Source organism: Prunus dulcis, chromosome 4 (genome assembly GCF_902201215.1).
Source record: "Prunus dulcis chromosome 4, ALMONDv2, whole genome shotgun sequence".
In the NCBI taxonomy this organism is placed as follows: Eukaryota; Viridiplantae; Streptophyta; class Magnoliopsida; order Rosales; family Rosaceae; genus Prunus; species Prunus dulcis.
This window is the reverse complement of record NC_047653.1, coordinates 13,632,991-13,736,287: the sequence shown is the minus strand read 5'-3', so window position 1 is coordinate 13,736,287 and position 103,297 is coordinate 13,632,991. Positions and strand designations below refer to the sequence as shown.

General features: G+C 36.9%; 11 protein-coding genes and 1 non-coding gene across 25 annotated transcripts; 6 read left to right on the top strand and 6 right to left on the bottom strand.

The window, feature by feature from the left end:
• Nucleotides 1-11,731: 11,731 nt before the first annotated feature.
• LOC117625433 (probable leucine-rich repeat receptor-like protein kinase At1g35710) lies at nt 11,732-14,143 on the bottom strand. Its single transcript, XM_034356986.1, has 4 exons — nt 13,954-14,143; nt 13,377-13,520; nt 12,339-12,622; nt 11,732-11,794 (listed from the first exon to the last, which is right to left on the bottom strand). Exons 1-4 carry the CDS (start codon nt 14,141-14,143, stop codon nt 11,732-11,734), a joined length of 681 nt encoding a protein of 226 aa, XP_034212877.1.
• A 7,879-nt stretch (nt 14,144-22,022) lies between these two features.
• Nucleotides 22,023-25,438, bottom strand: LOC117624994 (psbP domain-containing protein 6, chloroplastic). The gene is made up of 3 exons (XM_034356546.1): nt 25,020-25,438; nt 22,538-22,854; nt 22,023-22,330 (listed from the first exon to the last, which is right to left on the bottom strand). The coding sequence occupies exons 1-3, from the start codon at nt 25,378-25,380 to the stop codon at nt 22,160-22,162; spliced, it is 849 nt and encodes a 282-aa protein (XP_034212437.1). The 5' UTR covers nt 25,381-25,438; the 3' UTR covers nt 22,023-22,159.
• Nucleotides 25,439-26,708: 1,270 nt separating this feature from the next.
• On the top strand, nt 26,709-35,217 carry LOC117625010. 6 transcript variants are annotated; one of them, XM_034356568.1, is made up of 8 exons: nt 26,709-27,160; nt 27,359-27,613; nt 33,851-33,930; nt 34,024-34,083; nt 34,156-34,218; nt 34,299-34,385; nt 34,508-34,594; nt 34,709-35,217. In XM_034356568.1, exons 2-8 carry the CDS (start codon nt 27,499-27,501, stop codon nt 35,081-35,083), a joined length of 867 nt encoding a protein of 288 aa, XP_034212459.1. In that variant the 5' UTR covers nt 26,709-27,160; nt 27,359-27,498; the 3' UTR covers nt 35,084-35,217. The 6 variants fall into 6 exon arrangements, with proteins under 6 accessions (XP_034212459.1, XP_034212457.1, XP_034212455.1 ...); XM_034356566.1 differs by lacking the exons at nt 26,709-27,160; nt 27,359-27,613 and adding an exon at nt 32,087-32,950 and having other exon boundaries at nt 34,162-34,218; nt 34,317-34,385; XM_034356564.1 differs by lacking the exons at nt 26,709-27,160; nt 27,359-27,613 and adding an exon at nt 32,087-32,950 and having other exon boundaries at nt 34,162-34,218.
• Nucleotides 35,218-46,361: 11,144 nt separating this feature from the next.
• On the top strand, nt 46,362-50,166 carry LOC117624985. Of its 5 annotated transcripts, XM_034356537.1 has the most exons (9): nt 46,366-46,639; nt 46,872-47,212; nt 48,510-48,569; nt 48,684-48,790; nt 48,878-48,976; nt 49,046-49,138; nt 49,243-49,332; nt 49,452-49,547; nt 49,657-50,166. In XM_034356537.1, the coding sequence occupies exons 2-9, from the start codon at nt 47,077-47,079 to the stop codon at nt 50,029-50,031; spliced, it is 1,056 nt and encodes a 351-aa protein (XP_034212428.1). In that variant the 5' UTR covers nt 46,366-46,639; nt 46,872-47,076; the 3' UTR covers nt 50,032-50,166. The 5 variants fall into 5 exon arrangements, 4 of the variants coding, with proteins under 4 accessions (XP_034212430.1, XP_034212429.1, XP_034212428.1 ...); XR_004585397.1 differs by having other exon boundaries at nt 46,362-47,212; nt 49,439-49,547; nt 49,657-49,772; XM_034356539.1 differs by having other exon boundaries at nt 46,365-47,212; nt 48,878-48,970.
• A 908-nt stretch (nt 50,167-51,074) lies between these two features.
• On the top strand, nt 51,075-56,115 carry LOC117626662 (OVARIAN TUMOR DOMAIN-containing deubiquitinating enzyme 2-like). 2 transcript variants are annotated; one of them, XM_034358453.1, is made up of 9 exons: nt 51,075-51,231; nt 52,131-52,214; nt 52,321-52,366; nt 52,505-52,613; nt 52,957-53,048; nt 53,144-53,206; nt 53,785-53,900; nt 55,649-55,724; nt 55,829-56,115. In XM_034358453.1, exons 2-9 carry the CDS (start codon nt 52,150-52,152, stop codon nt 55,883-55,885), a joined length of 624 nt encoding a protein of 207 aa, XP_034214344.1. In that variant the 5' UTR covers nt 51,075-51,231; nt 52,131-52,149; the 3' UTR covers nt 55,886-56,115. The 2 variants fall into 2 exon arrangements, with proteins under 2 accessions (XP_034214344.1, XP_034214345.1); XM_034358454.1 differs by lacking the exon at nt 51,075-51,231 and adding an exon at nt 51,272-51,447.
• Nucleotides 56,116-56,645: 530 nt separating this feature from the next.
• Nucleotides 56,646-58,420, bottom strand: LOC117625057 (transcription factor GTE12-like). Its single transcript, XM_034356626.1, has one exon. The coding sequence runs from the start codon at nt 57,980-57,982 to the stop codon at nt 56,771-56,773; it is 1,212 nt and encodes a 403-aa protein (XP_034212517.1). The 5' UTR covers nt 57,983-58,420; the 3' UTR covers nt 56,646-56,770.
• Nucleotides 58,421-59,113: 693 nt separating this feature from the next.
• Nucleotides 59,114-63,577, bottom strand: LOC117624757 (coiled-coil domain-containing protein 39-like). Its single transcript, XM_034356192.1, has 3 exons — nt 62,994-63,577; nt 62,011-62,133; nt 59,114-61,098 (listed from the first exon to the last, which is right to left on the bottom strand). The coding sequence occupies exons 1-3, from the start codon at nt 63,387-63,389 to the stop codon at nt 59,557-59,559; spliced, it is 2,061 nt and encodes a 686-aa protein (XP_034212083.1). The 5' UTR covers nt 63,390-63,577; the 3' UTR covers nt 59,114-59,556.
• Nucleotides 63,578-67,053: 3,476 nt separating this feature from the next.
• LOC117626809 lies at nt 67,054-67,172 on the bottom strand. The gene has a single exon (XR_004585631.1). It is a non-coding gene; the product is annotated as a 5S ribosomal RNA (ribosomal RNA).
• Nucleotides 67,173-75,500: 8,328 nt separating this feature from the next.
• LOC117625983 lies at nt 75,501-76,251 on the top strand. Its single transcript, XM_034357594.1, has one exon. The coding sequence runs from the start codon at nt 75,664-75,666 to the stop codon at nt 76,036-76,038; it is 375 nt and encodes a 124-aa protein (XP_034213485.1). The 5' UTR covers nt 75,501-75,663; the 3' UTR covers nt 76,039-76,251.
• A 1,398-nt stretch (nt 76,252-77,649) lies between these two features.
• Nucleotides 77,650-80,997, top strand: LOC117625114. The gene is made up of 5 exons (XM_034356707.1): nt 77,650-78,038; nt 78,806-79,529; nt 79,621-79,999; nt 80,614-80,676; nt 80,754-80,997. Exons 1-5 carry the CDS (start codon nt 77,717-77,719, stop codon nt 80,823-80,825), a joined length of 1,560 nt encoding a protein of 519 aa, XP_034212598.1. The 5' UTR covers nt 77,650-77,716; the 3' UTR covers nt 80,826-80,997.
• A 545-nt stretch (nt 80,998-81,542) lies between these two features.
• On the bottom strand, nt 81,543-87,361 carry LOC117624562 (heat shock 70 kDa protein 16). Of its 3 annotated transcripts, none has more exons than XM_034355881.1 (11): nt 87,223-87,361; nt 85,538-86,783; nt 84,814-85,026; nt 84,370-84,465; nt 84,103-84,261; nt 83,636-83,836; nt 82,944-83,090; nt 82,735-82,863; nt 82,524-82,654; nt 81,985-82,087; nt 81,543-81,917 (listed from the first exon to the last, which is right to left on the bottom strand). In XM_034355881.1, the coding sequence occupies exons 2-10, from the start codon at nt 86,705-86,707 to the stop codon at nt 82,000-82,002; spliced, it is 2,334 nt and encodes a 777-aa protein (XP_034211772.1). In that variant the 5' UTR covers nt 86,708-86,783; nt 87,223-87,361; the 3' UTR covers nt 81,543-81,917; nt 81,985-81,999. The 3 variants fall into 3 exon arrangements, with proteins under 3 accessions (XP_034211772.1, XP_034211773.1, XP_034211771.1); XM_034355882.1 differs by having other exon boundaries at nt 81,543-81,882; XM_034355880.1 differs by having other exon boundaries at nt 81,543-82,087.
• Nucleotides 87,362-93,207: 5,846 nt separating this feature from the next.
• On the top strand, nt 93,208-98,383 carry LOC117625040. 2 transcript variants are annotated; one of them, XR_004585406.1, is made up of 4 exons: nt 93,208-93,454; nt 95,498-96,731; nt 96,841-97,064; nt 97,236-98,383. XR_004585406.1 is itself a non-coding variant. In XM_034356605.1 (3 exons), the coding sequence occupies exons 2-3, from the start codon at nt 95,559-95,561 to the stop codon at nt 96,928-96,930; spliced, it is 1,263 nt and encodes a 420-aa protein (XP_034212496.1). In that variant the 5' UTR covers nt 93,208-93,454; nt 95,498-95,558; the 3' UTR covers nt 96,931-97,714. The 2 variants fall into 2 exon arrangements, 1 of the variants encoding a protein (XP_034212496.1); XM_034356605.1 differs by having other exon boundaries at nt 96,841-97,714.
• The last annotated feature ends 4,914 nt before the right edge of the window (nt 98,384-103,297 follow it).

The following is a 103,297-nucleotide window of genomic DNA, read 5'->3' as shown; positions in this document are numbered from 1 at the left end:
CACCACTAACCATGTGATTATTAGTTGCCAAGGGATGCTGCCAACGTATTGAAAAAGAGAAGTGGAAGCTTTGGTGCACAAACCAAGCAAAAGATGCATAGGGAATTCCCTTGTTTGGGTCCTAAAATATTTTAATAAAAAAATAGGAGGGATATATTCTTTCCATTTTGGTTTTAGAGCATTGAAGATCATAATCCCTTTTGATTGAGACCATGCTTATTTGCCACGGAAGTAGCGAGACAAAATTGACCACAAATTTTTTTTCCCTTTAATTTCCGACGCATTAAAGGAAATTATGTGATGATACAAGGTCAAGCCATCAATTGTTAGTGCTCATTGAATATGGAATTTTCTTCACCACCACGCCCACGCAAGATTGTTGATTTAGTTGGACACCTCTTCAAGATACAAGGATTTCTTTATCATATGAAACTATGTGATCTGGAGGTCTGATGGTCCAGGGTCCAGTTGTGCCAAAGCCCATGTTTAATGAACTCATGCAAATGATTATTGGCCAAGAGTTGATACAGCCAGGTGAAAAAAAAAAAAAAACCTATATACAAAAGGTCATTGCAACAATAGAAAGGTGATCACCAATAAGAGTGGCTTCATCAAATCAAGATCGATTCTTGCAATTGACAGGATGAACAAAATGCATTCGCCATCAAGAGGGACTTCAAGTCATAGCTTCGATACATATGCATCTACGACGCACCTTAAAGTGGGGGTATTTGTAGACATGGAAATTTTGGTGAATTAAATCCCACTAAGTAAGAAAATAATTAGGGTTTGGTGGATTAAATTGTGGGCCCCATAATTCGCCCATGTGGCGTGTGACTCATCAAAATCGGATTAGTTGTCAAAAAGTGACACATGGCGACATCCGACGGAGTGCATCAAACGGTTCAAAGTGAAGACAAAATTAAAGGAAAGAATCTTCTGTGATTGACTTTGATTTAAATCAAATATTAATCAAGTTCATCAATAGCAGATAATTTGGTTAAATTGCCAAATTATTGGAATTGATTTTAAAATCAAATCAGAATTCCACAAAGGAAGGTTTTAAAGAGGGAAAGTTATTTAGGTCAAGCATCCTGCAGGAGCTTATAAATAGGAGGCCTCAAGACGATGAGGGGAGGCTCAGAGAAAAAACCTAGCACTCAGAAGAAACAGAAAACTCTCTGCATTCTTCACCCTACTTTGGAAGAGCCACCAAGCACAACAAATACGTGTCGGTTCCTTCACCATAGAAAAATCCCAAACACCAAACAAGCTTCGTGCTACCCGTTTGATCAAGATCAAGTCTCTACGACCCTTGTATCAAACACAAATTTTCTTTAAACACTTTGGAGATCGAATCAGAGGATTCAATACAGAGATTGTAACCCTAAATTTCATTAATACAATATTATTTTGTACACGTGTTCTTGTCTTATTTGTCGCAGGAAATTCGTGTTTACAATGCTATCCGTGATGATTATGTTGCCACAATTGAAAAGTACTTCAATCTGCCTAATATTTCGTAAAAGGTAAAAAAGAAGAACTAGAGTGAAAAGTTTAACAATATTTTCATAGAATTAAGTTGTTGGAATAAGATCATTATCCGAATAGGGGATGGCAGAATTTTTATTTCGTTCAATGCTTAGCGACGATTTTTCTTTCGCTGTAAAAAATCTATTCGCAACGGTTAGCAACAGTTTTTACAGTCGAAGAAGAAGTTTACAAATTAGACACCTAAAAGTCGTCACGAAAGCTCTAAATTACGTTACTAAAGAACAAAAACCGTCTGAAAAGCTACACATTCCTCATTTTAAACAAGACTCTGCTTCTGTTTCTCAAAAGAAAGAGATCTTCTTTCACTTAAAATACAACAGGCAATTTAGTAAACCATGAAGGAAGCTTTTATTTCTCATTTGTCTGTTGCTATATATGTAATCAACATGGGATCTGATGTTTTTAATGTAACTCTATAATAAACTCTAAGAACAATTGTGGAGTTTTTTTATTTATAAAAAATAAAATAAATAAAAAAAAAGAAAGAAATAAGGTCCACAAAGCGATAGAAATATAATCGGGGAAATCTTATTAAAATAGTGATTACAAACAATTGAGAAATATGTGGGTCATATTCTTTTTCCTTTTAGCAGATTTGTCTTTCCTTTGAAATAAAATTCCTTAATTAGCAGCTTATTTAGGTGTCAACTCAAAAGTAAAGTTGTGATACTTAATTTAGCAGTTGGTGTCTATCTCTATCGGACCATAGTCTTCAATCAATCAAAGGGCTTCGACTTGAAAGAAAATAAGAATAATACAAAAGTCAAGTGGGAATTTTCATTAGATTTTAATTACCAATTTACCATAAATGTGACGTTGCCTCTGCTTTTATACAGAATGAAATATTACGATGTTCACAAATGAATATCAGATCGTTTATACAGAATGATCTATGCATGGCTAATGCTCTAAGTTAAATAGAAATGTTATGAGAATAGAAGTAATATATATGACTTTTTGTTTCGATCAGGTTTTTGACGTGCGGCTATATAAATTCCAAAGTATAGCCGCGCGGCTATATAATTTATTAAAATTTTTTGAAAAAAGCTTAAGTATTGCCGTGCGGCTATACGGTTCATTTAAAAATTTAAATAAAAAGACCCCTCTGATTGTCGACGTTTGTTGGTGGAGGAAGTGGAAGATAAAGCCACAATTTATAAGAAGACCCCTTTGCCATCGATGGAATCCCAATAACTCCTACGCACGATTGTAGCTAACGTGAGCAACAATAATCGAGCATAAATTGAAGTGATATATGCTGATCAGTTGATTAAATAATAATAGAATTATGTTATATAATTTCATCAATTCCCTTTTTTTTTTCCTCTTGCAGATTTAGTGTTCCTTTGATTCAATCTTTTGTTTGGTGAAAAATGATATTTAGCAATTTGCGGTGTACGTGGTGAAAAATGATCTTTTGTTTTGTTATACAATTTACATTTGAATAACAATTAATAGTATATCATTTGCATTTTAGTTTAAATATTTCTAGTCTCACCCTTTATTTTATTTTTCTTACCAACCTTAATTTTTTTACCACTATTAAATTTTTGAACGTTACGTTGTAGGCCGAATATCATTGTATAGGGAAGTGCAAATTTTATCTCCACTTCCATTCTCATTTCCATTTTCCATCTTTTTTCCTCTACACTCTAACCCAAAAAATGAAAACTAAAAACTAAAATTGAAATGATTCGGGCCCGAAGAAACTACATGCATGGTGAACCAAAAAAAAGGGCCCATAAAGCAATATAAGTAGTAATTTCGTAAATCTTATTCTTGTTTTTAATAAGAAGTTTACATATGAAAGACATAATTCGTCATTTATTTTATGCAACAAGACATCCGCGTTGAACTAGGGAACAATAGCCAATCAATTAATTTATCTGGTTATTCTTGGAGCAACTCTCATAGCATGAATCCACGAAATCTTCCACGTAGCGGTTATCTACAATCAAGCAAATAAAACAAAAATACAAAGAATATTAATAATTAAAAATATAATTTCAAACAAACATGATCAAGTTATAGAGAAAGAGTAATTAAGTAGAGGAATGTAAGATCAATAATCCCACATGGTAATATATATGCATATCATTACCAGAATTGGAAGTGCTTGTGGTGGCAATGGAGTTGGCACAATTATGTGTACAATTATACACAACATCCGAAGGCCTATGTTTGCATCTGATCATGCACATGCCAAGGCATATTGGGTTCATCAGGCACTTTGTCGCACATTTTAAACCACAAGAAATAATATGGCCATTTGGAACCACTTGATTTGTATTAGAGCGAGGATGGACATCATCAACTTGATCAAGAGGATTGTCATTTGGAACCGCATTGGTATAGGAAGGATTAATATCAGCTTGAGCTATTGAAAGCACAAGCATGCTCATCAAAACCACAGCCCTCAACACACTAGCATCCATTTCTCCTTCCTCACTTTCTTTGCTTTTTTTCTTGAACTCTCTTTGATTCTCGAAGTTTGTTGGTGGTGGAAGTGGAAGCTAAAGCCACAATTTATAAGGGGACCCTTTTGCCATCTATGGAAATCCCAATAATTCCTAAGCAAGATTGTAGCTAACGTGAGCTACAATGGAGCATAAATTGAAGTGATATACGATAATTTAGAGCACAACTATAGGTAATAAGCCAGTTTTATATTCTTTAGATATATGCTGATCAGTTGATTAAAGAATGCACGAATTTTGTTCTATCATTTCATCAATTTCTTTATTCTTACTTTTCTTCCAGATTTACTGTTCCCTTGATTAAATCTTTTGTCTTGTTAAAACGATATTTCAGCAATTTTTAAGTTTACATGATGGAGAAATTTGCCAAAATTTTGCCGAATGTATTTTATTCGTAATTTTTCCTTTCCGTATTTTACTAACTATGAAAGAATTTGAGAGGCTAAGATTATTTCTTACTTGTTGGAAGAAAAATGAAAGATTGGTTGGTCTTGATATTGGTTTTCTTGAATGCTCTGAGGTGAAGTATTTGGCATCACTGTATCATTATGAATGCTATAAAAGAAGAATATCAAAAAATAATACAAGCACTGGTATTGCATCTAGGAAAACATAAATTTAACAATTTCCCGGTGACCCCGTATTTGGAATCTGTTTAAACTTTTGCAGAGGTTTTAAGTCTTTACATTTTCAGGCTTTTCTTCCTGTGTTTGGTTGATAATTATGAGGCAAATTAGCTGTCATACATGGACCATTGATTTAGGACTTTAATATCAATCTTCGTGTGAGTTTCCATTCAGTTTGGTTGTATTTGGCATGATATTCCGGTGAGATCCTCATGTCTCCTTCTTAGTGCTTTGTGTGAATGAAGATGATTGATTTCTTGATGACCCAGGTCTTCTATGTTTCCTGTTGTTCCTGAAATTCAGCCCTGTAATTGTTGAATAATTTCTCTCCTTCATATAGTAGATCCGAAGATTCCTATGGGGATGAATCCATTATCTTTTAGAAAGGATAGAATGGCGGTTCATATTTTTTAGGAAAATAGTATAGCCGCGCGGCTATACTCATCTGTCCTAACTTTATTTTAAAGCAGTACTTCCACGTGGCTATACTCGGTTTTTCCCTAATTTTATTTTTAAAAATAGTACAGCCGGGCGGCTTTACTCGGTATTTTCTTAATTTTTAAAAAAATAGTATAGCCGTTTGGCTATACTCGGTTTTTAAAAAATATTCTGGCAGATCGGACTCGAACTCATCACTACGAACGTCTAGGGCACAGAGCAAGCCCGTTCCAGATTTTGAGCAGTGTTCGAGATATCGGCCTAGGCGCTAGGCGGGAGGACACTGACACCAAGGAGTTAGGGGGGCCTAGGCAGCCTGGGAGGATCTAGGCGGCGCCAAGGAGGCCTGGGCGGATCTAGGAGGCCTGGCCGGGTTTGGGCACCAGGGTGGGTCGTGTCCTTTTTTTTCCAAATGAAGACAGACGAAGCTTGCTGGTGCGAAGGAGCAAAGGTGACATGTATATAGTGTGTGAGAAGGAGGAAAGGTGACATAAAATAAGGAAAGGCATAAGAAATGAGGGGTTTGTTTCGTGTGGACTGAAAGGGAGAGATAGAAAACTGTGTTTCTGTTGTTGAGAGAGTGAGAATTGGGAAGCAAATGAAGAGGGAATGAGAGATTTATAATTCCTGGTGGTCTTGGTTGGGGTAAAGAAAAGGAAAGGATAAATTAGTCGTCAACACGCATGCAGGGAGAGTCGGTTAGTGGAGGGAGGCGCATTGGCATTGCTCACCAATGCCTTTCTGCTTTATTGATTTCTTTCTAGTACTAGAAGCCTAATGTTACTGTCTAAGAAAGAAAGGTCTCTTGGAGCTTTATAACTGGCTTCAAGGGCATCTTCCAGCTAATATGACAGTGGACCATGAAATGTATTTTGTAGAATGTGTTGACTTTGCCAAATCCTTCATCCAACTGTATATCAAAGAGGTATGTCTTCTTTATCTTTGAAACTAGGAGTTTTTTTGTCTATGTTTATATGCAACGTGATATAAGCAAAATAGGCAATCTATTCACCCAGACCCAAAAAAAGAAAATTTGTATCCATATTTTGTTTTGTCTATCTGAATGCATCATCTTATTCAACAATTTCACGTACTAAAATTGCAGTTCTGTATTCTTCATTTGTCGTATTTTTCTTGCAGTTTTTTAGACTCATGTCCTCATTTCTTGGCTTGTTTTTGAACTGTAGGATGATGTATTATTCAAAGTGCTCTTGCATCTGCTTTGTGTACCTTGTTGTGCAGAACAGTAAGGAATTAATATTCTAGTTTTCCATTGTTTTAAAAGTTATCGTCATGGATTCCTTTTAACAAGATTTTTGGGTTTATATAGGGATGAAAAGGAAAAGGTTGCATTGGAGGAAGCTTTTATTTCTCATTTGTCTGTTGCTATATATGTAATCAACATGGGATCTGATGTTTTAAATGTAACTCTATAATCAACTCTAAGAACAATTGTGGAGTTTTTTTATTTATAAAAAAAACAAAAACAAAAACAAAAAAGAAAGAAATAAGGTCCACAAAGCGATAGAAATATAATCTGGGAAATCTTATTAAAATAGTGATTAGATTACAAACAATTGAGAAATATGTGGGTCATCAATCAGATTTTAATTACCAATTTACCATGAATGTGAAGTTGCCTCTGCTTTTATACAGAATGAAATATTACGAGATGTTCACATCACAAATGAATATCAGATCGTTTATACAGAATGATCTATGCATGGCTAATGCTCTAAGTTAAATAGGAATGTTATGAGAATAGAAGTAATATATATATGCACGGCTCATGCTCTTAATTTTGTAATCATCCTTCTGCTATATATAAAAGCAAATAGATGTTGTTGCGGGAACCGACATTTTATCTTTGTGGTTGTAATTGCAATAACAAAGTAAATTTCTTACTTGAGATGAAAGGAAAATTGGTGTTGTTTTGATTGTATGGAACATATATGATATGTATAAGTTTTGAATGTTTGGAACATATATGATATGTATAAGTTTTTCTTATCTTGCATAAGCTTGATTGACACCTAAGAATGACCTTCAATAATAATGTCTCTCGATCCTTCTGTCGTTAAATTGTATCGATTCTCAACCCCTCCAATCAAATTACTTGCTCTTACTTTCGGAGTTGCATAAGTTATTTACATTTAATAAATTGTGGACCTTATGAGTTTGAATTATCTGATAAAACATGGTTAATTTGAAAGCCTTAAAACTGTTTAGGTTAGGTCATCTCCAACCATAAAGGACTAAACTTAAATTTTCACCTTTAAAAATACAATTACTGATGTATTACCCGGACTCAAACAGTTTTTTCCTCCAACATGGGGTCCCTTTTTTTTCCTTTTTAAAAAAAATTAAAAAATAGTGCAGCCGCTCGACTATACTCGCTGGTTTTAATTTTTTTTTTTAAATAGTATAGCCGGACGGCTATACTTGTTTACACGTGGCACCTACTCACCAGACGGAAACTCTTTTTCTTAATTAATAAATAGTATAGTTGTGCGGCTATACTTGTTTTGACACGTGGTTTTTTATAAAATAGTATAGCCGCACGGCGATACATGTTTTACACGTGGCGCCTACTAGCTAGACGGATCTTTTTTTAAATAATAAATAGTATAGCCGGGCGGCTATTTAATGTTTCTAAAAATGGTATAGCCGTGCGGCTATACTCGGCGCTATTAATTTGTTTTACACGCGGCGCCTAGGCGCTGTGCGGCTACTCTGTTTTTAATAAAGAGTAGCCGCCGGACTATACCCAATTTTTTAATTTGTTTTTAAAACGTAGTATAGCCGAGCGGCTATATATATAAGCTTCCATTGAGGGATCCCTCAAATTAGCTTATTTGAGGGACACTCTTGTAGGGTCCACTCCGCATTGTATTTCATTAATCCAAACCGTCTATGTTTTAGATAATCATTCAAAGATCATCTCTACAAAAAATCACTTGAATCCGATATCGTTTGACCACTCAATTGTGTTATTGAAAATTTTGTACTTTACTGAAGCACAGTGTTCATTGATTTTATAGGACATAATTGGATGTCGAAACCGTTTCCGATTTGTCTAATTTTTTGCAAGGATGATCTATGAATGTATACTTAAAAAATAGATGGCTTGGATCGTTGAAAAAAATTTCATATAGGGATCCCTCAATAGAAGGGGACTGATATATATATATATATATATATATATATATATATATATATATATATATATATATCAATACATATAAATATATGCTGGGATACTTTTTTCTTTTAAATTTTTTCTCTCATTTTTATTTATCGCTAAGAGTAGTTTATAGCATTATCCATTACTATTAGGCCATTACCCGAGTCTCTATTATCCCCTTTTAATTTTTTACTTTTTCAGAGTTATTACCAATATAAAGAATTTAGCACTTTCATGTTTAATACTCTATTATACACGTACGCATGTATTTTTTAATAATACATCCGTGTTCTGTACACGTTTTAAAGACTTGGTAAAATGAATGTTTTTTAAAAAGCAAACATAAAATACTCGTATTGTACTTGTACATATGTATTTCTCATGTTTAATACACTTATTTTTTACAAAATTTTCATAAGACACACAAAATTCACGTATTATATAAATAATTCTCACATATTATTGAATAAAAATAACATATATTAAAAATATTATATTAAAATATTATATAGTGGCCGACTGCTTTGGACATGTTGAAACTAACAAATTAATATCTATATAGTAGGAACTAATGTAACTAGGAGGGTGCTTTTTACTTTATTTTTTTAGCATAGCCGCTTGTGTGAGATCCCACATCGACCAAACGGAGAGGGGGTGATGTGCCTTATATGGCACACCTCGCATCCATATAGTGGGAGGCCTTTTGGGAGCTCACTGGCTTTGGGTTCGTAGGAACTCCGAAGTTAAGCGAGTTGGAGGCTGGAGCAATCCCATGATGGGTGACCACCCTGGGAAGTTGCTTCGTGAGCTCCCAGAAACAAAACCGTGCGGGCTGGTGAGAATGTAGCCAGGCCCAAAGCGGACAATATCCTGCTACGGCGGAGCCGGTCCGGGGTGTGACAGTTTGGTATCAGAGCCACTCTGCCGTGTGGTGCGAGTGTGCCGACGAGGACGTCGGATCCCTTAAGGGGGGGTGGATTGTGAGATCCCACATCGACCAAACGGAGAGGGGGTGATGTGCCTTATATGGCACACCTCGCATCCATATAGTGGGAGTCCTTTTGGGAGCTCACTGGCTTCGGGTTCGTAGGAACTCCGAAGTTAAGCGAGTTGGAGGCTGGAGCAATCCCAGGATGGGTGACCACCCTGGGAAGTTGCTTTGTGAGCTCCCAGAAACAAAACCGTGCGGGCTGGTGAGAATGTAGCCAGGCCCAAAGCGGACAATATCCTGCTACGGCGGAGCCGGTCCGGGGTGTGACAGCTTGGCTATACCTTTAAAATATAATATATTTAAATAGTATAATTGCGCAGCTATACTTATTTTGAGACGTGGCTCCTAATCGTTAGGGACTCCCTTTTTTTAAAAAAAAAAAAAAATAGTATACCCACGTGGCTAGACATATTTTGACACGTAACGCCTACTCACTAGACGGATCCTTTAAAAAAATAATAATAATAATGATTATATAGCCGAGCGGCTATACTCTTTATAATGGGAACCCTTTTTTTTTTTTTTTTTTTTAATAGCATTATCTATAAGAGTAATTTATAGCATTATCCATTACTATTTGGCCATTACTCGAGTCTCTATTGTCCCATTTGATTTGTTTACTTTGCCAGAGTTATCACCCATAAAAAGAATTTAGCATTTTCACATTTAATACTCTTATTATACACATACGCAAGTATTTTTCAATAATACATCCGTTTTTCGTACACGTTTTGGGCTATGTAATTTAAATTAAACCCGATTAGGTAATTATTTATTTATTTATTTGAAATATTTTTTAAATTCAAATATCGTTTAATGTTTTTGTCTAATTGAGTTTGTCCTTATCTGATACCTGTTGGAACATGCATCAGCTACTGTTTAAACACAAGCACTGAGTAGGGGTGAAATTCTGTTTCAAAGACTTTGCAATTCTTCAAGTCTCTGTATGCAAGAACATTCAGTTTTTAATTTACTGCCATATTCAATTTCATTATTCTATATGTTGTTTAATTTAATTGTTTAATTAAATTATTATAATAATATTGATTGTTGTTCCTCCAACAAGTTTCACTCAAGAGAACGAGTTAGATCAAAGGCAAATATTCCCACAAAAAAAAAAATAAGAAGAAAAAAATTGAATTCTTAAATTGATTTACTGTGAAATTTCTATTACTTCAATATCTGCTTTGAGTATGTTGAAACTAGCTAATTAATATCAATAAAGTATAGACTAATGCAACTAGGAGTGTACTTATTTTTTAATTTTTTTAAAATAAAAGGTATAGCCGTGCGGCTATTCCGTTTAAATATAATATATTTACATAGTACAGCCGGGCGGCTATACTACGGTATATCTTTTTTAAAAACAGTATAGCCAAGCGGCGATACTTTTTTGACACGGGTGACATTTTTTGATAGGATTTTTTTTCAAAATAGTATAGCCGCGCGGCTATACTTGTGTTGCCACGTGCCCACCTAATTGCTAAAGGGTCATAGTATAGCCCTCGGGTATTTTTTTAATTTTTATTTTCCCTCCAAACACATGATTCATGCACTCTTTGCAGATGAAAAACAAGAAGAAGAAAATGGATTTTTAAAAAAAACAAGAGGATGAATAACTAAGACTGCACTCGTCCACAGTCCTTCACAAACTTAATCTTGATTTTATTGAGTGTGATTAGAGCTTCTTGCATGTTAATCCTCTCTTCCGGCAATTCTGCACAACAAGCTAGAGCTAATCTCATAATGCATGATAAGCAATCCCTCCTACTCACAAAATCACCATCTTCCTCTGTTCCAAGTAAATCGGCATCAACAACTTCAACAATTGCAGCATCTGGAAGTAATGAATTTGCAATCCATTGCTTTAAATTCATCTCCCTAACAAACATTTCATCAGTTCGCTTCCTTCTTGTAAATGTCTCCATTAGTGCAACACTGAAACTATACACATCTCCTCTGGTTGAAATGATTCCTTCCATTCCAAACTCTGCAATATTATATATGTGAATTTAGTTATATATGATTACAAGAAAATCATAAGGTCACCTTGTTCATAATGAAGGACAACATATATAAAATTGAAAAGTAAACTAGTAACAGTAGTACATCACCTGGAGCCATATACCCAATTGTGGCAAGGGTCATGGTTTAGGTCATGGAATCTCCTTCACCTAAGAGTCTTGCAATGCCAAAATCATCAACATGTGCAACCATATCATCATCAAGTAGTATGTTGCTTGGCTTCACATCACAATGGACAACATGATTTGGACCATGACCATGATGAAGGTATTCCAATGAGGATGCAACATCTGTCATTATATTGAACCTTTGAAGGACATTCAATGGAGAGTTTTGATTTTGAGAGTACAATCACTTCTCAAGGCTTCCATTAGGCATTTATTCTAGTACCAAGGCTTTGAAATCATCTGCAACAACTGATGATTTTGATAAGATATCAGTGGCGAATATTGCTCAGAACATCACATTCACTATCAAAACTCTTGAAAGCCCCTTCAATCTGTAAATTGAAATTTGAAAACCTTTACAGCAACATCTATCCCATCTGAAATTGTACCTTTGTATACTGATCCAAAACCCTAGTGCCAAGTAAGTTGCTTTCATGAAATCCACCCGTCGCCCTTAGAAGTTATAGGTGTGAAACTCTTCTCCAAAGAAGTTGAGGTAACAAGGCAGTCTCTGTTGCAACTTCCACTTTCCTTTTCCTGCGTAGTATGAACATTGATACAGAGGCCACCAGGAGTAATGCTGACATGATCCCTGGAATAAGATACTTCAGGTTGGGTGAACTAGCATTCCTTGAATTTGGTTTGTGTGTATTATTTTTTGCATGGTGGAACATGGAGCCGGGCTGCACCACAGAGCCCCCCGTTCGAGACAAATGATTGAGAGGAGAGGTTTTGAAAAGGTCCACCTGTTGGAATTTCTCCTTGGAGTCTGTTGAAAGACAAATTCAGATACTTGAGATGGACGAGCGCTTCTAGAGACTCTGGAATCAATCCAGACAGATTGTTTTTGGATAAATCCAAGTGTTCTAGGCTTACCAATTCCCCAAATGAACTAGGAATAACGCCTTTTAAATTATTATTTGACAAGGAGAGTTGAACCAAATCTTTAAGACCCCCAATTTTGCTTGGTACACTACCTGATAATTGGTTGTTTGATAAATCCAAAGCTGTCAGGACTTTCAATTTTCCAATATCTTCTAAGACAGATCCATTTAGAAGATTGGCTGACAAGTCTAGGTTCAGGATATATTCAAGTCCCCACAAAGTAGATGGTATTGTGGAAGTTAATAAATTAGGACCTAATGATAGAATTCTTAAAGCTGCAGAAAAATCACCCAAGCAGGAAGGTAAAGAACCAGAGAGTTGATTACCACCCAAAAGCAATTCAGCTAGGTTGTCTAGTTGACAAATTTCAAATGGGATATATCCTTGCAACTTGTTATCATTCAAATACTATCCTTGAAGTTTTCCTAGTCTTCCCACAGAAGTTGGAATTGACCCAGTCAATTGATTGTTTCCCATATCTTGAAGGAAGTTGAGGTTCCACCCCAAAACCAATTGGCAATGAGGGAGTAACCCAACTCCTTATAAGCCCCTTGCTAGGTTTCTTAACTTTCCAATGTGAAACTCTTTACCTTCACATTCTCACAAAGGTTATCAAGCTGCTCAAGTTGCCAACATCATTGGGAATGTTACCCCTCAGTTTGCAATTGTATAAAGAAAGATATTGAAATGATGGAGAGAGATTCTCGAAGGCAACCGGAAGAGTGGTGTGTAATGGATTACCTTCCAAGTATAATATCGTCAAGTTTCTAAGATTGGCCAAACAAAAGAGAATGTTTGCTTCTGGAGTTGAAGTATCAATGGTCAAATTATTTGTGTGCAAGCTAAGTAAGTCAAGGTTTGCTAAGGCACAGAGCGTGCTAGGAATAAACCCAGTAAATGAGTTACCGCCCATTTCTAGCTAGGTGAGCTTAGAACCATTATTAGAGATAAAGTTGGGAATGGCACCACTGAGTTTATTCATTCCTATATATAGCAATTCTAGGTTCGGAAGTCTAAGGCCTATGCTACCTAAGAGCTGATTACTAGCAAGAGAAATTGCTGTTAACATGGACATATTGAAGATTGTTGATGGGATGGGGCCATTGAGATTATTAACCCCGAATGAAAAAACCTGTAAATGCTGAAGATCACCAATCTCATCTGGTATAGTACCTGCAGCAATAAATTAATATCAGCACAAGCCTAAGTTTAATCTTCTTTTGCTTTGTATCTACTGCTTGCTTATACTTATATGGAGGTAAATTCCTTAAATAAGATACATTTTAGTCTAGTGGTACATAACTTCCCGATGTTGAAAGATGTTCTAAATTATTCGAATCACATTCGTCCTATTAATTAAATACGAATCTTAGTTATGAATTATTAATTAAGATGTAAGTAATGATAAATCATGAAAGGAACAATAGTATAAAATGAACAGAGTTGACATTGTTGTAGGCAATATAAATCCCCATTAATTGGGTCAAGTTCCCAATATTTTTGGGTATGCTTCCACTGAAATTGTTATTCTCCAATACTAATAATTCCAGAAGCTCTTTGCATTGCTATAATTTGGATGGAAGCGGACCACCAAACTGGCTGTTACCCAAATTCAGCACCTGAATATTAGGAAGATGCTGACATATATTGTCTGGAATGCCACCACCATTCAAGCTGTTTCCAAATAGTGTCAACATAGTCAAAGAAGACATGTTGAAGACAGTCACAGGAACATGCCCTTTTAGGGCATTGTCCTGCACATGCATGAACTCCACCTGATATAGAGAGTTGATCATTTTCTGAAAAATATTGATAAACTCATTACAAATGCATGTATATATAATTAATGACACTACAACATTGTTGTAGTCAAAGCTTAGCCAAGTTACTGGTCAATGTGTTGTTGGATATGTGAGATTCTGATTACGCATGTGATTTGGACAAGCGTAGGTCCACTATAGGTTTTGTATCCACTCTTGTTGGAGGTCCAGTGAGTTGGAGATCAACTTTGCAATCTATAGTTGCCTTGTCGACTACTGAGGCAGAATACATGGCGGTAACAGAAGCTATAAAGGAAGTCATCTGGCTTCAAGGGTTGTTTGACGACTTAGGGGTTCAACAGGACCATATGGATGTTCATTACGACAGTCAGAGTGCTATTTATTTATCAAAGAATCAAGTTCATCATGCACATACAAAACACATCGACGTGAGGTTCCATTTTGTTCGTGAAATTATTGATGAGGGAGATATTCTTCTTCAAAAGATTGAGACCTCTGAAATTATGGTTCAGCTCCAACATCAGTTGTTGAACCAAGCCCCACCTGCAACCATGGTGAGGAGCCCCCACTAGTATCAGTATCCTTGATTCATTAAGCTTTGCTAACTTCACTTTATTGTCTGCTTCATCAATCACATTCTGCATTGAAAAATCATTACTCTTATTATTATAATTTGTATTGTTGTCGTGGTTGTTAATGTTGTCATTGTCGATTTGGTGGGAGGAGTGAAGATGATGATCGTTCTCCTCTTTTGTCTCAATCCATGGTTGTAAAAAAAATCTACATATTATTTTCTTTTCATAACATAGCAAGCCGCAGTCTTGAATAACTTACAAATGGCATCTCTATAATCATCCTTATAAATGGATTAGAACGATTGCGGAGAATGTTGGCTATCATCCTTAAGGTCAGCAATCCCAACATATACTCCCAACGTTTTAGCATCCTCCAATATCTTAATTAATTCTAATAAACTAATACAATATCCTATAAGATATTAGCTAATATCATAAACATGAAAGCAGGAGAGCTAGTAGTATAGTACTTGTCATGTTTATACCAATGCTCAATGTACATCGTATGTCTTTGACATTGAAAAAAAAAAAAAACATTTTTTGTATTTAACGAAGAAAATGAGTTTTGCATTAAACGACAATCACATAAGTGTCGTGACACATAGGATTTAGAATTGGCCTGCCTTGTCGCAATGCCTTTGAAGTATAAAGCATGTTTTACTTTGACCCATAAGCACTGGCAGACCTAGTATGAGCCCCACTTAGGGATGGCAACGGGTCGGGTAGGAGCCGGGTATGACAATACCATCCCCATCCCCGCTCCCATCCCCGAACCCATCCCCGTTTATTAGGTTTCAGGGAATCCCCTTCCCCGTCCCCGTCGAGGGACTATCCCCCATACCTGCCCCGAATCCCCGAATTTTTTGCATAAAAAAATATTTATCATACATTTTAACATTAAGTTTCATATTAAATTATCATTCAACACATCCAAATTAACTATAAAGTTCAACTCAACTATTCAAAATCACATCAATATGAAATTTCATAGAAAATTACGAAAAATTAGGAGAGGGAAGTTAACTTAGGGTTAAACATAAATATTATAATTATATATTTATTTATTTAAATATAAACATATATATTTTCGGGTCGGGTTCGGGAATGGGGACGTCGATATCATCCCCTCCCCATACCCGTCGGGGATTTTTCAAGTTCGGAGATCTCCGTACCCGATACCCATTTAGCCCTGAAATCTCCCCCCGTTAGGGTCGGGGACCCGACGAAAACTCGCCCCTACGAGGATTTTTGCCATCCCTAGCCCCACTTGTATTTTATTTTATTTTTCCTTTTTCACTTCTACTAAATATAATCTTATTGATGCTATAGAAGACTTTTGCACTCAAAGAAAAAGGGAAATAGCCCCCACAAATTGAAGAACTTAGTAAAGGAATTAGCCCCACTTGTATATATATATATTTTCCATGTGTTGTATATGTAATCTTGGTAATGTCTATAATTTTTGCTCTTTTTATTTTATTTTATATATTTGTGTGCATATAAATTGTTTTGACTATTTTCTCTTGGAGGTTCCATTTGTAAGGTTTGCTTTACTTTGTATTTTTATTCTTGAGTTATAGTTATATCCTAAGGGCCCGTTTGATAACTGTTTCAATTTTAGATTTTAGTTTTATTTTTTATTTTTTGTCCTAGAGTATAGAGGAAAAATAGAGACAATGGAGGTGAGAATGAGAGTGAAGATGGGATTGAGATGGAAGATTAGAGGGAATGATGGGAGGGAGGAGTAACAAAAGTGAAAACAAAAACAAAAAACAAAAAAATTATTTGAAATTGTTTTCACTTTCAAGTTTTATTTTCACTTTTGTTACTCATCTCTCCCATCCTCCTTTATCATCCTCTCTCTCAATCTCATCTTCACTTTCATTCTCACTCTCATTTCCCTCTATACCCTAGCACAAAAATAAAAACTAAAAACTAAAATTGAAATGGTTACCACGTGCTCTTAAATTTTTGTTTTTGTCAATTGTTGTCACGTAATTTTTATTTTGTCCTCTCGGACTGGGATTTACAAATAAATACACTATTTATTTGGTTTCAGTCTTTGACCTTCTGCCCTCTCAGATTTTTGTGTCCTCTTTTAGAAATTAATTATTTCTATTATTCTAATTTCGGACACGCTCTTCCCCCACAAAACCTATTTGATATTTGAGTTGATTATTATCTTGATGGCTCAATGGTCGAATCTTCCTCACGATCTTCTTGTGTCCATTGCCAAACTTCTGCTTGTCTTGGAGGATTTTACTGTTTTTGGTACAGTTTGTAGATCATGGAAATCAGCCGCGATCAAGGAAAACTTTACTAGAACATCACATCAAGTTCCATTGCTTATGCTTCCAGAAAGGGAGGGCGCCACAATCTGAGAGTTCTACAACCTGAAAAAAGGCAAGATTCACAAACTTAATCTGCCACCATTAGCTAAGGAAAAGCTGTGTTATTCTTCCCTAGGATGGCTAAAGACTCAGTCCAATAACGATTCGAAATTTAATCTATTGCATCCTTTAAATCATGCCCATGTTGAGCTTCCGGATCTTGAGATATTTAAATAATCTCATCCTCCTCATCTAGATCTACTAAGAAATATAGCATTAGTGTTGGGCAAATTCGTTGTAAGGAAATTCACCTTATCATCAAGCCCTTCTTTCACATCAGATTACATTGTCATGATTCATAGTTGGGGTAAATTTGCGTTTTGGAGACCAGGAGACCACGAATGGACCATAGTGGATGATGCATTTGGAAAACCATATCATATTTATTCTGATTAAACTTATCATAACGGACAATTTTATGCAGTGAACTCTTCTGGCAATGTCTTTGTTTGTGAGATGGAAGAACCTAAGAAAGCAAAGATGAAACTTGTTGTTCCAAGCAGCTACCACTACTCATTAGTGTTGCTCTTCTTGAAAAGCAATACCTGGTGGAATCAGCATGAACCTTATTGGTAGGTTCACGTTTTTTTCAAAGAAACCACTCGGTTTAGGGATTTTGAGGTGCAATTTAGTAATGGGAATGGAAGGATTTCGGAGGTAAAGAATTTAGGGAACAAAAGTTTATTCCTATGTTATAATTCTTCCTTCTCTGTTGAGGCATCAGACTACTCTGGATGTAAAGCATCAGACTACACTCAATGATCTTCAAAAGCATAACATGATATATTATTGGTTTCGTATTGTGTGTTACCCTTTTAGGGCTAAGAAGGGCGTTTCTGACTACTAAACAATCAATCATGCGCCCAAGCAAACCTCATCTGGCCGAGGTTATTTTCAAACCTTGGAACGGTAACATGGATTTTACTAACCTTCGGCCAATTTTTATTCATTAGTTTGTTGCTCGTTTCTATTCGAATTAGGCCAAATGACATTCTTAACCCAATTAGTTGGCTTTAGACATTTGAATCTCTTCATAAGGTATGGTTTCTGTTCTTAAAGTCCCAAGTTTTTTTTTTTTTTTTTTTTTGGAATTCTAAAGCAGATTACATAGATGTCTCCTTAGGAACGCAAGATTCCTAATTTCACAAAGTTTGTATGTGTGGTGGTGACACTAATGAGTTCTTCCTACATATCATGACAGTAGTTTTGGAGCTTTTTTCTTTATCAAATAATTTTTCAACAAGAAAAACTATATAGAAAATTACAATGTTTTATTAGAGGTATAAACGCCATGCATATGCATGAAATGAGATTGGGGCTTAATTAAATTGACCCACTATAATGTACATTTAACAATTCAAAAGGAAAATTTAAAATTTAAAAAGAATCTTGAATTATATGAACTGTTTTGTTATATAATTACAGTTTTTCTTTGTATGTATAAAAAAAAATCTTTGAGATAAAAGAAATAGAGAAAGCTGAGAAAATCTCACTTTCCTTGACATGAAATTTGATTCAGCTCAAACATCAGTTGTTGAACCAAGTCCCACCTGCAACCATGGTAAGGAGCCCCCACTGGTATTCATATCCTTTGATTCATTTAGCTTTGCTAACTTCACTCTATGATCATCCTTATAAATGGATTAGAATGATTGCGGAGAATGTTGGCCATCATCCTAGAGGTCAGCAATCCCAACATATACTCCCGACGTTTTAGCATCCTCCAATATCTTAATTAATTCTAATAAAATAATACAATATCCAATAAGATATCAGCCAATATCATAAACATGAAAGCAGTAGATCGACTTGAATAGTACTTGTCATGTTTATACCAACGCTCAATGTACATCGTATGTCTTTGACCCAAAAAAATATATATATATATACATTTTATGTTTAACGAAAAAATGAGTTTGGCATTAAACGACAATCACATGAGTGTTGTGATACGTTGGATTTAGAATTGGTCTGCCTTCAGAGGACTAAGAGAAAATTTTCGCAGTGCCCTTGAGGTATAAAGCATGTTTTACTGAGCCCCCACTTGTATTTTCTTTTCTTTTCTTTTTCACTTTTATTAATATAATCTTATCAGCCCCACTTGTTTTTTTTTTTTTAATTATATTTATTTATAGTTTTTCAGTTTTGTATATGTAATCTTGGTCATGTCTATAATTTTCGTTCTTTTTATTTTTATTTTATATTTTATATATTTGTGTGCATATAAATATTTTTGAACTTTTTTTCTTGGAGGTTCCATTTGTAATTAAGATTTGCTTTACTTGGTAACAACAATCACATAGATGTTGTGATACATTGGATTTAGGATGGGCATGCCTCTACTTGGATAGATCACAATTGGGGACGATGATATAGGATATTTTACTTTGGATAGGTGATAAAAGTCATTTAGTCGGGTACGACGTCTTAATTTTTGTTGTTTTTAATGAAACTTATTTGATCATTGTGAAAATTTGACAAACTTCTTTGAGGGTATATACGTGAATGAGGGTTGGTACTTAAGATCAAGAAGTGAGATATGGCTAGGTTTTGGTGCCTAATGAAAGTGATAAGGTTTTTAGGATTCTATGGGTTTTGTCCACAGTATAGGTTAAGTCGTTGGGGATATTTATATACAGTCCGTTTTCGTAGAATTTGCGTTCCAAAGAGTTTGTGGTCACTCACTCTTGAATCTAATCTAAAAGTGTAGAAAAAATTGATTTAAAATTTCGTATAAATATTTATATTATTTTAACTTATCCAAAATATGTTTTCTGAAAAAAAAAAAAAAAAAAAAACAAGGGATATATATAGTTTTCGTTAAAAAAAAGTAATGGGTGGTGTCAATAGAATCCTTGTAGTTGGATCATTTCTACTTTTGGTAAGTTATAATAATATAAATATTTACATGGATTTTAAATCAGTTTTCTCCGCACCCTTAGTTTAGTTCACGGAACGGATTTAAGGGGAAATCACTTCCCAAGTCATTTTTCAAGAAATGCAAAAATAAAAAATTCATTTCCTACGTTTGGTAATATCGTGAAAATAATCGGTAGATATCACTTTATTTTCAAAAAACATATATTTCAAAAAGGTGTCAAAGTGTCGGGCAAGGATCTCATATACAAAAAGGTCAAAATGTTATTGTTTCCCTATCATTTGTTTTTAAGAAAAGAAAAGAGGATAAACTACATAAAATGGGCCGTGTAGCTTGAGCAGTTTTATAAGTATGATTGTCTGGAATAGTTGAATTTCTCTCACATCCTGTTTGGAACCTCCGCAGAATAAGGAATTCACTACTTCAGTTCAGTTGCAACTGAGAACGTTGCAATAGTAGCTCTGGACATTGGGTTCTGGAATTTTCACGTCTTTCGACTCAAGCCTATACCTGTAGCAAACCGAAATCTCGAGCACAAACACATCTGTGGTACCGTTACCGTCCGAGATTTTGTTGGCCACGTCATCAGCCACGTAAGCATCGAGCGTGGAGAGTTTGAAACTAACTAGTGTTTGGTTGGTGGTGGTTAGAAGCAAGGGACGCAACGAGGTTGCTGCGAGCAGCACACGTTGGTAATGTTGATCTAGACGGGACTGTAGTAGAAGAGCGAGACCTGGAGGCTGTCACAGTAGATGTCCCACTTCTTGTTGGGGTTCATGGGGTTCATGGCTAGGTGAACTCGGAGGGGGTATTGCAGGGCCGCTGAGTGGACTAGGAACTCAGGGTAGTTTTAGTACTAGTAGTGCCAACCATGATTTTAGAGATGTTGGTGGCTTCTCGGACTTTGGCTTTGGCTTCCGGTAGTACAAAACATATTTTAACTTTACATAAGTCATATACTTGGGCACAACTTCTTTTCAAATCAAACAACTCTTGGTGAAAATGAGTTTGTCATTCGACTATAGACTAGTCACATATCTATTGTGAAAAAAGAATTAGGATGTTTTTTAAGAAAAATAAAAATAAAAAACTTAGAACATTGTATAACTTATAAACGATGTCTCAAAGAACGTTGTAGTAGACGCTCTACCAAACTGTCTTATTGATATTATGAAATGTTTTTAGGCCCCTTAAATTTAGGATCTTATTTCGATTTCCTCATGAATTTTCAATTTATTTATGCCCTGCCTTAATCTTTTAAGGTGAGCCAATTTGTCGCTACCATCAAATTGAGGGTTATTTTCATTCTTTGGAGAATGATCCAGGCATAGCTGGGCCGGAGCCTCGAACACTACAAGCCATTGCTTCTTGATTCAAAATCATCAACCAACAATGCTCTCTTTGGAAGGCATGTCTGACTAGGCCAATGCAAGTCTTGCAAGTGGGTCTAATCTAAGTGATGTGTTTAGTACCCATTTTATTCACGCTTTAAATTTGTGATTATAATTTTATTCAAGTCCTAACTCTTCTTAAATAGACTTCAGAAAATAGTGAAAACAAATCAAGTGGTAACAAGACAACCATTCAGGAAATAATGGCAACAAGACAAGAGGGGACATGAACCATGTCAGATAATAATTCAAGGAAGAGATGAGGAGATAGAGGAGATGGGCACAGATGTAAGAAATAATTACTAGCAAATGAGAGGAGATGGCCACCAAGTCAGAAAATAATTCAAGCCATGTGGGATAATGGCCTACAAGTTTTCACTTTAATTGAAATAAAATTAAGTTTGTCAAATTTTTAATTTTTTTTAGATTAAATTGATCAGAAAAACAAATCATGAAGTTATAAACAAAAATTAGCTCAAGAAAAATTAACCACAAAAAAAAAATAGAGTTAAACAATTTAATAAGGCTATGGACTCAACGTTTTTGAGTCTAAAGGGTTGGGGGGAAAAACTATTTAAATTCAAACAATACATGAATAGTTGTATTTTGAACGGTGAAAATTTGGGTTTAGCCCTTTTAGTATTGGAGATGGCCTAGAGCTGAATAAAAGGCTAAAAGCCCAGAGAGGAACTCAATTTCGTGTAAATGCAGCCTCTTTATTGTAGCTCTATGAAAATAAAAGAACAGTGCTTCCAAAAGCCAAAATAATTTTCTTTTCCCTTTCATTCAGCAGTGAACTACACTTGAAAGGAATCAAGCATGGCTTTTAGAGTCTTCTGAGAAGCTTGCCATTGCTTGTCACTTGCACTTACCACAAATAATACAACAGTGTTTCCCTTGGCTGTTGCCTTTGCAAGATTGTGAGAACCTGTAAGAGCAAACGGGGTCTCCAGCGCATACTTGTAGTACTGCATACAAAAACAACAGAGGAAAGCTTGCATGAAATTGCTACCAACAGAGAGAATTCATGTTCAGGTAAGGGTAGAAAAAGAGATAGCTTCTTAAGCATACACAAAAACAGATAAAATCAACATACTACAATGTGACGAGAAAAACATAGAGGAAAAATGATAGTATAAGACAATGACAAGCTGGATGGCCAAGAAAGATTGTACCGTCAGGTCGCCGCGCTTTTCAACTGTCGTCTCAAGAAGCTCATCTGGATCAAATGTGTTTCCTGTAACAAAAGGGCCAAGAGAAGCAATCACCTTCGCAGGGTTGCCAATATCTTCAATTGTTGCATTGGGTTTATTTGTCAGGCGTATCAAAGGTGAAGCCACAACCTGAAGTTTTCCCTGTTTTTCGTCTTCAAATTTTACCTCCACCCAGGGCTCTGCACACTTTGGCTGGCAGTAATTACCAGATAAAATGTTTGCCACACGCATCTGTTTCCAGGTTGGAGGAATAATGAACTGGTAAGGCTGCACATTTCCTGCAAAGAGCAGAGTTTCTAGCATCATCAAAAGAGATAAAATTTCAACTAAGAAATGAGTTNGATGTTATTAATTTTCTCTTGTACTTGTAGGCAAATTAGAATTTGATCCAGATAAATGCAAACAAGAGCATAGAACAATAACAAACCCAAAATCCTAAAATCTGCGTTGGAAATTTTGGAGGGTAAAAATGAAACTACAAACTCAGGAAACTACCCACGGAAAAGCAACTTTGTATGGACAAAACAAACGTCATTTGTACTCCAGCTTCAAGAAACTGCAGCTCTCTAAAGTGATCTTTTTTTTTTGGAATTAATTGGAAAAAAGGTATGTATATTCTATTAGTATATATGTATCTTGAAGCTCACAACCATCCTGATTTCAAACTAATTGTTCTCTGTAAAATGGCTAGCTAGCACAAAGAAAAACGATAAAGAACAATCATTTCAGCATTTTGATATTCCTCTGAGAGTCCTACCTCTTATTTTCTGCTCAGATGCTAATGTACTTTTACCGTCTGTCATTTTCTAGAAAATTGAGGCACTCTTTTTAGTCTTCTAAATTCCAGTCCTGAAACTCAACAGTTCTTCCTTCTCCTTTATTGCCGGCTCCTGAACACTCTCCTTACTACTTTTTCTTCATGGAGGCTAGAAGATTGATTGACCTGGTCAGTAGAGAAAGCTTTTCTTCACAGCTTAAATCTTCATGCTCAGGCTACAAGATTGCAGGTCACTCAATCCTCACCTCTCCTTACCACTATGTAATTGTCGACATCAATTTTGTCTACAAATAGACAAGTACCCCATCCAAAAGAACTAGCTATTTCTGCACAATCTGAATTTTCTGTGTCCCTTTTATTGCAATTTCTAGTCAAGGCTCAGATTCCGCTTGTTCTTCAACTCAAATCAGCCCCCAAGTTATGAAGCAGACATTCTCTTGTACCTTTCGGGATACCTTCTAACATTCTTCTCTTTTACATCCAGAGTAATAGTGTCACTTATCTAGTTTTCTCCCAGGTTAGATTGGATCCATTTAACTTCCTATGACCACAGTAAGCTAAACTCCTCCTTCACTTTACATTTCAAACAGGATTATATATTTGAGAAATCAAACCGTGGAAAACTTTCATTCGGCGATTCAGAAGAGCTGGACATTTTTGCTACTAAAGCAAAACATACCTCAAATGCGGTAGTGCAGATTCTAAGTGAGTCTTTAGCCTCCACTGAAGAAGTCTTAACAAAGAACTAGCTTCTCACACACACATACTCGATTTACTTAATGAAATACCATCACGTCAGTACAGAGAGGCCAGGATTGATTGACCTGAAAAGCTTTCTGATACTTTCCTATCGTTACTCAAACAAGGAGCAAAAAAGCACCAAAGAATACAAGTAGATATACACCCACACAAACATACTACACCTTCAAACAAAACCAAAACAAAATGTTTCTAATTCCTAGAATAAAAAATAAAAAATCACAAACCCCACTTCTGATAGAGTCTCTTATTTGTATAAGATTCCTGGACACTCTTCAAAACCGAACATAGAAAATCTTCCTGTAATTGCATGATGCTCTCTCTGCTCCTCCGTAAAAACCAAGATTATGATTTTGGAATCTCTTTACTACCAGACTCCATGACGGTACAAAATGAAGCTCGAATGCTCTAGATTACGAACTAACCAACTGTAACGGCATATCCTATCCCAATCAAACAACTGACTCATCACATACTTACATTTCAGAAAGAAGATTTGTCCAGGTTCTTCTTCTTGAGAAACCACATTTAGTCTTTCGGTGTAGAGAAGTAACGTAGCGCAGGCTGCCGGTTTTTCCACAATTAGCAGACTTATCTTTCAGAATAATTCTGTCATTGATAGCTAAGCTAGTGATATAATAAATGGATCGTTTAGCAAGGAATTGCACGATTTGCTACATCATTTCCTAGTCCTAGACACCCTAACCTTGAGTACCATAAGTTTGACATCAGAAAAAACATTAAGGATGCAATCTGATAGTTTCGTAAACCTTAGGGACATTTTGTGATAATCACTTATATATAATTAAGCAGCAATCAAAATGTAGGTCCAGTGGAGCAAAATTAAAGAAGACATGAGTGAATGATTAAAGAAGGAAAGAAATAAAAATGAAGTAAAGTAAGTACCTGCGCGAAGAGCGGGAGTGTCTTTAGCAGAGGCTTTGAAGAGAACGAAGGAAGGGTCAGAAGGTGAGGGTGGGAGGTAGGAGCCCACCACCGCCTCCTTAGCTTCTGCTGAAGGCACAGTAAGTGGCTCTTTCAATATTGACTCAACCAGAGCAAGAGGAAGCAGACCAAGTCCTCCTTTCAACAACAACTCTCTTCGTTTTTTACTCTGTGCCTGCTGCTGATAATTATGACGAGGCAATGGAGAAGGCGAGAGAAGTGGGGGCAGTTTTGAACGTGAAGAAGAAGTAGAATGGCTGTTTGAGGAGGAGGAGGAGATGAGAGATGAGGGTATTGGAGGAGGCAGAGGACAGGTAGCCATATTTTTTAAGAAGAGAAGGATTTGATTTGAAAATTGAAAGGGTGGATACGGTATGGATAATAATATTGACTCAACCTGCCCCTGGCCCTCCCGCTCTTATCCAATATGGCAATATCCAGTCTTTGCTTTTTGCTTTTGGTTCACTCACTTCACAAACAATCTTAAGGCTGATAAAATGGCGCGTCCATCTATTCTACAAAAAGAATGAACAAATTTAATTTCCCTCCTTTTTGTGGTCTTCCTTGGGCTTTTGTTTTAATTGACGTGCATAACCAGCCTCAACTTTTTTCCTCGAAACCAAAAGGAAAGTTCAACAATTCTAACTCTTTGACCATTTACGCTACTAATGATAGTGAGGCCAAACTAATGCGAATTATTTAGACAACAAAAGGCCTTTAATTAAATTTCATTAATTTTGTTAGTTGGCCAAAGCAGTGTGTGCCCGTGACATGTCTATTTGTACTCGAGTTCAAACCCTCTCTCCGTATATTAGAATAATTTAGAATATCCTTCTTTGTTAGAAAAATAGAATTGTTACTAATTTAGTGTTAATAGTTTTATTAGTCCCTAAAATTTGACCCGATTTGCATTTGAGTACGTATCTCAATTTTCAAAATGGTTCCTGTGGTCCTTTAACTTTAGTTTCTTTTGGACAAATGTCCTGCCGTCAATTTTGTTAACTTTTTCTGTTAAATGCAGGGGCAAAATGGTATTTTTATATTAAAACCAAAAAAATGAATAAAAAATCATATCTTTAAAATAACAATAAAAGAAAATCAAATAAAAAACCAACAAAAAAAAGAAAAATCAAGTTTTGGGGGAGTGGAAATAGGGATAGAGGGGGAGGGAGAGAGTTTAATTTTAATTTTTTAGTTTTTTTAAACTTTTTTATTCATATTTTAATCAATTTTGATACAAAAATACTATTTTGCCCCTACACTTAATAGAAAAGTTAACAAAATTGACGGTAGGATCATTTGTCTTAACGAAACTAAAGTTAAAGGACCACGGGAACCATTTTGAAAATTGAAGTACTCAAATACAAAATAAGTCTAAATTCAGTGACTAATAAAACAATTAACCCTTAATATACGGATATTTAAATACAAATTTAAATTCAACAGCCACATGGTTTTCACATTTGTCAATTTTCTTTAACTTTTTCTTTTGAAATTTGACAAGTACCAAAAATTATATTTATTGTAAAAAGGAACTCCACATCAGTTTACAAGATTGTTACAGCATAGCAATGATAGCATGGACGATGACGATATCTCCATGTATATATTCTTTAATTAAAGCCAAGCATAAATACATCAACTACTCCCATGTCAATGTCATCCCAGCTTGTAATTTGTTACTCAGAGTAAAGCAAGCAACCCCACACAACCGAGGCCGACCACGTCGAAATGGAAAAGTCTTTCCGAACGGCAGCATCTTTACGTTTAGGAGGCGAGCAACCCCGAAGCTTCCTGGTTTTGGAGAATTGAAGCAAATAATAAGGCGGATATTTTTTCAGTGAAATTCAGCCTGAATTTCGCAGAAAGAAAACCCAGAAGAAATTTTTTAAAAGACAAGAGAGAGAGAGAGAGAGGAGGAGGAGACTCTCACTGGCTGGTTGAGGGCATTTCATTTTACTTGGAATTTTGGAAGAAAAACCAAAAACCCAAGACTAAAGCTTTAGCTAGAACACCAGAGATAGGAGGAGTTCAGACTTTTTTTTCAAAACAAATTCATTATGTCTTCTCTTCTGGCTTTGAGTTTATTCACTACAATTCAGGTACTGCTTCCTTAATTTTGGCTCTTCATTGCTTTGTTCCAATTTTAATTTAGAATTTGATGTTATGTTATTTTAATTTATCAGCTTGTAGTTTGTTTACAAATACCCTACTGTCATGGATCTAAAATCCCATTTCTTTTCATAGATTCAAGCATTTGTTCTGATGCATGCCATGTTCATCTTTTGATTACTTTGCAGATTGTGTGTGACCCTCATGGTTTCTCAACAAGGACAAATTAATTGTCATACTTGAATCTGATTGTTAAGTTTCGAACTTTGTGCTGGAAGCCCAAGTTTTTGTTTTCTTTTGTTTTTGCTTTTGCTTTTCGGGACAAACTATGCCCAATCTACGTCGACTGGTTAGATGTCCTGGATGTCGGCAGCTTCTTCCAGAGTTGCCACATTTTCAGGTCTACAGGTGTGGTGGATGTGGTGCCATTCTTCAAGCCAGAGGTAATCTCATCCTCTCTTTAATTTAGCTATCTACTGCTAAAATATGAAAATTATGAGAGAATATTTGTTTATAGGAATTTTCTATGTATTCTTCTCCTTGTAGGAGGTCATATTTATAATACAATGAAACCTGAATAGGCAAGTAAATAATAAATTCCTATATCTATTTAGTAGGAAATCAGGAATTAAAGTAGATCAATTACAATTATAATAGGAATTCTTGGTGTGTAACGAAAGTAAGTCAATATCCACAAGTCACGCCAACACTCCCCCTCACGTTGGTGCATAGATGTCGCCAATGCCCAACTGATCTAGTGAATTGTGGAATGCTTTACAGGAAATCGCCTTTGTCAAAATATCCACCAATTGATCCTCGGATTTCACAAAAGGAAACTAAAACACTTTAGCCTCAAGCTTTTGTTTGATGAAGTGTCGATCCACCTCAACATGTTTAGTACGATCATGCTGAACCGGATTATGTGCAATGGCTATAGCAGCCTTGTTGTCACAAAAGAGATTCATTGTGGATGTAGGTTTATACCCAAGTTCAGTAAGCAACTTTCTTAACCAAAGAAGTTCACAAATCCCTTTAGTCATGCCTCTGAACTCGGCTTCTGCACTGGATAAAGCTACTACATTATGTTTCTTGCTTCTCCATGTCACCAAATTACCTCCCACGAATGTGAAGTAACCCGATGTGGATTTTCTATATGTTACATTACCTGCCCAATCTGCATCTGAATAACCATCAATATTTAGATGACCATGCTTTGAGAACATAAGTCCTTTTTCAGGTGCAGACTTCAAATATCTAAGTATCCGAAGAACTGCATTCATATGGTCTTCACTTGGAGAGTGCATAAATTGATTGACAACGCTCACCGCATAAGCAATGTCTGGTCGAGTATGTGACAAATAGATCAATCTTCCCACTAACCTTTGGTATCTTTCTTTGTTAGTTGGAACTTGATCCGGATATTCTCCAAGATGATGATTCTGAACAATAGGAGTGTCCGCAGGTTTACAATCTAGCATTCCTGTGTCTGTCAACAAGTCTAAGACATATTTCCTTTGAGAGAGAAATATGCCTTGCTGCGATCGAGCCACCTCAATTCCCAAGAAATACTTGAGTCCACCTAGATCCTTCATCTCAAACTCCGTAGCCAGATAGTCTTGTAGCTGTGATATTTCCTGTTTATCATTCCCAGTAATAATCATATCATCAACATAGATTATTAATGTTGTTACCTTCCCTTTTCGATGTTTCAAGAACAGAGTATGATCTGAGTTGCACTGTTTGAAACCATTGTTCTTCATTGCCATGGTGAACCGTCCAAACCATGCACGTGGTGACTGTTTCAATCCATACAATGCTTTTCGTAACCTGCAAACTGTTCCAGTCTGAGTAGTATTATATCCAAGAGGAATGTCCATGTACACCTCCTCCGTGAGTTCGCCATGTAGAAAAGCATTCTTTACATCAAACTGGTGTAGTGGCCAATCCAAATTAGCTGCAAGGGACAATAAGACTCTGACGGTGTTTAACTTTGCAACTGGAGCAAAGGTTTCTTCATAGTCTATACCATAGGTTTGTGTGTACCCTTTTGCCACAAGTCTTGCCTTGTATCGCTCGATAGATCCATCTGCATTGTGTTTTATAGTAAACACCCATCTACATCCGATAGTCTTTTTTCCTCGGGGTATAGTCTCCAATGTCCAAGTCTGATTTTTCTCAAGGGCTTTCATCTCCTCTTTTATAGCTTGGACCCACTTAGGATCTTTCAATGCTTCAGAGACCTTGGTTGGAATATGGATAGCAGACAACTGATGCACAAAAGCCTTGAGTGGTTCAGACAGCTTCTCAGTGGATACATGATTTGCAATTGGATACTTGGATGTCTTGCCAATATCAGGTGAATAACGGTTTGGTGGCTTCCCACGATTTTGCCTGAAAGGTAATTGATATCCAATAGTTTTATCATCTAAATGCACAAGTCTAGTAGGAGTAGTTACCTCAAGGATATTCTCAGGAGATTGGTCTGTTGGTACTGTTGAGTTAGAGGGGGGGTCTTCATCTTGTTGTTCTGTATTGTCTGTAGGTGTGAGACTTGGATCAAAAATATCTTCGCATGGATCAGGTGGGTCAGGCAATTGATCGCTATGAATAGGCGATTGGTCGCTTTTCGACAGAGAGTAATCTCGTGCTCCAGACTCGGAATGATCAATCATTTCTGTACAAAGGAGAATTTCTTTATTTTCCAAGTTGCTCCAATTCTGCTCTTCACTTCGTATCTCCCCCTGAAGTGTAGAATTGGATGATGGGTCATGGAAGAACAGCTCAGATTCCAGAAAGGTCACATCCAAAGTGACATAGGTTCGTTGGGTAGGAGGGTGATAACAGCGGTAGCCTTTCTGATGAGTGGCATAACCCACAAAAACACAACGAAGCGCACATGGATCAAGTTTGCTACGTTGATTTTTGTGGAGATGAACGAAAGCCACACATCCAAAGATTCGGGGTGTGAGTACCAAAACAGAAGGCAGAGGTCTGTGTTGTGCAAGCACCTGTAAGGGAGTTTTAAAGGTCAGTACACCAGAAGGCATGCGGTTGATCAGATGAACTGCGGTGACAATAGCATCATCCCAGTGATGGCGAGGAACATGAGCGCCAATCAGAAGTGCTCGGGCGGTTTCAAGAAGATGTCGATTCTTTCGTTCAGCAACACCATTTTGTTGTGGTGTCTGAGGACAAGTCGTCTCATGGATAATTCCATGTTGTTGGAAGTAAGTCTGAAAGTCATGATTGACAAATTCTCCACCATTGTCTGAGCGAAGAATCTGGATTTGAGCATTAAACTGAGTTTTCATCTGTTTGTGGAAAGATTGAAAACAGGAAAACACTTCGTTTTTATTCTTCAGCAAATAAAGCATGTCATCCGTGTACAATCATCGATGAATGTGACAAACCATCGAACACCAGAAGGAGCAGTGATAGGAGAAGGTCCCCAGACATCAGAGTGAATTAACGTAAATGGAGTAGTACACTTGTTCATACTCAACGGATAGGGCACACGGTGACTCTTGGCCAAAATACAAGTATCACATGTGAAGTCAGAGTCCTTGAAACCTGAGAATAAATCTGGTATAAGATGCTTCATATAACTAAAAGACGGATGTCCCAATCGACGGTGCCACAACCAGATTTGCTTTTGTTTGCTATCAAAGGGATGTGTCACGCTGTTAGCCATGCCGGGACTGAAGTCATCGACATAATATAGCCCCCCTCTCTTAGTACCACGACCAAGAATCTCCTTAGTGTGAATATCCTGAAGCAAACAAAAACTCGGGTAAATGAGTACACAACAATTCAATTGTTCAGTAAGCTGACTAACTGACAACAATTTAGTGGATAAAGATGGAACAAGTAAAGTATTAGACAGTGTGAGAGAGGATGAGAGTGCAACAGTGCCAGCCCCTGTCACAGGATAAGTAACACCATTGGCATTTGCAATACAGGTTCGTCGAGGTTGTGTAGTATTCAGAAAATCATCATGATCAAACGTCATATGATCAGTTGCACCGGAATCAATTATCCAGCTCTTGGAATCAATCTTATCGGAAGTATGGAATCCATAACCAGTACCATTACTGGTCATATTGCATTGTCCTCGATCTATAAGAGTAGCCCACCAATTGGGGTAGCCATGTGATTTAAAACAAGTCTCACAAGTGTATCTCGGATCACCACAATATGCGCAATCTGGTCCATGTGTCGGGGTCGTTAGTCTAGAAGTCATAATCTGTGCAGCGGAAGATGCATAGGATACAGGTTGAGTAGGAATTGGGATCGGAATCTGAGCCTGAGTCGGGGCCGGAGTCGGAGTCGAAATCGGGATCAGGGTCTGAATCAGAGACAAATTCGGGGTTGGGGTCATCATCGGAGTGGGGGTCGGGGTCGTCTTCGGAGTCGGGGTCGGGGTCGTCGTCGTCATAGTCGGGGTCGGGGTCGAGGTCGTCAAAAGAGGATCCTGATTCTGGATCGGGTTTGGGGTCAAAGTCTGCATCTGTAGGAGCAGAGCCATCTGGGCACTCAACTCAACGATGGTTGGTGGATAATGAGAGAAGGAGTCGGTGGTGCTACCTCCATGAGGGTTGAAAAAATCATCAACCCCCATAGCAGCGGCGGGGGTTTGAAACTAGAATCAGCAATTTCAAGATCGCCGCTCTGATACCATGCTAAAATATGAAAACTATGAGAGAATATTTGTTTGTGGGAATTTTCTGTGTATTATTCTCCTTGTATGAGGTCATATTTATAATACAACGAAACCTGAATAGGCAAGTAAATAATAAATTCTTAAATCTATTTGCAGTAGGAAATCAAGAATTAAAGTAAATCAATTACAATTATAATAGGAATTCTTGGTGTCTAAAGAAAGTAAGTCAATATCCACAAGTCATGCCAACATCTACTTCATTTATTGTTTAATTCATTTCAGCATAGAGATTTTCTGGATATTAAAACATCTTTCTGTGGGATTAGGCTGATTATAACCCTCAATGTCTTCATACTTCGTAAATATATTTGTCATCACTTTCTCAAATGATTATAGATTAAAGACTTAATTTGTGTTCCTTCTCCTGGGCCTAGCATCATGAAACACCCTTGTATTGTATTCCGTTCCAACCAAATTACACAGAAACCGTAAGTAGGATTTACAGCCCTGATGTCTCCAACTTCCAACCTCTTAGCTTGCCTAAACGGCTGCATGATCCAAACGCTCTCTAATTGTGATAAGAGCAGAGCAAAGTCCCCCCACTTCCTCATCATGTAGACTCCTACGAAACCCGAAATTCCATGTCAATGGAAAGGAAAGAGAATCAACACACATACTAGCCGTGGAATTATTGTGTGATCAGAATTTAATAGCTGATAAGTCTTTCCAACTTTAGCAACCTCTAAAGAAGTTTTCTCAAGGATGAAGATAGCCCCGGGTCCTTTCTTGGAGTTATGGTCTACTGAGGTAATTGGAATACCCTCAAGTTCAATTGGGTTACCCCCTTCGTTTCCATTACTCTGAGAAACAATCATAGCTCTCTTGTTGATGCCCGCTGGCTACAAAGCCTCTGTTTCTTCTGCTCTGTCATATACTGCCCTCTTCTTTCGCTTCTTTCCCTTCACTGCATATGGCCTCAACCATCTCCGTAGCTTGCAGTCACCATTTTTTATCCTCAACAGCAACCTCAATCTCTGCAAGCCTTGGCATGCATCGAGTCCTCAACAATCTCAATCTCTCCAGACGTCACAACGCTGGCGCTCTTTTGACTACAGTTCAGGTTTTTTATTCACCTCTAAATTTATTCCCATTTTACTCCAACAGCAAGGACATGAGCCTGTCTCTTTTCTATTATTGGAACATCCTTGACTAATCTAGCCAACCAATACTGGTTCTTGAGGGATCTGAATTGGAAAGGTTCTCGTAAATTACATTAGCCCCTCAGAATTGAATTACTCTTTCCTTTAGTTATTTATGTAGCTTCAGCCGAGGTAGGATTGATGGAGAGCTACAGAGAAAAGAGGAGAGACCTTCATATTGTGTTCATTGAGTTGGAGAAAATATATGATAGGGTCTGAAGCAGAGATTTGTGGTGTGTTATAGACTTCCTACCAAGTTTGTGGATGTGATTAAGGATATGTATGATGGGGAGATGACTAGTGTGAGAATATTGATAGTATAACTAGTGGGCTTTTGAATACCATAGGCTTACATCAAGGGTTGACCTTAAGCCCTTGTAATTTTTCCTTGGCCATGAACGACTGTTATGTTCTTCGCATATGACATGGTATTAGTTGATAAAACCAAATTAGGGTTAAGTGTTAAGTTAGAAGCATGGAAGAGAAAGTACTTGGTATGTGGAGTAACTTTAGCTTAACTAGGAATAGACAACAGAACACAGTAAAGATTGGTGACCACATGATCCCTAATGAAGGACAGATTGAAGAGGATGTTATCAAAGAATTAAAGTGTCATGGACTAAAGTAGTGAACTGCTTTTCAAGTGTTGTATCACTGTAATGTTTATAGGAAGTCGAAGAGAATCTTTTATAAGCATGGTTCTGAAATAAGGTGAGTTTCGTCAAGATTAAGATAAGCAGAAGGGTGTTTTCTTTTTTTTCTTTTTTATTGAGTTAATCGGTATACATGATTTTTATTCATTGTTTAGTTTGGTTGTGCAGGATTAGATCGTTTGCCTTTGCTTGGTAATGGTTCCCATGATGAAAAAAGCAGCCATGACGATCAACACTACTGGGAAACTGTAATGTTAAAACTCATAATCATGATGAAATCACTTTTGTTTCGTATTTCTTGCCATATTTTTATAATTAATTGAAAATTTTTACAATTTCAGGGCTCTAATGATTCCAGCCTCGGTGACTATGACGAGCAGATTAATGTGGCAAGCGTACCGGTAAAAACTCATAACCTTAATTAAACCAAATTTTTTTCCTCATATCTTCTTGCAACTCGAACTTATTTTCAGTTTCAGGGCTCTGTTGATTCCAATCCGAGTGTGTCTCCTTTAGCTTCCATTAGTGCCCGTGTGGTAAGGATAGTGGTCAAAGCACATAACTAACCCAAATTTTTAACTTTGACATATTATCTTGCAACATTTTATAGTTTTAGTTAAACTTATTTCCTCAGGGATCTGATGACTTCAATCCTCGCGTTAGCACTGACTATGACGACTCGGGCACTCTAGCAAGTGCAGTGGTAAAAACTCATGACCATAATTTGCTCCCTCTTTTAACTATTTCTTGTGAGATAAGCAAGCAGGTTTAATTTTTAATTAAACGTATAAATAGTTGTAAGGCTCTTACAGTTCATAATTGCAGGGCCCTTCCGGTTCAAATCCTCCTGGGTCTGTTGCTATTAACATTGGCTTGCAGGTTGAAAATAATGATCCACATCACAGGACAAGGGTAATGCTCAAGACTCATACTCATGATTAAACTAGCATTTTGTTAATATCTCTTGTGAGGTTTATTTGGCACCCATTTTAACTTCAAACTGAAGTGATTATAACTTCTATGTAGGTAACTGCCTTAGAGTTGACCTTTATGCTCGTTGGTTTCAACCTAGAAATATTGTCAGCCGGTTTCGATCAGATTTCCTCCACAAGTAAGCCTCGTTATGCACTGACCAGTTTGCTGTTGGCCGTTGCGGGTGTGTTTACTTGCATCTGGGAGCTCATTTATAATGTTATAAAGGAGAGAGATGCATCTCCGAATAGCACGGTTTTTGGTACGTTGCCTGACATTTTCGGATTGGGACTTGCCGTGATTCAATGTGTTTGCTCGGCAGTGCAGTATTATTTCCTCCATCATCATCATAGTAATCCAATGAAACTGTCCCCTGTGCCTGTCTTTTTCTTCACCTGTTTGGTGGTTTTGAAATTAAAAGGAAACTAGGGCCACACTGTTGTATTCAGCCACATTATATGGTTCATGAGTTCTGAACTTCTGAATGTATAACTAAATTATGAAATTGCCCAAAAATTAGACAATGTTGCACATTCATTTTTATATCCAACTATTTGGTCGCATCACATTTTTTAAAATTATATATATCAAACCTGTTGTAAAATGAACTGGAATATGTGCGAATATTGAGCTGCACGTAAAGTAGATGAGACACAGCATTTAACGAGGTTCGGCTATGCCTACGTCCTCGGAGAGCAGCAGCAGTAACCTTTCATTCATAACATAATAGGGCTACAACTTTAGTATTTACAATATGTATGCTCACTGAATTTTCTCTCTAGGAGAATTTCTCTTTGCTCTCTTTCTCTTCACACACTCACCCTCTTTCTTCCTTCTCTTCATCTTCTCTCATTTCATCTTACATTACAAGCAAATATAATGCCTATTTATAGGCAAAGCAAATGGCTTGGTTTGGTGGGTGTGTGATTTGGTTTGGTAGGTGTGTGGTTTGATTTGGTGGGTGTGTGGTTTGATTTTGTGTTGAACTTGAATGTTAGAGCATGTGGGCTTCAACCATTCTTCTTTACAACACTCCCCCTTGGAGACCACATGTCCCTAGATTGGTTGTCTCATTAAAACCTTGCTTGGAGAAAACCTAGTAAGGTAGAAAACTGATGGAAGGAAGAAAGAAGAGTATAACAATCTGTATAGCATACTTCTGGATGCTCCCCCTGATTAATATCTCCCCCTGATGTCTTCATGACTATCTTTTGGAGTGAGAATCTTTCGGAGTGAGTGGAGGATGTAGCCATTAATAATTCTCGTAGTTGAGTAAGTAAATATATTTCCAGTGAGCTATCTCTATGTAAATCATAAAAAAATTTCAGAGTCCGCGTTTCCAGCAAAACTTGGGCTATTTGTAAGTTCACTTGAAAGAATATGCCCGTACATGGTGTTATGCGGGAATAGCATCAAATATACCTCACATCATCCCAAAATGATGGTGATGGAGTTGAGCCTTATCTGAAAAATATGATGTCCGGTCCAATATACTTTCGGAAAATCCTTAAAGTGTCCAACGGATAATCCTCATAAAAATGCTTCAATACTTTCTTAGTATAAGCAAGAATCTCGTTGGCATAATGCTCAATCTTTAAGTCGAGACAAATAATTCTGGAACTCTTGAGAAGCTTTAATGTGTTACAAACACATTATAATCAATATACTCACTAAAGCAATTTATGTACATTAACATTGAGTACAGATTTTGTGCTTCAGGCACATGTCATTCAGGGACTTGCTTCATGCAATTTCAATCCTTTCAAGGATTTTGTTTAAAGGGATTAAACTTTATGACACATTATATAGCTTTAACCCAGCTATTTATACATCTTTAGGGAATCGCTTCTGGCAATATGCTCCGTGCATTTAGTAACCCTTAAAGATAATATGTTGGTCTCCGTAAATGTGCAATAAAGGGGCACAATTGAATCTATAAATATGGAGAAAACCCAACGGCCCTTATTTATGCCAAAAACATTGTGTCATACAAAGTAGGTATATTTCCTTCTATTCCGAACACCCAAGTATAACTTTCAGTATTAACAAATTTTGGGGTTCGTACTGTGGGTTTGTTCTTTTACGTTCATTCTCATCTATAATGGAATTGCCTCATACCATTTTGGCTAATGATATTGTCGACATTTAATAATTGAACGTGGTTCCAATCAACACAGCCCATTGATGATTTGAGTAGCTTCTCCAAAATCAAAATTTGTCATTCATCAATTCATGATCCCACCATTCTCATGTGCATGCGCATACATCAATTATAAACATTTCTTTGCTTTTGGGTACCCAAGCCACTGCAGGGGGTTTTTATTATGTGAGAATGTGGATTATAACCTCCAACGGAGCTTTATTTTATAGTAAGGCGTGGATATTCTCCATTTAGGGAGTTTGAACATTTAGAACCCATATATCTGTCATGCTGCAGGCATACTACAGATTAATACATACATGTCAATTAATTTCTGGGACTTTAACCCATACAATTTGCTACGCATTAGGCGTGCACAATATCAATATTGACATGTCAAAGGATTGTCCTTTCGGGACTTCAATCCACATTGTTTGCTACGCAACAGGCGTGCATCATATTGATCACTGCTATACCCATATTTTGTTCTTATGAGACTTTAATCTGTGCAGTGTATTATCGATGTATCCAACTTGCAATCTGTAAAATTTGCGTTAATAATTCATGGATACATACAAACCATTCTTTTGGAACGGACTTATTGACAGGACCCGACCCAATTTCCACTTTGAAATTCAGGCCAAGCCCTGTGCGTGTCCGACACCTGGCGAATGTTGGGCACAAAAGACCTTTTTACCTTTCTTGCTTCAAATTCTCTTTAAAATTCCCTTAGACTTCTGCCGAAATTTCGGCAGAGCCTCCCCTGTATTTTGACCAATCCCAAAATTTTTCACCTGTTAAACAATCAGTACATCCATCCCAACAGCCAGAACGTCTCAAGTAACAGATCTCAATTCTATTTTTCCACTAATACTAGATATCAGAGCATAATCTAAGTTTTCCAGGTTTCAAGGATTTTCTACAAAACTCTACCTTGGCGCGGAAGCTATGATTGGCCCGGTGGTGGATCCCGCGTACTTCTACGGCCTGGGGGTGAAAACAGTTTGAAGATGTGAGTGGACCAAACATAAGAATTCTTGAAAACAGTTTAACAATCATAATACCACCCATTATAAAAATTGTTAAATACTGAATACGTACTCTCCATTTAAAGTATACTAAACTCAAGCATTCTATGTAAATCATATTCAAGCTCGATAAATTTTATTCAAAAGCACTGAAATCAACGCTTGTATAAAACACTGAAACCAAACTTGTATAAAAGTACTGTACTCAAACCTTGTATAAACCTTGTTAAATAACTGAAGAATGTACTCGAATAACTGAACAAACATATAGAAAGATAATGCACGAATATCAAAGAAACCAATATAAAATAACTGAAAGTTATGCTTGAATAAAAGAAATTCAAAATCCTCTGAAAATACCACCTATTTGTACCCCTGTCTTATCCGTCAATTCCCTGGCAGGTCTCGAGCGTCACGCAGGCTACCCGAGCCGCAAACTGGCGAAATCAAGGGACTATGATCAGCCTGTCCCGCCGGCAGATTCCTCGATGACAACAAGTCAACTCGAGTCGCTCTGGCAGGATGCAGGGGACCGTAGTCAGCCTGATCGGCAATCCTGGCAGGTCTCGGGGACACAGAGTCAGCCGAGCCGCAATCCTGGCAAGTCTCGGGACACCAAGTCTGCCGAGCCGTAAATCCTGGCACTCACGGTCCGAGCATCCCCGAGACTCGTGAGGTAAAGTCAAGTGCACTGACATAAACTGAAATCGGACTGGATGTCCGTAGACATCGGTCCAACTCTGGGTAATCACCAAAAATAAATGTCTACGAGGTGGTTTTAAAATAAATTCCTTTAAAAAAAACTGAATAATAACTGAAATCTCAAGTTGTGCTGCTATTTCTTCTGCCATAAGCCTCAAAATCTGTTTTCTATAACTCTTAAGCTTGTAAAAGTAAGCAGCACACAACTTATAGAACTATTTTTGTACTAATCATGCTCGGAAACACAATAAAGCTTGCTCAAGATCAGTTATGGAATTTAGTCAAATAAATTCGTTTATAAAAACTCTTTTATAGAAAATCAATATAAAATCACTTATAAAATCTTATTTATGGAAAACCTCTACATAACTTATTTATATAAAATAATTCATGAAAGAAAGTCCACTCACAGATGGTCCGAGCTACTTTGACACTTCGAAGGTCTCTTTTGCAATCCTGTCGGGCTCCTGGTGCCTGATTACCCATAAAGATTAAATTAATAAACTGCTGAATAAAAAGAATTTCAACTAAACACCCTGGCCCCGGCTCCTAGAAATACATGCACTCGTTTCAGGTTACTCCTATGCCCACCTTAGCTTTTTGGGACAGTTAGACCGGCCTTAAGGGACCCGAAACCTCAATAAGCGGTAAGCTGCCAGATCGGCCGATCATGGACACCGCGGGTCCACGGTCTCCGATGGTCAATCTGGGCTCCTCTAGAGGTTCCTCTCAGAGAAGGAATCATGTTCTGCGATTTTGGTCCGAATCGAGATCCGCGAAATCCCTCATGCTCGTGACGGCACGAGGGTCACAAAACTGCACAGAACTTCCTCACTACTCTCGCCCACGCGCTCCAGCACGCGCGGACAGCTTTGGGTGTCCAAAGCGATTTCGGGTGGCCGAAAAATCTCGGAACCAAGACTCCAAATCCTACCCTAGGTAAAACACCCCATTTGGAGTCACTTTTGTTCTTGGGCACACCCCAAAAAGTGACCATAAGCAGTAGTTTCGAGCGGCCGAAGTTCCAACCAGATTTCAAGTCGAAAATCGAACCCCTTAGAGCTAAAATCGATCGAAACCCATATACCCATCAGCTAGAACACGAAAAATAGCTGAGAAACCATACCTTACTCGATCGATTTGGTGGAGAAACGAAGGAGAATTTTGAGCTGGAAGTTCAGGTGGCTTCGAAGGAACCTCTGCCGGAAAACATGGTTTTCCGGCCAACTCAGGGCGGCCCCGGGGTTGTGATTGGTCAGGTCCTGACGGTGACACGGAGGCGGACCCGATGGTACCCACGGCTGAGATCGGCTCGGCCTGTGGTGACCGGGCCGTCGTCGAGAAGGCGAAGGGTCGCACGGCCCAGTTCGCGCGGGAGAGAGAGAGAGAGAGGAAGAGAGAGAAAGTGACGGGGGAGAGGAGAGAGAGAGGGATAAAAAGTCTGACTTTTTGGCCAAATTATCGTTTTGCCCTTCGCGATTTTTAGATCATATCTTCTTCATTATGGCTCCGATTCGGGTCTACTCCGTGTCTACGAACTCGTTTCGCCGCGCTCTACACAATGGCGTAAGCGGCATTCCCAAATTCTTTCTCGATCAAATAGTCAATTTTCCCCCTATTAAATAATGCGATGGCAAAATAGTCTTTTCCCTAGAAGATATTTTCCTTACTTTTTAGATATTTTGGTTTGGGTTATTACACTTATCTCCCCATTTGGTTACCTTTCAAGATAAAATATCAAATAAGTATATAAGCATAAAATGACACAAGTATTGCTTACATCCTTAGGTGGGAGAAACTTTTCTCAAGTATCATTCAAGCTCGTATCGGCCCAGTAAATATAAAGTAGCGCTTGATGATCTAGTTATATCCTGCAAGAGCAAAAGTCACAATTCTTTTCTCTGTCAAAAACAAATAACCCTCAGAGTTAGGATCACTGCATGGATTCTTTCTTCGGATGTTCATTCTAAAGAAATAAAATCCCTTATGAACAGAGAGTTATAAAAAGAAACAAAAGATACAAAAATTGTGATATTGATTGCAAAGTAAGGTAAGCAATCAAGGAAGGAAGCTGGTGGGAGCAAACAACAAGCTCTCATTTCTCCTAGTCTAGAGGGACCTCAGGAGATTAGAGCATAATGTCGCCTTCACAGTTCCTTGATGTAGCGGAAATGTGATCAGGGATAGTCTCGCTTCCTGAATGGATAATCAGAGATAGCCTTGCTTCTCAGGCATATTGAGTACTCACTGATAAGAAAAACAAGTAGATATCGCATCACTAGGTATGGAGAAAACTGGATATCTTCTGCAAAGAAAATTTCGTTAGTAACACATTTATACACAAATACAATGAATAGGTAGAACCGGTGAATTTTAAATTAACCATAGGAAAATTGCGAGATTCTCGGGATACTTTTGAAAAAGTAGCTCCGTGAAATCCGTAAAGCAAGATCGGCTTTGACGAAAATAATACTTGAAAACGCCGAAAGTGCCGACATGCATTATTAGAGGCCACGTGAAGTTTTGGACTCTTGCGAAAGAAAGAGATAATGTGGGGATTCGAGAAGATATTGGGATCCTGGAAATGTTGTCACAATTTCATCTATAGATATTGCCTTTGCAAATCTTGATTGGAGCAACTGCGTTTCAACTTAACTTCCTTCATTTTCTGAAACTTTAGTTTTTGTAAAACTTTCTTCGAAACCTTCTTAAAATGGCTTCCTCTTCTTCCTGTCCAAATGATTTCAATTGAAATGATTCTCCCACAACAACCAGTGACGCCAAAGTTTGGCGTCCATCCTTTGTATCCCAAAGTCGTCATCTCACAGTTAATGATTATGTGATGATGAATGATGCTACTGCTATCATAGTAGCTAGGAATTTCATTACTCCAATGGATGAAATGCTGTTGACAGGGAGGTCTGAGGAAGAGGCTATTAATGACTCAATGGCTTCTAGCATTCAGAGTGCTGCTTCTGTTTCTAACATGGCTGATCGTTTGCGTGTTAGAGCAAACGAGGTTCAGAAGCTAACAACTGAAAATTCGTCTCTTCAAAGAATGCTTCATGAGTCTCAACAGGAGGTTGAGAAACTTAAAGGAGAGAATAATGCCTTGTTGAAACTGGTGAGTTCGTACTCCGTTGATACACTGAGAAGGCTAGACATGCTGCAGGTCTCAAATGAAAGAATTTTGGGAGACCACGAGAGGCTCATGGCTAGGCTTAAGCGGCGCCGTCCTCTTCCTTCAAAGGCTTCCAAAACATAATGTAATTTTATAGATTTTACAGGGCCTGCACCTTCATTGCAAGTGGAAAAATCTATATGTTATATGTTCCTTTCGTGTTATAATAATTGCGCACATTCTTAAACTTGTATCTGTGGTTTTTACGTCTTTTCAAAATGACGGTTTGGAACCTTGTGCCTTATAGGTTCAAATAACCATATCCACTCTCCCAAATTTCATATTTCAATGTATGTGAGCCCGTAACTTCTGGCCCGGGCTAAACACAAACTCAGAATTTATTCGTCCTTTTCAAATGGACATGAAATATGGATTGAGTAAAAGCCACGCTAATATCACAATATAGTAGTGAAGAGCATTAACTACTATATACCCACAACTTCAAGTTCAGGATCTCTCATATATTTGGGTCCATGAGCTTCCGGCCCAGATATAACAAAATATGTGGGGAGCCTCAATTCATTATTTGAGGTTTATACTGATATTATCCATTTCACGGTGTATTTTTAACAACCGGAATTCACAAAATATATTTCTTCCTTGAGGTGATTATAACAGAATCGAACTTTATTAAATTCATCATTCTCTTATGCCAAAGAAATATGTGGTGTACCACAATTTGCAATAATACCTCAAGGGTTGTCCATTTAACTGTTGGAACTTTAAGTTCTCAATACTGTTAGATTTTGAACTTCAGGCCAAAATCACATATTCTCATGGTATGGATATTCAATCCCTTTAGATTTTGAACTTCGGGCCAAAATCACATATTCTCATGGTATGGATATTTTTACCATTTTCTGTACGTATTTTGGGACTTCAAGTCCTTACATAATTGTCCATATTTTGAGAAACTTCTGGCATCTCATTTAATTGCTCATCCATGAGTTTAAGGAACTGCAGGTTCCCTTTTGTATATAGTGACGGTTTACCCAAAATGGTTAATATTTATGCATACGTCACTATTCATGTGTATAGTACTATTCATCAAGTCATGAATACATATCTATTCATGTGTGCAGTACATTTGCCAGTACAGTTATTATTCATGTGTACGGCACTTTTAACCAATATGATACTGTTACATCATCAAGGAACTCTAGGTCCTTATTTACATGTCAAGGATCAAGGATCTTCAAGTCCGATCTCTTGTTTACAAGTATAGTACCGGAGAGACTGTCAGCTCTCATATCAATATCATCATCAAGGATCTTCGTGTCCTGATGTAATTGTATGATGAGGATCAAGGAACTTCTGGTCCTGATCTGCATACTGTAAAAACTCATCATACAGCATAATTAATCCATAAAATAAATTACTGGTAAATAAATTACTGGTATGGACGATAAACCCGCACCATACTTTAAATAAATGTGAATGTGCGGTAAAATAAATTCGTAAATTAAATTGCTTGCTGTATGTACGTTAATCCCGCACCATACCTTAAATAAAATTAAATGTGCGGTAAAGTAAATTCATAAATTAAATTGCTTGTTGTATGGACGTTAATCCCGCACCATACCTTAAATAAAATTAAATGTGCGGTAAAGTAAATTCATAAATTAAATTGCTTGCAGTATGGACGTTAATCCCGCACCATACCTTAAATAAAATTAAGTGTGAGGTAAAGTAAATTCATAAATTAAATTGCTTGCAGTATGGACGTTAATCCCGCACCATACTTTAAATAAAATTAAATGTGAGGTAAAGTAAATTTGTGATAAAGTAAACGTGCTTGTATGGACACTAATTCTGCTCCATACATTTAAATAAAAGTAAAGGCGTGGACAATAAACCCGCACCACCCTTTTAAATAAATAATGTTGTATGGGTAATAAACCTACACCATACAGTAAATAAAATAATTGTGGGATGGGTAAAGTAAAGACAATTATTTGTGGGTTCATATCAACACCACAATGAAATAATATAATATTATTATACTGATATATTAGTGAAAGCTAGACATATTATGTTGGCTTTTCTTCTTTTCACCTGCAAATTTCACTAGCTTTGGATGTTAGTATGAGTATTAAATTGTGTGGAGAAATAATAAAATAATAGAAAAAGTAAGAGGCAGGGAGCTTATCCTTCCAGTTGGTTTGCTAGTATATCTCTCTAGCAGACCACAACTTCTCCACTACTTTTCTTCCTTACATCAACATAATGGTTAGTAGTATAGATAATAGTGCAGCACAAAAATTATACCTGAGAGCTTCTCGTGCTAATAACGTGTTGTAAAATGAACTGGAATATGTGCGAATATTGAGCTGCACGTAAAGTAGATGAGACATAGCATTTAACAAGGTTCGGCTATGACTACGTCCTCGGAGAGCAGCAGCAGTAACCTTTCATTCATAACATAATAGGGCTACAACTTTAGTATTTACAATATGTATGCTCACTGAATTTTCTCTCTAGGAGAATTTCTCTTTGCTCTCTTTCTCTTCACACACTCACCCTCTTTCTTCCTTCCCTTCATCTTCTCTCATTTCATCTTACATTACAAGCAAATATAATGCCTATTTATAGGCAAAGCAAATGGCTTGGTTTGGTGGGTGTGTGATTTGGTTTGGTAGGTGTGTGGTTTGGTTTGATGGGTGTGTGGTTTGATTTTGTGTTGAACTTGAATGTTAGAGCATGTGGGCTTCAACCATTCTTCTTTACAACAAAACCTTCTTCTTCTTTTTTTTTTTTTTTTTTTTTTTTTTTTTTTTTTTTTTTGGGTTCTAAGGGAGCCGAAGCTCAGTAACAAAACTGCATAAACAAACTTCTTTTTGTCTATTACAAGTCAGCCCCAAATCGAACAGGTTTGATTTTACAAATGAACAAGAAACCACTCGATATGTAAACGCATATCGATTATGAATGCAAAATAGGAAGCATGAGCAGCATGTCCCGCTTCTAAAGTACCCGATATTTTTGTCAGCGCTAATATCAAGTCTTTATCTATTTTGTTCCCTAGATCCACGCATGCTTCTGGAGATTTCACCTTGTTGTGTTTGTATATGTTCTGATGAGTTTGTCTTCTTCTCTGTTAGGCTTTCATATGATTTGTTCTCTTTGGCTTTCAGTTATGGCTAGGGTGGGGATGAACCGGTGGAACCGACCAAACCGGATTGGTTGGGGTGGTTTAGCTTGGTTATTTTTCTCTCTATTTTTATACAAGAGAACCCAGTCGGACCATTACTTTTCGTTTTTCATTTTACATGTGTCGCATGATGTAGAAAATGAGACACTAGAAATATAACTCACCATTAGGGTTGATTGTACCCACTCTGTATATAATATATATATATATATATATATCCCGTTTTGATAGAAGAATAAACATATCAGTTTAAACCCTAATTACTTTTGAGCAATAATCTCCAAAATAATAGCAATTTTCCAAAGTCTGGAGCAATGTTTTTTTTCATGAAAGTTGTGTTACCTAATTTATTGGTAGATGTGCTTGTTATATACAATTTGGGAAGTGTCATAAAAACAAAGTAGGTTTTATTGAAATTTCAATAAAAACTTTCTGATTGAATCATGGTTCCGAGCATATCCCTAGCATTACTCGTTTTTTTGTATTTCTAATGAATAATATGCATGGAAATATTGTCATCATCCATGATTTTTTTCATTGGTCAAGTCACGCGAAATTATAGAGTAATACGGTATTATCACATTAACTAATGATATTTTCACTCAAAATATGTGATGTGTCACCTTAGAAATGAAATAATTATTCTTTTTATAGCTGGACTAGAAAACAAAAATGCCCCAGCAACCCAACGCTTACCTCCAATGCCACCCCTATGTCTTCTTTTTTCTCTGCCGGCCATCAACAATCATTAGTCACAAGTAAGCCAAATCCCCATAACCCAATAAATTGTTACAACTAGGAAACTTCATCATCATTGTCAATGAATAAAAAAATTATCTAATCTTAATATCTGATGGAGCTTATTAGATTCATAACCGAGAACCAAAGATAATACCCAACACAATCAACCTTTTCAATATCAATTCCCTATTGGTCAATTTGTAGTTTGTCTATGATACACCCACCTCCCATTACAACCTTTTTCACATCTAATGACAATCTATAATTTAGAAGTCAACAAACCAGTGAGATCTTCATCAATAAGAACATATAGATGGATCTTGCGGTAGCCACCAAAAGGTTGAGAGGCAAACATGGCTATGATTTAGCAATGAGAGAGTAGGTGACTGGGTTGGGGTGGGCGATTGCTCGTCTCTTGTTTTTACTAATTTTTTTATTTTCTTAATTTTATTTTAAATAATAAAAATTAAATTCCAATTCTAACTGTGAAATAAAGTGTGAGTTGTTTAAAAGTATAACATATAACATAGCATATTTCGAGTAAAAGTGTTGTGATAGTGTACTATTCTACAATTTCTCCAACTCGCATGATGGAACAAACAATCTCGTAAACCACGCCCTTTTAAAGTTGTACCTGTCTGAAAGGGTACTTGGGTCTTTTCAAAGTATGAAAGCGTAACTTTAGAAAGAGAGAAGAATATTCAAAACTTGGTTCAAAACAACAAAAAGTAGCGAGCTCAGCTCTCATTATCCAGAGTCAGTGACTTCTGACTCAGCTGAGAGATGTGCCCATAAAAGATGAGCTGAGCAAAAGTAAAGAATTACGCTCATTACTCAGAGTCAGTTCTAAAGAAATGTTAACTGGAATTTGGAATCCAGTTTCTGGTTTCCAATCTGCTGGTGGAATCAGTATTTGCATTGCATGCAGCTGGGTGCTCTCCTCCAGAAGCTTCCTTCCTTCCAGCATATATACATAATAGCTCTAGAAAAGTAAATAACCCTTGTTAGCTGATGAGCCAATCTACCAAGTTCTGCAGAATTTGTAGGCGCTTCCTTTCTTTTCTTTTATTTCTTTTTTCTTTTGTTGTGAACTGAATAGAAACTTCACATATTAACTTTCCTTTTTATTCTTTGCTTCCATTTAATGTGTGGCTGTGAGTTTTCTGGCCAATAAATAATACTACATAGTAATGACTTACTATCGTAAAAAGAAGAAGAAAAAAACCAATTACTCTCATGTCAATGTCATCCCCTGCTTGTAATTTGTTACACAGAGGATTGCAACCAAGGCAGACATGGGATTTGGAAATCCTTTAAAACGGTAGCATGTTTGGGAGGTCTGAGCAACGAGGAAGTTTCCTTGAAGTTTTTGGAGAATTTAAAAAGAAGAAAAAAAAATAGCATTATGGTGTCACCACAACACCAATCTTCACCTCTTCTTATTCCGCGACTCTGTCTGTCCTCCGGAGAATTGGAACCATGTTGTGTCCTACTCCTCCTCAGCAGCAGCAACCTCAATCTCTGCAAGCCTTGGCACGCAGCCAGTCCTTGTGTCTTCGACAATCTCAGTCTCCCCGGACTTCACAACGCTGCCGCTCTTTAAACTACAATTCAGGTTTATTTATTTATTTATTTATTTTTTGTTTTGGTTCTCACCTATAAATTTCAATTTAAAGGTCCAAATTAGGTTCTCATACATTAGACTAGCCGCTCAAAATGTAGCAAGAATTGAATTATTTTTCCCTTTTTGTTATTTAGAGGTAGAGATTACTGTTTGGAGTTTGATCTCAACTGTTCAGTGCCCTGCCTTGAAAGTCTACTCTGCAGGCTGTTTTCGGTTCAGTGATCTCAACTGTTCCTTCCTACCAAGTTTGTGGATGTGATTAAGGTTGTTCATTGCAATTTTGAACGCCAAATGCAGCACAAGACTACGGGCTTGTGCTTATTGGCCTGAGAAAAAGCCCTTGCTTAGGAGATATCCTCTCTTTCTTGTTGGTTGAGCCTGATCTACGACCACTCTCTCCTTCGACGTTGGAGTCTGCTTCTTCTTCTTTTTCTTTTGTTGGCTGTCTATACCGCACCACCAGGAGATGCACTTGAGATAGGGAAGTTTGTGTAGTGGGTGGTGATTGGTGTGAGAACATAGTATAACTAGTGAACTTCTATATACAATAGGCTTACATCAAGGGTCGACCTTAAGCCCTTGTATTTTTTTCCTTGGCTATGGACGACTGTTATGTTATTCGTATATGACCTCGTGTTGGTTTATAACACCAAATTAGGGTTAATTGTTAAGCTTAGAAGCATAAAGGACCAGTTTAGAATCTAATATGTTATGTTATGCAAGAAAAAGTACTTGGTATATGGAGTAACTTAGCACAACTAGGAGTTGACAAGAAGACACAGCAAAGATTGATGACCGCATGATCCCTAAGAGTGATAATTTTTTGGTACTTCAAAGTTTGACTGTCCATAATGAAGGAGAGATTGAAGACCATGTTATCACAGAATTAAAGTGTCATGGACGTTAGTAGTGAACTAACTGCTCTTGAATTTTTGTATCACTGTAAGGCGAGCTTTGTTCTATGGTTCAGAATTTTGGGCCATCACAGCACGTTTCTAAAATAGTAAGTGTAGTTGAGATCTGGGGATGTTAAGATGGATATGTAGCGGCACTGGGAGGCACATGATAAGAAATGAGATAATCTTAAGTAAGTGGAAATAGTTTGCATAAAGACAGAGTTGAGCTGAGCTTAGCATTTGTACTTGCAAAAAGAGAATTTCTGAGTAACCGGCTAACTTTGGTGCAGAAGAATCACCTTAGCAAATTTGTATAATTGTTTGCAAAATTCGTCCACGTATTTTCAGATCACAGGACTTACTCCTGTCTCTCCCAACCCTGTATATTGTAGGAAACGATGCAGATTACAGTCCGGATTTCTCAAACGCCACAATTGAATTTATGATCAAAGGTGAGTTTCCTTGAAATCAAGATAAGCAGAAGTGTGGTTTTTATTTTCTCTCTCTCTTTTTATTGAGTTACTTTTATACATGATTATTATTCATTGTGTAGTTTGGTTGTGCAGGATTAAATAGTTTGAACATTAAGAAGAACCTCAGCAGGTTGCCTTTGCTCAGCAAAGGTTCGCATGATGACAACAGCAACCATTACAAGCAACAATACCAGACGACAGTAATGTTAAAACCTCATAATCATGATAAAATCATTTTTGTTTCATATTTTTATATGTACTTCATTGAACCATTTTTATAATTTCAGGGATCTGACGATTCCAACCCCACCGAGTCGCTTTTACCGAGCGTTAGTCCCCATGCTGACACTGACCAAGACGAGCAGGGTAATGTAACAAGGGTAGTGGTAAAGACTCATAACCTTAATTAAACCATTTTTTTCTCATACATTCTTGCAACTTGAACTTATTTTCAGTTTCAGGGCTCTGTAGATTCCGATCCGAGTGTGTCTCCATTACCTTGCATTAGTACCCAAGCTGATACTGACTATGATGGGCTAGACAGTGCGGTAAGGATAATGGTCAAAGGCCATAACAATAACAAAACCGAACTTTTAACTTTGACATTATGTTGCAACACTTTTATAGTTCCAGTTGAAACTTATTTGCTCAGGGATCTGATGACAACCTCAGTGACTCGCTTTTACCAAGCAGTATTCCTCGCATTAGCACCGACTATGACGAACCGGGCAATCCGGCAGTGGTAAAAACTCATGACCATAATCAACTCCCTCTTTTCACTATTTCTTGTGCGATAAGCAGTTTTATTATTTTAATTTAACTTAGAAATAGTTATAAGGCTCTTACAGTTCATAATGGCAGGGCCCTTCTGGTTCAAATCCTAGTGAGTCTGCAACAATTAACATTGGTTTGCAGGATGAACACAATGATTTTGGCCAGCCACATCACAGGACAAGGGTGATGCTCAAAACTTATATTAAACTATAGCATTTTGTTAATATCTCTTGTGAGGTTTATTTGGCACCCATTTTAATTTCAAACTGAAGTGATTATAACTTCTATGTAGGTAACTGCCTTAGAGTTGACCTTTATGCTCGTTGGTTTCAACCTAGAAATATTGTCAGCCGGTTTCGATCAGGTTTCCTCCACAAGTAAGCCTCGTTATGCACTGATCAGTTTGCTGTTGGCCGTTGCGGCTGTGTTTACTTGCATCTGGGAGCTCATTTATAATGGTATAAAGGAGAGAGATGCATCTCCGAATAGCACGGTTTTTGGTACGTTGCCTGACTTTTTCGGATTGGGACTTGCCGTGATTCAATGTGTTTGCTCGGCAGTGCAGTATTATTTCCTCCATCATCATCATAGTAATCCAATGAAACTGTCCCCTGTGCCTCTCTTTTTCTTCACCTGTTTGGTGGTTTTGAAATTAAAAGGAAACTAGGGCCACACTGTATATATATTCAGACGCTAAAGCTTATGACAGTAGGCAATATGTTTCCTGAGTTCTGTATACGTATCGATTACGAATGCAAAATAGGAAGCATGAGAAGTATTTATCTACTTTGTTCCCTGGATCCATGCATACTTCTGGAAATTTCACTTTATTGTGTTTGTGTATGTTCTGATGAGTTTGTCTTTCTCTGTTAGGCTTTATTGTGTTTGGCTTTTAGTCATCCAAAAGAGGTAAATAAATAAATAAATTTTTTTTTATCTTGCGAATTTAATTCATATTTTTTATTTGGCCAATTTCATGGTTACAGATTAATAAATATTTTTGTCCAATTTCTGTTAAAAGTTAATAAATATTTTTTAAACCAATTAAAAAATTAGCTATACAAGACAAAATTTGAAAAACACGAGCTAAATTGCCAAAGAGGTAAAACATAGGACCAATTTCACATTGGGAGGAAGGGGATCTGCTGTCTCTATATAATTTGTTGACATGTGGCCACCCACTTAACCCCAATATTAACTCTGTTAACTTTACTTTCAATAAAATAAAATTAAAAGAAATTAAACCCTAAACAAAACAAACAGCAGTCACAAAGTTCCCCACCCAATACCCAACCTTGACAGCCCCAAACCTCACTGGTTCCAGCCCCCTCACCTAAGCCACACACAACCTCCACCCTGCTGCCCACTTCTCCTCCACTACCACCTCCTCCTCTTCTTCCCGATCTCCGTTCAAATTTGGGTTTCTCAATTGAGAGTACTGGTATATGGTGATTTTGTGACTGAGGGAGGAGGTCAGGGAAGGGGAGGAAGGGGGGAAGTGGCATGAACGTCATGAGGGGTGGTGGCTACTGCTGCTATAGTGTTGGTTTTTTATTTCTAAATTTTATTAAGTTAACGGTGTTAATTCAGGGTTAAGTGAGTGGACATGTGTCAAACAATTAGACAGGAGACATAAGGGTATTGGGGACAGCAGATCCGCTCCCGTTAAGTTAAGGCTCAGTGGGACCTGGGCATCAGGTTCTAACTTGTAATCCCACTCTCCCGATAAAAAGAAGGGAAAAGAAAAAAAGAAGACGACATCAAAATACAGAGCCCATAGCCAAAACCAGGCAGGCGACCACCACCTCATCGTCAAAAGTATTAGCTCAACTACCGTTACCTTATTGACCAAAAAGGAAGAAACAGAGTGAGTTCTTTTTCTTATCTGTTTTCCTCTTCTCTTCCAAATTGTATCATGTCTATTTGAATATGCTGCTCTTGGTACAAATACTATTACTGGATCTGGAAATTTCATTGCCACATTATTTATTTGTCATCTTTTTTCAATTTATGCTTTTGGGTGGTTTCAAATCCAGCTCTGGGTTTGTTTTATAGCTTTGGTATTGGGTTTCTGAGTCTGAAGGTTGGTTTCCTTTGTGGAATTATTTGAGGATTTATTTCGATAATATGTTTTGTTTATGGGTGCACATAACTGGGTGGTTTTCTGGGTAGGCTTTTGACATATTAGGTTCATTTATTGGCACCTTAAAGAACTGATAAAGAGTATGGATTCTTTAAAGTTCGTTTTTTTCATTCATTTCAGATTCATTCCTAATACAAATTTGTAAAATTTCATTTCTGTACACTATATTTGTTCCTTTTCTTTAATGTTTTCAATCATGCCCTGCTGCTACCAGTAATTGAATCTGGTAATGGTTGGTACTTGGTTGTCTGCTGCTGAGTATGTGATACTGGGTTTTGTTCGAGTCCTCAGCCTTCTTTTTTTTTTTTATCGTCTCATACTTCTGTAACTTTAGGATTCAGTCTTAAGGAAGTTTTTATGTGTAATTCTTTTCTTTTTATGTAGCTGTTTACTTTTGATTGGACTCCTATTTTTTTTGTATCTTAATAATCTTTGTTCTCCTTTCCTTTGTAATTACAAATGGTTCCTTCTTCACACAAACCACTTCTATGGAGTTCAATGCTTTTTGGGTCCTTTAATTGTATTAAATATTCATGTGTTTCCTTATGTCAGCTCTTTGGCTTGTGCTTGTCTATTATAAAACCATCATCGTTTGAAATATTCAAATTGTTAAAATGTTTCAGGTATATAAATATTTAAAATATGGAAGGTATTGTAGTAAGAAGGGTTATTCCCTCAGACAATAGTTGCCTCTTCAATGCGGTTGGGTAAGCTCCAATACAACCTTCTATTCTATCCATTGTCTTTTGCAATGAACTAAGCTGCGTCATATAAGGTCAATTTTTCTATTCAATAGTCACCCTTCATTTGTAGGTATGTTATGGACCATGACAAGAAAAAAGCTCCTGAGTTGAGACAGGTATAGAACATTCAGGGATTAAAAGTTCACAACAATAGATGAACCATGAGTTTTTGTGGTTATGTAGCTCCATGTTTGTATTAAGCATGCATAAGTGCGATACATCCTGATCATTTTGTGGTCATCCATGATGTGAAGGTTATAGCAGCAACAGTAGCAAGTGATCCAACTAAGTATTCTGAAGCATTTCTCGGTAAACCAAATGAAGAGTATTGTGCTTGGATTCTTGACTCTGAGAAGTGGGGAGGTCTGTTAAAAATAAATAAACTTTCCTTTTCCCACATATATGATAATTGATTACCAAACAAAATGCAAAATGAAAAGCTTTTCCTGTGAAAGTTTTGGTTATTTCTGATAGCCAACTAAGTATCTAAACCTGAATTGTACAACACTGGCTTATGTCTTCTTCTACAGTATTGAACATTGTTGATATAATTGACAAAGGTTTTGTGCCTTGACGGTTCAAGCCACTTGTCTATAAGATTAACTTCAAATGTTTTTCTTCTATTGTTGACTTCTCTGTCCCAATCCAGCACTGGGATACCATCAGATTTCGCTTGCTGAATGTTAATTTGAAATCTGTTGTACAGGTGCCATAGAGCTTTCAATTTTAGCAGATTATTATGGGCGTGAAATTGCAGCATATGATATTCAAACTACACGTTGTGATTTGTATGGTCAGGTTAGCATTAGTAGTGAGTTCTCGTGTATATTAATCTTGTCAGCTTTCCATTTCTGAATGTTTATGCTCATTTTTGTATTGGGTACTGTTGACAGGAGAAGAAGTATTCCGAAAGGGCTCTGCTGATCTATGACGGGCTTCATTATGATGCTTTAGCTGTATGTGGTTCTGATGATTTATGTTAATTTTCTGTTTCTTAGTTTTACTGGTTATCAATGTGGACGGATAATTAAGAAGTTGCTTCACTATGGCCTCAAGTAGGGCCAATTTTTTGGACATATGTGGTTTCCTTATTTTACCAAAATGCCCTTAAATAAATCCAAATTTTCAACATCCAACCAAGTTCCCCTATGTGTTTTGAGTTGTTAACATGTAAGCACATAGGACTCAAATAACCTGAGAGCCACACCTCTGTATCTCCCTAACGAATGTAATGTTAATCTCCTTCACAACAACATGTACTGCTCAATGGCTATTGAATCTTCCCTTTTTCCCACGTTCTCTTTACCTATGTGCTGAGAGACTTTGCCTCGTAGGTCTTGGCTCTTGCTCTTTTCGAGTTGTACCTTTTCCTGATTTATAATTGATGTGAAATAATTTTCCAATATATGTTAAAACGAAGATAGTTACTGATTTTAAAGCTATTTTATTTGTAGACATTTGCTCTCCACTGTTTGTGATTGAGACTTAATTTTTCCAGTTAATGGTCATTGGTTTCTGCATTGTATTGTATCAGATGTCACCCTTTGAGGGAGCTCCAGAGGAGTTTGATCAGACTATATTTGCAGTTAAGGACAGTACCATTGGGCCGGTTGAGGGGCTTGCTCTTAATCTTGTGAAGGAGCAACAAAGGTAGTGCTTATGGTTTATAATATGTGAAAACATGAAATGTGCCTTGGGCTTTTATTCTGGAATTAGCACGTTGAGGGGTCGTTTGGTACGGCGGACTGTCATGGACTGGACTAAATTCTAGGACTGTCTTGGATTAGTTCGGATTGGCCTAAGCTGGATTAAGTACTGAGCTACGTTTGGTGCTGCGTCGGACTAAAGAGCTGGATTGTAAAAATAGTGAAGACCTATGTTTGGTGTTATGTCGGACTAAAAAATAATTATGTTATTAATTTATCTCTTTTTCTGTTTTCAGTTTTTTTTTCCAGCCTTTTCTTCTTCTTCTTCTCTCTCTCTCTCTCTCTTCTTTTTGTTATTTTCTTCTTCTTTTTACCTTCCTATTTCATTCAAAAATATATTTTTTTTCTACTTACCTGTCTTTTTCCATTATGACCACCCCAAAAAAAACAAAAAAAAACCTCTCTTTTTCCAACAAAAAAGCTCCCAAACCATTCAAAAACACTTTTTCTTTCTTTATCTCTCGAAACCACCATACTTCTCCAGATCCAGACTAACCCAAAACCTTCATCTCCTTGCTGCAGAAAAAATAAGAAAGCTTGCTTCCTTGGCCTCCCTAGTTCAATTGGCCTGTGGGCTAGCTAGATCTGCTTCCGCATCCCCTTCTATTGTTGGAGGTCTTTATTGGCAGAGGCTTCCTAGATGACAGAGCCAACTCATTGATTTGAGCTCTTTCTCTGTCTCTTGAATTCCACCAGGAAAACTTTTCCTCCTTCCCTTTCAATTTGGCCAATGGTTCAATCATATTATTGGATATTGAACTTTTTGGTTTTGTTGGTTTCCTGAGTTTATGTCTATATATCAATCTGCCTTTTGACTAGCCCAAGCCAACTTGGAACGGCAACTATAGCTAATTGATACTCATCAACAAGTTTCGATTGGAACTGTGGTGGTGAGGTTTTAAATTTGATTCAAGCAGTTCGGACTCGCGTGTTCAAAATAGCGCTCTCGCTATTTTGCGAACCACATTTCGGCATCGCTATGTTAGACAAGCGAGTCCGGAGTTTTTAACACTGTTGGACTATACAATCCCATTTAACTTAATCCCTTTCTTTACCAAACATGGGTTTTAAGTATTATATAGCACAGTCCAGTCCAGTGAGGCATAGTGAGGCATACCAAACATAGCGAGATGATAAAAGATACAGAGCATGTGATTTGGGGGATTATTTCTGATACTTCCACTGTACACATGTAGCTCAATGTGCAGAAGTATTCTAGTTCACTTTACATCAACCAACCTAGTTTACAAACCTATACAAGTTGAAGAGACAATAGTTTTTAACTTCTAGTACACAGTCTTGAAAAAAATTTCCTGATCTCTATGTACTGAGGGCATCTTAGTTGTTGAACCTAAATAGTACTACAGTGCATGCTTATAAAGTCTGGTTTATGAACATTTCAAAATAATAATCAATAAAATTGTTCTCGACTTAAGATGATTGAGAACTATAGGGCATGTCAGATGTGTTTAGCCTGCATGTAAAGTTTTCAATCCATGCCTATCCGATAGAAAAAAGGGATAAAAAGATTAATTTTCTGTGAATTTTTTTCCGGTGTTTTGCTGACTAAAGTTATCAAAATGCTTGAGGTCATGCGTGTTTCGTCGCTGTTAGTTCCGTTTTGTGCTCCTACTACTCTTATAGCTTAGGTATACCATGATTATGCCTTAATACTATGATGCTGCTTCTCAGTAAAAGGAGATACACTGACACTGCCAATTTCACTTTGCGCTGTGGGGTGTGCCAACTTGGACTAGTCGGCCAGAAGGTTATTTCTTAACTTACCTCTTTTGATTTTCTAAATGTTTGTGGTTGTGCGCATGAGATTTCCTTTATTCTTAGTATACTGAATAAATTTTGATGAATATTCAGGAGGCTGTGGAGCATGCACGAGCGACAGGGCATGTCAACTTTCAAGAATACAGATAACAGAAACATAGTCCCAATTTCATTGCAGTGTAACTCCTTTGTATTCACTTATTGTTTCAATGTCTGTCAAATAAGTATAACGTTGGATGTTGCGATTTATGTAGTCTGGGAAATGTTGTACCGTACCAACAAAAAGAACAAACATAGGAAACATACTGTTGTAGCAGGTTTTACCATCATTTTATGGGTCTTATGTTCTGGTGAATCGATTGAATACCCTTTACCTTGTTTGTTATTGCCCTCAAACTTATATGATTCTTCTTCGTTCTCCCAAGAAAATCCATTAGCTCGAACAAATTTATACCTCAACTTTGAGATGGTTCCTGTCAGCTGGTTGTTTGAAATCGACAAATTGGGAAACATTTTAAGACCAGTAATGGCTGAAGAGCTGAACTCACCAACCAGGCCAGCATCATTTACAGTGATTGATGTCAAACGGCCATTACTACAAGCTATCCTAAACCAATTCAGGGGGAATACATCGAAGACAAGAACTTTCCAAGAAGGGTCTGCATTACGCCTTGTCTGTATAATGTATAATGTATATGGCCAAAATTTACCTGGAAAGTAATAGTGTACGCATACACACAATGGAAAGTAATAGTTTCCACTTTAGAGCCAGTATGCTGTTTTAACACAGGAACCAACTTCCTCAAATAGAGAGAAAATATAAAGCCATAAATAAATTCTAATTAGAGAACAAACAGAAATAGAAACTTCAATAATATCATTCAACTTGGAAAAAATTTGTTAATTCAGAATCACACCCTCAATTTCTTTATTCTTAGAAATTAAAGAATTGCTAATCAATCAATTACAAAGTGGAAACTGTAACCTATACATCATATCATATACAACAAATAACAGAGCCAAGGTGGCCAGTTTCTATACTTCAAGAGTAGATCTCACCTTCCTCCCACCAGATCTCTCCTTCTCCCAATCTCCATTCAAAAAGGCCTCCTCATCCTGACCTTGCAACTCATCATCTTCCCTGAGGAATACACCCAATTTCTTAAGCGGCAATCCAAGGCGGACCTGTAGAAAAGGATCTTCACTGCCACAGCCACACAGCATCTCAAGTTGTTTGAGATCCTGTAAAGGGTCCTCAAATTGCACTGACTTCTTCATGTTCGAAATGGCACGACAAGCCAACTCCCTTTGCTTCATCCGCTGCATCGATTTTCTCCTTGGTGGAGAATCAGGTAGACCCTTAAGTATCTTGTTTGCTTTCAATATTGTACCTGAAAATCGTAGCTTTAGTGCAAGAATTCGGACAGCCTTACATTTTGAAAGATTCTCTGAGGCCTGATCCATGGCATTATCAACAAGGGTGGCCAACTCATCGTGTTTGGTTGAATCAACCGACTGAGAATCAGAAACACCAAGCCCTTGACTTTGAAGAACGCTAGAAGGAGAAGAGGTATTGCCCTGTTTCAGTTTGGGTAACACTGCCAAACCCTTGACTTTGGGCAGAGGAGAAGGACAAACAGACTTGGGGTTTTTCTCCAGGGCTTCCTTCCACTTGCTCTCAAAAACACCACTGAGATGCTTGGCTGCTGCACGCTCAATCCTCCCAGGCGGATAATATCTTAAAGCATTTGACAAGGTAAGCCTCACATCAGCAGCAAACCCATCAGGACTGGAGTAGACACCCCTCTCCAATTTGGATTTCACAGTACCGAAATCCATCGGCCTCCAGATGTCGTGGAAATAAACCGGATCAACCACAGGCTTCTCAAAGTACCTACTCACATGGCGGAGGTTCATCAGACACCCCAAAATTTCAGAACAATCAAACTCAAAACCTAGTTTTTGCCTCTTGATCTTCTGAGTCTGACAGAGACCATCAAAACCTAACTCCTCCGATTTTCTATGCTTTCTAGGAGACGAAGCCAAAGGGATGGTCTGTATCTGTTTGGGCGACAAACCCTTGCGCAGAGGAAGAGAAGTAGTTGGTTTTTTCTCCCCGGCTAAATTCTGTTGGTTCTCAAAAACCCTAGAAACCCTCTTGATCTTCTGGGTCTGAAACGGAAACTCAAACGGAGCAACGCCATCCCCCAATTGTTTACGCTTTCGATTTCGAGTAGACAACGCCATTCTCGATTCTCGACTCCAAAACCCAAAATTCGCACAATTGTTGGACAGTGAGTGAGAGAAAGAACTCGCTCGCTACTTTTAAAACCCAGAAATCAAAAATCTTTGGAGAGAAGAAGAGAGAGAACTCGCTCCTTCTTGAACCCAGAAAACCACTCGATCGTTGCAGACAAACAGAGCGATAACTCGTTGCTTCGTAAACCACTCGACCCAAAACTCGCCTCGTTCGTTGCAGAGAACAGAGAGAATGGGAGAGAGAAAGAGAGTTTCGGAAACTAAAGAGTGCAGTTCAGTGTTCAGGATTAGGGTTTACAGAGAAAGAGAGAGACGATAAAAGGAGGGGAATGTAAGCGTTCTGGCGCTAACGGTCTTCTTTTTGATGTTCAAAATGAAGGTCGGTGCTGTGACTTGATTGGTACTGAAGCTTTGTGAAACTTGCATCAGTAATACGCGTGATAAAGTAAAAAAGCCACGCGTAAACATGGAATAAAAAATATATATTTTCTTTCCCATTCCCAAATGGACTTAATAGGTACAATTAGAAACACAAAATTTGTTTTTTCCTGTCCGAACTTTCAATTTGTTTTTTCCTTCTCAACTTTGAGCTTGTGTCAATATCCCTCAAACATTCAGCTTTGTTACAATTTTCCGCTAGTTTCCATCATGCACAACGCACATGACTGATTTTTGGGCCGTATACTTCAATTGATGTCTTAACAAAGCATTGACTCCAATATTCTCAACCAACAAACCTTCATTCTCGATTAAACACACAAGTCATGAAATTGGGTGAGAGACACGAGTCATACATGGTGAAGGTGTGTTAAAACAAGTTTGAACTAAAGGGGACAAAAAGGACCCTCAATTTGATGGATTAATGGACATAACTAACAGGAGGGGGATCGACACAAATTGAAAGTTTTAGGAGTTTTAGAACCAAATTGGAAGTTCAAAGAGCAAAGTGGAACATGACCTATAACTCGGGCATTGCTCAACCTTTTCAACCAACTTAGCTATACTCTAATGGCAAGCAGTCAAAAGTATTTGTTTAGTACGTTAGTAGCACTTTTAACCAGTATGGGTTGTCCGTCTTAGTTCCTATTTCCCAAATCACATTGGACCAGAGAGTTTCCATTTCCTAAAAGAAACTAAATCGAACATTTCTCATAACAAAATACATATTACAGATAAGGAAATGTTTTCGTTTGTCTCCCATTTTCCTTAAATGGTGTCCTCTAGACTAAAAATGATACAAATAATATGACTTGATTTCTGGATCACTTGCAAAGACCCCCAAAACAAGCAGAACCAACAGCCCCTCATATGACACAAGATAACCTAGCCTGGTTGTTCATCCAGATTATCATGGAACTGTAAGCATAGCATAATTATGGGTGTAAATTGGGAAACAAGATGTGAGTCCATTACCATCTGCATTATTCAGACTCTTCATCCCCACCGCATGCGAGCAGTTTCAAGTAGCAGAAAGTTGGTACCTTGCACGGTGAGAAATGGAACTACTTATTTTTGTCCGGGTTTGTGAGTATTTTGGATGAGCAAGCTCTGCCTTGCTACTTCTAGATCTTCTGCTTAAGCACATGACGCAATTGAACTTTTTGACTGTCCAACCTTGCCTCCAAAAGCTTTGCCTTCAAACTATGCTTCTGCGCCCCAAGAGGAATGCACCCTTTCATTCCTCGAACGTGATTCCCTGACTCGGGAGAACTCCACTGCCCCACCAAATCAGAGGGGCTAAGCCCACCTTTACCTGAACCCCGATCCGGAGATACGATACCCCCAGTAGATATCCTTCCATTCGAAAGCCTGCCATTTATTCCCTCTAAAGAGATTATCTTGTAGTTGTCCCCGTTATTTTGGCCGGATCGCCAAAGCCTTGCTATTGATGATACCTTCTTAATCTGCTTTGTTGGTACCGAGCAAACCTCACTGATTTCAGTGATTGGTGTTTCCTCACCTTCATTGTCTTCCCATTCTGTTCCACTCTCTGAGACATTACTCTCTCGGCGATTCTTATTGACAGATGGGGCACTCCCGTCTGGTGAGTAGCTTGAGCCCTGATCCTCAAGATGGCTCACAGTTTCCCATCCACTCTCATCTTCTTCAATATCACCATTATGACCAACATATGCAATTGGATGTCTTTGGATCCGGTCCTTGTTGATTCCATTGACTTCGGGACTCACAGTACGAATTTTGGAAGCATGGCTAGCAGGACTGTAGGCAACACATTGCTCAATCTCCCTCTCATTAGGCTCACCAAAATTAACCTCTTCGAACACGGAAAAGATATCATCAGGATTGGGGGGTTCATAAGAAACATCCTTGACGTCTTGAATATTCACGGTAGCAGCAGCCTGTCGAAGAAACTCTGCTTCTCTCATTTCCTTCACATCTGGGGTTGCACTTCTTGACCTCAGAAAATTCTCTAGATTTACCACAAGCTTGTTCATCAGAGAATACTTCTCCTCAACTGCCACCTTAGCATCAACCAGCTTCATTTGAACACGTTCTTCACGCCAGACCTCAGCCATCTGTAACATCTTCCTTTCCTCTTCCACTTCCTCTCTGAGTTTCATGGATTCTCTCTTCAATGCTTCAACTTCAGCCTTGTCTTCTCCAATTTCCTTAGCAAGCTCATCACATACTTCCTCAATTAATTCTCTCGCCTTTCTTTCTTTTTCGTAGTCCTGTATGTATCGCTTTGCTGATAACTTGGCATCAGCAAGCTCATTAACCAATTTGGAATTGAGAATTTCAGTTCTCTGACGATTTTTCCTTTCCCGGTTCAGTTCAGCCTTGATGTCATCAATAAATGCACGGACTTTCTCATGCTCTCTGCTCCTCCATGAAACCCTTTCCTCACTGACATTCCTTAAGAAGTGTTCGAGTTTCTTTTTTGAGGAACGCCGATCCATCTCAAGCTCCTGAATTCGAGCTCGAGCCTGCTCTAACTCAGCTTCAAGTACAGATGCCACTGATGCAGCACTTGCTTGTTGATCAAGAAGCTTCATTTGGCTGTAAATTTGTCGTACCTCATCTGATGTTTTCAAGCAGACAGGATCCCATTTTGTTTGCCCCTCCATGGCAGAGTTGGATAACTGAAATTAACGTTTGAGCTAAAAATTAGAGGCAAAAAAAACAAAAACAAAAACAGACCTTAAATTGCTCGAGGGGGGAAACAGATCTCAAATAAGAGATGTTGAGAAACCAATGGAAAAGAGGAAAAAAGTTAAAACATATAAACTGCTTGTTCTAAAATTTTAAGTAAATATATATGAGTTACTCTCTAATAAGATCGTTAAATAAGGACATGTTTCCCAGCCGGCTGAGGTGCACCTGAATGCATTTCAGTCATCCATATTTGATCTAATGGTTGAGAAAAAAGACATTAATAGAAAATAAATCACATATAACATTAAATTTTCATATTTCTCCCTTTTCTCTACAGTTGGAAAGTCCACCAAGCCTTGTTATGCTTCTCCCTCTCACAAAATTCCATATTTTCCCCCTTGTTTTCCATCAGACAATGTTGCTAATTAAAGACCTTATGTCTTTTGATTCAATTAAAAGAATATGGTATACATCTATTTACACCAAATTTCTTATACAAGTAAATCTTTTCTTCTTTATTTTCCATCCAAATATGAGCATTAATGTGTATTTGCTTCTATGTTTAAATACATATTCCCATATGAGTAACACTACTTCTATATTTTCCATAACATTCTATTCATATGGAATACAAGAAAGATGATTGGATTACCATCTTTAACTTTATTTTATTCCCAAAGGAGATGGTTCTTAATAAGTATATAGCATCAATACTAGGAAAGTAAGTTATCTACAGCAGGTTCTGCCAGGGAGCTTGACTTAAATGGAGCTAAGCATGTGTGACACGTGTACAAGACAATAAAGGGATCATATTGTACTGAAGTTCATAACATGTGATGCTCATTCAGAATTTACAGATCATTGACAATTCATTGTAAGTGATCAAGGAAGAATCATACCTTGGACAAGAATCCATTCCTTGAGGTAGAACTAGGGCTTTGTAAAAAATCATTTGCTTCAGAAGCATATGCTTTGCTGTTGCGATTACGGAGAAACGGTACGCTGATATGGCCGACGTCAGGCTGCATAGAAGACGACAACATTGAAACTCAAAATTTACAGTATACAACAGCATAAATACCAGCAAGTTGAGATTAAGGCATATTATGACATAGATGTGCTAAAACAGCACGCAAGGACTATCTCAGAACATATCAAAGAAAAGTGTAACGACCCGGAATTTTCATAATGCATCAAAGAAATGCATAAATGTCCAACCACTGTATCATCATATCTCACAGTTCCACGTTAATACATTCAGATTAACTTGAAGCAACGTCACGAATCTTATTTTAAAAAGCAGGTCTGAAAATATCTCAAAACCAATTAACTACCAAACTAAGATATTCTCAGCAGCACATTGATGGAAACTTACAAGCATTACCACCTCAACACAGATTTCATCCTAAACACTTAAGAACACAATCATCATCATGTTAAAAAGATCAAAGAGAACCATTTCATTCTAAAGCTTTAAAGAAAACACAATCTCTGTAAGATCAATCAACGCAGAGAAGGCTTTTTCTTTCTTTGTAAGATCAATCAAATCTTGAGTAACAATGCTTGGTTTCTTAAACCCCAAATTAAAAAATAAAAACCAAGAAATATATATCATGAAGAAAAAAAAAAATACAACAGTACCACAAATATCAGCACCAATAGTCTTTATCCAACTTAAAATTGCAAATTAAACAACACCAAATGCATTAACCATAATTTTTTTTTCAAAAGTAAAACACATAAATAAATAAACTTTTTGACAAAAAAAAAGGTCAAACTCCAATGAAATGAGATTTCATCAAGGTTTCAAAGAAGACCCATTTTACCAAAAACTTTCAGATCTTTGATGACCAAAGAAGATAACTTCCGAGACCAAACTCACCTGAAACCCTAGCTGACCACTCCGCCCTGGTACACCCGAAACATTTTCCGGCAACTGCAGCCGCCATAGCCCGGCGGCGAGCTTCCTGGCAGACATGGCGACCTCTCTTCCCTTCCTGCTCTTCCTCTTCCCCCCATCTTCTCTCTCCTCCTCAGGGGCATTTTGGTCTTTTCTTCTATCCCCGCGGTGGTCTTCGTGGCCTTCGTCGATCTTCCACTTGAGTAGAGGCGTCTCGGGTCGGCTCCGCTTTCCGGCCGGAAGGCCGGCCCGCTTCAACCGGGCCGAACCGGGAGCTCGGGTCTTTCTGCGAGCGCTGCTGGGCCTGGGTGGGTGAAGATCCGAGTCTGGTGGTGGGAATGTCGGCGAGGGGTGGCGGGGCTTGCTGGGAATTTTCATCTTCTTGAGTGAGATTCAGCCATTTAGAGAGAGAGAGAAAGCAAGAGAGAGAGAGAGACCGTGAGTGTTTGTGGTGTGTGTGTAGTGTGTGAAATGGGAAGGAGGAAGTACAGAGCTGATGAGCGTTACACAGAGAGAGAGAGAGAGAGAGAGAGAGTTTGATGGATTTTGTTTGCTGGAGAAAATGACGCACAGAGACACTGAGACAAAGACACACGCAGAGAGACAGGTATAGAAATACGGTGTAAAAGTAGACATACGAACGTGAAAATTTATGTATTGTATTTTCTTTCTTTTTTTCATACGGTCAACCACTTGGACTTCGAGTTTGGTGACATAGACAGCTACTATACGACATCGTTTTGGAAGAACACCTTGTAATTTGAAGTGTATTATTATTAGCGTAAAACTTTTTAATAACCAAAACGAGAATCCATAAATAAATTTCTTTTGGAAGTTAAAAATATTAACCTTTTTTTAAAACCATACTAGGTCAAATATTTGATTCCCTTCTATTGCGACGAGCAAAAATAACTAAAATAACATAGAGCGAAAAATAAAATCATATTAATTCGATAAATTAAATTGCTATCGCAAATTTTCTATCAAATAGGACATTTCTCCAAAGATAGGGAAAGTAGATGCTGAATTGATTTCATATACCATTTTTGTAGGTAAAGCATATGTCCATTATAAATGGCCTCCCATAAGATATTGTACTAGTTTAATTTTGTCAAGATAATTAAGTTTTGTGGATCTTTTGGTTCATTAAATGCTAATAAAACTGGACTCATTACGTGGAAAGCTTCCTCATTGAAAACTCACCATGAATGATTCAATGAAGTTCCCTCTGTCCTTGAATAAATATGGAGAGGGACAATAATATATTAAACTCACACACATTACATAGATGCTATAACTCGAATTCATGACCTTACTTGAGAGAGCAATTACTCCAAAACACTACACTAGTGAAGGGACGTCTTTCACTTGATTTAGTATTTCTAATCCACTATTATTGCATTTTTCTTTTTTCGTTCAAATTATAGAGAATATTTACAATAAAATAATGCACGTGCGCATCACAATAAAGTTATCAAACTCGTCACAAACATATACTTTTTTTTTGGTCAAACAAATAGATGTACCTAAACATTTATATATGCATTCCTCGTCATAAGGTAACAGTGAAACAGGTGGAAATACTATTTCCTTCTTTAGTTGTATATTTTAAGTAGAAAGTGAAAAATAATTGCAACCAGAAATACATCGTGAGATTACTTAATGTGCATGCAAAATCGGGTCATATCATTACCACTAACAAGAACACGTGGGGGGTGGCTTATGCAGTAATAGAAGTAGAAGGGGATACAATCAATCAATCAACACCAAAAAAAAAAAAAAAAAGTCTTTGAGATTTACCCTACGTGAATAAAGTCTTTTTCATAAAATTCCAAAATTCCAAAAACATAAAAACATAAAACGAATAATGATACCGTTCAAGTTCTAAACTCACACATGTTAATCAAATGTTATGACTCAAATTCATAATTTGTCATCCGAGAACCTTTACTATTGAGTATCATATCCGTTTGCATTTGATTCTCTAAATTTCAGCGCAGGTCCTGCGAACAATTATTATTTTGTATTTTGTATAGAATTTCACTTCCCATTGAAGATATAAAAAAAAAGGAGAAATTATTTCCAAATGCTAATAATACACGCGCTCGAAGTGAGCGTGGTGTTGCCGTTTCATTTTTGTGTCTGCTACTGCTATTTAATAAAGAAGGAAAAAAATGGTTTAGATTCTGTAGGTTCATGAGACAGCCACAGATCTACAATCTACTACTGCGTTGTTTTCTGTATTTTTATTGTCTGTTTTTTTTTTTTTTAAATTCTAGTTCCACAGCCAAAAAAAAGGCATCCGAGGGCGTCACCACGTGGATGCTACACCTGCATACACGTGGCAGCCATGGCCAAGTCTACATTGCATTTGAATCCTATGCAAATTTTTGCTAGGCGACGAATGCACCCACATGGGCATGGAAGGAGGGTTTTAACTCGGTTTGTGAGCCAACCCACATAAACTAAGCTTAGCATGGTCATGGACTCGTGGTGCGGCTGCCATGGTTTTAGATCTAAATCAATTATTTTAACTCTCAATTTGGACAATATTTTTTGGGTCAACTATACTTAGGCAGTTGTCAATTGGGAATCCAACCAACAATCTCTACTGTAATGTTAACGTCGAGAGATGTTAGGGACAGTCGCTCTATTAATAGCTTATAATATATATTAATGACTAAAAATTACTTACACAGTCTCATAATGTATGAACAGTTAAAGTCACCAACGTGCATGCATGAGTAACTATTTTTAGTAATAGTATAATCCTTAAATATTTGACATGTTACGTTGTCAAACTGTTAATCAAATCTCACATACTAACAACTAATTGTGAAGTCACACAATACCATGTAAATAAATTATCACGTATAAAATACAATAATTGATCCGTTTCACACAAGTGTCTCTCCTACCAAACATATATTCGAACTCCAAATGCTAAATGTGGGACAAGGTAAACGGGGCCACAGCTACAGTCATTCCTGAATTGATCCAACTGATGTGGGGGCACCAATGAAGTGCTATGCAAGAAGCAAGTCGAATACGTTTTATCCTTTAGAGAGTTGGGCAGTAGTGCATTATTGTTTGTAGGCTGAATTTGTTTTCGAGACAGTACATAACATACATATATTATTAATGGACCCTCCCTATCGATATCAACAAATAGTTCGGTTTCGATATGAATCTGGTTTTGATTTTGAAGCATTATTGTTCCTTAGCCTAAACATTGAAATTGAAAGTTTTGTGCGGGCTTTTCTTGTCTCCATCTTTGCCCTAGAGAGGGACAGCTATAACTACAGAAGGCTATTGTTTTCTTTCCAAATAATTTAACCTCATATATTATATGTGATCAAATTTTCATCGAGAGCAAAAATATACTTGTATTGGATTAAAACGACGTTATTTAACAGTCTGACATTATAACACGTTAAATTCTTTTTTTCTTTTTTTTTTTTTTTGATGACACAAGGGGAAAAAAACTCCAAACATAACCTACACAACAGGAACAACGGGATCTAGAGACCCCAATCCTATCATTTACCAAAGCTACTTCAGCCCAAAGAGGCACTGAGTCAAACCAACACACGTCTAAGTCCAGATTATAGCTACCATTAGCCACACAGTCAGCCAAGCAGTTCTGCTCACGATAAACATGCTGAAGATCACAATCACGGAGCAGCTTTATAAAATCCCAGCAACTAGCTAACAGACCAGCAAGAGGATGGCCTCCAAAAGTATCAGGACTCTTCATGAGATGCACAACAAGAGCTGAATCCATATCAATCACAAGATTAGAGATCCCACGATCTACAGCAAGCTGCAAACCAAAAAACAGCCCCCATAGCTCAACTTCCAAAATCTGACCAATCCCCAAATTCACAGAAAAACCACCAACCCAATCTCCCACGGAATCACAGATAACACCCCCAGCACCAATAGCCCTAGACCAAGGCTTACAAGTACCATCCACATTTAATTTAAAAGCTCCAATCCCAGGATGCACCCAAGCAAGCTCCACCTGAATTTTTTAAAAGAAGGGATGCAACACGAGAACTTCCCAGGAGGTCACCCATCCTAGTACTATTCTCGCCCAAACTCGTTTAACTTCGAAGTTTTGATGGGATCCAGTGCATGTGAGTTGGTATGATCGCATCCTTTTAAAAGAAGGGATGCAACACGAGGACTTCACAGGAGGTCACACATCATAATACTACTCTCGCCCAAACTCGCTTAACTTCGGAGTTCATAACACGTTAAATTCTTTAACAATAGATATAACTGATATAAGAAATTTTGTTTTTTGGTCACTACTGCAAAGCATGACATTGACTATACGATGGAACATCTAAAAGTAGAAGTATGACTATGATGGTAGGGGACTGATAAAAGTAACTTGTATTGGGTTGAATTTGAGGGGTACGGGCTAAAAATAGAAGACGCTAGCTAAATGCTTTCTAGCTCTTCCCAAAATTTTCAACAATATAAATCTTAAGTTTTCAAGCTTAAACAATATATGGTTGCCAAAGGGTCTAGTTCAATAAAAAAAAAACTTAATAATTTTGAAAAAATAAAGAAAATAATAATGATTCTTCGTCATCTTTTCAAATTTTGTAGTAGTGTGCAAGGAAATTTTATGTTATAAGACTACGTTGTTTGAGTATATTTCACAAGATCCAACCAAAAAAAAAAAAAGAGTACATTTCACAAGAGTGTTCTTACCCTTTTCTTTTTTGGGGGTAAAAAGTGCCTAACCATTTCAAATCTTTACCGGAATGGACAAGCCTTTAGGTATTGTGTGTGTGGCTTGCATGTCTTGGAGAGGTGAGGAAGGCCACGTTTGGTGGGGACTGCTTGTCCATTATCATGTTTGAGAACTACAGGTTTTTACCATCATGAACACTTTGACACGTCTATTATTTATGAATATATATAGTACTTGGGACATGATAAAGAGGCCATTGGGGTAGTTTATCAGTAACCATCTAAGCCATTCCCACGAAACTTTTTTATTATTTTATTTGGGCACATCAATGTTGCCAGACATTACAAGAGGGTTCCTTGGAGTTTTCTTAATGGGTTTTTGCCCTTAAATTGTAAGTTCTTTAAAGCTTAGTTTCCTACAAGTCATCACCCATGATTTTTGGAAGGAAGAAGGTGAGGCTGGTGTTTGGAAGGAAGAATTTTTGGAAACAAGAAGCCCGCCATTGGAGCAACCTATTAGGGCTTAGATGGTTATATAATTCAAGGGCATTGGTGTGATTCTTCAAACAAAATTAATTATGCAGGAAACCTCTTGATTGCTCCAATAGGTTTTATTTTTTTATTATATATAAATAAATTTAAAATTATTTAATTATTTAAAATATTTTTATTTATAATTTAATACTTCGATTTGGGCCTAGACATATTCTCAAGGGTAATCACATGCACAGATAAAACAAAATCTTTTTATAAACAATTATCATATCACATGATTTTCTTTTTTTTCTTGTTGAGAAAATCACTTTAATTTCAGATATGTTTCTTTTTCTTTTCTTTTTCTTTCCAAATATGTGATTTCAATTAATGAAAACTACTTTTTTTTTTTTTTTTACGTGATTGTCATGAGTCATGACCCAATAGCGGGTTGCAAATATCTGGAATTATCATCACTAAAGAGGATATTAAAATCAATCAATGTGATCCTTCATCTTTTGGTCTACACATCAATTTGATTCCTTTTCTTCATTAAGTTTAATCACGTGACCAGCTTTAAAATGATATTTTCATTCAGATATAGCTCAGTTTAATTATAAAACTCATGCTTTTGCTCAACCATGTCATCTTCTCTCTATTAAGAGTTTTAATTATATTTGGGTTCTATCGAGGAGAGCATCTAGTCTTTTTGATAAAAGACATGAGTTTTTTTTTCCATGGGTAGACATGTTGCACTTTGACGAAAATACCGTTTTAAAGTTGATTTTGTGCCATTACGTGACCAATTTTACCGAATATTTTGATGGAATGCGATCAGAGCGACCAGACTGATAAAAGGGACACCATATGCATGTGCCCAAGGAACATATATAGTGTAGATATAAGTGGGATAAAGATGTTAAAATCATAAATTTGAAATGTAGTACTGCTCAATGATCACAGCACCTTTGGCATCATGACTTGTATGGGCCACCATTGAACTCATTTGTAAGCTCAATGCCTCCTCCAACTTCCAAGGCTCTGCAAAAGAAAAAGAAGTATCACTTACCCATGAGCTGCAAAATCCACCCTCTTTATCACTTGGATTGGTTACTCCATAAGGCCCCAGAACTACTGGATATCGAGTTTCTCACATGATTTGGCAGTTTAGTGTCAAGCCCAGAAAGGCATATCTTCTGAAACTTAGCCCACATTTTATGTTTTGGAGACAGTGACTGAAATGCCATGCCGGCAATTTTGGTTTTCTTTATTTTTGGAACTTTCTGTAAGCTTTGGATAAATATTTAGAGGATCTTAAAGTATGAAGTACGTACGTACCTTTCTCTGAATTCGTCAAATTCTTAGATTAAACACTAAATACGAAACCGACCAAACCAAACGTCAAACGTCAAAATTGTATCATTGTCAAACTTAATCATCACTGGGTTAAGCAGAAACTCAAGATAAGGGTTCAAGTCCTTGTTCCTTCCACACAGTTAATCAACTCAATCTTATCTTCGTGTGTATATATATATATAGATAAGATTGAGTTGATTAAATCACCTAAAATTGATTAAGAACAAGTTTCTATCAGATAATAACTTTTATGTATTTTTTTCGTTTAAAAAACTATTAATGATCTAATTATTGCTGAAAAGTGAAAACTTATAATAATTTTTCAATCAGGATATAAATTATTGTATGATCCTAATATACGGTTTCATGGTGTAATCTATTCACTTGTTATAATACGACGTGATCATTATATAGTACCACACACTTTAATTCTGAATATAAGAAATCAACACTACAACAAAAAGTGGAAATAGTCATCATTATTTGGTGACATTCAGGGACGGACCCAAGAATTTTGTGTCGTGGGGTCATAGTGTAAAAGTTTAATTTTTTTTGAAAAATTAAAATAACATTGAAAATAAAACTAGAGTACATTCATTCATAATTCATGTAAAAAAACAACATTACAAATTACAATTGGCCACGACGAGGTTTTGGAAGTGGCGGAGCTGCTGTCAGCGGCGACAATGGAGGATTTGGAGCTTCAATGCTAGGTGGGGAAGAGGGTTAAAGGTTTGTGGGGGGTGGAGATTGGGGATTTAGGTTTGAAGGTTTAGAAAATAGGTGTTTTGGAGTGAAAATTCGGGAGGAAGAAGCTGGGAATCTGATCTGTGTTTTTTTTTTATAACACTTGGACCAAAACGACGTCGTTTTGGCCAAGTCTTTTTAAAAAAAAATTCGCTGGTCCAAAACGACGTCGTTTTGGCCAGGTCTTTTAAAAAAAAAAATCGCTGGTCCAAAACGACGCCGTTTTGGCCAGCGCGTTTTTGTCCAAAACGACGCCGTTTTGGCCAATCTGTTTTTAAAAAAAAATTAGAAGCTGGGCCAAAACGACGCCGTTTTGGCCAGCTTCTTTCAAACAGAACAGAGCCCTGTTCATCTTCTTCTTCCTCTTGTCTGCAAATCCTCTCTCTCATGGAGTCATACCCCATTTCAAAGCCACCTTCTACCTTGCTTCCATGGAGTCCATAGGGTCGTTTGACCCCATGAAACCACTGTGGGTCCGTCTCTGGTGACATTTCCGGACTAAAGACTTTAGTCACCCCAACAAAAGTCACCAAATAATGATGACTATTGCTACCTTTTTTTTTCTTTCTTTCAGTGCAATGAAACAATATGCCGGTCAAAAGAAGAGATCATAATCTCATGTGAACATTTTGGCAGAAATCTCAAGCTTGTGGCAAAGTATGATGAGCCAGTTTTTCAGTGGAAGCTAGCTAAAGTTGGATAGTGTGGTCCATATATACATGTGAGGTAGCACGACTCAAGAAACATGTTGGGAACTCTGTCGAACACTGTAGTTGAGCTATCCACCATTGGTAGTAGGAGGCCAACTCTTGGTGAAGCCATTAGTGGACAGCAAGTTGTAGCCAAAACAAATAACATGTCACGTTGGTGACCCAAGTTTTTTGTTTTTGTTTATTCTTTTATACTAGTAATATAATTTGGTTGAAGCTTTCCTGTGAATTATATTGCTTCTTTTACAAAAAGTATTTTTTAAAGAGTGTTCAACACTAGCCTCGACTCAATTAAATTTCTTCTATAATCCAATTCTTACTGAGAATGCTTCTATAGCAAATACTTCGGCTCATAGAAAAACTTTTATTAGAAGAACAACAAACTCTTTTATTTTATAATCTAGATATATACACTTTGAAGATTTTATACGAAATGTTGTCATGAGCACTTTTAATTATTTAAAATCAACTGAAATATGCAAAGCCATGTGCTGCAAACGTTCCAAAGTTCAAATATCTAATTATATATTGGTCGGCCTAACTAACAAATCCATATGTTCTATTCACCAACTTTCAAGTCTAAGTCCCAACTAGCTTTTTTAAATAAACCAAAAGATTAAGTGAGATTAGCTTCTCAGTATCAGTCATCAAATTTACAAACATCCATCATTCTCAAAGAAGGGACCAACACTTCAGAAGTCCCCCGCCCATCCCCTTGATCATAATTTATTAATAAGAAATAAAAAAAAGATACAAGAACAACATGGGGATCAAACCAAACCCTGCAAAAGAGAAAGACAATGACAGAAATGCACAACAACATGCTGACTTAAGAGAACAAAACTCTGAAGGAGTAAACAAAAGAAACTAGAAAAACTGGTAATTAGGAATGCCTAGCCAGTCCTGCTAACAAAAAGGCAAAATAAAAGAAGGTGCAGTATCCCACCAAATTAAATCAGAGCCCAAAGCACCATGATTTGCCAAAGCATCAGCAGCATGATTACCCCTCACGAAAGATATGAGAAATCTTAAATGACATGTGTTGGAGACGATGCAAGCAATTTTGCCAATCAACTCGTAGAAGCCAGGAGACTAAATGCGGAGAGTGAAAGAATTTAGTAACTAAGTTCCAACTAGCTTAATTATAACATTATTTAGGGTAGAGGATCCTCCATATTCTTTATTTACTTATTTATAACCAACTGGGCTATAGCCCCACTAACATACATGATTAAAAAACCACATCAGAAATGCAAGAAGAATGAAAAACCTATACATGGTTAATATTACCTAGAGTTTGCCAACCAGGTTTAGCCTAATAAAAAATGATATTGACTTTTAAACTAATAATCTCATATTCGAAAACCCACGACACCAATATATTTATATTTATTACCTAGAGTTTCCTTGCATGTCCTAGCTGGTAATAATTGTTAAGTAATGAAAATATTACCCAGAACTTGCATGTAGCATGTTGAATGTTAAAGTGTATATGTCAATCAAGAATTTTGCACATTACTTTTCTCTCAATATTGTTGGTCATGTTTGTTGAGAGTTCTATGTTGGGATAGGATTTGTTGGCATAACTTGTGGACTATTGACTGTCTTTTCTTATACATCAAGGATTTCCATTATAATTGTATTTGATTTACTTTAATTCTTGATTTCCTAATGTAAATAAAATATGAATTTATTATTTACTTAGGCACTAAAGCTCCGTTATATTATAAATATGACCTCATACAAGAAGAAAAATATTCAGAAAACTTCTACAAACAAATATTCTCTCATAATTCTCATATTTTAGTTCACATCATTTATTCCCAATTGATTTTAGGATGAATGCTCCAATCATATTGTGTTACCCAAAATTAATATATATATATATATATATATATAATGAGATCTTGCATTTCCTAGATCCTATCTATTTCTCTCATGCTAAACTTCCATTTTCTGGGTACGTGCAACTTGTCATCTCTATTTCATAAAGTGATGAGCAAAAATTTTCCAACTTATTTTGAAGTTTGCCGCATCACCATCAAAATATTCAAATTCCACAAAGACTAAGCCAAAAGAGTAGAACAATACAAAACGAAACAAGACGGCCTCGAACAGGCAAGCATCATCAACCAACCATCTCCTGTACACCCAAAACTACAAACAAGCTGCAACTATCAATTACTAGACATACCACATGGCGCATTCCAAAGCCGAATTTTATTGTCCGCTACCTAGCCGTAACATCATTAGTTTGGTCAATTAAAGCCACTGAAAAACAAAAAAAGGCCAAAAAATTGGAAGTGTGCTAATAGTTGCACCCACCACTATAGCATGTTCCATGATTATGGTATTAGAACGAGTTTGTTCACGTGTGAAATTTCTGGGGTAATTATTCTCAACAGTTTGAAAATGCACTACGCGGTGACTAAAATAGTCTCTTGACTATATTAGCTCTCTTCTCAACCATCAAAATTGCTTGTGACGTGTAAAGACCCGAAGAATCATGTGAGTGGTTCGTGGTTGAGGCAATGAGCTTTTTTTATGGTTTTGGAACGTAGCATGGAGACGACAGACGAGATCAAATAAACGAAGGGGTTGTTTTTTGAACGTGAAGGTCAGTGAAGAAGAAGACGAAGCCAAATTTAGACTCACCACCAACCATATTATATATTATTTATATATTACTACTCCCGTACTGCCATACACGAAAAGTGAAGCTTTTGAACCCTAATTAATTATAAATATTTTCTCCACCTCAACTTGGTCGCATGAGGGCATGGTCTTAGCTTATGATTATATCAACGTTTTATCATGTTTGAAATAATACTTGGTCTTGTCAAGGAGGGCTAGTTCAATTGGTAAGCTCCTTGCATTGTATGTGGTTCTATTAGTGTTCGAGTTTCATTGCCAGCAATCGTTATTGGTGTGCAATATGTAATTTCATACATAAATTCATATAGGTGGTAGCTGACAGTTGAGTACCACGCGTAAGTCCTTATAGCTTGAAGTTGTAAGTTTATCCTAACGCTAGTGGTGAAAATAGCCAATCTCCCTAAAAATTTTCTTGACGAAATAAAAAATAATTGGTCTTAGCTTTTGATTATATCAATGTTTTAAAGTATTATTTAAATCCTAAGGTTGACAAGTGATGAATGACTAATTTGAATTGACTTAATCTACGTGTACAGTACAATAATTGGGAATTTGAAAAAAAAAAAAAAAAAAAAAAGGGTTACCTTATTTTCACCCCAAGCACATCCATAATTATTTAATAAACATTACCTGAAAATTTTCTTTATTAGGGTATGGTCAGAAGGTAACCTAGCAGCCAATGGATTCCACACCACCACATTGGCGGTGGCACCCCAGTTCGAACTCCAGAATCGAACTTTAATGTAACGTAACAGCAAAATCCTAATTTAAAATAAAATTTTATTTTAAAGGTTGCATGTTAAAGAAATGAAAATAATTAAAAAAAGAAAAGGTTGAGTGTGAAAAATGATAGGTAGCATTCGAGGTTTGAATTCCCTGCATGTGATGAAGAAGATGAAGGGTGATGGATAAGATAATCATAATAATTGGGTAATGATGAAAAGAGAGCTAATGAAAGTGAGCAAGCGCACGTGGTAGAGCAATAAGACCTAGATGAAAGATTCCCTTTGCTCATTTGTGTTCACACCTACTTTATTAAGGGACAAAAGATTCCATTCTAAACCCCTTTCACACCTGACTTGCTGCTCCTTTTGAGTCTTATCTACTACTCTCTATTTAGTTGGTGCCATTTCAATACTTTGGTAAAATATAGTCTCTTGTTCGTTAATGGTCAATAAACTTACCTAATCAATGATTTCAGTTTAACCAATACGTTAAGAGAACATGTCAAATTTTTTGTCCGAGGAGAAGAAGTACATTTTATATATGATTTGGTTCATTATTCAGTGTCTTGATATAGTTTCTTTTATTCATTACGTCACGAGTTTGAACGTTGAATATACTCTTTATATGTTTTGAATGTCTCGTTTTCGTTAATATTAAAGAAGTTTAACTGATTAATTACGACACGATTTCTAATAGTGGGATCACACGACTGCAAGATAGGTCACTTAATTAATATAATTAATCTTATTGTTGTGCTTACATGAGAAATCTAATCATAGATATGAATGAATGTATTTTTTTACCACTTGGGCTAAAAAGCTACAAAACCTACCTTGTCAATACATATTGATAAAGCCAAATGGATTGGCATCACAATTTTGACCTCTTTTTTATATTTTTATTGCTTAACTAGTGAAGCTGATCAGCTTTGAGCATATAGTGATTTTGTCATCAATATAGCTTTAGGTTGGGGGTGAAGAGGTCAAAACTCCCACCACCAGCCACGTAGGACAGCATGTCATCCAACGTGGTAACAAATTAGGTTTGACTCTTCCTCTCATAAACTTTATCTTTCTCCCATTTCCACACCATATTCTCTCTCACCAGTTTATTTAATTAATTTCCCTCTCTCCAATCCTCTATATATAAAACACAAAGCACACAAGCATACCTCTCCATTTCCATTTCCAAAGCAGCACCCAAACCTTTGCTCAGATATTTTCTTCACTCAAAACTCAAAACCCAAAACCCAAAAAAAGAAGAAAAAGAAAAAAAATATGGGGAATTGTATAAGGCATGAGCCGTCTATGCAATGGGGAGGGGATGATTGGGGTTGCATGGCAAATGGTGTAGATGATCATGAAGAGGACATGGAGGAGATCATGAAGAAGAAGAAGACGATCAAGATGGAGGAGGCCCAGGGGGTTTTTGAAGATTTGGGAGCAGCTGGGTTGGCTAAGAAACTTGGTGGAGCCACAGAGGTGAAGATCAAGATCACAAAGAAGCAGTTGGAGGAGTTGCTGGGTAGGGTGGATTTAAAGCAAATGTCAGTGCAACAGGTTTTGGCTAAGCTGATTAGCTTTGGTGATCGATATGAGGCCCATCAACGGTCTTGGAGGCCTGCCCTTCAAAGTATTCCTGAGGTTAATTAACTAATCAGGTGATTAGTGATATGATTAGTGGTGATTGTGGTGGTGATCTCAATCCCTTAATTTTGCCTTTTTGTATATGTGAAGCTGTTATTGTAGTTGCAAAGGGAATATCAAAGGGGGGAAAAATGGGGTCATAAAACCCTTGTAAACATTTTGTTTAATTTTGTACATTATATACTTAAGAGTTCAAGACAAAAGCCTCAAATTTGCCAATCTCTCTCTCTCTACATATATATATATATATATATATATATAATTCAAAAAAAGTGGTGCTCTTTTTGGTGGTACAAGGAGGGGAGGAGGAGACCTAAAAGGGAACCTAACCTAACAACTAACTTGGCTACAAGAGCAGGTGGCAGTGACCATTTACATAATGAGATAATGTTCACCAAAACATATAACAGTAAACCGGAAAAAGAGTACAAACCCAGCGGTCCAAGAACCAGTGGGAGCTTCAACGAGGGCGATATGTTGAGGAGGTGTATTGAGGGGTTCAATTCAATCGTCCAAAACTATAAAAGAATTATTGAACTCAAACATTTTTATTGAAGGATTCAATTCAACCGTCTAATACTATAAAGAAATGATTGAACTCAAAAAAATTCATTGACCGCCTAACACTACAAAGAAATGATTGAACTTAAACATTTTCATTGACGGGATGACAATTAAGTACCCCATTATTAGAGCAACTCCATCTATTTGCCCCTTGTCATGGCAAAGGGGGAGTTAGGGCAGCCACTATTTACGTGAATAGTGGCTGCCCTTGCAAATAGTATTGTGTGTTTCCACCCGTTGCCATGAAAAAGAGCAATTACTATTCATTTTTTTGTTTTTTCACAAATTTGTTTACCTAAACAATTAATTTGGATAATATTTTCGGATAAAATTTTTGAGTTTATACGTGTCAATATTCATTATAAAATTCATATCTCAATCGGATAAAATTTTGGTATTTATAGGAAAAAAAATCAATATTTTTTGGTTTTTTTATTTAAAAAATTCGATTTTTTTCATTTTTTTATTGCACAAAAATTGGCTGCCGTTGGATTAGAGAAAAAAATATGATCAGAGAGCCCAGAGCCTAGAGCGCGACATGTGGACTTTAGCAGCACTGTAGCACGTGAGCGCTGTAGCGGCACTGTAGCACTGATGTCAGCACCAAAACGAGGGCTGGAGCTCGGGCCAACCTTGCCCTCGGGCCAGCCCAGGTTGCTTGGTCCCACCTTGCACCTGGGCTTGGGCTCCTCACTGGAAATGAATTTTGGCATTTTTTCCCCCCAGCCTTAGGCTCTGTCATGCCGATGGAGTTGCTCTTATAGTCTCACCTGAATAGGGTAGGTTCATAGGGGGATTGGGCCCCAAAGGATTTTAAGACATGTCCTCAGGACCAAATTTATGAATCCCAGCCAGAGCCCAAGCCCATGCTCAAAACTATCTTCTGACTCTTCTCCACGACGCCGCACGAAATCGAACTTCCGAGCCCGCCAAAAACAAAGAAAAAATGGAAATGCGAGAGAGAAATATCTAATATGAATAAAAAGGAAACTTTTTATTTTGGAATCCCTCCAATTTTTCCAAATTCAAATATGACCCTATAAAAACCACTCTCTCTCTCCCCCCATTTTCCCTCTCCCTCCAATTTCAAGACCCAAAACTAGTTGCTCTGTTTCTCTCCATGGCCGACTACGAGCCTCCCTCGTTCTCTCTCGGGTTCGATCTGGGTTTCGATTCGGAGCTCCAAACGGCTGCCACGGACCACTCCACTCCCGCACCAGCTCCAGACCCTTGGCGCGGCTCCGATGCCCTTAAACCCTTTGACGTAGATGAAGAGATCGGGCCTCAAATCACTGGTCCGGATCCAGAAATCGGTCCCCGACCAGTGCGGCCTCTCAAGCGGCTCAAGCGAGGACTGGCTCTGAAGCGGGAGCCCGCGACGCCGATTCGTAATATTGACGATGATATCGAAGAGTTCTCTTCTCCGGAAGATATTATTCGAGGTATTGTAAAGATTTTTGTTTTTGGTTTTAGTAATTTTGTTTATTTATGGTTTAGTGAAAATGGGAGTTGAAAAAGTTGATTTCTTTTATGTTGTCTTTGATGAAATTGGGAAATAAAATGGGGGAAATATGGTGGAGTTGATTATCTCCATTTAAAAAAAGAAAAATATATAATAATACATTGTTTGCAGATGGTTTGGGGAAGGGAAGTAATTCTAAAGCATATTTCGATGTAAGTTGTTAAGTACAAGAAAGTAGCATTTTTGTTAGATTTGCAGATGTAATGTAATGAATTTTTTTATTTATAAAACTGATGGTTTTTGTGATTTGGGGAATTTGGGTAATGCAAAAGGTGAAAATTTGAGATGGGAAAATGGGTAGGTATGGTTGAAAATTGAAATGCCTTTTAGGAGTAGCAGTACTAGTAGGGACTTTATTTGGTAAATTAATTGCTTAGAGCAATGGGGTTGGTTCTTAAATCTGGGGGTTGATAAATAGTGGCAAAAATTTTAAGCTGTATGCAAGAGGCATAAGCAAGCACATTGAATAACGAAGTTTTGTGTCTTTTGATTTGTAGTACTATTAGGAGAACTTTCTCGGTAAGTTAATATAATCATTTTCAGATTTTTTGCTAGGAAGGTCTGCTTTGCACAAAATCTTTCATCTGACTCATTTTCAGATAGTGTGCTTTCTCTCTTCCTTGTGTGTGTGTGGGTCTACCCTATTGGTTATGTATTTAGATTAATGGTTGCCAAAATTTGTAGCAGATGCATATCGGCCAACACAATACCAAACTGTTTCCAGTAGTTCAAAGATCCCATTACATGGAAGTGGGGTTTTAACCTCTCAATCATCCTGCCATAGCATGGGAAGGAAAAGGAAACCTGCTTCAGACGTCTCAGCTTCTGTGGGTATGGAGGCGAACCACCAAGGATTGATGTTTCCAAAGTTGACTACCAGTCCTCTTCGAAGGTTCCAGTTAATTGATTCTGATTCTGATGATCCTTCAGTCAGTGGAAATGGGAGCAGGGTTACTTGCAACGTTGATCCATCCTCAAAGAAGCAACACTTCAAATCCGGCCATTCTGCAAGTACTAGTGAAACAAAGAAGAAACTATCAGTGCCTCAAGATGGGGGTGATGTGGATCTGTGGAAAGATTTCCGTCCAATCAAGAAGTTTAGCATTCCAACACCTGCTTTGGATGAGGTATGTCAAGAATTTCTCCAATCCGCGAAGGATAAGACTACTCAGAAATTGGGGAGGGATTCATGTCTACATACAAATGAAATTTTTCAAGAAACGACATGTTGTGTCCAAGATGTTGAACAACTCTGGAATGTGGCTGATCCCCTTCCACCTGCTCATCATTACTTTTTCCATGACGATCCAAATATTCGGAAATTAGTCTGCAGTCGCTTACCCAATTTTTTTCCACTTGGCATTAACATCAGAGGAAATCAACAGAATGGTTCATCAGTTATTGACTACATGTAAATACTTTTTTTTTCCTGGTTGTTTCTGGTTTTTATAAACTTTCATTTTGAGTGTTATGTCATGACATGTTTCACATTGTCACTTCAGGGGTCAATTTAGCAACGGAGAAGCTTCAAAGCAGAAAGTGAATCAAAAAATTCACCTTGACCAAAGCTCTAAGAGGAGAAATAAATCAAACATATCAAATGTTGAAGAAGGCTTACATGCTTCCGGAGGCTGGATGAATCCAAAAGGTAAAGCAGCACAGAAAGGTAGTGTCAATAAGAGCTCAAGAAAGGGAAGAAATAGGTCAGCCAAATCAAATTTTGGAAATGTCGAGCATACTTCTGGAAACTGGGTGGAACCCAGAAGCAATGCCAGTACAAAGCGGATTCAAGCAAATGCACAACCTTCTGGTCAATGGTCTACGCCCAGTGCAAGTGGGCAAGCTGCTGGTCATTGGTATACTGGCCCTGGTGGAAGGAAGGTATGTTAGAACACTTCATATGGATGATTTTATTGTATAGATCTTATGTTAATAGCTATTAGCCGGTCCTTTTTGTACTTGATAGATAGCAAATGTGGACAGTATAAAAGGTTCTAAAAACTAACTGCATTGTTAATGAATTATGCTATTATGCTTACAATCTCTAAAGTAAAAGTGTACTAAATCCTACATTATCTTATTGTTGCTTTACAAAGGAAGCGGAGTGATAGAGTTTCAGCAAAAATTGCTGGATCCTTGGTTATAATGTTTGTCCGGTTTGAATAACGTTATACATTGTCCAGTTTAAATTTTCCTTCTGTAGATAGCGATCAAGTGAGATAGTGTGATACTTTATTTTGGTTGCAAGCATCTGTTAATTTGTGATTCATCTTGAATCTTCCTTCTAGAAATAGGAAACTAGAATTTGATATTGCTGGTGAGATTTCATTTGACCCTATGCAGGCATTCTTATCCACGGTCACATGGATATAAGTGACTTGGTTGGCGTTGTAGTTCTAAATTTTCTGTAATGTCTTTGACATTATTACTGCATGCATATATCTCTCCTTGCCTTGATCATGTACAGTTGTAATGCTTTTAGTTTTTATCATCAGGTTTATGTAAGTAAAACTGGGCAGGAAGTGACAGGCTCAACAGCATACAGACTGTATCGGAAGGTACATGTAAATCCATACTTTTCAATGTTTCGTTCTCTCTGTGCAGCTTGCTCATTTTTAACCTTTGTCATGGACAGGAAAGTGGAGCACGGTCTGTCAAAGCCAGAAAAATGAAAGGAAAAAAAGAAAAAGGTTCCAAGAAGAGGTGAGGCTGAGAGTTGATGCCATTTCCATGTACCAAAGTATTTCTGTAACATTTCTTGTCGATAATTTCTCTATTTTAGATTTTTTTTTCCCCATGTAATATGGTCGTCATAATGTTGACAAACTTTTCGAGAGAATTTATTCCGTGACATAATACAAAGATAGTTATTTCTTTTCCGTACTTGGGTGCTACGACCAAGACCATGATTCTGACTATAACAATGAAGATAAGTTTGCAGTTGATTAGAGTAATTGGCCACCAACCATTTGCACTGAAGTTTGAATCACCCTCCTCGTAGATTAGGGTAGTTTAAATATCACATTGTAAAAAAAAAGAAAAAAAAAAAAGCATATATCAGTCTGTACTAGGCTGCACTTGCTGAAAAATCCAATCTTTTTATTGTTCTTTCACTTGGTCAGAAAGAAAATCTGTTGCAACCCTCAAATCAGTCCGATAAAAAAAAACTGGCATGCCGTGCTTATTTCTTTACACCTCAAAACCTAGTTAACTTTCAAGATGATGTAGTGTCAAGAGCCCAAGTAGATGAATGCCCTTCAAGCTTTTGAAGCAATTCAAAGCGAATTATGTGAATGATCTGGTTACCAGACTACAACTAAATGTGGGGCTGTCAAATAAAGCAACAATCGTTCTATGTTCAAGCATCCTAATTTGCCAATCACATAGGTACATTGTAGTTTATTTGCTGCATAACAAAAGCACATAAGAAAACAATTCATTGGATAAAAGGGATAGCAACTTTTGGTTTTTTCTTTGGGAATACTCTCCCCCTCAAAATTAAAACCCAACAAAAAAATAGTTGTCCTTGAAGTAAAACCTCTTATACAACATTTTATGCTCTTCTAAAACAAAAAGCATTCTCCAGCATGGCCAGGACTTGCAAAAACCATGGATTATGTTAGCAATAAAATGTTCAAATGACTCCTTCACACGCTTCATGAGATGTCAAACAGTTTGCTCAAAGACAATATCATGTCATAGGTCTTCGGTGGAAGAAGAAAAAAACGGGGGCCAATATTGAGTAATATGTGCTTGACAAGTACCTGCTGCCCATCTATTCAATGAGAAAAAAACACGACTGCAAAGGATATACAGATGTCAGAACAAACAAGACACTTAAGCCTTAAAATCTTTTTTGTACGCACCCTGCATAATTCCACTCATTTGTGATCAGAAGTGTCCTGCTGGTTAGAACCCTTGGAGTCCTCTCGATTAGAAGTCCTGGATCTAAACATGTGTTTGCATCTCCTGCAATGATTAGTGTAGCATGATTAACTGTAGAGATTGAAAATCAAATATTGCAGTAACTACAGAAGGAAGCAAGTGAATGGATAACCCTTCAAGAAACTAGGGAAACGAGTAAAAATTACTGTAGTGCATTTGCTAAGGAAAGAGTTACCCCACAATCATAAATTCTCCTCATATCATCTGTTTCTAATTTAACCCATCAATGTGATATATCAGATACCACTACAAGGTTAGATAAAAAATTTGGAAGGGCATTGATTTGGGCAAACGGTTATTAATCTTGCAGTCCTAAGCTTTAAGAGGTCACATACAATGTTGACATCATTAAAAGCATATTAACAAAAATCTAGCATTATATTTCTAGGCAAGTAAGTTGCAAACCTTTTTTTTTTAAAGAAAAAAGTAAGTTGCAATCTAAAAAATGCAAGAATATTACGAGTTCAATTCCTCAGCCCTGCTCTTAATATCACTTGACCATAAGACTGGGTCAACGTTCTTTGGCAACGAGTCTTGTAGTTGGTTTTTCTCTCTAAGCCACTGCTCCACCTTATAGCACTCATTGACAATCTGAGACACCGAAAGTCAATCATAGGAAAAATTATAGTCACATTTATATGCGGCATAAGTAACTAACTGTATTGCCATACCGATTCCCTATCCATGGGTGGAAGTGAATTCACAGCCATCCGGTAATCCCCAATGCACTTTAATAGATCCCTTGTAGCTTGCAATCTTGCTTCCTCGTCTTTATATCGGTTCTCAATTGGATCCACCATCTATAATTATCCAAAAGACATCAAGGTAGGAGAAAGATAATAGGAACTTAAATTGTCAAATTTCAAAAAGTGGGGAGAACCTTCTTAAGATCTTCCAGCTTTGAAGTATATGCATTTTCAGTTTCATCTTCTCCATCATCATAAAGCCATTCCTCAGTCTGCTGTAGGCTCCTGGAGATTCCCTCCCTCTCTTGATCACTTGCAAAGCTTCGATATGTGTTGAAGAGCTATTCACATGCATGTCCTTATGTTAAAAGCCAGCCTATGGCAGCAAATGAGCATGAACTAAAAGATCTACAAGAGTATGACTAAGTTATAGTCAAGCAAGCTCAGGTATGGATAATGAGATGAACAGAGGGACCGCAATAAGGGACTGATCTTTTGCCAAATATCTATAGAACTGGTGATCATCCCATGCTATAAGACAATTAAAAGAATTGTTGGGTTAAAGCTAATACAGAATAGTCATACAGCTTAAATCCTGATATTACTAGACAGCAGTATTCACCATTATACATTTTGACCGTTATCACAAACAGCATCAAATCTACATCAGTTGAGTTGATGATATTTTACTCTCAGGCCATTTAGGGGGAAAAAAACTGGCCTCATAAACAAATACAAACTCCAATATTATAAGTAGAATGTTAGTCCTAAGTCCTTATATTGCTTGGAAAAATGAGTATTTCAAATCAAAGCTAAATCAAATTATTTGAGATGGTTGAATCACAAAACCAAAGCAAACATGATGGAAAGATAATACAGGTTATACCTTATTACGCATATCATATACATAAGATTCCAAGGCATTCTTTTTGTCTTTCGTTTGTTCCATAATTCTGTCCTGCTGACCTAACTGGAGTTCTTTTTCTTGAGCTTCTGAAAGTTCAGCCTTGGTCATTCCACCATATATATTTTCAGTAACGGGTATCTCTAGCCTCCTGGTGGATTTATTGTCTCTTTTCCCATCACCCTGGAAAAGTGCACATCTTTAAATGATTTCCAATCTACTCCATAAACTAACAACTAAATTGACAGGAACAGAATTTAAATCTTTGCAAAACAAAATAAGTCTAACCATTATAAATTGCACATTAAATATGAACGACACAATTACTATAAATAAATTATAAGGGAATTATTGCATATATCCAAATTCCAGATTCATATCTAGTTCTTCTGAAATGAAATATGAACAATAAAAATAAATAAATAACTAAATTTACAAGTCTGACTTACACTAGCATGTGAAGACTTGGATTGCATACTACTACTTTCTTGAAATCCATCTCCAACTGCCTCAGAAGAACCAGAAGCAGTTACACAATCAATGTCCATTGGGTCCATTGAATCAGCAACACCCCTTGTAGAAGAGTCATCTCCATGTTCTTCCATCATCTAATGCCATTACAAGATTTATACCACAAAAACATGATCCTAGTCAATGAGTAAATGACAAAGTTAATATGGTGCCATAAAAGAAAGAAGATCAGACTTCTAACTTACCATAGCTGATTCAACAAAGACAACACCGTTGAGGTCTAATTGAATTTTAACTTTAACCCTTGTCTTTTCACTATGGGAGCATTGGAAAGGGCCAATCTACATAAACAGCAGCTCATTTTTAGAAAGCAAGCATAGAGAGGATCAAAATGACATTTGCATTGAGCAGATAGTAAACTGAAGCTGTCTCCCCCAAGTGTTCTATAATCCGTCTAACCAAAAGCAATTTCCATGATCCTGGATTATTACCAATGCTGCAAAGATTAGACATTGAGCTTTGCAGTCTTCAGTGGCAACATGATTGCCTTTGATTTCAATTACTTCTCTCATGTAGGCATCCTTTATTGACTTTATTTTCTTGCATCCTCACCGACAAAATTGTGTGTGCCACATGTTCTCCTCCCTTTAGCCCACCAAAAAAAGATAACAAAGAGCAAAATATATTACCTTAAAACAACTAATTTTAGAAGATACACCAGCAGGCACTTCACTGGGATTGGCATAGAATGCTTCCAGATGAAATGAACTACTTCGTCGAAATGTCAATACTTTAACACTTGGAATGGGTTGGCCTTTTGGAAACAGGATGCCATTTGACCCTGTGCAAATTGGAGCTTCATCCAATAAGAATCCTATAGAGAAAGGAATTGAATCTTGAACCTGCATATAGATCCAGGAAAACCATTACTTTCATTGTGGCAACTATCCAGATAACAAAGACATATCTCTACATTGTGAAAATTAAAGCTATAAAGTTAGTGCTTTGATTCTTCGAGTCTAGGAGGGATTTTTGAAATGTAGAGCATATCCAGAGCAAGTAAGAGGTTGTTACCTTTAAACAATAAAATCATATAATCAAGCAAGCATCCATCACAGATTTTGTGCTTTCTTGCCTGCTTAAGTGCTGCTACGTTTAGAACTGGAAATAAATCCTTCTTTAAGGTTGTTTATAGTCCCTAAGCTTATGCTTTGTGAGAGGCACCCATACTTCTCAAAATTTCAAAAAATAAAGCCAAAAAAAGAGGATATGTAGCTAGCTATACAGGGTACATTGCATATAACAGCATTGTGTTGCCTTGCGTATGAACAAATATATCATGGCATTCACAAGTGACATGAAAGTAGTGAATTTTTTAAACCAAGAAATGATAATTTGTTTCAGAATACAAACCTCATATTCTCTGACTCGAAAAACTGGACTTAGCATTGCACATTGAAGAGCGCATCCACGTGCTACACACTCACTCGCATTCAGTGTCCGGCGAGGTTCTTTCCTGAATACAGAAGTTAAAACTCTACCAACAGCTGGGATCCTAGACCCCGACCCAACAAGCTCCACAGAATGAATCTTCTCAGCAGTCAAACCTGCATCAGCTAAAGCTTTGCTACAAGGAACACCAATCCTCTCCAACAGACCTGAAGACAACATCTCAAAGTCTTCCCTTTTAATAAAACCCTTAACATCTTTCTCATCCATTAAACACTCAATATTAAGTGGTGCCTCCGCATTCGCACTCAAAACTTTCTTGAGCTTCTCACAAGCTGCCCGTAGCCTGATACTTGCCTTGACATTAGAGTATACATCAATTCTGTATTGCTCCTTGAACTGTGCAGCAAAATGCCCAAACAAGACCTCATCAAAGTCTCTCCCTCCCAAGCTTCTTTCAAAAGTATGAGACAGTATTTTCATTTGCCCAGCCTCAAATGATGCAATAGTGACCTGTGTATCACAATGACCAATGTCAACAAATGCCACATAAGTTGGACCGGAACTGGGGAAATCTGATTTGTAAATCCCATAACTAAGAGCAGTTGCAGTACAGTCATGCATCAATCTCAAAGGCTTCAACCCAGCAACTGTTGCAGCATCCAAGTATGCACGTCTCTGTAAGTCTGTAAAGTATGATGGAATACCAATCACACAATCTGAAATGGGCATTTCCTGATTCTTCTCTATTAAATCTTTCAAATGTGCAAAAAGCATCGCTGTAACCTGAACCGGCGTAAATGTATGAGTCTCGCCCAAGTATTTCAAATGAATCAAAATGCCACCATCTGGGGCTTCAGAAGTTTGAAAGGGTAACATTCGAAGGTCACGTTGAACATCAGGCTCCGAAAATTTTCTACCAATCAGTCTCTTCACCTGAGACACTGTTGATTTTGGGTTCATCATTGCAGAAGCAGCACCAGCGGACCCCAGAAACCGCTGCTTCTCACCAAAACAAACCACAGCTGGTGTTTCACGTTTTGATTCATCATTTAACAAAACATCAACACCCCGTTGCTTCACCACCGCAATTACACAATTCTCATTTCCAATATCAAACCCCACCACACTCATATTTAACAAAATTTCAGCACCAAACTGAGGACACCAATTAAATTTCCACCAAGTTCCTCAAGTTGTTGCACCAAACCTATAATTCAACCCCAAAAGTGAACAGAATTAAAATTATTTTTTTTATTTATAAAAAAAGTGAATTGTACGTTGTTTAAACAAGCTTTATCTGATTGTTTTCTCCACTAACACTAACAAAGTTAATTGCTGAAAAAATAAGACCAAAAACAAACTTTCAAATAATTGTTGTTATACGTTAATCGAATTCATAACCCAGCTAAGCTTAAATTTAGCCATCAGTACATTTCAATCTGACATTTTCAGCGCTTAGGAACCAAAACAAGAAGACCCAGAAACTCAAACTCAACCTTCAAACAGAAATTTACTCATCTTGAATTTTCTTAGAAACCAAACAAAACGCAAATGTTCAATATTTCAAAATCAAATCCGCACATTCCTTTAACAAAATCTCAACAAAAATGATGAATTCAGCAGGCTGGGGAAAGTGATCGAATTACCTGTTTGAGAAACGACGCTCCGAAAAGAAGTTGAAAAAGAAAACCATGAAAATTAAAAATTACAAAGGGAGGAAGAGACTGGTCAAGAGAAAAACTCTGCCCTTTGCTCGCATTGCAGAATATACAACGTCATATTCTCCTTGATAAATTTCTTCAATTTATTCAATTTACGAGGGTCTGATTGCAAATATTATTTCCAGCAACGCCTTTCTATGTCTCCTTTTTTTTTTCTTTTTTCTTTTTTCTAAAAAAAAAAAAAGCACCCATTTATGGGATTTGCCGTGGCCTGAATGGCTCTTTAACATTTTGGCTTTTGATGTAAACATTGATTTACGACCTCAATAAAACCTTCCATCTATTGGCCCAAAAAAAAAAAAAAATGCACCATAAAGGTGTCGCTTCATTTTTTTACTTCTTCTCTTTTTCCAATTTGTTTTTCTTTAAACAATTACAAGGGAGCCTCTTAGTTACTAGTATAAGATTCAATTCAATCCGTCCAAATCGACTGATTTAATTCAATTTCAATCAATTTTGATGATTTTTTTTGTTTGGTCGAAATCAATTTTGATGATTTGGCGGATTAAATTGGATTCGTAAAATTTCAAAACCGACATGATTGGATTGGATGATGGATTTGCTTATGACAATCCAATCAAATCAAATCAAATTATTTTTATGCTTATTTTGCTCTTGTAGGTATTTGTAGTTGAAAGGATTGTCAATATTTTAAATCATTTAATGAAATTATGTTTAATATATTATATAATCAAAACAATTTTATCTTATATTTCATTTATATTTTACATTATGTCTATTAATATGTTTGATTAGATTAAATATAAGGATAAATTTTTAATATTTTAATATTATATTTTTCCATTATCAAATGGATCATACAATCCAATCCAATATCAATTGGATTGAATTGGATGGAATTTAAACATCTAATATGATTGGATCAGATTGAAAAAATCACAATCCAATTTGTATTGAATCGAATGCGAATTGACTAAATTGTATTGATTTCGAAACAATGTACACCTTTAATGTAATAATAACTTCGGATGAATATGCTTGTCTTGATTGGGGTTTAAAAGTTTTGGGATACAAAGATGTGGTTGGTCTAATCTTAACCCTTCCTATGTCATTGATACATATTTTAGATGTGTCCCAATTTGGAGACCGTCTTCAGATGATACCTTTACTATTAGATCATCTACACGTTTCTAATTAGTGAATAAAACTACTCTAGTCTTCATCTTATTTCAAAAATTTAAACGTTCTTGATTATGCCTGAAGTTAAGATCTTTGGTTAGCCTTTGCTTAGAGATAAGAAACTAAGGCGATAGTTTGTGAGTTCATAATCATATCAATCTTGTTTGTGTTTTTTTGTAATCAACAAGTGGAGAAGAGTTTGTCAATTCTTTAATCATGTCAATCTTGTTTGTGTTTTTCGTAATCAACAAGTGGAGGATCTTAATCCTTTATATTTTAAATGCCCATTCATTTGGGAAAGAATTATTCTTTGTTTTCGTATGTTGATAGTTTCTCTTATAAATTTATTCATTTACATAAGAAAATAATCTATTCATCTTCTGCTATAGCTGCATGGCTATGTTTGAACAAAAATATTGTTTTAATATGATTATTGTGTACTTTGAAATTGACTCGTTAAATTACTTTTTTTTGTTTAATGCATTGTTATAATTCTTAACAATGTATTCACTTTCCTTACTTGAACTAGGCCCAAATCTTATTGGACCTGTTAACTTGAAGAAAAGATTTGATTAGGAAAGTAACCTTGAAAGAAACTTGTGATTGAGAAGGATTTCGGCGGTAAACAGGCGTCTCACATGTGTGCACGTGATGAGAAAGACAAAGAGAAAGGTGTATGAAATGGAACTCAGAAACAGTGAGAACCACATGGTGCTATACGAAGTCGTAGGAACATTTTGAGAAGGTACTGCCACTTTCTTCCCCAATCAATCCCTGGCTCATCTTTGTTCTTTGTTCAGTATATACATCTCGTCTTCGATTACTTAACTTTCATCAGAGTTCAAAAAACTTTCCTGGGTTTAACTCATAGTAAATATCTACTTTTTTGTTGTTGGGTACAAGTAAAAATTTTAACTTTTCACTTTTGGTTGTCCATCTTCTCAGTTGCTGCTATTATGTTGTTTTTTCTTTTGGGAAATACTAGCAATCTTTTCTCTAACCTTCTCATTTAGACCTTCTCCATTTTTTGCTTGACATGTGTCATTCTCCTTACACTTAAAACAATGTCATTAATATATTATACAAGTTAACTTTTGCTTTCAAACTTTACCCTTATTAAATGTATTCAATTTATCCAAAAAAAATTCACAACTTTCTTACCATCTTATTAATTTTTTTTTAACGTCAATTTTTTTTAAAAAGAAAATATATGATTTTCTTCAAAAAAAAAAGAAGAGGAAATGTCCGTTTTTTTTAAAACACGAAGGACTTTTTTTTTTCCTACATAAACCCTTTGTGTTAAAATTTTTTTAAAAAAACCGGACATTTCCTTTTAAAAGCATATATTTTCTTTAGAAAAAATAATTTATGTTAGAAAAAAAAAATAATAAGATGGTAAGAAAGTTGTGAATTTTTTTGGATAAATTGAATACATTTAATAAGGGTAAACTTGGAAAGCAAAAGTTAGCTTGTATAATATATTAATGACATTGTTTTAAGTGTAAGGAGAATGACACGTGTCAAGCAAAAAATGGAGAAGTTCCAAAGGAGAAGGTTAGAAAGAAGCTTGTATAATATGCAGTTTAACTTTATGTTATAACAAAGATAAAACGTAGGTGAACTAGAATTAATATTTGCACATGCGGCACCACAGTAGAAAAGTGGGCGAAATTTTCTCTTTTCCCGAGTACATCCTGGTTCGATTCACGTAGGAAACTCTTAAGGCAACCCAATATAATACTTACCCTTCCCCCTCCCTCCCTAACAAATGAACAAAAAAAGAAGTGGAATTAATATTTATTTGGGTCCTGTATATTTATGAAAAAGTTTTAATTTTGTATAATACACTTTTTATTTTCTGAAAATATTTTATAGCATTTCTCAGCAACCGGGTGGAAATTTAGGGGTTTTTTCAAGTATAGGTTTTTATGAGTTTTGGGGTTAAACGTGTAAACTTATTTTTGAAATTACGTGTTCTGTATAGCGATTGTGATCCATTTCCATTGCCTGCTCCTATTCAGGTTTCTGCTTTACTTGTAAGCCGGAACTTTCTAGTGCCTGGGTTTTCATTTGTTTGTTGCTTCAGGTGTGTCTTTCTATTCCCATTCATGCAGCCTATAGGAGGTCTAAAATTTATGCTGACTCTAACTTCAGTCACTTGTCTACAATCAATGCCACTTTCTCTGTGCACTTTGGCTCACTGGCATGTATTGTAGCTTATGAGGGAACAATTGTTTGTGCCATGAGAATATTGTGGAACTTCTTACATGCCTGTTTTATATAACTTTTAAGTTGTAGTTTCATTGCATGATAATGGAAGAGCAAGAGAAGAAGATTGTTTGTGAGGATTTCTTTGGGATATTGAGGTAGTGGCTGTGCAAGGGTTTTCTTTGTTGGTTTTTGCAAGATACTGCAAACATGTTTGAGTTGAAATTAGTCCCACATTGGAAAACTATAGTTCCTTGAAGGTCTTTATAACACTTACTCTTGGAAATAGAATAGTTTGGATTGGGCCATGCAAGTGAATTATTTTTTAAAATTCAAATACTAGATAAATTTTGTCTATCATCCCTCTATATAAACAGGAGCTCTAGGTCTGTTTAAACTACATCAAAAAACGTAGATATCAGTCAAAGTCATCATTCCTGTTTATAGCTTGAGAGAAACACATTGATTTCGCCAGAAATCAAAGCCCTAGTGCTAGGACTTTGATTTTAGATAGTTGTATCCTGGTGAAGTAGACCTGCAAAACTACAAGCATTGAGTATGGGCGAAATTCTGTTTCAAGAACATTGCAATTTGCAAGTCGCTATTTGAAAAATCAGTCTGTTTTTATTTTATTGCCTTGTTTAATTTCGTAATTTTATTTATTGTTAATTTAATTATTAAATTAAATTATTAGTGTAATACTGATTGTTGTTCAACCAACTTGTGTTTGCGTTTGTGTTTGTGCTATGTGGTTTAACTCAACTCTGTCTTCTACTTGTGGGTGAAAATGTTCTTTCTTGTTCATCTATTTATTTCCACTATGAATTGAGCGGGTGTTCAAGGGTTTTCTTTTTATTTGTGTCATGTGATTTTAACTCAACTATGTCTTATACAAGTTACACAGTTACACTTAGTGAAGAATAAATATCTTTGGTGGTGGTGGACAAGAATTTTACATGTCGCATAGACATTGTTGTGCACTTGTAAGTCTTAACAAGTGGTCTCATAGTGTGTTCTCTTGAGGTTCAGATTCCTTGTCATTCACCATTTGGGTAGAGAATGTTGAAGAATACACGAGTCCAACATTGAAAACTTTAAAAAAAAAAAAAAAAAAAAAGAAGTTTCATATAATAAATGGTTCCACTCCTAATAACATAAAGACATTTTGTGATAAAACCTCACACCTACTTGACTTTGTAAAGACAGACAACACCAAAGGCACCCTGAGAAAATAAATGAATCGTGACTACTGCCCATCTTAGAGAGAACATAAAAGACCTTCGGAAGCATCTCAAGCAGCAAATGTAAGCTAACATTGTTACTAGAGAGAGAAGCAGAAGATCAAGAGAGCCTGCAATGGTGACAATAATAACTCAGTTGTGTTGTGTAACAGTTTGATTTTATCCTCTTAATATTATGAGCACTGAAAGGCAAAGGTGATACATGCAAATTGGCACATTGAAATTGAGCATCACCAATTTGGGTAAATTGGTGGCTGACCCCAAACAAAACTAAATTCTTACAATTCACTTTAATGGACATGACCCTTGGCCTTGTTTATATTAAAAGAAAAGACTTTATGTTAAAGTGTAACTTCGCACTTTAATGGACATGACCACCTAAAATTAGAGTTATTTTATTTAGGTCAAATCACTTCGTTGGTTCTTGTGGTTTAGCTCATTTTCACTTTGGTCCTTGTTATTTTAATGTTTGCAATTGTGGTCTTGTCATTTTATTTAGTTAGCAATCAAGTTCCTACACGTCTAAAATTGTTAAGAAAAATGGATGAGTTTGCACTTGTTTTGGAGAGACAAAAGTTACCTCATATGTCAATGTCACTTATTAATTTGACAAAGTTGATGGTTTGGACTTGATTGCAAACTAAATCAATATAAATGACTAAAATGTGAAAATCAAAATGACATGAACCAAATTAAAAACAAGTTTAATAGAAAATTTAGCGATACTTCAACATCTTTGTGTGAGAGGCTTTGAGGTCTCCTAAATAATAATTGTAAAACTCACAAACATTTATTTGCATGATATTATTTATGGGTTTTTTTTGTTTTTTGTTTTTGGGAAAAGATTTATAGGTTGATTTTTGTTGGAGGTGAAAAGTAAGAAAAAGTATGAAAGATAGTAGACTCTTTTTTTCAAATAAATATATTATATTATATTATTTTTTTTTTTAAATTTAAATTTATTTAAATGTGGCGATTTGGGGAGGGGAGCACTTTTCCTCAGATTTGAAGTGGTGACCAAGTGGAGGGAGGGGGAGGGACCTCAACACTAAGGTGAACCCCTCGATTGAAAGGTAGTAGACATTAATTAAGTTATTTGGTCAAAACAGTAAGCTCGTTCCCTTGCATACAAGTTCTAACCTCCCTTTTAATAAATTAAAGTAATTTCAACTATCACTTTTATTAACAAAAGATAAGAAACAAGTAACAACCCATGACCTTATCCAAAAAAAATAATGATGATGACTATGTGTCACCAAACTGTTGCATGCCTTAAAAGCAAGTAAACATGTCAAGTGTCTACACAGTAGTTTATAACTCAGCAGTGAAAAGCACGCTCCATTTTCTGATTCTCTACTATACTTCCAAACTCCTTCCTTCCCACCTCGTCCCTTCCGCCCAATAAAAACCCAGAACCCGAAACCCAGAACCCGAAACCCGAAACCCGAAAACCAAGAACAGTTGCATCAATTTTTTTTTTTTCACAGCACCTAAAAGCAATTCCGAGCTCCCAACCACTGACGCTTTTTATTCACTGCTAGACGACGTCGTCGGAGCACTAAGAGAAGGTACTGCCACTTTCTTCCCCAATTTCTCACAATCCCTAGCTCATCTTTGTTCTTTGTTCAATATATGCATCTCTCTTGTCTTCGCTTACTTAGCTTTCATCAGAGTTCAGAAACTTTCCTTGGGTTTAATTGATAGTAAATATTAACTTTTTTTGTTGTTGGGTACAAGTAAAAATTTGAACTTTTTTCTTTTGTTGGTCTATCTTCTCAATTACTGCTTGTTATGTTGTTTTTAGTTCCGCAGTTTCTTTTATGTTTGAAAAAAAAAAGATACAACGAATAAAGAAGAAACTGTGGTTCGCTGAGGTGAAGTGGAATTAATGTTTATTGGGCCCTGTTTATTTATGGAAAAGTTTTAAACTTCTTAATTTCTAATTTCTTACTATACATACACGTTTTATTTTATTTTAAAAAAAAAAAAGATTAGTATTTCTCAGCTACCAGGTGGAAATTTAGGGTTTAAAAAAAAATATTTTTTAAAGTATAGTTTTTATGAACTTTGGTTTTAAATGTGTAAAATTATTTTTGGTTCTGTATTGCGATTGTGATACAATTCCATTGCCTGCTGCTATTCAGGTTTCTGCTTTACTTGTAAGCCGGAACTATCTAGTGCCTGAGTTTTAATTTGTTTGTTGCTGTCTTTTTTATTTCCATTAGTGCAGCCGCTAAGTTCAGTTACTTGTGTACAATCAGTGTCACTATCATTGTGCATTTTGGTTCACTAGCATCTGTTGCAGCTTACACTGCATTTTCCTATTTCTTTTGTTGTCTTTTTGTTGACAGTTAGCAATCATGCTTATCCATTTGAGTGATTTTCTGCTTTTGAAGCAGTCACTTTTTGATGATTAGGAATTGGGTTTGTGAGAAAATCGTAATTGGGGTATAGTGTTGTCTGACTTGCTTCTGCAGTGGTCCCAGAGCATTCTGATAACTTGGTTGATCATACTGAGTTTATAGCAGAGGCTAGCCTGTATACTTAGGCGATTTATCAATGTAGTAGTGTTCACATAATGGGAGCCTTATGAGGGAACAATTGAAGTTAAACCACACCATGAGAATATTGGGTACTTCTTACATGACTGTTATATAACGTTTTCTTTGGCATATTGAGATAGTGGCTGTACAAGGGTTTTCTTTGTGTTTGTGATTGTGTTTGTGCTGTGTGATTTAACTCAATTGTGTCTTCTTCTATTTATATATGCAGACAAGAATTTTATGAATTTCATAAATCTTGTGGTGCCATTTTCATTCTCGTTAGTTGGTGTTCAAGGGTTTTCTTTGTATTTGTGTTATGTGATTTTAACTCAACTATGTTTTATACAAGTTATACAGTTACAATTTAGTGAATAATACATATCTCTGGTGGACGTGGACACGAATTTTCCATATCACATACTTATTGTGCTTACAAAATTCTCTCATTCATCTATTTCTTTCCATTAGGAACCGTTGAGTGGTCATTCTTTTGAATCTCGGTTTGCACTTGTAAGTCCTAACAAGTGGTCTCAGAGTGGGTTCCCTTGAGGTTCTGATTACTTGTTATTCACCACTTGGTAGAGAAGTGTTAAGATAGGCGACACCAAAGGCAGCTCGAGAAAATAATTGAATCGTGTGCATTGCCCATCTTGAAAAATGTTGTATTTGATGTCCTAGCTCTGCTTCTCCTGAAACCCACAGAATATTCAGCAAGAAAATCAGCCCATGAAAAACTACTCATTATCCAAGATTTACTTGTAAAACATTCCTTTTCCTTCAATTTTCAGTTAGTATTCATTCTTGGACTCGATGTTGCAAGTAATGCACTATTACATAATTAGTGGATTTTTCATTTGTTGTCCAGAATTTTTTTGTTTTTGTATGGGTAAAGGTTTGTTATTTAAAGGTAGAAATCAATTTATTGAGGCTTCTGTACAGGATATACTTGCCAAGTCTTATTATTTAAACTTTAAAAAGCACAGAAGTTTGATATGTAATTTAAATTCTATCATGTTTGGTATCAATTTTCTTTTTAAAACTCACTAGAAAGCCTTACTCTTGCTGTAGGGAGGGGAGTTTTGGTAGAATTTGTGGGAAGAGCAAGAGAGTTTGCTAAAAGTACCTGAAGATGAGCCAAGCTGATCAAGGGATCAACCCTGATGCCTCGTCAAACATCCATATGAAGCGCAAACGTGGCCGTCCACGGAAATATCCAAAACTAAATCTGGAAGAGGATACTCGTGTGCCAAATGCTCAGAATCTGAACTCACGTGTGAATGCTGGTATTGGTATTCCTCCTGTTCCTCCTGGATTTGATGGGAGGAACGAATACCAGTCCCATCATGCAGCTCCAAATAATAGTACAACTGATGTCATGGTGGGAACAATAGTTTCTGGTGTCATTGATGGAGCTTTTGATGGAGGATATTTACTTAGTGTCAGGGTTGGCAACTCTCACACCACTTTGAGGGGCGTTGTCTTCAAGCCTGGACGTTACACTTCTGTCTCAGCAGAGAATGATGTGGCCCCAGATGTTCAAATGATCAGGCGAAATGCAATTCCCATTCCAGGTGAGATTTACTCTCATGTCCATGGTCAGAAATCTCGTTCTAGAGATGTCATCCGCTCTGTTCATCACGTGGCTTCAAAAGGCAAACATGTGCCCCCTGTGGCAGCCCAAACTGTTAATCCACTATTGTCCAGAGGAAACTTGTTGCCTGTTATACTGCAACCTCGTAATTTATCTAATGGGGTACCACTCACCGGTTCATCTACTTCTGTTGCTCCAGTTGCTCCTCCGAAAAATGGGTCGATACCCACTAACCAGGTGCCACTCACCAGTGAACCAACTTCTGTCGCACCCCAAGCTGCAGATCTGGCAACTTCAAGAGTTAAACCAGTTCCTCCATCAAATGGGTTGATACCCTCCAACCAGATGCCAATAGTTGGAAATCAGTCTTCAGTGTTCGAAGGTGAACAAAATGATGATGGTACTTGTAATCAACCATCAACAGAGACGCTAATTCAGGAAGAAGCCAAATCAATGAGACTCCCAGATATACCTTTTGAAAAATTGGTTACTGAGGTAGTAAAAAGGATTGATAACCCCTCACAAGCCACCTTACAATCAACTGATATTCACATTGAGGGTAGCAAGTCAACTGGCAATGAGATGGAGAACGATATGGATCAACCCCTAGTAATTGAGCCTCTGCAAGCCATACAGCCGAAAGGCCACTCTACACCAGTTTCAAAACCACTGGAGGACAGTAGAAATGGCAAAATGTCTGAGCTGTTGCAGGTAAAACCAATCTTTAACATTCTCCTTGAGCAATTTAGTAGTTAACGTTATTGCAGACATAGACGCTGATTTAAACATCTCAACGAGTTTCTTCTTTTCTTTCAACAAGGTTTTGCAGGAAAGCATGAGGGAGAGGGAGGAGCCACAGGCTGAAGTGTCAACCACAGGTCCCAGACAGAAGTTGGATGAACCAAGTTAACCTGTGATCGGAAATAAAATCTGATTGTTCACGAAAACCTTCTTAGGCTTCAAGTGTCTGATTTTCTAGTAGCCACCTTGAATGGGTATTGTGTGCATGCTTTGCTGATGGACATAAAGGCTTTGCATGATGGGGTAATCAGACCTTTGTGTAGAAGGGTTGTTTTCTTAAAGTAGGAACTGAGGAAGATCTGTTTGACTTTTGTTTATAGCTTATTTGACTCTGATAACTTGTTAGAAATGTCTCTGCTTATGTGTTCGACGTACAGTCATTTATTAACATCATATTTTTGTTTTGGTGAATAGAGGAGTTCACTAACCCAAAAAAGAGGAGCAAAGGCCAGTACAACAAACCTGAAATGTATAGGGAACAAGAGAACAAACTCAACAGGCTTTAGCAAACACCAGGAGAAAACCAAACCAAGCAAGCGGGAAACCAACCAATATTAAGACCAGAGACATTATTCAAAGCTCAACAAAACCATGAAACCAAATCTAATGGATCAAATCACAATCAGAGAAGGATTGGTTCCATCAAAATATGTTTGGGCTATCTACTCAAGAAAAAAAAAATGTTTGGGCTACATCATCCCAAACATCCTTGGCAGTTCAAGATGGAAGCAAAGAACCTACAACAGTAGGGGTTCCGGTTGCACCCCTTACTTCGAATAGGAAAAAACTTGGCTCCTCGAAACAAGTTTGGACACATGTAATTCTTTTAACTTTTTTTTTTTTTTTTTTAATCTTTTAACTCGTCTTTTGGAATTTAACATGAGTTAAAATCCTATTTGTTGCGAGGAAGAGTTCCGCCTCAGTTTTAAGGAGCCAAGCAATGCTCCTTCGAATATGCAGGATCAGTTGCAGATGGTTGAGGGAAGAATTAGTGGGAGAATATAACCTTATGACCGTTGTTGCTTATCGTCTGAAGTTCAAATGAAATAGGACATGAAAAATAGCCAAAGTTTGGGGGGGTTAAGTATGGGTAAGAACTTTGGTAGATAGAAGTGTCTTCTGGGATGAATGTTGGGTTAAGTATGGGTAAGAACTTTGGTAGATAGAAGTGTCTTCTGGGATGAATGTTTCGTTACGAATATGGGTATAGAAGTGTCTTCTGGGATGAATGTTTCGTTACGAATATGGGTACTTTCAGTTAGATTTGATCGGTAGAATATGGGTAATCTGAGGTAATATTGGCAATTTATAGCAAGTGGGCATCGAAATAGTAGTTTAAGATTACGGTAAGAAAAAACAACTAAGGTAGAGGAAAAACAGTAGATTACGTCAAGAAAGAAGGTAAGACCAACCAAGCAATGATGAGCCAGAGGGTAGGGAAAGCTGGCAGAAGGGTTTAGCTGATGACAACAGTAGTAGTAAGAAACAAGATTGTAAAATTTTATATGGCAACCTCGCTCTGATGCCATGCAGAAAATTTAAGTTGGAAAATCATTTTATGATATTTGTTCTTCTCCTCAAGGGAGGTATTTAACACTTACATAAAATTATAAGGAAAATGAAATTTATAAATCTTGGAGATACAAGAAAGGATTTTTACTTGTTTCCTCTTTTAGGCGAAGGCATCGGTTTGTTGTTGTTGTTGTTGTTGTTGTTGTTTTTTTTTTTTTTTTTTTTTCTTTTTCCGGGTGGTGTGTTTATAGGTTTTTGCTATGCATTTTCTCTTCGTTCGGTCTCAACCACCATCATCAGCTCTTGACTTCATGGATGTCTCTTCCGTCATTTACCCTCGATGACACTTATGGAGTTGGGATGCACTTAAAGTGCAAATGACACTTATTGCTTGGATTATGGTAGCGCTACTGGTTGTAGCATGGGTGGCTTGCCCACCACCATTTTTTGTTGGTTACCTGTTTCTTTTTGGTGGTTGTCGACTTGCTTTGGTTGCACGACTTGTGGCTGTTGGATTGTGCGACGCATATATGTTATTTGTGTTACGATTTCCTAATGTGTTTTTTGGGCCATTGTCTTTTAGTGGGGGTTTATGCCTCTATGTGTGCTTATGCATTTTGCAAGTTTTATGACTATAGTGGGTTTGATGCATGTTTGTGTTGCATTTGGTGTAAACTCAATTTTTTGAGTTTTGGTATAACTAGCTTTGACCTTTTATTTCATGAAACTTAATTCTGACAAAAAAAAATACTTTTAAATTAATTAATGTGGTCCTCACATCAATTTGGTCATGTGACCAAATTTAAAGACATATAAATTTTTATCTTTTTTTCAAAATACAACCTATCAACCTAAGAGACAAAATAAAGATCATGTGTCTTTTGTTCAATAAGGCCATTTGATCCCCTTGATGACGGAATCCCAATGTGAAATTGTAAATATAAAGCATTAACATTGTTGAGCAAAAGACATGAATTTTATTATGTCTCTTGGGTGGATGAATTATATTTTGATGAATATACCCCTTTTAGGTTGTCATGTGAACAATTTTAACGAAAATTTTGATGAATTTGTGGGGAAAAAAAAAACTAGGTACTATACCTATTTTATTTTATTTTAATAAGAATTTAAACTGTTTTAATAGCTCAAATTACAAAAATGTCCACGCAATGGTGTCACAGTAAAACTTAAAACCTTAAAACTTAAATATTTAGATTTTGGATTGGGTTAAACCTTAAAACTTAAATATGGGTGTCACATTATTTGTGTGAAAGGTGAGGATTACGGTGGATAAGGACAACTATGTTGGACGGTTACATATTTCATACTTCAACCAAATCTGCTACAAAAGGAATCAAGACAACTCTCAATTATTTTTTTTTTAATGTTGAGAAATTCTATGATTGCATTCATAATTCAGCCAAAAAAGCCACTAGCCACAAAAAGCCAATACAAACTAGCCACAAAAGGGCCATTACAATAACGGAGCGGTCTAATATCAAAATTTAGACAATCTGGTGTGTCTCCACAAACGATCAGGCAGGATCGAAGAAACTCTGGCATAGGCATCCCAACTAAGATTGCAAACTTAGAATAATAAAAAAAAGATAAAGCTTGAAAAAACCAAGCCATAACAATACAAATAAAACTCTCACAAAGGAGAGATGAAAAGCTCTTACAAAGGAGAGATGAAAAACTCTCACAAAAGGAGAGGTGAAAACTACACAGAGAACCCAAAGAGTCTCTGCAACTTATTCCAAACATAAAGAAATTGCAAAAAAGATGGTGGTGGAGATCCGATGCTGAGCCGCAGCCGTTTATAATGGTTGGATGAAAATCATAACAAAACTAAGAAAAATAGGGAAAACCATTTGTCTCTGAAAAAGGGGGAAGAGGTGAAAGGAGGAAGAGAAGAGGAGAGAGGGGGGAAGAACAATGGCTTCCTTCCCCCTCAAAGTGAAAAAGACTCTAAGAGTGTTTTTTTAGACAACTCTCAATTAAATGTAGTTTAACCTCTTACTTTTTTTAAAAAAGACATTTTTTATTGAGAGGTGCAATAATAAACTAAATTCACACACACTGTACAAATGCTGTGACTTTTTTTGGGAGAACAATTACTCCAAACCACTACACTAGTGGGTAATTTGTAACCACTCTTAAAGTAATCAACGACAACTCGCTATTTTTTTATATAACAATAGTGGCACCACCACATTCTTATTTTCTTAGTATTGCTTCATAAAGCAACTGTCTTGTAGAGGTTAGCTTACTTCCTACGGTTAAGCATTAGCCTAAAAACAACATTTACTTGAGGATTTTAAATACTTTTCGTGCATATATAATATGTTTTTAGGTGTAGTGGGAACTACTTTATTTTGGAAAATTGACTGTATAGGGCTTTTAGATAATTACAGAGTCTAGATGTTTGACATAAGTCATATCATGTTTGGCATCAAATTTCTCACTTACACTCATTCTATAAAGCCCCTCCTCTTGCTGTAGGCAGGGAAAATACTGAAAGAACTTGTAAAAGGGTTTGCAAAAGTTATACGTACTTGAAGATGAGCCAACCTAATGAAGGGATCAACATCTCCAGGAAGCGCAAACATGGTCGTCCCTGAAAAATACAACTCGGTGGAGAATAATGATGCCAACGGTCGAAATCCAAGGCAGAGAAGCTGGAAATGCTACTTGGTTTAATCAACCTCCATAGAGGTATTGCTTCAGGCAGAAGCGAAATCAATGAGACTACCGGACATGGCTTTGAAAAATTGGTCACTGAGGTAGTCAAAAGAATTCACGATCCTTCACAAGGCCCCTCCTCAGTGAGACTAAGATTGAAGCATTGAGTATCCGATTTTATGGTTGCCGCTGTACATTACATGATTTGATAGAACTTGACAATTGTGTAGAATGATTGTGTGCTTGCCGGTTCCAGGATTCAAAAGTTGGTGGGACAAAACTTACATACTAAACTCGACGGTACGAGTGAATTTCATTAACAAACATAAAAAGATACACCTAGTCATGGGGGACATAATGAGCCTTACCCTCAAATGCATCTCTATCCATAAATAGAAGTTCTACAAATACAAAAGCTAAAAATTGGAGACTCGACAATGGGAGACTCAAGAAGATTTTGCTCTTCACATATTGGAGTAGATAAATAAATGCTAGAATGCAATGTACTAGATGATGACCCATCATTCTTTTTTTTAAAAAAAAAAGCCAACAAATTCTTTGTTCTCTTAGGATTCCGATTGTGATCCAACATAATAAAAGATAGTCTATGAATAACATGTAGAAATTTTTTTAATCAAACATACCAACAAAAAATCACACAAATTCTCATAATAGCATCTCAACAATACCAAACCAAAAATTATAATTCATGCATAATTAAACCATAGCCAATAGAGGGAGAATTTGACTATAAAAAAAAAAGAGGGAGAAACTTGCTGTTGTTGGGTAGTAGAGAGAGAGAGAGAGAGAGAGAGAGAGAGAAGAAGTCTAATAGCCAAAAGAGAAGGAAAGAAGACATGGGACCATCTGGATGGGCAACATATGTGTAGAGTTTGCTTTTAATTTTTTTAAATTTTGGGATGAGCTTATAACACATGTAGGTTTTTTTTTGAAAAAATTTGGGCTGGGCTGGCACCAAGCCTGCCCTGTGCATAGCACCGCCCATGATTTCGACGAAGAAGTCTCTTGAAGGTCTTCTTGGGGGGTGCGTGCCTCAAAGTTGCCGTCCGACACATGACCCTTCTATGCTGGCAAGCTTTGTGACGACGGAAGCGCAAATTAAGAGAAACGAGTTAGGGTTTACAAGTGTTTAAGAAATCTGAAAAGGAGAATGTTGAGGGAGATTTAGAGAGATGAGGAAGATTCAGAGGGTTGAGGAGAAGTCTAAAAACGAGGGAGGGAGAGATGTTTTTCGAGTCGTGGGGGAGAAGTTTGAAATTTTAGGTCAAGGGCGATCTCACTTAAGCAGCAACTTTTGTTTAGCGTTTTTAAAAAGACAACGCTTGTTAAATGTCAACCTAACGCAGCTCGATTTTAGTAGTGTTTAAGATGCTAACCCACAACGGTTAAAATTGTCGTCTTTTGAAACACGACCACGGCTTTTAAGAGCACCCTCGTCTTTTTTGTGTCATTGTTTAGCTATATTGTAGCAGTGTACTGTCACTTTCTTTCCTATATATAGCTCATCTTAATTTCTTCTTTGTTAATTATATTATATTTCTCTCAAACCTCACACCAAAAATACCTTGGGTTCAATAGGATTTTGCAAGCTTGTTTTCCTTGTTGGGAAAATTTTAGAAATACTCTCTGTATTATCCTGGATTTCCTTGTAAATAAAAACTAATAATTTCCCTTCCATTTTCATTCTTTCTTTGTTTGTCCTTTGTTGGGCGGACGGATTAAGAGGATTTTTTGATTTTTGCCTAGTAATTATCCTAAATACTTCCTACAGTTAAGTATTTAGGCTTTAGATTTAAATAAAAATTGTTGAGTTGCGGATTTGGAGTACTTTAGGTTGGAATTGGTTGTCGCATATAAACTTTTGATTTTATAAATAGGGAATACTTGGTAATTCAGATGTTTGGCGTGTAATTTAAATAAATGCTATCATGTTTGGTATCAATTTTCTCATTTGAACACAACATAAAACCATCCTCTTGTGCCCTAAAGAGCTAGGGGAAATTTGGAACAACTTGTAAGGAAGCAAGAGAGTAAGTAGCTGAAGATGAGCCAAGCTGATCAAGGGAACAACATCATTCCGGTGCAGAGCAAGCGTGGTCGTCCACGGAAACATCCTCAGCCAAATAACTCAGGGCACAATCCTGCAGGTATTGGCATTAATAGTCCTCCACCAACAGCCCCTCCTGGATTTGAAAAAAGGGTTTTACGTACAACTGATATGAGGGTGGGATCAGTGGTCTGCGCTTTCATTGATGCAGAAC

Bases quoted from the DNA above. Each gene is read 5' to 3' on its own strand.
- LOC117625433 (XM_034356986.1), bottom strand. From the start codon at position 14,143: ATGATCAACTCTCTATATCAGGTGGAGTTCATGCATGTGCAGGACAAT. The intron at 12,623-13,376 runs GTAGCATAGGCC...ATTTTTCTGCAG, and splicing joins TGCTAGTAATCAGCTCTTAG to CTTTAAGAATTCTATCATTA. The intron at 11,795-12,338 runs GTAAGCCTAGAA...TTCAATTTACAG, and splicing joins CTAGTTCATTTGGGGAATTG to ATTGAAGGGGCTTTCAAGAG.
- LOC117625983 (XM_034357594.1), top strand. From the start codon at position 75,664: ATGGGGAATTGTATAAGGCATGAGCCGTCTATGCAATGGGGAGGGGAT.
- LOC117624994 (XM_034356546.1), bottom strand. From the start codon at position 25,380: ATGGCTACCTGTCCTCTGCCTCCTCCAATACCCTCATCTCTCATCTCC. The intron at 22,855-25,019 runs GTACTTACTTTA...TGCTCTTTGCAG, and splicing joins CACTCCCGCTCTTCGCGCAG to GAAATGTGCAGCCTTACCAG. The intron at 22,331-22,537 runs GTACAATCTTTC...TTTTGTATGCAG, and splicing joins AAAAGCGCGGCGACCTGACG to TACTACAAGTATGCGCTGGA.
- LOC117626662 (XM_034358453.1), top strand. From the start codon at position 52,150: ATGGAAGGTATTGTAGTAAGAAGGGTTATTCCCTCAGACAATAGTTGC. The intron at 53,207-53,784 runs GTATGTGGTTCT...GTATTGTATCAG, and splicing joins TTCATTATGATGCTTTAGCT to ATGTCACCCTTTGAGGGAGC. The intron at 55,725-55,828 runs GTTATTTCTTAA...ATGAATATTCAG, and splicing joins TTGGACTAGTCGGCCAGAAG to GAGGCTGTGGAGCATGCACG.
- LOC117624757 (XM_034356192.1), bottom strand. From the start codon at position 63,389: ATGAAAATTCCCAGCAAGCCCCGCCACCCCTCGCCGACATTCCCACCA. The intron at 62,134-62,993 runs GTGAGTTTGGTC...TCTTCTATGCAG, and splicing joins GTGGTCAGCTAGGGTTTCAG to CCTGACGTCGGCCATATCAG. The intron at 61,099-62,010 runs GTATGATTCTTC...CGTTAATTTCAG, and splicing joins GGAATGGATTCTTGTCCAAG to TTATCCAACTCTGCCATGGA.
- LOC117624985 (XM_034356537.1), top strand. From the start codon at position 47,077: ATGTTGTGTCCTACTCCTCCTCAGCAGCAGCAACCTCAATCTCTGCAA. The intron at 48,570-48,683 runs GTGAGTTTCCTT...TTGGTTGTGCAG, and splicing joins AATTGAATTTATGATCAAAG to GATTAAATAGTTTGAACATT. The intron at 49,333-49,451 runs GTAAAAACTCAT...TCATAATGGCAG, and splicing joins AACCGGGCAATCCGGCAGTG to GGCCCTTCTGGTTCAAATCC.
- LOC117625010 (XM_034356563.1), top strand. From the start codon at position 32,719: ATGCCCGCTGGCTACAAAGCCTCTGTTTCTTCTGCTCTGTCATATACT. The intron at 32,951-33,850 runs GTTTTTTATTCA...TTGGTTGTGCAG, and splicing joins CTCTTTTGACTACAGTTCAG to GATTAGATCGTTTGCCTTTG. The intron at 34,219-34,298 runs GTAAGGATAGTG...TTATAGTTTTAG, and splicing joins CTTCCATTAGTGCCCGTGTG to TTAAACTTATTTCCTCAGGG.
- LOC117625114 (XM_034356707.1), top strand. From the start codon at position 77,717: ATGGCCGACTACGAGCCTCCCTCGTTCTCTCTCGGGTTCGATCTGGGT. The intron at 78,039-78,805 runs GTATTGTAAAGA...AATTTGTAGCAG, and splicing joins TCCGGAAGATATTATTCGAG to ATGCATATCGGCCAACACAA. The intron at 79,530-79,620 runs GTAAATACTTTT...TTGTCACTTCAG, and splicing joins TCATCAGTTATTGACTACAT to GGGTCAATTTAGCAACGGAG.
- LOC117624562 (XM_034355880.1), bottom strand. From the start codon at position 86,707: ATGAGTGTGGTGGGGTTTGATATTGGAAATGAGAATTGTGTAATTGCG. The intron at 84,466-84,813 runs GTAATATATTTT...CTGTTTATGTAG, and splicing joins CTAAAATTAGTTGTTTTAAG to ATTGGCCCTTTCCAATGCTC. The intron at 82,864-82,943 runs GTTCTCCCCACT...GGATAATTATAG, and splicing joins AGCTGGAAGATCTTAAGAAG to ATGGTGGATCCAATTGAGAA.
- LOC117625057 (XM_034356626.1), bottom strand. From the start codon at position 57,982: ATGGCGTTGTCTACTCGAAATCGAAAGCGTAAACAATTGGGGGATGGC.
- LOC117625040 (XM_034356605.1), top strand. From the start codon at position 95,559: ATGAGCCAAGCTGATCAAGGGATCAACCCTGATGCCTCGTCAAACATC. The intron at 96,732-96,840 runs GTAAAACCAATC...TCTTTCAACAAG, and splicing joins AAATGTCTGAGCTGTTGCAG to GTTTTGCAGGAAAGCATGAG.